At 61.1% G+C, this 138,634-nt stretch overlaps 2 protein-coding genes and 1 non-coding gene across 4 annotated transcripts in view; 2 read left to right on the top strand and 1 right to left on the bottom strand.

The window, feature by feature from the left end:
• Nucleotides 1–11,450, top strand: part of POLR3E (RNA polymerase III subunit E) — a 25,956-nt gene extending 14,506 nt beyond the window's left edge. The window contains exons 10-21 of one of the 2 annotated variants that reach the window (XM_016155520.2): nt 763–848; nt 1,077–1,121; nt 1,195–1,286; nt 1,999–2,119; nt 4,258–4,339; nt 5,225–5,284; nt 5,366–5,523; nt 5,755–5,816; nt 6,166–6,665; nt 8,115–8,192; nt 9,868–9,993; nt 10,707–11,450. In XM_016155520.2, coding sequence (XP_016011006.2) covers nt 763–848; nt 1,077–1,121; nt 1,195–1,286; nt 1,999–2,119; nt 4,258–4,339; nt 5,225–5,284; nt 5,366–5,523; nt 5,755–5,816; nt 6,166–6,665; nt 8,115–8,192; nt 9,868–9,993; nt 10,707–10,763 — 1,467 coding nt within the window. In that variant the 3' untranslated portion in view covers nt 10,764–11,450. Of the gene's footprint in view, nt 1–762; nt 849–1,076; nt 1,122–1,194; nt 1,287–1,998; nt 2,120–4,257; nt 4,340–5,224; nt 5,285–5,365; nt 5,524–5,754; nt 5,817–6,165; nt 6,666–8,114; nt 8,982–9,867; nt 9,994–10,706 lie in introns of those variants that run through there. The other variant, XM_036225907.1, reaches the window with a different exon arrangement.
• A 36,630-nt stretch (nt 11,451–48,080) lies between these two features.
• On the bottom strand, nt 48,081–111,861 carry HS3ST2 (heparan sulfate-glucosamine 3-sulfotransferase 2). The gene is made up of 2 exons (XM_016155521.2): nt 111,371–111,861; nt 48,081–49,403 (listed from the first exon to the last, which is right to left on the bottom strand). Exons 1-2 carry the CDS (start codon nt 111,829–111,831, stop codon nt 48,785–48,787), a joined length of 1,080 nt encoding a protein of 359 aa, XP_016011007.2. The 5' UTR covers nt 111,832–111,861; the 3' UTR covers nt 48,081–48,784.
• On the top strand, nt 80,238–80,356 carry LOC118607252. The gene has a single exon (XR_004952745.1). It is a non-coding gene; the product is annotated as a 5S ribosomal RNA (ribosomal RNA).
• Nucleotides 111,862–138,634: the final 26,773 nt, after the last annotated feature.

Genomic DNA, 138,634 nt, shown 5'->3' with positions numbered 1-138,634 from the left:
ACCCCTGACTGGGGGTGCTGGGCTGGGAGCGGGGCTGGGGTTTGGGTACGTGTCTTCTACGCACTGTGGGCCCTAAACTCGGGTGACGTGCCGTTGGGGGTTCCGTGGGGAGCCGGCCGCCTGTCGCGTGCCCGCGGCTCCCGGGTACCTGCCAAGCGTGGTTTTCACTGCTCGGTTTTCACCTGTGTGTGGGTGGTGGCACCTCAGTCCTTGGAACTGTCGAGTGAGGACAGCCGTTGCACGTTAGCTCCCCAGACTCCACGGGCTGGGGCACCCCAACACTTTTCTGGGGGAGGGGCCGCTTCTGGTTTCTCTGGAACCTTCCTGGAGGAGATCCGTGTGGACAGAGCCTGTGGCTCAAGGTCAGACCTTCTTCCCGAAGCACCCCCAGCCTCAGCCCCCATCCGTGACGGGGGCAGCAGCAGCAGCAGGACCCGGCCCTGAGAGCTGCGTCAGGGGCGGGGGTGAGCTAGGTTAGAGACGGCCGTGGGCACGGAGCCCGGCGCGCTCGCCGGTGCTCGGGGGGCCGCAGCGGGCACTCCTGTCGCCACCCCGCGTCCCCGTCGGGCAGGGCGCAGTGCGGGGCGGGCGCGAAGCCCCGCAGGCCGTTGGCCGAGGCCGCCCCTTGGGCTGCGCGTGACCCTGTTGCCGGCCTTGGGGCAGGACAGCGGTGGCTGGAGTGGAAGGCTGGAAGGCGGTGCGGTCGCGGGGGGCCGGGGGGCCGGGGGCGCGGCCGGGGCGTCAGCGGTCTCCTCCCCGCAGGACAGCCGCTCCGAGCACGAGCGCCAGTACCTGCTGTGCCAGGGCCCCGGCAGCGTGGAGAACACGGAGCTCGTCAAGTCGCCCAGGTGGGGCCGGGCGCGCCTGCTGCTGGCGTGGGTGCTCCCCGGGACTGTGGCCCCCTCTGTAGCCTGCGGGAGGGCCGTGGAGGGGCCGAGGTGGGCCTCCGTCTCTGGCTGGGGGAGGGCGGAGGTGGGCTCGATTGTGGCTGTGGTCCCAGGGGCCTCAGCCTGGGGTCACGGGCAGCTGGGGCAGAGACAAAGCCCTGGGGCACTGACCCTGCCCCCCTTCCGCAGTGAGTACCTCGTGATGCTGATGCCGCCCAACCAGGAGGAGGAGACGTAAGTAGGGGGCTGGGCACCCGCTTGCTGCAGCCCCCCCGGCCTCCCTGACGCCCGCCTTTGCTCCCAACAGGGACAAGCCGGCGGCCCCCAGCCATGTCCTGTCCATGGCGCAGCTGCGCGCCCTGCCCCTGGCCGACCAGATCAAGACCCTGATGAGGAACGGTGGGTGGCCCAGCGGCGGGGTCCCCTCCCCGCCCTGAGACAGGTGGCCGGGGGGCCAGGCCGGCGTCCTGCACAGCATGGCACCCCCCTGCTGTGCGCTCAGCGGGCCCCCTCCTTCCTGGCCTAGTGCGTTTGCTGCAGAAAGGGCCAGGCCGCTAGAGGGCCAGGCCAGGCTCGTCTACTCGCTGGCCCTGCAGGCGACAGCCTGGCCACACGGGGACGAGTCTGTTTCTTGGGGACTCTCAGGGCCAGAACCTGTGGGGACGGGAGCCTTGAGCCTCACAGGCGAGTCCCGGGCCCTGGGCTGCTCTCCTGCAGTGCCCACTTGGGGATCTTGGGCCTGAGGACAGAAGGGGCTCCCCAGGCAGGGAGCTCAGGTGCCTGTGGTCAGCAGAGCACAGTCTAAAGTGTGTGGACGCTGAACCCCAGTAGCCTGGAGTCCCACCCTGGCTCTGCCACTTTCTAGCCTGGTGGCCGTGGGTGAGTCGGGAAACGTCCCTGGGCCTGAGTAGGGTGGGTCTGCCCCTTAGGCACCCGGTCTTCTCAGCAGGTACGTCCTCCACGATTCTGGGGGCACTGACCGTGCGCGCCCCGCCGCCCACACGCGGGGCTGGTCTGCGAGCCGGCAGCCCTGCGGGCCTGGGGGCACCCTGGGGGGCACAGGGAGGCCGGGCCGTCCCCTGGCTGACGGCCCCGCGTCCTCCCTCCTCAGTGAAGGTCATGCCTTTTGCCAACTTGATGAGCCTCCTGGGCCCTTCCACGGACTCCGTGGCTGTTCTGCGTGGCGTCCAGAAGGTGGCGATGCTGGTCCAGGGCAACTGGGTGGTGAAGAGGTAGGCGGGCCTGCGACCCCACGTGCCGGCCTCTCGTACCCCCCGGGCCCTCGTATGGTTCCACCCTGCCAGTTCGGAAGCCATCCCTGAACTCTTGCCGACGCCCCTCAGGCTTCGGGTGCACCCGCGACCTCTCAGTTCACGTTACTGGCTGGATTCTACCCTCATCGGGTCAATCCAGGGAACTCGGAACGTGTCACGTTTGGTTTCCCTCCCGTTCGCGTGCCGCGGTTGCGTGTTATCGTTCTGCTTTACACGCCACGAGACGCTGCCTGGTCAGAACCCTCCCTCTGCTCGCGACTCGCTCTTTCCCGCGTCTCGGCGTCGGCGGCCGGGGCATTTCTTTCTGCTCGGAAGGCCGTGGCCGTTTCTCTGCTGAAGCCTGCAGAGGGCGAAGGGCAGGGCCCACTTCAGCTTTGTTCCGAGGCCGTTTTTCCTGAGCGTAGGATTCCGGGCGGGTCGCCTTCCTGCTGCACGCTGCGCTCTGGCTTCCGCTGGGCCGGCGAGCACGGGGCGACGCTCAGTCCGTGGGAGGCACCCCGCCTCCGCTTCCTCCACGGTCTCTCGTTTGGCTTTGCCCAGCTCTCTGAGGTGTGTCTGAGTGTGAATTTCAGCGCATCCCGTCGGGGTCTATAGTTCTTAACTTGCGACGCGAGGTCTTTCCGCCGTGTCTTGCCGCCCGGGAAGCCTGTGCTGGTCCAGCTGCCGCCCCGCGGCCGTCACGTTCAGGCAGCAGGACCGTCTGCCAACTCCGCCCAGCGTCCCCGGTCCACAGCGTCGTGCCGGGCACAGTCCCCACAGTCCCCTCGGGAAGCACAGCGTGGTCGTCTGCGTCCCGTGCATGCTCGAGCGATGTTAACTCTAGGATAACGTAAGGTGCTCGCTTGTTAGGAAGTGTGGCGTGAGGAGAACGATCTGTTAAAATAGGAATTGTTTCACGTTTTTTAAAAAAGTCGTTGCGGAAAGTCCGTCATTCCTGTGCGCTGGCCAGGTGGATCGTGGGGCACCTGCACATCACTGCCACACGGTGACACGCATTCCCTGGGCAGCAGGTGCCCGGCGTGGCCGGTCGGTCGGTACCTGCAGCTGGTCGTGTGTCGCACAAGTGGTTACAGTGGCAGACCTTTGCGGTGGCACAGTGCTCGGTAGCTGGCACCCACTGTGTGTTTACGTCGCGGAGGGAGGGGACCCGGGGCCGTCCTGCTCTACACCGAGGACGCTGGCCCAGACCGCAGAGCAGCCCCCAGCGCCTGGCCCCTGCGGCCGCCTCCCCCTCCGCCTGTGGTCTGTCCCCACGACTCGCGGGGGGCCCCCTGTGAGCCTTGCCGTGACGCCATCCCCGCTGCCACCCCGAGGCCCGCGGGGAGTGCTCCCTCCGGGCCCCACCCCTCTGCGTCCGTGAGGAGATGGTGCAGCGTCTGCATTTGTTCCCAACGTCTCGCTCGCTCGTCCCGGCTCGGTCCCCGTCCTCGGGAGGGTGGTGGGGCGGGGCAGGCACGCGGCCCTGAGCACGCTGCGCGCAGGGGTCCGGGGCCTGGGCCACGTCCACGCCACACTAAGCAGTTCCTTCCGTGCGTGGCCACTACGACGGCGGCACCGGCCAGTCCCTGTCCCCACGGTTGTTACGGGAAGGGGGTGGGCGCAGAGCTCGCCCTTGAGGGCTCGGTGCCGGCTGGCGGGCGGGGAGGGTGGGGAGCCGCAGGGTGGAGGCCCCGTGGCCGTGGCGTCCGTGTCCCGGGCGGCAGGTCTGTGTCTGCGCTCGGGTCCGGGTTGTGCTGTGGAACCACGTGGAAGCCCCTGGGCCCGGCGTGTGGGTCCCGCTTGCCCCAGAGGCTCACCCGCACGCTCAGAGCCCATCCGGACCCCAGCGGCCCCCGCCTCCCCCCACCACGTCTCCTGGTGAGACTCCCTGTCTCCAGGGCCGTGGGCTGGTGTGTCAGTCCCCGAGCCTGGCCGTCACGACCACGCAGTGGCCCCGGGGCCGGGCCGTGCGTGAGCAGGGTCAAGGGGGGTTGGAGGAAGAGCGCTTGGGGGTGGGGGGCTTCCCCCCTGCGTGCATGGCCCCGTGCAGGACACCCTTAGGGCGGGGGGCCTGGGGCTGAGGACGGGGGCTGACCTGCCACCCCCTCCCACTGCAGCGACATCCTGTACCCCAAGGACACCTCCAGCCCGCACAGCGGTGTGCCCGCCGAGGTGCTCTGCAGGGGCCGCGACTTCGTGGTGAGTGCTCGGCTCCCTGGCCGCGGGGCGGGCGGGGTGGGGCGGGGCGGGCAGCAGGCGGGTGGCCCAGGCTCCTGGGCCTCGGCCGCGCGGTGGGCCAAGTGCCAGTCTGTCCCAGGGGGGCCACGGGCTGCGGGCCCAGGGGTGGGCTCTAGCCACACGGCCCCTTCCATCTGGCCTGAGTGGTGGTTGACTTTTATAAATCACAACCACGATACAAGCCCGGTTTCTCACTGGTAATGAACAGTCAGGGCGCCCACCACACCGGCTCGCAGATCCGCCTTCGGGTGGGGCTGACCATCCGTGGTCACAGTCCCGGCCACGCAGCCCCGCATGGCAGCCCCGCACGTGGTCCGGCACTGTCACAGCGGCTCCTGGGCTGGGTCACCTGCCCGCCCCTGCCCATCCCCGGACCCATACCCTGCCAAGCTGCTGGGGCCCGTGCACCTCTGTGGCCTGGGCAGGCGCCCAGAGCTCGCCGCAGCCTGCACCCCGGGGCTGCGCACTGTGACTGCCATGCCCGCGTGTGGCCAGCCTGGGTGGCCCGGCTCCCGCGGCGTCAGGTCTGGGTGCCTGTGTCTTGGGGGTCGGAATGCAGGGCGTCTGCGGCAGGCTCACTCAGCCTCGTGCGGTGGCACTCACCCTCCAGACGGCCGGGTCCCTGCCCAGGGAGCGCGTGCGGTCCAGGGGGGCGGTGGTCCAGCCTCTTCCTGGAGACCAGCCTGGGGGGCCTTTACAGACGGGGCGCCCGAGGCTCAGCGTTGAAGCGACCGCCCACTGCCCCAGCGCTGGCGAGAGGCCAGGGTCCGCACCCAGGCCCGCCCGACGCCTGGGCCAGCGCCACCCCCAGGGGCCCGGCTGAAACACGCCGTCTTTCTTCCTCAGATGTGGAAGTTCACGCAGAGCCGGTGGGTGGTAAGGAAGGAAGTGGCCGCGGTGACAAAAGTGAGTGAGCCCCGGTCCTGAGTGGAGGGGCGGGGCGGGGGCGGGGCGGCGGGCGGCAGGCCTCACCCCTGCGGCCCGCAGCTCTGCGCGGAGGACGTGAAGGACTTCCTGGAGCACGTGGCCGTGGTGCGCGTCAGCCGGGGCTGGGAGTTCGCGCTGCCCTACGACGAGGACTTCGTCAGGAAGCATCCGGACGTGGCCCGGCGGCAGCACATGCTGTGGGCCGGCATCCAGGCCAAGTACGGGGCGGCCGGGGCGGGCAGGCCGCGGGGCGTGTGCCCCTCCCGCCCTGGGGACGCCGGCGGCACAGGCCTGCGGCGGGGCGGGCGGGGCGGGGCTCCCCGGCCCAGTGTGGGCCCCAGAGGTCCGCCCAGGCACGCGGCCTCCGGGGACCGCCGTCCCGGGGCGGGGACGCTGTGCTCAGACAGGGGCTGGCCTCGCGCGCTGGAGCTGTCCCCTGCTCTTTCCAGGCTAGAAAAGGTCTATAACCTCGTGAAGGAAACCACGCCAAAGCAGCCGGAGGGACAATCAGGTGTGGCAGGCGCCCCTCCCCCGCAGGCCTCAGCCTCAGGGCCCCCCAGACCTCGGGTTGGCAGGAGCTGGGTGGTGGGGGGACGGCTGGGACCCGTGAGGGCGGAAACCAGATTCCCCGCCTCGTCCGTCCTTGGCGGGGTGGCTGCGGTCTCCTGTACCGTGGGGTGCGGGGGAGGCAGGACCGGTCCCCGCTGCAGCTGGCCTGCAGTCCTGGCCCCTCGCCCCAGATGGCGGCAGGTCCCTGGTCGGGGCGGGAGGGCTCGTCCCCAGGGCGGAGGGGCCGCGGGCCTGCCTCTTGGCCTCTGCCGCTCATGTGCCCCCCTGAGCAGCCCCATGTCCCCCTCCAGGGCCCGCAGGGCTGGTCTCGGGGGACCAGCGGGTCCAGGTGGCCAGGAGCAAGGCCCAGCAGAACCACGCGCAGCTGGAGCAGGAGCTGCAGCGGAGGAAGGAGCAGGCCCGGGCGTCCGCGGTGCTGCCCGGGGTGCGGGTCAAGGAGGAGCCGCTGAGCGAGGAGGGAGAGGACGAGGGGCCCATGGACACGTCGCCCAGCGCCGGCCTCCACAGCAGGCTGGCCAACGGGCTGCCTGCCGGGCGGGCGGCGGGCGGGGACAGCTTCAACGGGCACCCGCCCCCTGGCTGCGCCGGCGGCCCAGTGGCCCGGGAGCTGCGGGCCTTCGTGGAGGCCACGTTCCAGAGACAGGTCGTGCTCACGCTGAGCGAGCTCAAGCGCCTCTTCAACCTGCACTTGGCCGGCCTGCCCCCCGGCCACACGCTCTTCAGCGGCATCTCGGACCGCATGCTGCAGGACACGGTGCTGGCCGCTGGCTGCAAGCAGATACTGGTGCCTGTGAGTAGAGCCAGTGGCCGCCGGCGGGGGCGGGGAGGTGGCACAGGGCCCGGCCGGCGGCTCCTGTCCCGGCTCAGAGGAGCCGTGGACAGGGATCTGGTCACCACGGTGGCCGCGGCCCCGCCGGCTGTGGGGGAGCCTGCGTGGCGTGTGCGCACCTGGACCGCTGGCCGTGGTGTGAGTCTCGGCTCTCGGGAGGCTGTGCGTGACCTCGGGCCAGCAGGCCTCGGGCCGGGCCGCTGTGGGTTCGCGGCTCAGGCCGCCGTCTGTGCAGCCGTCACTCCCAGTGGCTCCCCAGCCGGTCCCCGTCAGCCCTGCCCGCTTTAGGATGATTTTTTTGGTATCATCGATCCTCGCAACCGCATTTGAAACCCAGTTCAGGGAAGTGAGGTGAATCTGGCCGGCCTCCCTGTCCAGAGGCCGCGTTGCCGTTTCTGGGGCCAGGCCTGGGGGTGGCGGGGTGTGCCGCCCACCCCCCGGGCGGACGAAGGGGAGAGCAGCGTGTGTTGGGGACCGTTCGCTGAGCAGAAGGTGGACAGCGCCTGGCCATGCCGCCCGCACTGGGAGCCCGGGCGGGCTGAGGGGAGGCCTTCTACGGAAGGTCCCGGGGTCCGCCCTCCCGGGAGCCACCTGCAGGCCCGCCTTTCTCAGCAGGGCCAGGCAGGAGAGGGCGCCCTCCCCCCCCCCCCCGCCACCACTACGCCAGCCAGGCTGTCCCGGGCGGCTGAGCGGACACGAGGCGAGGGGCGTGCACCCTGCCTCACCCTGGCCCCGGCCCTTGCCGTGCCGTTTCCCTGGGTGGGGCCGGTGTCTCTGGGACACCGTGGTCGTCCCCGTGGCTCTCCCACGGTCCTGACGTGGGGACCGGGCATAGCCGTGTCCGAGGTGGGGGGACCCCAGGTGTGCAGGGCGTGAGGCCCTGGGAGCGGGGGCCGCACTTCCGCCGTGCGCCGGGCAGCGAGTGGGCCCTGCACTGCGGGACAGTCACGCTGGGCTTCCTTGCTGGTCTGCAACGGTCGGATGAGACTGGACCTCCGAGGGCCCCTCCCCGCGCCTCTGTGGGCCCCGGGCCGGCAGTGTGACCGGGGGGCGGCGCCCCCTCCCTCTCCTGTCCAGGTGCCCGGGGCCTGGGAGTTGGGCAGGGCCTTGTGGGAAGGCGCCGGAAGGAGCCCCAGGGAGTCCCGGGGTGGGGTGCGCCTCAGGACGCTTGGGGGGCTGGCACTCGGGGGAGGGGCTGCTGGCCGGCAGGTCACTGTCACGGCAGCCCTGCTGGCCCGCGACTGGCTTCCTCTGGTGGTGACAGTGAGCAGAGACACACAAGTCCGTGGCCACACAGCTCGCGAGTGGCCGGAGCTGGCCACGGAGGCGCGCTTTGCCAGAAGTGGCCAGAGGGGCTGGGCGGGTCCCGTGGTGAAGACCAGTGACCCGCTGACCCCGGGCCTTGCTCAGTTTCCCCCCCAGACGGCTGCTTCCCCGGACGAGCAGAAGGTGTTCGCCCTCTGGGAGTCTGGAGATGTGAGTGACCAGGTGAGGTGGCCTTTGCTGGCGGGCGGTGTTCCTGGGGGTGACCTGGAGCGCGGTCGCGGGTCACGGTTTCCAGCCACTCCCGACTTGGTGCTGCGGCTCCTGGGTCTTCACTGTCAGGCAGGCCGCAGGTGGCAGTGGTTTGAGCCCAGGGCGGTGGCTCCCAGGTGCCAGTGTGCGGCTGGCCGCAGAGGCCGGTGCCCGGGGCCGAGCCCCTGGGAGTCCCGTTCCCGCACAGCGCTCTGGATGCCGGCGCCGGGCCCGGCCTCGGGGTTCAGGCGCGTCCTGACCAGGCCTCTGGCGCTGGACGCTCAGAGGAATCGGTTCTTCTGCCTCTCGTCGCTCCGGGGCGGGTCACGGTCCCGCGAACGGAACGTACTCCAGGGCGGCAGCAGCTGGTGTAGTGCCGCCGCGGGCCGTGGGGGTGGGAGCCGCCCCCGAACCGTCAGAGCCTGGGCCGTGGAGAGGAGTTTAACTGTGGGCACGCCACGGGTGTGGGGCGGAAGGGGGCGCGCACCAGCCCCTGCTGGGTCCCTGGTCCCCGTCTGCCCCTCGACGGCCTGGCGGGACCAGCGGGGGCGGAGGCGGGTGGGGGAGGCTGTGGTGCCGCAGAGGGGCGCGGTCCGCAGCAGGCCTGGAGGTGCCCGGAGCCCCTGACAGCAAAGGGGAAAAGGCAGGAAGTGCGTGTTCACAAAACCAGCGACGCCTGCAGGCTGCTGGGGCCTCGCTCCCCGCCCCGCCTGAGCCCCCCCACCCCCCCGGAGGCCATCACTGAGTGGGGGGGGAGCCCCGAGAGAGTCTGCACGGCGTTCGTGGGCCCCACGCGCCACCGGGCGCTCGCTGGCCTCCCCCGGCCGGCACGCTGCCATCCCTCTCGTCTGCTCCTTCCTCCTTCGCTGCGGACTCTGGGCGGGGACAGGCGGCCATGCCGGGCGGGGCCGGTCTCGTTCCCGGCAGCCTCCCCCGCGGGCCGGCTCTGCTGCTCCTGGCCTCGGGGACTCAGGGACCCGCTCGTCCTCCTCATTCAGCCCGGCTCCGGGGCAGAGGCGCTGCCTGCCTCGAGTCTCCACGCCATGCCCTGCGGCGGCTTCTGGGCCCCGGGCGTGGTCTGGGGCCGGACCTCCGAGCGCGTTCTCGCCGCACCGCCGTCCGGCAGGCGTTCGGAGTCGCCCGGCGAGGTCCGCCTGTCGGTCTTTGGCACGCGCCTCCCTTCCTTCGTTCGTCTCAGACGCGATGTTGTCTGTATTCTGCACACTGTGCATCAGTGAGGTTTCCGACGCCCCCGGGTGTGTCGGTGACGTGCCAGGTGGGCAGGTCGTTCCTAGGAAATTCTGCGATGCGATTTACCTGTGTTTTCCTATGTCGCGTGCTGGACACACCGGGTCAGATTTTCCCTCACCGGACACTCGTTCTGCCGTTGGGGGGAGGCGACACTTGGCGGCCCCCTGTGCGCGGATGCGTCTGGGCGTCAGGACCGTAGCAGTTGGAGGGTGGCCGCCCCCCGCGCCCCTGCGCCGGCAGAGGCCACGCCGCCCTCGTCGGCTCTTCTCGCGGGCGTGGGCCTTCGGGGGCTCGCGAGGTGACGGTGCCCCGCTGTGCTGTGGGAAGCGGGGCTTCCTGGTTTCGGGGTGTTTCTTAGGCGACTGCCCCCCACAATAACATGTTTTTTCTACTAAAGCATCGACAGGTTTTGCTTGAGATTTTCTCCAAAAATTACCGGGTACGCCGGAACCTGATCCAGTCCCGGCTGACTCAGGAGTGTGGCGAAGACCTGAGCAAGCAGGAGGTGGACAAAGTGCTCAAGGTCCGTGGGTGTCTGCGCCGCCCCGAGCTGGGCGTGGGGGGCCGGCCGGCGTGGGGCGGGGGGCGCGGGCGGTGCGGAAGGCCCGCTCTGCTGCCTTCCCTGCCCCCTGCTGGTGGCGGGAGGCACGTGCAGAGGCCACACCGCGCCAGACGCCGGCTCCACCTTCGGACAGGATCTGTGTAGTCTCGCAGGCCGCCGCCCTCACCCTTCCCAGTGACGGCCCAGCCGAGTCCTGATCACCCCCCTCCGCAGCCCCGTCTCGTGCCCCTTCCGCGCTTTTTGCCACGCGCTCGTGCACCGCGTGACTTTCACGCGGCATACGCCTTCACGCTAGTTTGTCTGGCCTGTGGACACACTTATGTGTGTGAGTTCCCGTGGTGCTGCATGCGTTGGCCGTGGTCCACACACACACACACATCCGTGGATCCACGGGCACCCGGAGCTGACGAGCTACCTGTGTGCTCATCTGGTGCCTTCGCCACCACAGCCAGAGGCAGCGACGGCTCACGAAGCCCTCCGTCCCGGGCAGCTCACTCAGGCTCTGTGTTGACAGAGGACATCCACCTAGGCCCCCCGAGGAGAGGGAGGGGCGTGAGGCCCAGACTCCGAGGCGGCCGGGCCGGTCCCCGCGAGTCGGGGTGGCGTTCCGCACGGAACAGGAGCCGCCCTTCCGGCCGGCGCCCGCCTCACGCCGCCCTGTGCTCCGTTCGCAGGACTGCTGCGTCAGCTACGGCGGCATGTGGTACCTCAAAGGCACGGTGCAGTCTTGACGACGGCTGCGAACCCCGTACCCGGCGCCTCGACGCCCTGGGACGGCCCGGAGAGCGGAGGCGGGGCAGGGGCTCGGCGGCTTCAGAAGGCGTGGAGTCCGGGCACCGACCGCCGCTCCCCCGCGGACAGAGGGGGTCCGACTCGGCCTGCGGCGGGGGCGCCCAGCAGAGGGCCCGGGAGCCCTGCGGCGCGGCTCGGAGCCGCCGAGGCGGCGTGCCGGTTCCTGGGCTGCGGGGGCACGGCGCACGTCGGCACGGGCAGGGCGGCGGAAATCATGGTTCAGTGTTTTACTTTCCAGACTCAATGCCAACAAGGTCTAAGTTATGTTTACAAGATGAAACCTCAAGGTTTTTAATATTTAAAATACCTAGAAGCCAATATTTAGTCTTTGATGATCTAGCTGCTAAGACTTCTGCTGGTTTCATTAAACAAACCAAATTGAATCGTTTTACCGTTGGGTTTCTGTGGCCACTTTACTTTTAAAACAACCTACTTAACGTAGCCGTCTGAACTGTTTACATGAACCATAGCGAAAAAAAATCAGTCACATCCATGTGTTAACGTTTGCATAAGGATGCGAAGAAAACCAGGTAAGTATGGGACAATGTATAAGTGAGGTTATCACTTTGCTGTAAAAAATTTATATTTTGTGTATTTTTGAAATAAATGCTAACACTCACCTGGCATCCTGGCGCCGTCGTCTTCCCCTGGCCGGCGGGAGGCGAGAGCATCCGAGCGGGCCGGCGGGGACGGGGACCCGCGGGCCGCGCCCTCACACGCGGCAGAAAGCCCCCCCCCGCCCCCCCGTCCACGCTCCGGCCCGAGGCAGCGAGTCAGCTGCGATGGAAGCATTTCGTGTTCCCGGCACTGTTCTCACAGTCCGGTATCGCGGAACAGCCCTGGTTCGGCCCGGCCGGAGTTTACGTGCCCGATCGCCACCCGTGGTGACCGTGCCGGCAGCACGGCCCTGGGGCACTGACCAGGTGAGAGGTCGCCGCCTCGCCGCCATAGGCTCCCGCCACCACGCACTCCGGGCGCCAACGCCGCTCGGTGCACTGCGCCCCGCCCCACACAGGGAAAGCTCGTGCTTGGTGACGCCGTCGAACGGGCCGATCGCCTGTCGTGTTCTTGGTTCTAATCGTCAACATCCGTGAGCCAGATGGCCGTGCGGCGTCCCCCGGAGCAGAACCCGGGCTCGGTGGCCTCGCCTTAAATGCGCGTGTACTCTCACAGGCAAAGGGATGAGTTAAACACTGAATTCGCACAGCTAGAAAATGCACATCAGGACCAGAGGGGGAAATGAGTGTTAACAGAAACCGAGGTAAACGTGAATGTGAAATAAAATACGCCGACATTTAACCAATGGAGGACGGTGGCACAAGCCCAAACAGACAGTGAAATGGGGAAAGTTAGAGAAATCAGGCAAATAAAAAACGGGCGAGAAAAAAAATCGCAGCAGACCAAGTCTTAGAAGAGGTCCAGGTATCATCACAGTCGAATTATATCAGATCTATAGGATAAACAGGGAAGCATCGATCAAAAATCTGACAAAAGACAGCGTGATATGAATAAAAACCCTAACCGCGGATGCCAGAGGCCCGTTAACGTCTGCGGGGCGCCCCCTGGCAGGGCTGGCCCGAGGGACAGGCCCGAGGGAAATCCTCCCTCTCGGCGGTCAAGGACGTGCCGTTCAGTCCAGGTACAGGTTGTCGAAATGACTGATGAAAAGCTGAGTCAAACCCTAGGTCAGACGCTCACCGTGATGATTTAATATTCTGGGAATGTTACGGCAGTCAGACAAGAATAGGAAAAGGTATGGACATAAAGGTCAAAATTCACATTTTTTAAGATACACCAATAGAATCGACTAAAAGCTACTCTCAATAAGAACAGAACAAAATAGTTGGAATCAATAGCTTTCCTATTGATTTCCTAGTTAGAAAATACAACAAAAGACCTTACTTGCATCATCCAGGAGATGAATCTTTTAAAATATGCAGGACCTAAATGATAAATATTTGAAAACCTGATCAGAGCATTTAACAAATGGGAAGGCATAAACCCATCTGTTTGAGGTCTCTATCATAATTGGTTCTTAATTTAACGTATGTCTTATAACTTGGTCTCAATAAAAGTAACAACTTTTCCCTGAGAAACCAGATAAGCTAATTTTAAATTTCATATTGGGGAAAAATGCAAAAACAACTCCAGGAAAATCCTGAAAAGGCAGTAAAGGTAACCCCCCTACCAATCAAAACATACAATATCAGGCTGTTTAGCAATTAAAAACTGCCCTAGGTACATGAACATCTGACCCTGGAACAAGTAAATTCAAATTCGCATATAACCGCAGCACTGCTTCGGTGGTATTTCAAGCGACGGGGGATAGACAGCTTTTAGCATGATTCCGGGAGGTGGCAGAGTCCGACGTGCTAGGCATGTGTCTCCACACGTGCCCCGGCCCAGTCGGACACGACGGAACTCGAGTCTGTGAAGGCAACTTCCCGGGGGAAACCCGGGCTGTGAATTGTTGGTTCTGGTCAGTTTCAGCCCTTAGCAGAGTAGTCGCTAGCTACCCAGTCCGACCCAGCCCTACCCCTGCCCCCAGCCCGGCGGGCGGCCAGCCTAGCGTAGCTCTAACCCTGGCTGAGCCGGTGTGTCCTCTCCGAGTCCTGGCCCGGGGTGTGGGGGTGTGTGTTGGGGGGTGGGGGGAGTCACCACCGCGTAGTCCTAGCCTGAAGTGTGAGCTGAGCTGAGCCTGAAGATGTAACGAAACCCCTCTCGCCAACCTGCACGTTTGTGGCGTTGACCGACTGGAAATGAAGCGTGTTTGTACTCCACCGACGTCCACAAAATGCCTTAAAAAGAGAGTCGTCGTGCGAAATGACAGAAGCAAGTCGCGGGCAGGCACGTGCGGACACTCTCTAGATCTTTAAGACACTGAAGTCAGATCCGTGCCGACCTAACGTTCGCGGTCAGGGCGAGTGTCTCCTTTCTCTGCGCGGGGCCCCTTGTCCCGGAGCCGGGTGACGGCGAGTCCGAGCTCGCTGCCCCGCTGTCTCCCCCGACCCCCGCCGTGGGCTTTCAGCATTCCTGTGCTGCGTCCGCCACGCCGTGGAAGGCGCCCTTCTCCCCTGGGCCTGCCCTTGCCGGGGTGGCCTGGTTCTGACCCTCCCGTCCGGAGGAGGTGTTGCAGGTGGACAGGCTCCCGGTCGAGGCCGGTGTTCCGCGTGTGGCCAGGCGGGGGCAGCAGAGGCCGTCGTCCCCGCAGCCCTGAGGGCCGCAGCTCGAGTGCCCGCCAGTGCGCACGTGGGGAGCGGCCGTCAGGTGCGGGGCAGTGCCATCGTGTTTGACTGGAATACAGGGCGCAGGACAGCACCGCGGCTTGGGCCGGGGCAGGGAGACGTCCTCGCCGAGGACCAGCGGCCGCGGGCCCTGCAGCCCAAGGGGTCATAAGATGCACAGGTTTGATAGCTGGGAAAATATCTGAGGGTCGTTTGGCCGCTCTCCTCGGGACCTGGAGGGTCGGATGACCACTGGACACTTGCCTCCGGGAGACGGCGAAGGCGTGAGGAAGCCCCCGGCCTTGGACCCCGTGTCCCTGGGCCCAGGAGGTGCCCTGAGGCCTGTCCCCCACCAGCGCCCCCTGTCTCTCTCCCAGGCCGGCCCCCGAGTTCGCCCCTCGGGCACCTCGCTTCCCTTCTGCAGCCCGGGCTGGGCGTCGGGCGCCCGCACGCGGCTCACCTGGCGGGTTCCGTCTGGGCGTCCGTCTCACACTGGTCTGGCCCTAGCCGTGATCCCCACCCCGCCCCCGACATTTTCTGCAGGGAAAGGGCGGGGGCCGTCCTCCGCCGCAGTGAGGCCGTGGCGTTTCTGCCCGTGGCCCGGCGCCCTGTGTCCAGAACGTCCAATGCGATGACCCTGGTCGGACCCGCCCTGGACTCAGGCAGCTGGGTTTTCCTCATGACAGCGGGGAGCTGGTGAGGCTGGGAGCAGGGCTGTCACCGGAGCCCCCAGCCCCCCAGTCCCGCGCCCTCCTGTGCGCAGGAACGACCCACGGCAGCCACGGCGGCCCGAGCCAGCTGCCGCCAGGGCGCCAGGGATGGGGGAAGGGAGGCACGGGCCGGGGGCTGGCCGGGGAGGCCGGGGTGGACCAGGCGCCCCGTCATCGCCTGTTCCAAACAGACGGCCAGCCTCCTTCCTTAGCCGTGCCTCCCGCGTGCCCGGCGCTGGGGACGCGGCCGGACCCGAGGAGCTCCCGCCACGCCCGGTGGGTAATTAACCTCCGGTGCCGGCGGCTCGCGGCTGCCGCAGGGGGGCGGTGCGCCTGCTTCCTGGAAGGCCCGTCTCCGACGCCTCCGCGGCCTGCTCCCACGGGTCCCTCCGCCTCTCCGCAGATGCCGCAGCCCGGCGGGGCTCCCCGAGCACCCTTCCAGCGCCGCCTCCCGCCGGTGCCTGCCTCCCACATGCCCCGAGCCGCGTACCCCACCCACGCGGGGCGTGTGCAGGGTCCGTGCACCCTGACAGTGACTCTCGGTGTCGGGGGGCGGGGGAGACGCTCAAGTCCCTCGTGAGGTGGCGGCGTGTTTGCACGGAGCCCACGTGTGCTCGCGGTCACCCCTGCCCACCGGTCACCGGCCACACGTAACCGCGGGGATGCAGGGCAAGTCCGTGCCCAGGACGCCGCCGCCCCCCAGCACCGGGACAGGGCCCGGCGTGCGCGGTCACTGGCCAGCCACCCGGGAGGCGGGCGCGGTGGCCCCCGACGGCGCCCAGCGAGGGACGCGCTTCCCGGCCGCGGGGCGCGGACGCCGGGGGGCGGCATGGCGGGCCGAGGCCTCCTCTGCGGGGACCTTCGGTGACCGACTGCGTCGTCCTCACGGAGAGGAGAGTCCCAGAAGACGTTTTAATTTCCGAGGACGAGGAGATGCGGCTTGTGCCGCAGCGTGGTTGCCATGGCAACGACGGCCCCGCGGGCTTTGGGGGGCGTTAGGAGCTCGTCGGGGAACCGGGGTGCAGTCCGCAGAAGGGCTGGCGCCAAGCGGCCTCGGGCGACAGGAGGGGACTCCCCAAAGTTCCTCCGTTTCCCTTCGTACTCAGTGTCGGGGGGCGGGGGGTGGAGCATGCAGGGCCGCGCGGGCCTCCCGTGTCTCCTCAGACGGTGGCCCTAGTTGTAGCCTCGCTTAACAGGAGCCGGGGTGGGGTTGGCCCTGCGCCTCGACACTCACCCAGGACAGCCCCCCGTCCGCCGTTCCCCGCGTGGTAGTCATCGCCGGAGCTGGCCCGAGGGACAGCACCCCGGCCGAGCAGCGGGCCTGGCGTCCCGACCTGGGAGGAGGGTGTTTCCCAGATCTGCCCCGTTCTCTCAGGACCCCGCCTCCCGTCCCCCGGCCGGGCTCCCGGGTACGCGCCTGTGACCGAGCTGCAAGTACGGGAAGGAAGCGAGGGTCCGGGGTTTCCAGCCGGTGCCGAGGGTGGGGGTGGGAGGCTCTGGCAGAGAGGGGACACGGGGGTGGCAGCCCCCAGGTCTGCCGTGTGGCGGTGTCCACAGCCCCCGCCGCACTCGGGGAGTCTTCCCCGCGTGGACGAGCTACGTGTCTCGTTCACAGGCTGGAGATGTAACCCGCGGAGCCGGAGAGAGGACGGGCCGGGGGTGAGTCGGGCGGGCACGGCGAGGCCAGCGTGGGGGTGGCCAGCACTCCCCGGTGGCAGGGGCCCAGCTCGGGGACACGGGGCTTCCCCGTGCCTTGGCGTCTGGCCCCTTAGTCCCCTCCACCAGAGCCTGGAGACACGTCTTGAAGGAAGGTGGAGACCTGACCGCGAGACCCGACGGCCTCGCCCAAACTTCCCCAGAGGACGGGAGCAGGGAAGGGGTCCCAGGGAAGGGGTCCCCTCGGTGCCCGTGGGGGTCTGGCTCCAGGGGCCACGGCACGGCCCGGGTGCTCGCCTGGTGAGTGACGGCATCGTCGCCAGTGGTCGAGAAGCCGGGGCCACAGAGCGTGAGCAGCAGACGGGGTCCCGCGTTGGCGGGCGGCTGATGCATGGCTCGCCCGCCGCGTTTCGGAAGCGCCGATCCGTCAAGCTGGCGCCGAGGCCGAGGGAGGCCTTCGCCGCCATCAATATCCCCCGCGTTTATTACGTGCCGCGTGCCACGCGAGACAGCCGGCCCCGGCCTGTCGGGGGGGGGGGGCCGGCACCCCCGGGAAGGGCGCACGGCGCCTTGACAAACGGCCTTAATAAGCCGCGGCTCGGAAAGGCCCTCACGTGCGGAGCGCATAACGATAATTAGATGTTTCTTAGTCATTTGTTTATTCCGTGACGTATGCCCTGCCAGCTTCTGGAAGAGCCGTGGCGGCGGCTCGCAGTTAAAACGCCGCTCCCCAGGCCGGTCCCCGACCCAGACGAACGTGCGGTCGCCCCGCGGCGAGGGAGCGAGTTTTTCTCCATCTGCTTCCTGCCGCCGGCTCCGAGTCCCGTCCCCGCCCTCCGGGGCTGCCGCCCTGGGCTCCGCGGAGAGACGGGAGGCCGGGCGGGCGCGGGCGTGACCCGGGGTCTCCGCACCCCGCGCTGGGCCTGCAGGCACGTGTGCGCCTCGTCTGTCATCGTCCCCAGGCGAACCCGTGTGTCCGGCAGGGGGCCCTGGAACCGCGATGCCCCTGTCGGGCGGAGCTCGTCACAGCGGCCGTGGGGGTCGTCACAGCAGCCGTGGGGGTCGTCACAGTGACCGTGGGGGTCGTCACAGCGACCGTGGGGGTCGTCACAGCGACCGTGGGGGTCGTCACAGCGGCCGTGGGGGTCGTCACAGCGGCCGTGGGGGTCGTCACAGCGGCTGTGGGGAAAGGCGGAGACAAAGTCGCACTTTCCTCTGACGCCTGCTCCGGCGTCCCTGGCCGCCTCCGCCGAGCGGGGCTGGGGGGCCTCGGCAGCCAGGCTCGTCCTGCGGGCCGCGTGTCTGGAGCCTGCTGGCCCCTGTCCCCACCCCAGGGGCAGAGGAGCGGCTGTGGTGGACTGGTCCTTGCTGAGCCGTCCTGGGCTTGGAGACGGTGAGGCAGGCGGCCCCCGGGGCCAGCGTGGGTTACGGGGACGGGTCGGGGAGAGGGCAGGGAGTGGCGGCGGGCGGGCTTCGGTGTTGGCCACTTCAGAAGCCGCCGGGAGGCAGAGCGGACGGCTCCCTGCACGCCTCGCTGAGGACGACGGTCTGCTCTGTCTGAATCTCATGCTGGCGTCTTCCTGACCCGGGGCCGTAGTGGACCGGCCACCTCCGTCCTGGACGCTGCAGCCGGACTGCCCGGGTTCAGATCCGTGGGGGCCGGGAGGCTGTGAGGGGCGGTGGTGGGGGCCACTTCCGGGTCACGGACGCGGGGCCCACTCAGAGTTCGCGGAAGGGCGTGGTGAGGGGGGCAGGTGCGGGGATCCACGGAGCGAGGTCTGGGGCGTACCGAGCGCTTCTGTCCCCGTGGCGACGGGGTGCGTGCGCCCCCCGGGAAGCTCACCGAACCCCATACGATTGGGGTTTGGGGGGCTGTGTTGCGTGGGCATGGTTGTTCCTCCTTGTCGCGTCCAGGCCTCTGCCCTCTCTGGGGAAAGGCGGTGGGGCCGGACAGTCCAAGCTACGGATCGTGACTTGGCCCCCGGAGCCCACCCAGCCCCCGACCCGGAGCCCACGGAGAGCCGCCCCGTCGGACCGAAGACACTCGCCCAGGCAATTCCAAGGGATTCAGGGCATGTGTGTCAGGAATCGGGGTCGGATACCAAATATCGGGACAAAAGGGGCTCCTGGTGCACTCGTCACTCGGGAACTACAATGAGCTCTGTGTGGACGGGGGACGGAGGCCAATGTTTATTTTTTCTGTCACCTCGAGACGTCCACGGCACCATCACACGCCCGAGATGGGACCCCTCCCGCTCGCATGCCGGATGCTTCCGCCGCCCGAAATGCTTGCGGGTGCAGGGGACACACCTTTTCCTCACGCAGGGGGCCTGGAAGTCGACGGCCGCTGGCCTTGGCTCGGGGGCTCGGGGTGGTCAAGGCGCCCGTGTCCAGGGCTCCCCAGGCCTGTCTCACACCACAGGAAGAAGGAAGGAAGAAGGAGACGGGGCAGCATCAGGATCAGAAACGCACGAGCCCCCCGCACCCCCCGCCAGGAACCCCGCTGACTCCCGCTTACGTGTGGGCCACACGGCCACCCCTGGCTGGAGAGCGGGTCGCAGGCGGGAACAGGAGGCCTGAGGCCACCAGCACCGTCCGCCGGGCTCCCGGGGCCGACCAGTGTGCGGTCTGGAGTAGGCCACGCCCCCACGGTCCTTCATAAACACGGGCGAATGCCCACCGCACAACGCGGTGAACCAGGGCCCTGAGCCGGGCCGAGGCCGTCGTCGGGGCCCTGAGGTGGGGCGGGGCTCGAAGGGCCTCTGGCTGCTGTGCTGGGGACAGACCGCGGGAGCAGGGCAGACGCGGCCAGCGGAGAGGGCTCTGTGACCGTCCGGGGGACAGGCGCCGGCCGGTGGCACAGACCTGGGTGGTGGCATGGGGGGAGCAGCGTCTGGATTCTGGTGACCTGGTCACGGTCCTGCTGCCGAAGCGGACATGCGAGGGAGGGAGCCGGTCAGCGGCGGCTCCAGCAGCTCCCGGCCGTCCTGGGGAGACCCCGCCGTTCCTGGGGAGACCCCGGCCGGCAACGTGGCCCCTCCCGTCGGCTCCCTCTCTGGGGGCCTGCAGAGGTCACGTCTGAGAGCTGTTCCCCGGTTCTCCACGGGCGTCCCTCTTCCCGCCGCTGGACGAGGTCGGAGGGGCCGGGCCACACGGGGCCCGGGCGCACGCAAATGCCACCCCCGTCCCCGCGTCCTCCGGTGACAGCAAAAGCCATCGCGGCGTGAGCGGCTCCACGAGAAACAGTATTTAATTGGGGCCGAGAGAGTCGGATGGGCAAACGGCTAACTGTTCCGTGTGCATCAGCCTCGAGTCTTTCAGGCTTCAGCTCAGCGAGGGGTCGTTACGAAGAGTCGCAAATATAAGCAGCGCCATGTCCTACGGTCTCAGCCGCCGCCTGGCCCTGCCCGTGGGGCCGGGCGCGCAGCCCCGGGGCGTCCAGCGCAGACCGGAGGCGGCGAGGCCGGCGGGGCGGGCGCCGGGCGCTTCCGCGGAGCCAGCTCAGATCCTCGCAACGGGACCTTTTCATCTCATTCTCCATGTCGGAAGCAATGTCCCCCCTGGAGGAGGGGCAGCAGCTCGGACGACCCCCTTGGATGTCGTAGGAGGTGCCGGGGTACAGACTAAGCACGTCTCGCGAACCCCTTCGAGGGCCCGGATGCGACTCGCGAAGGAGGTGGGCGTGGGGGTGCCTGCTCGGGGCGCCTCTGCCGCAGCCCAGGCTCCGGGACGGGGACCCCGTCCCCTGCCGGGGTCTGGCCCCCCACAGCCAGGATTGCTGCCCTTGCCAGCAGGGCCGAGGACGCACAGGCCGGGTCCCCTCCTCCTCGCGCCCTCTCAAGGAGCCCTGGCTTCTCTCGGGGTGCCCTCTGCGGCGTGGGGGTGTGGTCTGGGAGTGGTCCCAGTAAGTCGGGTCTTCGGGGTTGCACGTGACAGGAAAGCCCACTCAGGTTGGTTTGAGTGGAGTGGAGAACCCGTCGGCTGACCGCAGTGACCAGTCCGGGGCCGGATCCAGACGCCACCACCACGGCCACAGGACGGCGTCCCTGTCCCCCTCGGCTCTGCCCGCCTCGGGGCTGGCTTCGCTCGGTCCCCGTGTGTGCCCCTCGGACTCGCACTGGGCGACCGCTAGCCAGGGGCCGGCGGGGCTGTGTGCCCTTCCCCAGCCCGGTCTCGGCCCCCAGGGGAGGGTGCGTGCAGAGGCCCACACCGGGGTCACAGGCCCGCCCCCGGATCCAGAGCGGGGATCGGCCCCTGCAGAGCCTGTGTGAGGGCGGGTGGGAGGGGGCGGCTTCCCGGAGGAACCCCGGCCCGGGACCAGATGCCCCCCGTCCTCGCCCCCGGGCTTCACGGTCACGGCCAAAACCTCGCAGGGCCTGGTCCAGGCCCGGGGAAGGCGCCCTGCTTCCCGCCGCGTGTGACTCTGGTCTCCCCGGGACCGCGGGGTCCGGGGCAGAGGTGGGGGAGCTTCTCGTCTGTAGCGGGGGCCGCGCGTTGGGCTTGCAGGGCCGGCTCTGCCGTGACGGTTCAACGCTGCCCTCGAAGCACGAAGATGGACAGAGACACTAAGGAAACACAGGCGTGGCCGCGTGCCAATAAAACTTTATTTGCAAAGGTGGCCACAGGCAGAGGTGTCCAGCCCCCGAGCCGTCGCCTCGCCTGCTCGGTGGCCAGCGGGCAGCCCGCGAAGCCCGGCCTCGGTGGAGAGCTGGGTCCCCTGAGGGAGCCACCAGGCCGAGGCGGCCCGTCACGCCTGCCCGTGCTGCGGGCAGCGAGCTCCCCTCGGCCTGCGTCAGGCTCACGGCCCACGAGCCGGCAGCCGGGGGTGGGGGTGGCAGGGAGGGAAGACGTGCTCCCCGGAGCAGCGGGACTGGGGCCTGCCGCTGGGAGGGGCCAGAAGGTTTGCGTTCAGCCCAGGAGCAGGAGCCGGAGGCCCTGGGTCCCTCCCGGCCAGACGTCCGGCCATTGTGTTTGGGGCTGACCGCACGCATCTCGACCCGCTGTGTTTGCCATCCGGACCTCTGGCCGGCGCTGGTCCTCTGCAGCAGAGAGTGCTGGCCGCCAGCTCACGCGGACGGTTGCATTCCTCCCCACGAGCCGAGCACCTCGGCGTTCTGGCCTCAGCGGGGAGGGGGCCACTCTCAGAGTCCGGACTGCGGGCCCCAGAACGAGGCTGAAGTGAACGGCACCCGAGGAGGCCGCCTTCCTGAGCCCCACGCCGTGCCGGCCTCGTCTGCGGGCCTCGCACGGTGCACGGCCACCACCAAGGCCTGTGAGGGGTGGACGGGCCCGGCGGTCACCATCTGTGACGCGGGGGTCCTGTAGGGGCCGGACGGGTGACACACGCATGGGGTCTGCGTGGGGGACTCTCCTGGGGTGGTCTCCGGGTCACGGCTTTGCATCTGAGGACCTCGGAGGGCGTGCGTGCGCCGTCCTGGCCTGGGCTGCAGGATGCACGTGCCCGGCTGTCACTCAGCCCTTTGGTCAGCACAGCATCTGTTTAGTTGACCAGCTCACCGCCCCCCCCCCCCCCACCGCCGTCCCCCAGGATAATTCGTCCAGGTTTCCTGATGGAAACAGAGCCTAGGACCACCCGTCTGGGGCCACAAGGCGTCTGGGCTGGTTGCCTGTCTGGGGAGCTGGCCGGCCAGCTCGCCGAGCGGCCACACCCGAAGCCGCCTCTGCAGGTTCCTTTTTGAGTCAAGGTTTCGGCTTTTTCCGTGGAGTCATCAAACCCCCGTCCTCCCCGCATTTCACGGCTGCCGAGATTTGTTTTATGATTTTTTTTTTTATTTAAATGAGCTTAAATCGTCTCTGCATATATGCGGTTACCCTCTCCCTTGGGCTGGGTGCTGGCAGCGTTGGGAGGAAACGGAGCATTTAGCCCATCACCGGGCCCTCTTCCTCGGTGGAGCAGGGCCCGGCCGCCAGGGGCCGCGGCGTCCTGCCCGGACCTGGCCCTCGCCCCCACGGCTGGGCCGCTGCGGCGTCTGCAGACACACAGGGCCGGGGCGGGTGAGGGCGCGTCGGCGCTCGAGCGGCCACCTCGGCTTGCGGGCAAAGCCCGTCCGAGGCCCTGCCGAAGCCAGGACCACGGGGTCCTTAATTGGCAGCCATCTGCCTCCTACAGTAATTCATGGGACCTCAGGCTGGCATCGAGGCGGCTTCCTGTTTGGCTGATGATTTGTGATTCATAAGGAGCAGAGCGAGTGCCCTTCAGACGACCCTCTGGGTCAGCCCGGCTTGGCCCCGGGGGCTTAGGCGGGACCTCAGCTGGTGTCCTGGGGGGTGGGAGGGGGCGTGAAGCAGACGGGGGGGGGGGGGGGGGGGGGGGCCCTGCCGCGGCCCCACAGGGCCTGGGTGTGCAGTGGCCCCCTGTGGCCCTCTGAGCAGACGCCGCCCACGCCACACGGTGCGGCCAGGCGAGGGCTGCGTTTCAGGCCCCCCACCCCGCGACCTCTGGGCCAGGCGCGGAGCCCCCCAAACATGTTGCTCCTCGTCTCTCCAGCTGCCACTTCCCACCTCGAGAGCATCAAACACAGGACGACAGGCCCCAAACAGAGTCCCTTGTGCCGTGCCCCCTGCTACCAAACTGAGACCGAGTCACGGGTAGGAAATGAATCCTCCGCCAGTGGGCCAGGAGCCGCCGGCCTGATCGGCCCCCGCCGCCCCCCAGAGGAGAGTGGCCTGGCCATAACCGCCCCGCCTTTGGCCTCTGACCGCCTTGCGCCTGCCCCCCGCGGCCTGCGCAGTCTGGGGTCCCTTCCTGCCTGCGGGACTGGTGCCGCCCAACACGCGGACTGTCCTGTCGGAGAAAGCCGACGAGACCCTCCGTGTGCACCAGGCTGAGCTGTGCGTCCTTACAGAGGGAAGGAACGATCGCTCCTCACACCAGCCCCCCGCCCCCCCCGCCACGTCCCGCCCGTTCCGCTGTGACGGAGGTGCTGCCGGTCCTTCAGAGGCGAGAGCTCAGCATCAGAGCCGTCGCCAAGGCCAGGCCGCTGGCGGGGGTTGGACCGGGCCGGTCGGAGCTCACGGTTTTCCGGCTGCGTTTCCTCGTCAGAATCGCAGGCTGGGTTGCAGCTGTGCGTGGCCAGGATGCCGAGCTGTTGGTCCCTCTCCGTCCCCGGCTCCGTGGTGACGCCTTCAGCGTAGGTCTAGCGACGGGCTGCTGACCAGGCTCTCGGTAAACGCCAGGTTCAGGAGTTGAATGAGCAGGAGAGGCTTCTCGCCTCGCCGGCAGAGGGGGACGCGCCCCGCCGCCCAACTGCGCTGTGTACCCCGCCCTGTGTCCCCTGCTGTCTCTCCGGGAGAGGCACCCGCCGGAGGAGGAGTCTCGCCCTGAGGGCCTGGGGTCTGGGGTCTGAGGGGCTCACTCCAGGCCGGCTGCTGATGTGCCCTGAGACGCCCTGAGCGGATCGCTCACCTAGGCGGCCAGCTCGTTCTGCCGGGCTTGGGACTTCCCCGGTTTCAGCACCGAGACTCCCCTGTCCTGGCAAAGCCCCCCCCCCCCCCCGCCCCCCGCAGACCACCACGGCTCAAGCCCCAGTTTTTATTATGCTGCTCATTGATTGCGAGAGAGCCCCCAAAGGCACCAAGCTAAACACGAGAAGAGGTGCCGTCTCCCTCCGAAAGACCTGCCAGGCAACACGAGCTGCCGTCCTCGCCTGTCGGGCCGGAGGAGAAGGGACCAGTCCAGAAGCCCGGTGTGGGCGGGAGAGGCCGTGGGGGGCGGGCCCGCGGTGGGGACGCACACGGGGCGTCCCCGGAGGGGGTCCACGGGCGTCTGCGCGGGCCTCTGAACGTGCGCCGCCTCTGTCCTCGTAAAGCTGCTTTTAAGACTGCGCCCTGCAGAGAGACGGACAGGACTTTCCGCACGGACAGACCTTCTGCCGTTGTGAGAAAAAACTGGACCGAGCCCAGGAGGCCACCGACCAGGCGAGCAGCGGGGCGGGGCTCAGGGCGGGGCTCCAGGCGCCCTCTCCCAGACCCCTGCGGACGGGGCGCTCGGAGCCCCCTGGAGAGCCCGTTCGAGTGCCTTGCCGGGGTCTGGGGTGGAGTTGGGGAGCCAGGAGATGCCGCTGGTCCCCGGAACACACTTTGAGGACCACGGATGTGGCAAGAAGAGAAAACCTCCGAGTGTGACCTCGTCCAGACCCGAGAGCGGCCCAGTCAGAGCTGGGGAGGCCAGGGCAGGAGTCCCCGGCGGGGGCGGGGATGGGGGGTGCCCCCTGATCCCCCCTCCGCGGGCCTGGAGCCCCGCCTGCTCGCTCGGAGCTCGGGCCAGGCAGACCGCGCTGGGCTCCTCGGCAAACACACCTCTGCCGAGCGGGTCTCAGCCGCGGAGCGCGGGAGCGGCTCGGCCTGGCCAGCAGAGGCGCAGGGCCGGGAGGAGGCGGACGGCCAGCTGTGTTTGTTGGTGGCTCTGCTCCTCCGCGGGAAGCCGGCATTCCGGTTTCAAGGACAACATCAGATGCTTGGGGACCAGAGGAGCAGGTGCTCTCCGGAACCAGACCTTGCAAATGAGCGAGCAGGTGCCGATGGCTGCGAGGCAGAGGCGGGTTCCGAGTGGGTGGCTTCCCGCCTCCCCCTGGGACACCCCCCCCCAGCGCCACCCCGCCCGCCCCTCCCTGGAGTGCTCGGGCCTCGTTCTGGACTTGCCCCCCCCCCCCCCCCCCCCCCCGGTGCGGGGCTGGGCTCTGCCTCCCTGTGGGGAACCCCTCGACCCCCATCTCTGCTAGGATTCTTCTCAAAGTCCTCGGAGAGGTCAAGGGTCGGCGGAGGGGGTAGGGGGTGGGGCGGGAGGAAGCAGCACCGTGTGCCGTGTGGGGGGGGGGCGGGGGGGCGCGCGGGCCCCACACGCTCCTGGACCCCTGCGGCGCACCCCGTGCGCTCCGCACCCTCCCCGGGGTCTCCTCCTCAGAGCAGCCGCGGAGGAAATGAGTGTCCATCTGGAAGCAAGTGTCCCCGCCCCCCACGAAGGCTCGCCGCTGTCCCTGGTGCTGAACCCGCCCGGCTGGGCCCCGGGAGAGGAGCCGGATCAAGAAACCCACGTGGCAGCGTCTGAATCCGCCCTGGAAGCCCAGCCCGTCGTCGGGGAGGCGCATGGTGCTGTCGCGTCCTGGCTCACGGGAAGCTGTCTGGGGCCACCTGGTCGGGGTGCAGCCCCCTGAGCGAGAAGGAGGGAAGTAACTAACGGTGAGCGGCCGGCCGCGCCCTGCGCTCGGCGCCCTGGCCGGGCGACTCGCCTCCGCCTTCGCCAGCAGGGGCCATGCCGTCTGGCTCCTCACTCACGAGGAGGCGCAGGGAAGTCACTCTCCGCTTCGGCCGGGCTCGTGCCAAGGGCGAGGGGAGGAGCCGGGGCTCAGACGCAGGGCCGCCCGGTCCCCAGGCGGGCACGAGGTCACCGGGCCCTGGATGTGCCCTCAAGGCCGGTGCCGATGGCTCGAGGGCTGCTGGCGTGCGGGTCAGCAGGTCACCAGGCTGCATCTTTTTTCCCCGGGGACATTTCCAATGTTAAGTCTTCAAGACTCCGAGACTGTTCCAACAGCCTCCATTGTCCTCACAAGGCGCGCGCCGCACGCCCACAAACGAACAGGCCTCACGCACTCTCACGGCGGCGGGAAAGGGGTGTGAGTGTCAGGCAGACGGTCCAGCTGAGGCGGACGTTTCCTTTAGCTCGACCTTGGTTCCCGGCTCCCCGTCTCCGTCTCCGGGGCGTCCCCGCCGCCCCAGCCCCCACCCCCCGCCCTGACTCACCCCGAGGCTCTGCGGCCGTAATTGGTTTGTAACTTCCTGTAATCTCGACGCCGAGAGGGAAGTTGTACATGTCGCCCCACCAATTCCGTCCTGGCTTTAATAACCGGCTGGCAGACGGGGAGGCAGATTTACGGCGGGACAGAAGCGTAATCAGATTTGGAGGTGAAATGCAATAAGCAGAGATGCTGGTTTTCGCTTGGAAGCTTCTTAGATAAATGCGCGCGTGCTCGCGGGCTCCCGGCCACATCTGCTCTCTCTCCTGAGCAGTGGGGGCCCCTGGGGGGGATGATTCTCGGAGGGGGCAGTTCGTATCCAGGGTTCCCTCACCCTGGCCCCCGTGGAGGGGCGCTTGTGGGCCGGAAGCCACGGCGGGACAGGCCTGAGGCCGCGGACACGGCGAGGCTCCGTGTCCGCGGGGTTCTGCCCGAGCTCCGTGGGGGCCCCGCAAGGTGGGTCACGCTGTGCCCCCCCTTTCACAGGGGACTACGGAGAGGTTTGGGGGGCGTGCTCAGCTCCCGTCGAGGGCGGTCCCGTTAGACGGAGGCTCGCGCCGTGTCCCCGCCTTACAGGAGCGGCGCGGTGACTGCGGCTTGCACACGTGCGTGCTGGCCGCTCCCCTGGCCAGCGTCACCTCCACGTATCGGGGGTGAAACGGCCTCCGGGCTGGGCCCGTGGACGTCAGCACGGGTCGCGTGGGAAGGTGGCCGCGTCGTCAGAGAAATGCCGGGCGGAACCGCGGTGGGAGACGGCGGTGGGTCCCTGAGGGCGGCTGGACTTCGTAATGGTAGCGATGACCCCGAGTGCCGGTGGGGGCGTGGAGGGCCCGGCCGGCCGTGCGTGGCCGGCGGGCACGCGGCCTCCCCCAGCACAGAGGGGTTTGGGAGGGCCGGGCGGGTCCCTTCAGGGGTTGCCATGGACACCGAGAAAGAGGGGACTCTTCACTTTGAAGGGGACCCTGAAACAGGAATCTCTGCACACCGTTTCCCACCCGGAGAGAAACCGCGTCTGAGGATGAGGTGCTCGGGGCCCAGGCGGTCACAGGCCGCGTCCAGGCACGTGTCCAGCTGCCGTCGGGCCCAGGCTCTTTGCTCTGGGGGCGGGAGCCTGCGGGGCACCTGCGGGTGGGCCCGTGTGCACCCTCCGCCCCCTGGGGGCCCCCTCCGGCCCTCGTCCCATCTGCGCCCGTGGCCTCTCGCCTAGCTCCTTTTCCCCTGCGTGGTCTCTCCCGCCGCGCCCCGGGCGCCTTCACCGTGTGTGCGTCTGCTGCCTGCCGTCCGGCCAGCGCAGGCTCTGGGGGCCGGCGTCTTGCTCTGCTCACCCAGCTCCCCCCAAAGCCTCGCACGGGGCCCGGCGCACGTGCATATTTCAGGAGCGCGTGGCGCATCTTTGTGTGACGGGAGTTAATCGCACGGCGCCGATGAATTCTGCTGCGTGGCCGCGCCCTCATTGATGTAACCGACTTCCTTTCGATGCACAGCGGCTCCCGGTTCCCGTGTTCTGTTATTAAAAACAGCGCCGCGAAATCTCGGCTGCGGAAAAAAAAAAACTCTCCCGACAAATGACCTGGTGGCTTGTGGCGGGAGGCTTACTGATTAGAAGAAATTCGAGAGCCGCGTCAAGAAACAGCGACGTGCGAACCCCCATCGGATCCTGATTCAAATCCACAGACGCCCGAAGAACTGGTTTCTCGCCGCGGGCCATGCGCCGGGGCTTCGGAACGCGGCTGTTCGGTGTTGTTAGGACGGCTCTGCTAACCTCGTCGGGATGTGGCTGCAGACAGAAGGGGGGGTGGGGCCCTTCCCCTCCTGAGAGTGCCGGTAACGTTTGCAGGTGCAACGATGATTCGGGGCCCGAGCTGAGCTCGCGAAGGTGCGGGGGCGGGCGAGGCGGGGGTCGCGGGCCGCTTAACGGGGGGGTCGCGGGACGGCTTTGTCTCCGTTAGTATGTAGATGACGTTTTCCGTGATGAGAAATGCGGAGCTGCGGAACCTGGCATGCGGGGCGAGGTGCTTGTCACAGGTGATCGTCACAACCGGGTGCCGGGCGTGCGGAGGTTCGCCGGTCCCTCCTCCCTGCTTCTGTGTGTGGCCCACGCTCCCCACCACGGTCGCACGAGGGGCTGCGGTGGGCGGCTCCCGGGCCCGCCTCTCGGGTCTCTCCCTGGCCTCGGCCGCCTGGTCCTTGAGGGGCTGGGCCCGCGGCGGCTGCCCGTGGTGCCTGACCAAACCCTGCGCCAGCTTCGCCCCGCGAAAACCGTCAGAAACCCCGACTTCGCTGCGGTTTCACCATTTGCACGTCATGCGGCAGGTTCGCCCGTCCCGTGTGTAGTTCGATGGCCCGCGGCAGCTCGATGGACTTGCTCCCCTGTGTCCACGGCCCAGCTGATGACTTTCACTGCCGTGGTGAAGTCCTCGACCCCGGCCCCCAGCCCGCCCTGGGCCACCGCGGTCCCCCGGCCGTCGCCGGCCGTTTGCCTTTTTGGGCGTCTGGCCTTCCGTCTGGGATTCTGTCCGGACCGCCCTCCTCACTCTCCGAAATGCCATTTCTCGCTTCCGGACGCTGCTCATTCCGTTATCCCCGGGCCGTCTTCGGGGCCCTGCGTTCCGGGAATTATCGAGTCCCCGTGACGTTCCGTGACCCTTGCTTCGCGCGGGAATTAATGATATGCTAATCAGGCAGTAATGATCAGGGCTCAGAGAACGTCCTGTGGATTAATGAGGAGGAGACAGACAAATCCACAGCGAGAGGCCGTGGACCCCGGTGAGAAAAGCTCCTAATAAGCGTCCCCAGGTGTGGCTCGCAGGGTCGGGGCTCGGTTTTTGCAACCTCCTGGCCACGGAGCTGTGACCCCAGGTCCGAGGGGGCCGTCGGAACGAGGCAGTCGCCGAGGCTTCGTCCCCACTCCGCGGCGGGTCCCAGCGCATCAGGAAGCGTTTGCTGGGGGCTTTCGCGTCCTCCCGGGATCCGGAAAATTGACGTAGGACCCGATTACCTGGTGATGGAGGGGGTCTGTGTCGATTGAATCCCTTCCTCTGTAAGTCCGGAGCCGCGGGGGCCGTTCAGGCGTTCACTCGTTCACTCATCACTCACGCGGTAAACACGCGTGAGCAAGCAGGTGCTCGTTATATGTCGGTCATTGTTCCTACAGTTAGAGATACGAGGACGAAGGGGAAAAAAGCCAGTCCTAGTCCTTAGACGTCCACGGTCTAGTGACGGAGGAAGACGTGTGGAAGAGGCCGGAAGGGACGCATTCGTGGGAGGTGTGTGCGCGTGGGGAGGGAGCCGGGAGCATCCCGCCCGGCCTGCGCTTGGCTCAGGGCGGGAGGGAGAGCGGGAGTTTGCGCCCGGTAAAGCTAGAATTCCGCCTTGGCCCGCCACGGCGGGTCCATCCCTCACCTGACGTGAAGCGTCTTCGGAGGCTCCCCAGACCCGCGCGCGCGTGCGGAAGCCTCGTTGTAAGACGAAGCCCCAGCCCCGCGAGCCCGTCGCGCAGAGCGAGGTCCTCCTGAGCCGCCTTGCGCTTAGGCCCCGCCCGCCCGCAGCAGCGCGGCCTGTGGTCCTTGCGGGAGCTGCGTCCTCTTGGCCCTGGCAAGCTCGCGCGTGCTCGTATTCTTGCCCGGCTTGGGGAGCGCTCCTCCGCGCTTCCGAGGGGCGTGTGACATTGAGGACGACATGGTGTGCACACCTCTGCGGAGGCCCACGTGCCGGCCAAGGGGGGGCTCACGGACTGCCTGCCGGGGCGGACGACCGGCCAGCAGGTGCCGGCTGGAGGCGGGAGCTCACGGGTCCGCGGGCCGGCCTCTGGGTGGGGTCTGAGCGCCGGCTACCAGGGTCTGTGGCTGGGTTTGAGATTCACGGGGCGGTTGCCGTTGTCTCCCGCCTCGTCCCTGCTCGCGCGCCCCAGGGTGTCCCGCTGTGCAGTCCCCTGCGTGACCTGGGTGGGGCGAGGCAGACGTGGGCCCCCTGGGGAGGAAGAGGCCGGGGAGCCCTGCGCCTGCTCTGCTGGCACCGTCCCCAGGGGAGACGTTGCGGGCCGGCCGGCGGCCTCTGAGCTGTCCTGCCCAATAGGATTGATCAGCAGCGAGAAGAGGACGTACGGACAAGGGGGACGGAAAGTACGGACCACGGACGACGGACGGCAGCACCAGAGGTCGGCGGCCAGAGTCCAGGGTCCGGGTCGCACAGGTCGCCGTGCACGCGGGAGGCGGCCGAGCCCGTGCGGGCGTGTGTCCGGGTGGTGGGGCCCGAGGGAGGGCCGGCCGGCGGTTGGAGGAGCTGGTGGGGAAGGAGCTCGGGGTGCCGGGGGGCTGGGAGAGGCCGAGCAGGCGGGCGGCCGAGCGAGTGTCCGGCTCAGGCTCGCTCGTCGGCAGGAGCCCGAGAGGCCTGGGCTGCTTCTGGCTTCGGCTCGGGGTCTCACCTGGTCCGTGCGTCTTGATGGCTGGATCCGGAAGCAAACGAGGAGGGGGTTGGGAAGCCAGCATGGCGGACCCGGCTGTCGCCAGATGACACGTAATCAATCGCAGGTCCACCCGCAGCCTTGGGGGGAGGAAGCCTGCCCCGCCTCCCCGTCCGCGGGGCCATCGCGGCCCCCCTCATGTTTCCAGGGCATTTTGGGGTGAGGGAAGCCGCCGACGGCTGCTGAACCAGGAGGACACCCCGCCCTCGCCCCCCGTAATTGACACCCCCCCTGCCCGCCCCCGGTAATTTCCACGGCTGCTTCTCCTGCCCTGTCCCCTCCAGCAGGGCCAGCTCTCCCCAGGGCCGGGCCGGCCTTGCGGCTGCGTCCTGGCCCGTGCGGCTCTCCCCCGTGGACCCGAGCCAGCCCGGCCACCGCCACGTTTCCCGAGTGGCGCCCACGGGGGACCGTTACTTCGGAGACGAGCCGGGGACCCCGGCCCTCCTTGTCCGTCAAGTCGGGGGCTTCGGTGGGTCGGGCGGGGGGTCGGTGCCGCGGAGATGCAGGGCAGGAGGGTCGGGACTAGCCGAGTGACCGGCGCGTGTGCCTCTGCGTGGGGGTGGGCGGGGCTCGGCGAGGACTCCGCGTGGACGGCGGACGACGGCCGGGGCGTGAGGGAGCAGCCGGCTGGGAAGACGCAGCGGCCGGACGCATCCTCTGGCCCCGCTCTCCCCGGAATGGCCCCGTCCGTCCAGGGACGAGTGGGCTGAAGGGGAGTCTGATTGCTGACTGTGTTTCCACCGCCCACAGGAAGTGGGGCTCGAGAGACCAAGAAAGGTCAGCTGTAGAACCATCCAGAAAGGTCAGCTGTAGAACCATCCAGAAAGGTCAGCTGTAGAACCATCCAGAAAGCTCGATTTGCATCTAATTGTGGACTGAAATTCTTGCTTCTAGGGCCAGGTTTTGGGTGAGATTGTGTGAGTACACATTGTCCTGACGGCTAAGCCACGTCGCCTGCCGAGTGACGTGGGGAGCCGAGGGGGGGTGCTGGGGGCGGGGCACCTTCCCCCAAAGGCGAATGGCTGTGTGGACCAGAGGGCAGGGCCTGGCCCGCGGGGGAGAAGATTCTGATGCCGACCAGCCCCGCTGGCCTCAGCCCTCCCGCGGGAGCCGTGGTCGGGAGGCCCCCAGGGGTGAGGCTGGGGGCTGGGCCCTTGGGGCACCTCGTTAGCAGTCTTGCCGAGCGTGGACGGGCATCGCTCGGACGTGCCGGCCGCGTCCCTGGCTGGCGTCCTCCGCGGAGCGCAGGCTGGCCAGTCATTACCCGCTCACTTCGGCCCCCGGGGGCCTGTGTTCCCGCAGCCCTAACGAGGCCGGGCGGCCTTTCTGGCATAATGAACAGCACTGGCTTCCTCGCGCAGGAGGGCAAGGCGGGCTTCGCGGCTGCGGGGCGGGGAGGCTGCACCCTGGCATGCTGCGGCCGCGTCCCTGAGGCCGCAGAGGAGCCGCAGGCCTGGGGGTCCCCCCGGCCTTCGCCGTGTTGCCTGCGGGGGTAGAAGGGGGCATCGGCTCTCAGCCCGCGCCAGGCTCGGGGCGAAGCGCTTCCCATGCGCCGGTCTAGTTAAACGTCACCGCGGCCCCCCGAGCTGGGGACCACTCTCGTCCCCATTTTACAGCGGGAGAAAGTGAGGCTCCGCAGAAGGTGAGGCGCTTTGCCCGGCTGGTGAAGGATGGACCTGGCTGTCAGTCTGGGGGTGCTGGGAGGAGGCGGGGGCCCTGGGCAGCGTGCCACGAGGGACCTCTTGTCTCCTCTGTTTTGAAACCTGATGGGGAGGGGCGGCGATTTCAAGGAGACGGAAGGCAGGGCCATGTTTTCATATATGAAACCTTTGTCACACGAGGAAGAGAAGGCCCCAATGACATCGGCTAAAATCTGTCTGTCAAGCAATGTCCATGCTCACGTAAGTTACTGCAGGACTCCGAAAGGTCACAGCTCCCCACGAGTAGGAAGAGGCCCTAACAGCCACACATACGATATCCGGGAAAGAAACTGGCTTTTAAGATAAAGTAGATAATACATTTTTTTTTTTAAAAAAAAGAAGAACAAGAAGCAACCATATGCACCAATGATTGGAAAGATGTATATAACCATCTGAGTGGTAGAATTCTGGATGATTTTTGTTTTGTATAATGAACCTATTTTTAATTCGAACTAATCTCTGAAACAGTTATTTAAAAAAAAAAAACAGCCATAAAATCTCAGCTGTGGATATAAATCATTTCAAAGCAAGTGGAAATGAAGTTTCAACATTTTTTGATTTTATGGGATAAGCTAAAGCTGGATTCGGGAAAAATAATTAGTCTCAAAAGCTTTAGTGATTAAACAAGTAAAAAGTGAAAATAACTGAACATTGATTTCCAGAGTGAGGAAGAGAAGCTTGACAAAATAAACACAAAGAAAGCAGGAAAGGGCACTTCTTCTTCTTCTTCTTCTTTTTTTAAAAAAGGGAACAATCATAAATTGAGCTAGAAAATCTAAGACCAATACAAAATCGAAAGCTGCCCCCAAGATTGGTTCTTTAAAAAGACCAATGAAACAGATAAACCTCTGGGAAATCTAGGAAAATAAGCAAAATTCAGAATGGAAAGGGAATCAGCAGTGTGGAGTGAGAGAGTCTTTTTAAAGAATTATCACAGGGTGTATGTACTATGATATATAATGCAAGTGAATCTGAAACTCTAGATGAAATGGATTCTTTTCAAGGAAGATACAAATGAATAAAATCAACTGAAGAAAGAAGAGGAAACTGTAGATGGATGAGTAGCCCCGGACGAAATAGTCAAAGTTGTAAACAAGCAAAATCCACTCATCCGAAAGAGTCCATGCTCATAATATGTTACGGATGAGTTCTTTTAAGCATATAAAGAATAAATCATTTACAGGTTACTATAGGTAGGGCAAAGACAAAGAAGAAAAACTCCTCAAATTGTTTTTGTGAGGCTGGCATAACCGATGGTAAAATCGGATAAAAACATCACAATAAAAGAATATTACCAACCTTTCCTCTGAATATTGATATAAAAATTCTAAATAACGTTATCATCAAATCGATTCTAATGAAATCGTTTCTCTAACACTATACTAAAAATACAAGACAGCATGACCCAATCGAGCTTAGTCTTGTAATGTAAGTCTTATAATGTGGTTTAATATTAGGAAAATTCTGAACACATCTGATAATGTACAAAGAGGGAAGCCAAATGGTCAACTTGGTAGATTTTGTAAAAAAAAAAAAAAAAATTGATAATAATTAATATTCACTTTTTAACAATTCTAGGTACATTTTGAATAAAGTGCAATTCCTTAACAGGATGCAGAATTTCTGTCTTAAAACAACATCCACATTAACTTAAAAGTAAAACACCAGCTATAATCTCATATCGTCACTATTTAACATGGCTAATTTTTCAGCGAAGAGTTTTCTAAGGTGATAACATCCAGTCGGAGATGTTCTGAGAACAGGCTCCTCTGGCGGGCTGTAGTTTGGCGCCTCTTCAAATTTAATGAAACGTCAAACGAAAATTAAACATCCGAATCTTGCAAGGCGCGTGTGCTTGTTGAAACAATTCGAACCACCGGTGTAACGCAAGCATCTAAATTAAAATGAATAATCGTGTCTTCCCCTCTCCAAATGCATACGCTGGAATGCCTTGCTCCCACGTAACTGACAGTCCCTTGGGTGAGACGCGTCCTGACGAGGTAACCACGTGGACAGCGTGCCCTCGGAGGAAGGAACAGGTCAGCCCTGTACCGCTGCCCAGCACCCCCTGCTGCTCACGTGGTCCCACGAAACGCTTTCGCGCTTCGTGGTCCAGACACGTCTGACACTCTGCTGGCTTCCCGTGACTGGATCACGACGGCGCACTTTGGTCGCGAGTACAAGAACGAGGCCGCGTTCGCCCTCCCGCGGGTTCGTGAGGTTCTGACACCTTCTGATAACCTACAGAGCAGGCGAGTCGGGGAGCCGTGGAGGTTCCGTAACTCCCCCCGGCCCACGGTTTTGGACCAGGCAGAATCGCGGCCCACGTTAAGAGTGGCCTCGGGGGCAGGAAGGGTCGTCGGGTACTCAAAACGCAGGACCGACGCGTAGTGAGAGATCGTGACCGCGCCGTGACCTAAGGGTCATCCGCGTGCAGGTGTGGACCGAGCTAGGAGGCCCCCCAGGGGAGAAGGCGCAGGCCCAGGTCACCACCTGCTTCAGGCTGCTGCCTCCTCTCTACTCGGCTGAGCTGGCCGCGGCCACGGGGGACATGGGCCCGGTGTGGCGACCTCTTCCAGTTCTCGCAGAGGACCCGTGATCTGGATTCCCACGTGAAACACCCCGACTTCTAGCATGTCCCCACCCAGCGTCACTGAGATGTAGTGCGCGTACAACACGGTGTGAGTTCGGGGTGTGCCACGTGACGATTCGAGTTGCAAAGTGGTCACCACAGTGAGGTTAGCTCAACGCATCCGTCGTGTGACTTAGTTACGATATGTATGTATATATATATATATATTTTTTTGCTGTGTGGTGTGGACATGTAAGGACCTCTCGTGCAGCTATGACACTGCGTGGGGACCTGCGGTCTGCCCGCGGAGCAGCTGGGCCGCAGGACTGGCCCGGCTGGTCGGAGGTCGTGATCCAGTCACGGGTTTGTGCGACAGCCCCCCTCGCCCCCGCCTCCGGGCCCGCAGCCACCGCTCTGCTCCGTTTCTATGCGTTTTTTTGCTTTGTTTTTTGTTTTTTCTTAGATTCCACCTATAAGCGAGATCAGACAGTATTCGTCTCTCTCTATCTGACTCATTTCACCGCGCATAATGCCCTCAAGGTCCAGCCACGTTTTCGCAAATGGCAGGGTTTCCTTCTTTTTCATGGCTGGATAGTGCTCTGCTTTGCACGTTTGTGCACCGCATTTTCTTTATCCATTCATCCATCGAGGGCGACCAGCTGCAGTGGCATGGGCGTGCAGAGGTCTTTTTGAACCAGTGTTTTGGATTTCTTTGGGTCAATACCCAGAAGTGGGTCGCGGGGTCATACGGCGGCGCTAGTTTCAGTTTTCTGAGGCACCGCCATCTCGCTCCCCGGCGCGGCCGCCCCCGAGCGCAGCCCCGCCAGCGGTGCACAAGGGGTCGCTCTTCTCCGCATCCTTGCCGGCAATTGTCATCTGACTTCTTGGCGATGGCCACGCTGACAGGTGCGAGGCGGCATCTCGTTGTGATTCTAATTTGCATTTCTCTGGTGACTAGCAATGTCGGGTACCACTCGTATGTCTTCTTGGGAAAAACGCCTATTCAAGCCATCTACCCATTTTTTTTTTCCTGCTATTGGGTTGTGTGAGTTCCTTAAATATGTGTTGGCCATTAACCCCTCATCTGGTATGTGGTTTGCGACTATTTCCCCGTCCGTAGGTTGCCTCTTCGTTCTGTTCACGGATTCTTTTGTTGCACAGAAGGTTTTCGGTTTGATGTAAACGCTGGAAACGCATTAATTTAGAAACAATAAGAGGAACCCCACATGAGCCAAGCCGGACGCATCTTTTCGCTGAACGTGCCTTGCATATCACCGAGGCGAGCGGACAGCTGAGAAATCACCTTTGAGGTGGAGGAGGAAGCAGCCGGCCTCCAAAACCCGGAGGGTGTGGCCGGATGGCCAACGCGGCGGGTGAGGGCAGCACCCCGAAGTCGAGGGTAGGGCCTAGGAGAGAGTGGGGGGCTCAGCACTGATGGGAAGGCAAAGAACGTGTCAGCGACCGCCGGAGGCCCACCGCTGCTCCTTGGTAACAGGACGCCGGCATTTGGTGGGGTTCACGGACTCTTGGAACCGAAGACCATCTTCCTTCCATTCTCCCTAGTGGGTGCGTGTGGCCATGTGATTAAACCGCGGCCATTGAGGTGGGAAAGGAAGCGTGCAGGGTTTCCGGGAAGTCTCCTCAAGACGTCAGGGGCACATTCTTCTGTCCTCTCCTTTCCTCCTTCCGGCCACTTGGAATACGGGTGCAACGGCCGAGCACACGCAGCCACTTCGGACCGCTGAGGTGTGCAGGTCGTTGCCGCGGCAGAGGCTAACTCGCCCTGACCGATGGGTGGGCCGATGGCAGCGAACGCATCTCACGCCGACTCGCCTCCTTGCCCACGCGCACACGTGCTAGGGTATTTTCTGCAGTTTGCCTAGGGGAGTTTCTGACTTACTTTCTTTGGAACAGTTTCTAAACATGTGCTGTTTTTGTCCTTGGTGCTGTCTTTTTTCCTCTTCTGTCTGCTGAATGACTTTTCTTTAATGTGTTTCTGCCAGTCAATATTTTTGAGACCGGCAGCATTTTGTACAGGACTTAACCAAGTTCATCCCTTTTGATTATTTTTGTCTTTTCCTTGATTTCTTTTGTTTGTTTTATACTACGCACGCCTGAGTGTACTTCACGAGCTCCACCGAATTAGCATGGAGCCGGCATTCTCTCCTGTTTAAGAAGGCATCGGTGTTTTGTCAGCCTGGACGAAGACACAAGATAGATGTGTTCAGAATGGTATTGAATTCCACTGTATTTTATTTTTCAGGATACTTAATGTGTAAAGGCATTCTGGGATTACGAGACACTGTGATACATATTCCATTACTTCCAAACGTATTCATTATGAAATTATAAAAATTTCCAGAAAGGCTCTCTAGAGGAGCTGGCAAAAAAAGCCATTAAAGCGTTTGAACATTCATTCATTCGACCAATATTTGTTGACTGCCTCCGATCTCCCGGGTTTTCTTTGGGGGGGGGGGGCGGCAGGGAATGACAGGTGCCTGCTCTTGCGGAGGGTTCGTGAGGACGAGGTGGTTAGGAAGAGGCAGCCCCGCGGAGTCGAGGGAAGGTGTCTTCCGCGGAGCGCGGGACGCCCGCGTGTGCTTCCCGGCACAGGGACCGCGGAAGAGCATCGTGCCCTCCAGCGATGGGGCAGCAGGTGGCACTGAGTCTTGGAAACCCTGGCCGGTGTGGAGTCCGGGGCCCGGAAGCTGACTCAGCCCAGAGAGGCTGCTGCTGCTTGTTCCGAGGCCGCAGTGAAGCCTAGGGTGGGGGTGTGGACATGCCCGTGACCCCTGGGACGCAGGCGGGGGGCAGAGGGCTCCCAGCTCAAGGGGCGCCCTGGTCTCCTTGATTAGGTGCTGGCCCTGCAGGGTTGGTGCGGGGCCCGGGGGGTTGGGTCAGGGCCCCACCGAGCTCTGGACCGCTGGCCTGGGCAGGCAGGGAGGGCCAGCCCACCGCGATGATGTCCTCCCACCGGAGGCCGGGGCCCTGCACCCTGGGAGTCCTGGGGATGCACAGGGGGCCGGGTGGGCGGGCCAGGGAGCTGGAGCTGAAGCAGACCCGGAGCCCAGGCAGGAAGCCGCCCTTGGTAACCCCTTCTGCCCGGAGCCCATGGCAGTGACTGGCACAGAGCGAGCGGCCGCCGGCCGCGGAGTGACCGAGTGGACCCCGAGATCGGCTGTGGCCTCGCACGGCCGCTCGCGTCACGGTTCTGTGCTCCGGTGCCTGCAGAGGGCACGGCGATTGGTTCTTCGGGGGGGTCCCTGGAACCCAAGAGGGAGGGGCGTGGCGCCTGCAGGACGCGGGGCCCAGGAGGGACCCCCCGGCTGGCGCGCCCCCCGACCCCGCCTGGACCACCTGCAGGGCACGGCGCGCCCCAGCGGGGAAGGTGGGCGCCGCAGGGCCGTCAAGGCTTGTTTAAGACCCACCACAGCTCTGAGTGACCAGACGGTCCGGGAGGGGGGGGTGGGTCGGCCTCTCAAAGGCTGGTGTTCGGACGATGCCGGGAGCCGCGAGCTCACACCTCCTCCCGTCTCCTTCCTCCCGGGCAGGCGGGGGCAGGTCGGCTGCGTGCCGAGCGCCGGACTGGAGGGCACTGTCCGCTTCCCCCCGTCCCGGCCCCGCGGGCAGGGCTTGGGGAGGCCGTGCGGTCCGAGGGGACCCGCTCGGAGCAGGGGAAGACGCCACGGCCGGTGAGGAGTGGGGGCGTTCGGGAGGAACCGTGGGCGCCGCGTAAGGGACCGAGGCACGCGGGACTGTGGGGCGTTGTCTGTGCTTCGACCCCAAGCCTGGGTTTCGGTGCCTGGGTCCCGTGGCCGGGAGGATGAGGTCATGATGAGGTGGACGGGGATCAGGGAGGGAGCCGCGTGTGGCCGTGGCGGGGTGCGTGGCAGGCGAGGGAGGGGGGGAGTCGTTCCTGTCTCGCACGCCCCTGGGCTTTCTCCCCGACCGCGGGGCATCGCAGAGAGGCGAATCCACCACGCGGCTGCCTGCCCGCCGCAGCGGAGCCGCCCAGAGGAGCCTCCGCCCGGTGACCGTGGCCCTGAACTTGGCCGACCTGGGGTCTGAGGCGGACGGCACAGATCAGCCCTGCCGCCGAGGGGCAGGCTCAGGGACCCACCAGTGACGCTGACGACCTGCGCCTCTTCCCGTCCTTACTCCAGAGGTCTGGACATTGCCCCAGGGGAGTCAGGGGACCAGGCCAGGGTGTCAGAGGTCACACGCTTGGCATCACTGGAGAGACGAGGAAGTCAAGGTCCAGAAAGGCTCAGCAACACCTGGGCGGGGTTGGGGTTGACCCCGAGTGTTCCCGACCTGGCACCTCGTCCCTTCCAGCCTCTTACGCACCTTCTCAAAGCCAAAGGGACTGGCCGAGGGCAGAGAAGGGGAGGGACTGGTCACAGAGGGCACGCGCGAGCCCCCCCTCTCCGAACCCTCCTCCTCTGCAAGGGGCCTCCGAGGTCCCCCCTGGACGCTGGGCTCTGGGCTGGCCTCGTGACGCCTCCTGGGGCCTCGTGGGGCCCCGCTATCGTCACACGCAGCAGCCCAGGCTGGCCAGCTGGCGGACGTGAACCCCCACGGGGCGAAGCTGACGCCCCCACCCGACAGCATGGCCCACCGGCCCCGCGGGCAGCCGCCACCGACGCCCCCAGGAGAGGGAGCCCGGCGCCCTGCGCCGGCTGGTTCAGAGTCCGTCCCGTTTTCTCCCGCAGCTGCCCCCGTGGACACCGTCCCCCAGCTGAGGGGGTGGGGGGCCATGCTCAAGGTCACGCCGCTGAGGAGCGGCAGAGTGGGGTTTCCCAGGCGGGTCTGACGGAGCCCGGAGGCCGCGCTCTGACTCCTCCCTGTGGCGGAGCCGGCACCGCGCCCCGCGCTGAGCCCGGGCTTCCCGGCTGGAAGGAAGGTGGCCGCTGTCCCCAGAGAGCAGACCCGTGCGATACCGGGTGTTTCGGGGTGCCACGAGACAAGTCCATCCAGAGTGCACACCCCCCCGCCCCCAACAGGACCGCGGGGTCGTGGCTGAGCCGGGATCGGGACGGAGAAGGCAGGTGGGCGCCCGCCGCCCCCTCTCCGGCTATCCTCCCCTCGCTGGGCCAGGCAGCGGGTCTCGCCTCCTGGGGCTCCTCGCCCTTACGAGGAGGCGGCCACCCGCCTCCTTCGCCCCGGAGAGGGCAGGCACGGGCTCCGCACACGCCGCGACCCCTCCGCCGCTCCCCCAGACGCCCACGTCAGCCCCCGACACTCGCGCCCGGCGACTCTGTGTCGATCTACGTCCCAGACTCCAGAGCCGGAGAACGTGACGGTCGGATCCTGGCCGCGAACCGCTAAGGCCGCCCTTCCCGAGACCGGCGGCCACGGGGCCGGGGACGGCCGCGTCCACGGGTGGGGGCCACGGGAGGGGGCCACGCGGGGAGAGAGGCAGGCCGGGGGACGGGGGCCGGGGCGTTCAGCGATCACGTCGCAGAATGACACGGCGGGCCCCAGGGTTGTCACCCTCTGTCCGCTGACATGCACAACACTTGACATCCAATTATAATCGTGAATTCCTACGAAACAGCCCGTTAACGGTAACCGTAAATCACCATCGCTTGCGTGGAGGAGGCTGCGGGCTCGGCGGCTGGCCCTGGAGACCACAGCGGCTGCGAGCAAGCGATAGTCTCTCTGTGTCCCTCCGGCTCTGGGGTAGATGCGCCGGCCCCCGAGGACGAGGACCGCCGCCCCGGGGTCTGGGGGTGCGCGTCCAGCGGGGGGCGCGGCTGCCTTCGCGCTTGACGGGGGGGGGGGTGGGGGGGGTGGGCTGCTGTCTCCGGTGCCCCTCACGCGTCCACCTGGTCACCTGCCGTGGACGGGAGCCCGTGTGGCTGTGCCCGCGGACCCGGGTGCACACCCACGCACACGCACACGCACACGCACGCATGTTGGGTAACTCCTGCCGCCTGCTCCTCCCTCCCGATGGAGAAGCCGGCCCACACCACTCGACCCAAGGAAATGCTTGAAAACACCCGTGCAGAGCACGTTCCGTGGGCAGCAGCCCCTGCGGTGGCCTCGGCTCGCGCCATTCCTCAGCCGGCGCTGCCCCCGGGGTGGGGACACCCAGCCGCCGAGCAGCCGGCTCCCCCCCGCCCCCGTCCCCCCTGCAGAGCCGGGCGCATCAGCCTCACACCGCCCAGGAGCGTCCAGAGTTCCTCGTCCACCCGTCTTGGCTTTCTGTCTCCCCGTGGGAGATTTTTGCTTGTTTGCCGCTTCAGTGGTATTGGGGAGAGGATGAAGGTATACACACAGGCCAAGTGCACCCTCTGGAAACCAGAATCTGTCCGTTGCATTTCAAAATTTGGTAAGTTAAAAACAAAAACAAAAACAAAACAAACAGCAAAAAGATTACGTAACATTAGGGGCTGCTTTGCCAAACTCTCGACGTGGATCATGACAATCCTCTTCTCGAGAATTCCAGGACGGGGACTGTCATTACCAGCCCGTCTTAGAGATGAAGAAACCGAGGCACACAGGGGTCAAGTGCACGCAGCTAATGAATGGCAGAGCTGGGACTGAGCCGGGCTGTCTGACACCTGAGTCTGTCCCCGTAACCTCCCCCCATGGCCTCTTTTGGCCATAAACAGTATTTCTTATTTCCCATCTTTTTACAAAAAGTAATGTCTTTTCAAATCTCAAAAAAAATCTGAAATAGGAATTATTGCAGAACACTTTCTCACTTTTCTTGGCTTAAGTCTAAAAAGAATCTTCTAGCACCGTCTTTATTTAAACTCCTGAATCTTCTCTCGGCTCCCTCCCCACCCCCGGGATTTTCCTCTCGTTGGGCATCTTCATAGAGTCCCTTCCTCTACAGGCTCCTTCCATTCCTGGGTTTTAAAAAAAGTAGGTTCTGTTTGGTTCGCTTTTTGTCTCGACAAGGGGGTGATGGGACCTTGTCTTTTGGGAGTTTCCTTTAGCAGGACTGGGGCATTGGTGGCCTGTGGTGAGTGGGCAGAATCACGGGGAGGACGGCCCACGGGCAGAGCGGCTTCCTTCCTGGGCCGCCCTTGGTGGCAGCAGCCAGCAGGGCGGTGCCCTGTCCCCCGAATGCCCCGTCTCCCGAGTGCCCTGTCCCCTGAGTGCCGTCTCCGGGAGTTTGCTGTGGAAACGCTTCCGTGAGGCTTGGCGTGCCGTCCCGTGTCCTGCCGGACCCCATCACGCTGAGCCAGGGTTCTCTGGAAATCAATCCTCGCCCGCGGCCGGACAGGCGCCCCTGTTTCTCAGTACCAAGGGGGGGTCTCCCCACCCCCACCCATTTTTATTTATTTTTCCGTGACCATTTCGATTGGAGTTATGAAGCAGAGGAATTGAGAGCGTGTGCTTCGACAATTATAATACAAACGCACATTTTAAATGTCTTTTAACAAGAAAAGACGAGACCGAAGGATAAATACCCGAAGGTATAGCTGGGCGGTGGAGTTACAGATTGCTTTCACCCTTTGCTTTGTAATTTTCCTCATATTAATGGGCATATGTTACTTTTGCTTAATAGATTGTTTTTTTTAAAAAAATCTTTTAATTTCAAATATAGGAAATAATGTAACAGACACCCATGTGCCCACTGGGGCGCACGCGCCGCTGTGGTCCCCACTTCCAGAGCCTAGTGACATTCAGCCGTTGCTACTCAAAGTGGGGTCTGTCGCGCAGCACCCCTTGGCTGGCTTTTGGGGGTGGCCAGAGGGAACAGAGGGGAAATCTTTGAATGCTGTCTTTTTACACAGTTTTTTTTGAGGCACAGAAGCCCTTGCACATGGCCCATGTGTACATCCCAGTGCGTTTTAGGGTACACGGCCACCCGGGAACCCTCCAGTGCACTCAGGGCAGTCTCCCCTGGCCCCCCGTGTCCCTTTGTGGTTAAACAAAGGCACTCAAAAGTCTCACGTTCGGGGAACACCGACCCAGTCAACAGTCCCCGAAATCTCGACGCCTCATTCCGTTTCCGCGAACATCAGAGCCCCTCGTCCTGAGGTACTCTGCGAGGGGCAGGCGGCCTTAGTTCACGTACCCGACCGATAATGGGTTGATTCTGTTTCGCTCGATCGAGACTGGTTAGAATGAATCGGCTAAGACCCTTGATATGTTATTGGCTTCGGTTTCGTACGTATAAATCATTTATGGGTCAAGTCATATGATCTTAATCGTATCGATCCAAGGCTTTTAATTCTCTCTCCCTCTCACTTTTCTAGATTCCCTGTGAGGATCGGAGCGGGTAAGATAGCAAACTCCATTTCTTAAAATGGCATAAAACGAGACTTTGTCCTTCAAGAGCTTGATGCACGTTCCCGGTGGCCCGAAGATGTTCGGTCGCTGTGTCAAACAGGGAGCCTGGTGTTCTCGAATCCACTGGAGGCCGCGGTTACACACTCACAGTTTTCAGGGGACAACGCGAAACGGCCAAACCTGTTGGCTGAATGGTGCCGGGGGCGTTAGCTAACTGTGAATTACGCCAAAAAGAAAACATGCATTTGGGGGAAAAAACAAAAATCTTGGCCTCCAAATGGGAAACATTAAATTCTCTTACTCAAAAGGTTCATTCACTCAGTTACCTGGGGACCATTTTGTTGCCCAAAGGTTAACTTTTGGGGCCATTTCCCCCAACAGGTTAATTACTGTGCACTTGTGCTCAAAATTGAAAAGTAGTCTCCCAATGTGCATATACGAGGGGCGGCAGCTCCCCCCACGAGGAAGCCCCTCGGAAAAGACGGAGTCATCTCATATCTGAGCCCTTACAAGGTCTCCGGATCAAAGGACGGTCCCTACATCACTTTGAACCCCGAAGGACGGTTGGCACCCTGATGCGAGCAGACTCGGGGCTACTTCGAGGTGCTCATATCGGCCACCGCGGGGGCTTGGTGACAAAGAGGGCAGAGAAACGTCACACGACTCGGCCCTTCCTCTCCGTGACTCCTCGTGAGCTCGCGGGGCACGTGTCGGCTGCAGGCGAGCCCTCGGGAGGTCACCCCGAGGAGCGAGGTGCCGAGTGACTGCGTGCCTGGGCCGTGACCACCCTGTCCTGCCGGGAAGGCCAAGCGCTCTGAAGTCCTGGGAAGGGGGCCACGGCCCGGGCGACAAGCGTAGCCGGGAGTGGTCACGGCGACTCAGAACGGGACGGTGGCGCCCGAGACGGTGACACCGGTCGCGAGACACGCGGAGGGGAGAAGCGGCATTTAAAGTCCACGCGGTTGCCCAGATGCTGCGGTTTAAACACGTCCGAGTAACGGGAACGAGCCGCGGGCTGACTGCGCCCTCTAACGTCCTACGAGCTTCTGTCAGGCGGAATCGCGTTCGTTTAGGCCGCTACTGCCAGCAAAAAGCAGTTAGGGAGAGAGGCCCACGTGGCACATTCGTATTCCATTTCACACTAGGAACATGGAAAAAGGGTTGTCCTATGTTTATTTGCGGGGCTGAAGTCTACGCGATCTTTTTTTTTTTTTTTTATGATAAAAGCAACATGTTCCCCTTATTATCAGGAAGCCAAGTTCATCAGGAGCCAAGCTCATTGTCACGGTGTGCGGGTCCCCACTGGGGCCCCGTCTGCCCACGTGAACCGGTCCCTCGGCTCTGCAGTGCCGGGCACTGGGCGGGGGCGGGGGTTACCGAGGGCCCCCACGGGAGGGGGCCGGGCCGACTGCCGGGCCGACTGGCGGCCCGGCTCGTCCTGGAGGGGGTGGGGCTGCCTTTCTTCCCTCCCCACCGGGCAGGCAGGTGCGAGGTACAGTCTGAACCTGTGGGCAACTGAGGGTGGTCTCGGACCAGGGGTGCCGTGTGGATGGGCCCACGGTCCCGTCCACCGACTGGAATTTGGCCCAGTGCCCTTCGTCCTCGGTCCCAATTGCCCCGCACCCAGAAACATCACGCCCAGACGGGCGGATAACACTCTTCTCCAGAAGATGGACCCCACGCAGCCCCTAAGACACGCTGCCCCGTCACTGCCTCTGGGAACGGCCCCCTCTCTCCACGCGGCTGCAGGGGGGTCCCTCGTTTGTCAGCGTGACTGTCCCCCTCGTCCGTCCGGAGCGCCGCCGCGTGCGCTGCAGTGGGGAGTTCTGCCCGCGGCGGTGTGAGCAGACCTGGCGCTGTGCCTCGTGTGGCCCCAGGGGGCGCCACTCAAAGCACGGAGCAGCCGCGACCGGGAAGGGCGCAGCTCAGAGGAGGAGACGGGGCCCGCCCCCTCTTGCTCCCGGGGCGGATGTTTGAGGAGACACGGTGACAGCAGAGGCCTGACCCGTCCCCCGGCAGGACGCGGTCACTGCCGCCTGCCTGCCTGGGCCTACCTCCCTGCTTCCGACTCAGGACCAGCCAGGGAAGGTCAAGGACGCCCAGTCACAGGGGACGCCTGGTCCTCGGGAGCCCGCCTGCCCCAGCTCCCCCTGCCGACTGCCTCTCTTAGGGCACCCTGGCTCCTCCCTTGTGCGTCACCAGGGCCCTCACCCGTGGGGCACCCTAGTCCCTCCCCCGTGGGGCGCCCGGCCCCTCCCCCGTGGGGCACACCGGCCCCTTCCCCGTGGGGTGCCCCGTCCCTCCCCCGTGGGGCGCCCCGTCCCTCCCCCGTGGGGCACCCCGCACCCCCCCATGGGTCTTCGCTGCAGTGACTCCTGAAGCAGCAGGCTCCGTGGAGCCCGGCCCTTGCTCACACCGGTGGCCCTGCCTGCGGAGTGACGAGCTCACGTGGGCTGAGCCCCGGTCAGTGGGAGGGCGGAGGGGTCTCAGGTCACGAACGGGAGTCGCCACACAGCCTGCACCGTGGTGGGGGAGAGACTCGCACTCGGAGCCGCACGCGCACACGCGAGAGCTGCGGCTTCCTGGGTTTACACTGTGCTGACGGGCACACCTGAAACTAATCTCTCTAATGTCCACTGTAATTGAAAATAAAATATTTTAAAAACTCCTGAACTCTACTCCTTGGAACCTGCAAGAGTCTGCCCTGGGCGGCCTGGGCGAGGGGGTGCATCTGCCCCGGATTGAAAATCAGGGTTCCGTTCGCCCGCGTCACTCATTTAAAGCGAGCTGGCGAGCTCCGCCCTGCTCATTTGCATGCAGCGATCTATATGCTAATTACGACAGGCTCCCCAGGCCTCCTGGTCCGGCAGCCGAGGATGCTTGTCAAGCCCAGGGAAAAGCTGCCTCTGTGCGCACAGAATGCAGAATTTCCATCAGATCCGGCTGGATCCTCGGCGATCAGGACGAACAGGCGAAGCCCACGGGCTCCTTCCCGGCCGTTCCCCCTGTGCGCGGCGTAACTGCGCCTCCCTTCGGATGCGGCTTCGGCCGTCAGGTGCCAGGCGCACAGGGCGCCACATTCTTGTGGACGGGGAATGTACACGGGCAACTCGTCGGCGTCCCGCGGGCCGCATCCTGCTGGTCACCAGCGAGGCAGGGCCCCGGCTTCCGGGCAGGAGCGGCTCGCCCCGGCCTCGGTGGCCCTTCTCCGTGCCTACGGGGCTGCGACTCCCAGCGCCGGCTCCTGGGCGCCATGGTCGCAGTCATTCGGCCGCCTGTAGGATGCCCGGGGCCGGACAGTGGGCCGCGACACACCCTCGGCGTCTTCCAAGTCGGCCCCTGGTTTCTGAGGAACCGCCATGGCGCCCGGCGGAGCTGACAAAGCACAGTGGCCCCCTGCAGGCTTGGCAACCCTTCCCGGCCACCCGGGGGTCCCATGGAGCTGCCGGGGACGTGTCCCAGCGTGCAGCTCGCTGGGACAGTCCCGTCCGGGCCCCCAGGCCGCCCACGTCCACGCACGCGCTCGGAAGTCCTCCGCCCGACGTCTGCGGAGCGCCCCCCGCATGTGAGCGGGACACACGCTGAGCCCCGAGGAGTTCGCGGTCAGGACAGGCGTTTGCACAGACGACAATCCAGCGGGCACAAGCTGCGACAGGGCCGCGCACGCCGCCGGGCGGCCGCAGGGGCGCGAGCACGTCCTCGGCGCGGCCGGGGCAGGGACACTCGCCCGGAGTCTCGGGGCGGAGGGAGCCGCGGGGCGGAGGGGGACGCGGGGCGGAGGGGGACGCTGGGCGAGGAGGGAGCACGGGAGGAAGAGGGAGCACGCGGGGCGGAGGGGGACGTGGGGCGGAGGGGGACGCGGGGCGGAGGGAGCACGGGGGGCGGAGGGAGCACGCGGGGCGGAGGGGGACGCGGGGCAGAGGGAGCACGCGGGGAGGAGGGAGCACGCGGGGCGGAGGGGGACGCGGGGCGGAGGGAGCACGCGGGGCGGAGGGGGACGCGGGGCGGAGGGAGCACGCGGGGCGGAGGGAGCACGCGGGGCGGAGGGGGACGCGGGGTGGAGGGAGCACGCGGGGCGGAGGGAGCACGGGGGGCGGAGGGAGCACGCGGGGCGGAGGGAGCACGCGGGGCGGAGGGGGACGCGGGGCGGAGGGAGCACGCGGGGAAAAGCGTGCCAAGCCGGGAAAGGCTCATAGCGGAGGGCGGAGGTGGGGTGCGTGGGGGGTTGGGGAGGGCGGGGGTAGGGGGGTTTGGGCCGGGGGGGGGGGGGGGTCCCTTGCAGGAACGGCCCTTTGCGGCGGTCCTGGCACCGTTCGGACTTCATTCTCAGGTCGCTGAGCTCGCGGCACACACCCAGAGCCAGGCCGCGACCGCCGTGCCCACAGGGGCCGGGGCACCGTGTCGGTCAGGGCGGGGCCAGTGGGCGGGGCCCCGGGGGTGCCGGCCCACCCGAGGCGGCAGCCACCTGTCGCCAAGCTGGAGGGCTGGCTCAGTGGCGTAAGCCGCCTGTTTTTTTTTTTCAACCTGAAAATCTATATATTTACATTTTTATAAAACCCTCCCAAATTTTAAATTTGGAAATTACTTCAAACCATTGCGCTGGTCAAACGAAACACGTCTGATGCCCCTCGCCCCGGTGGGTTTCGGCACTCGAGGTGAAAAGCTGAGGCAGGGGGCTGGGACAGTCAGACTTAGGGCTTCGACCCCGCAGGTGCAGCCCAGCAGGGACCTCCTTCCCGCCTCCGCCCCCTCGCTCCGCACCCCGCTGTCCCTGCGCCCCCCCCCCCCCCCCCCCCCCCGGCCGCCCCCACGGGAGCTGAGGGGGTGGTCTATGACCCCGGAGCTGGTCTATGACCTCGGGGTCGATCTGCACGTGAGTTCTGCCAAGCTCAGGCCTGACCCACAGAGAAAAGCCGAGGGCTAAGGACACGAGGGAGCCAGATTTATTTCACGTGGACAGGCATGATGTGGCGGCATGCTGAACATGAAGGCTCGCGTGAGGCAAGTACCCGTAACAGCGGAAGTGTGTGCTTTTGTCCGTGGGGGGCAGGGGGCGTCACTGAGTGGGTTTCAGACAGTCACCCTTCGGGCCGAGCAGAGCCCAGCGCCTCCCACCCAAGGGCCTGGTGCGGGTGGCGGGGGCGCTTCTGGCCCTGCGCGTCCTGCCGGCCAGGAGGACCAGGAGGACGGGGGCGAGGGCGGTGTCCGCCCCCCACCCAGGGCCGCTCAGGAGGGCAAGCTCAGAGGGGTGCATGCCGCTCGGAATTAACAAGCCCTCCCTGGGTCGGGTGGGGACGGGGTCGGGCGGCTGTGCTCACAGCGACAAAGCCAGCTGTGGCCATTGTAACATCCATCGTCCGCTGGCCGGTCCACGCTTCGGAAAGCGGCTTCCCAAGGCCTCTCATGGGCCGAAGGGCAACGGATCGGAACTGACCGGACAGAGGGGGGACAGCTGGTGGCAGGGTCCCCCAGTCTCTTGGCCCTGGCCGGGCTTCCTGGTCCCAGGGTGCTGGGACGCAAGATAGGCAAGGGGCTGGAGCCTGGGTTTGCTCGGGGGAGGGCAGCCGAGGCTCCAGGAACCACCCCTGGGAGAGACCGGCAGGGCCGCCCCCGCACCCCGGCGGGCCGGGCGGCTCACTCCCACCGGAAGTCCTGCCCCACGGCTTCGTAAAACTTGATGTTGTAAGGTCTGTAAAACTCCCGGAGCTGGTCTATGACCTCGGGGTCGATCTGCACGTGAGTTCTGCCTTTGGACTTGCCCAGGCACCGGGGCAGAAGGCTGGACGCGGTCTTTTTCAGGCAGGGGAACCCCTTGGTCTTGTTGAAGTAGAAGTGCTTGTCGGTGATGAGCCTCTTGACGCCCAGGAAGTCCTGCACGCGCCCCATCTCGCCGGCGGGGTCCACGATGAGCCGCTCGCCGCTCACGAAGAGCATCTGGGCCAGCGGGAAGTAGCGCAGCCAGCTCTCCAGGTGCAGCGCGTACAGCCCGATGCGGATGGCGTTCCAGGACGCGTCCACCAGGCCCAGCGTGCGGTTGCGGAAGGACAGGCCCTCGAAGGTGGGGATGTCCGGCTTCTTGGACAGCGTCTGCGTGTAGTCGGAGATGGCGCGCGTCACGGGGTTCCGCACCACCACGATCAGCTTCGTGTCGCGGGACATGTTGAAGATGCGCCGCGGGGCCTCCTGGGTGACAAAGTAGCTGGGCGTCTTCTCCAGCGTGATCTGGCCGCCCACTGTCCGCGGCATCAGGCTCCTGCGGGCAGAAGCAGCACACGGTCAGGTGGGGCGCCTGGCCCCCCGCGCCTGGCCCCCGAGTCGCGGCCCCTCCAGTCCTCGCGACGCTCGGGGGGAACCCACTTCCACTCCTGCTGGTTTTATTTTTTGGCCTTTAACGGATTTGCTTCGGGAAAGGAAACGACCTGCATGTCGCTCGGCAAGGGCGAGCCGCGCGATGCTCTGGCCGGTTAACGGCGTCGGGGACGAAGGGTGAGTGGAGAAGGCCAGGCGCTTAGCCCGGAAGGGACGCCGAGGCCCTGAGGAAGGTGGCGCGGGGAGGGGACGGGAGCAGAGCGGGAAGTCGAGGACAACGGAGGACCGCTCCTTGTGTAACCTCTGACGCCGCGCGACACCGCGAACGCGTTTATTGCACATTCGACAGAGGGCGCCACCGAGTGCTGTTCTGGAGAAAGACGCTTCTCCGAGTGTGGTAAGAATATCTCTGTGTGTGTGGGTGTGGGGGGGGCGGGGGGGCTCGTTCTGTAGGCATAGCAGGTTTTAGAAGTGAGCGCTGCGTCTTCTCCTGCGTCCTGAAGTCGGTGTGAAGGAGCACGCCCCGGGCCCCGACGCCACGCCTCTCCGAAGGTCGCGTTTTATCCAAAACCCGTTTTTCTTAATCCCGGATGCCCCTTAGACCACCGGAGGAATTTTTTTAAAATACAGATGTCCGGGCCGCATCCCGGGCCAACTGGCGAACACTCCCTGGGGGCGGGGGCTTCTGCTCGCTCGGCAGGTCGCTCAGACGGAAGGCAGAGCTGAGAATCACCAGCGGACTGCTCTGACGCCCGGCGACGTGTGCCGCCCCCCAGCAGTCGGCCTCGGGTTTCGCTGGTTCCCGGGGCCCCCGGCGTCCCTGCTCAGCCTCCCGGTTCTGGGGCCAAGTATCTCCACCTTCTCTTCCCTCTCAGCAGCCCTCAGCCCCGCCCCCCTGGGGGCTTGTCACGGGAATCGCCCTGGACCTGTGACAGCTCACCCCGACATCCCACTCGAGGGCTGTGCAAAGCTCGTCCGCCCAGAGCCTGTACGTGCGACCTCGTCTGGACACAGGGTCTCTGCAGATGCAGGTCGAGGCTCTTGAGAGGAGCTCCTCCCGGGCTAGGGTGGGCCCCGAGTCCTGGGGAGAGGAGGTGGGCAGAGACGAAGGGCCTGGGAAGGGGGACGCAGCGCAGGCGGCAATGTGCCGCGAGCCGGGGAACGCCGAGAAGCCACGGCGGGCGACCGCCTCCGTTCTTTCTGCACGAGCCACAGCCGCGGACTCGTTCTGCTCGATCCTCAGGTGTGTCCGTGATCGCCTCGACTTCACCGTCTTCAGGCCATCTCTGGACCCAGCGAACGGTCACTCCAGTAGCTGCTCCTTCCTCCTCCTCCTCCTCCTCCTCCTCCTCCTCCTCCTCCGCCGCCGGCGCGATCACCACCTTCCTCGTGTCACTCGCTCTGCCAGGCTCTAATCGTGCGGCCTCCCCACCCACGAGGGTTTCTGACTCTGCCTCCGGGTGGCCGGGCGGCAGGGCAGGAAACCGCCGACCCTTCAGGTGACTACCACCCACCCGAAGCTGCCTGCACGCAGCCCGCCCCCCTCCCGCTGGCCTCGGGGCGCAGGCAGGCGGGGGGCCCCTGTCCCCCTGTGCTGCCGCCTCCCTGCGACCTGCCCTTTACCCCCTCGGCCCTCCCGAGTCGCTGTGTGGCGGAAAGGCTGATGCGGCCGACACTTTGCTGTCGGGCCCAAGTCTGTAATGAACCTTCGTGAGCTGGGCATTTCAGTGGTATTTATCAATGCTGAGTAGCCGTTATTATTATTATTATTATTATTTTTTAGTGGACATCATTATTAACAAACGGTTACAGGGGCACTTGATAGAATTCTTTGGCCAGATTGTCTCAGAAATCCGGCTGTTAGGTTACGGCCTTGGCACACGAGGCGTTGGCCTCCGTGACGTAAGGAGACCAACTCCCAGAAGCGTGACAGTGCGTTTAAACGCGCGGACTCTCCAGGCTCTGTGGGTCTCCAGCACGGAGTAGTTAGCCTGACGAGCCGTTAGACAGGCTCCTCTGCAAAACCGTTTAACGCGCTAGAAATCATGCACGAGAGAGTGAAGAGGGTGGCGTCTCGCAAGCTCGTTTGTCTACGGAGCCGCACGCTTCGGCCGGGAGCCCCGACGAACACCTCCGTTGCCGGCCTGGAGGGTTCTGACCCATTCCAACGACCGACCTTCGGAGCCTCGCGCCTCCCTCGGTCACAAAGCCCCTGTGGGCGGGGCGGGGTGCGTCTCCTTTGCGCCCATATGTCCAGAGTCCGCCACAGCCCCCGGCACAGGGAAGGCCTCCATCAGCGTTTCTGAGGGTTCAAGGAAGCCGACACCCCGCTCGAGCCAGCGTGGAAGCTCTCGCCCCCTTTCCAGATTCTCGAGTCTCTCCTCACCCCTCTGGGCCGCACGTCGGCCCCCTCTCCCCCTTCCACGTGGCCTCGCTGGGCGACCCGGTCCCTCGCCAGCCTCTCCCCAGCACCTGGGCGCTGCCGGCGCGACCCCGTGGACCGTGCCTGGCCCCGACCGCGCTGATTCCTCCCCGGACCGAGCTGTCTCTCTTGCTGTTTCGCGGATGACATGCCGTGAACCCGCGCACGGGGCACAAGGCCTGCCATCCGAGCCCCTCCCGCGCCCGCCGCCCCGCATCCTCTGACCTTTGCCTCCCCGGCTTCTCCCGTCTCCCCGCGCGGCCCTCGCCTTCCGCTCCTCAGAGCACAGACCTGTCTCGACCTCGGGGCGCATTCTGTGTCCGCCGGGGGAATCTTTCCAGAGCAAATCCAGCCTCGTCAGCCGTCGGTCACTCTTCTGAACAGAGCCCATGTTCCTCCGCTTGGCACTCGAGGCCACCGCTCACCTTCCGGAAGCAAATCCCTGGCGCCCCCTGCCTGGCGCCCCCGGTGCTCACGCCGCGCGGAACACAAAATCCCTCCTCCACGCGCTGGGCACTCGCCGAGTGTTTTTGGTTTTATGTTTTTAAGACTGGATCATCTCTCTCGTCTCCCTCTCCCTGGTGGACGAACATTCATTCACTTTTCTGAATCTGAACCCAAAGCCACACCCCCTGCGAACCCCTCCTGCAACGCCCCGGCCTCCCTGTGTCCGTGTATCCGGCTACCAGGGGCGCGGTCCTGTGCCCCTCCCCGCCACGCTTCGTTTACGCCGGCAGTGGGGAGTTTCTTGTTCGCTTTTGCCTTCCTTGCACGATAACCCGAGAACCCGGCACACCACGGGTGCCCAGCAAACCGAGAAAACATCCAGGGTCGAAGGCAGGTTCGGTCCCCAGAGGTGATCGGGGTCAGTTTGCGAAGTCCGGCCATTTCTTGGCTTCTGGCTTTGGGCGGAGAAAGGATTCAGCAGATGGTCCCGGGGCGGGGAGAGGTGGGGCTGTGGTCACCTGCAGGGTGGCTGGGAAGGGGCGGCGGGCCAGCCGTGCCGCACCCTGGGGCCGCCCAGAGGTGCGTCGATGCCCGGGCCCCATGCCAGACTCACGAAGGCAGGCGCTCCGGGCACCTGCCGTCGTGGAGCTCCGGGCCGCACCGGCGGGCGGCACTGCTGCGGACGGCCTGTTCCTGCAGCCGCGCAGCCTCACAAGGGTCGCCCAGAAGGTCGGCCAGGGCGCGCCTCGGGACGCAGTGGGGCTGGGGAGCAGCCCAGGCACCTCCGTTTCTGTCGCGCTCTCTCCCGTGAGCGGAGCAGCTTGGGAGTGCACGGCAGACGCGGTCATCGCCGTCTCGGACGCGGCGTGCTGGGGGGTGCGCCTACGGCCCCGCCTGCGGCCGCCGCCCCTGGCCCCGGCCAGAGTGGCAGCTCCGGGAGAACGGGGTGGGGGGGGTGGGAGCCTCTCTCGGCCGCAGCGGTGTCGTCAGCCGTAGTGGGGCTGCGGTCGCGACAAGCCGAAGGGAAGGCGTCGGGCTTCGACCCGGCCCGGCGAGGAGGCGGCACATCGGCGTGCGCCCACGGGCCGCGCGCCCCTTCCCGGGCCCCCGAAGTCTGCAGTCTTATCCTCTTCCTGCGAGAAAACCCACGGACTTCCTGTGGCCCCCGCCAAATAAAAATCCCTAAATACTCCTCCTGTCGGCTTGGAAATGGCATTTCTGCCCCACCCGGTCGGGCAGAGCCAGTGCCCGCGGCCACCCCGTCCACACCGGGGGACGTCCTGAGCGTGGGGGAGCAGGCGGGAGCCTGGCCGGCAGGGCCCCCCGGGGGCGTCCGGAGCCGGCACCTCCGGCGGTTACCCACGGGCTCGCTGGAAGGCTGCGTTTTCTGCTGGATCTGTAAACCCCGGGCGTGTGTTTGGGTCTGTGGTGACTTCAGCTCCTAGGCGGGCAGCCAGTCCCCTTGAGAACCCTTGGCGTCTCCAGGGGGATAATTAGGAGCGGAAGAGGATGGAAGGACCTGCTGCGAGAAACCACCTCTGGAAACGAACCCCACTCTGGAAGCGAACCCCTCACGCGCGGGGCCGAGTGTGGGCGCCGCATGGGGCCACTTCCCCCGGTCAGGCGAGCGGAGACGCGGGGACCCCTCCCTTCCCTCGGTCAGGGGTCAGGCTGAGGGGAGACGCGGGCACCCCTTCTTTCTGAGGCCACAGCCCCGGGCGCCCGCAGCAGCGTCACGCAGGAGCGAAGCACTAAGGGACAGCCCGTCGGAAGTTCCTCACTGCTCGCGGGGCGACGGCCTTGACAGGGCCCGCGTGACTCCTTACCTGGCCCGTGACCACCCGGGTCCTGGTCACCACGGGCTGGGGTGTGGGCAGGTGGCACGATGCCGGCCAAAGGGGATGAACTTTCACATATAAGACGAATGACTCAGATGCATGTCTGAGTGAGAACGCAGCCTGGGACACAGAAGCTGCTCTAAGCGTCCCGCTGAGACCAGGCCTGGGAAGACGGCAGCTCCGTGAGGGCGCGGACCTGCAGACGGACTTGTCCGCGGCGGTCGCTGTGCGGCGTGCGGTGCGTTAAATAAATCTTCGCGGTGTCTGTCTTTGAGAAAACAAGCACGCGGCCCTCACCGGCCACACACGCCGCCCGCTCGGGCCTGAACGTCTGCCCCCCCGGATCCGCACACACGTCCGCTCGGGCCTGAACGTCTGCCCCCCCGGATCCGCACCCTGGTGCCCTCGCCCCCGTGGCGACGGCACTGGGAGGCAGGGCCCGTGGGCGGCGACGAGGTGACGAGGCAGGAGCTCTCAGGAACGGGCTTAGGAAAGGACAGGAGAGAGACGGTCTCTCCCCACCGCCCGAGGACAAGGCACGACGCTGGCCTTGAAACCGGGAGCTGTGTCCCCACCAAGAGCCGCACGGGCCGGCACCCTGGCCTTGGACTCCCACCCCCCAGACTGTGAGACACGAAGCTGTTGTTCAGCCCCTCGGTCTGTTGCGGCCGCCCCAGCCGACCAACACGTGGCCGCGGACGCCTGGACGTGGCCACTCGCTAACACTGGTCGGCAGCGGCCGGGCCGGACGTGCTCAGCCCTGTGGGCCAGCCGCCCTGCTCTGTCCTCACGCTGGCCCCACGAGGCGGGCGCGCTCACGGGGCCCGTCCGTGGGCTGGAGAAGCCGGGACACTCAGAGCTGTAGCCCGTCGCCAGAGCAACACAGCGCATTGCGAAGTTTGGATTCGAGCGAGACTCCAGCACCAGGAGGAACCGTGAGAACATAAAACCAGTCTTGGCGCGAGGACAGCCTTTCTGGGCACGAGGCGGAAGCCGCGGCGGGCCCTGAGGAGTGGGGCTCCGTGGCAAACGCACGTGTCCGGCTGGAAGAACACCGTGAGCCAGAGGAAAGCGAGTCGCTGGCAAAATATTTGCAGCCTGCGAGAGAAACAAAGGGCGACTTCATACATATCCACGTTTTTGAGTCTACGTTTTCAAAGCGCTCGCACGTCACCGAGAGAAAGAGGTCCAGCTGGGAGGATGGGACGCGAAAGGGCCACGAACGGAAGAGGGACACAGGGACAGGACTCCGTCCCTCTTCAAGGCACGTCGTGCCCGACGCTGACTGCCATCTGCCCGCCGGCCCCGGAGGCGCACCGGGAGAACCGCGCCGGCTGTGGCTGGCCAGCCCGGCGCCCTGCGCGCGCCCCGGCGTGGGCCACGGCGCCAGCGGGTGGCGGCTCTGCCGTCTGCCCCGCAGCGTGCACACGCCCTGTGACCCGCAGTCCCGCCTCTGGAGGGCTCTTGGCGCCGCACGTGACGACCGTGTGCCTGGCCCGGCGCAGCGTCTGCGGCAGAGGCGGGCCCCGCGTTTCCCGGCCACCCCTGCGCCGGGCGGGCCGTGCGGCTGCCCGAGCCGCGGGCAGTGAGTGGAGGCGCAGGGCGTCACCTCCAGGCCAGGGCGCCCGCGAGGCGGGCTGACCGCCCCACTGTCTTTTCAGTCCGCTGAACGCGGAGAACTCTGGCCGCAGAAGGCTGGCCAGTCCGAAAACAGAAGACCGCTTCCCGCTGGGAAACCAACGCCCTTGGGCCGTGGTGAGCGAGGAACCCACCTTCACGTCGGGGTTAGTGGGTCACGGCAGCTGCCGCTGACCTAACCACTGAGCACTGTTCGTGATGGAAAGGGCCAGAGGCGACCTGCAGAGGACGCTGGTTAGATACGGCACAGCGAGGCCAGGCCCGGGCCGTCACGTGGCTGGTGCACAGCGAGGTGGGTCTATGTCAGTGACGGAGATGTCTCCTCGAGCGCAGAGCGAGCTGCGAAGCCGCGAGCCGAACGGGCTCCCACCGCGACCCGATCGCCTCTGGAGGATGACCGGGGACCTGGCATGCAGGTGGCAGAGATCGGGACTTTATCTACACCTTTACCTTTCCACTCACTGGGCTGATTTTCTTTGCCATGAGCCTGTATTCTTCGTAGTTAAAAAAAAAAAAAAAAAAGCTAATGAGAAACGATGTTTAAGAGTCTCCACTGGGGGAAGGGCCCATGTGGAAGCAGCTGCTGGCCTCAGGGGAGGAAGCCGTCTGGAGGAGCCGGGGAGCGAGGGAGGGCGAGGGAGGGCGCGGGGGACAGGACAGAGCCCCCCCACCCCGCCCCCAGGAAGCCCTGGGAAGGAGGAAGGAGGGAGGAGGGGGGGCCGGACATGGGGATGGGCAAACGGCTTCTGCTGCCGCATGCACAGCTCCGGTCACCGTCCAGACAACCGGACCTCAGTTCCTCAGGCACCCTCGGTGGGACCATGCGGACACTATCGGGGGTCCCTGGGATCGCTCCCCCTCTTTCTCTGTCTGGGCTGAGCTGCCCACACTTCAGACCCCCCTTCCCTGGAGGGGGTCCCTTCAGTAGAGCTTCAAGCACTCTCCACGGGAGAGGCCTAGGGTCCTTTTGAAATGCAGATTCCCCAGCTGCAGGGAGGAGGCCCCACATTTCCACCAGCACCTGTGAGGCTGGCCACCTGCACCAGGGGACCCCGCCTGCCCCCGGCCACCCCGCTGCCTGGACCTAGCTGAGCAGCCGGGTCCTCCGCCCTGGAGCACAGTCGGTGGGCGTTTGGTGCGTTAAACGGGGCTGGCTGTTGACGTTAGGGAAGGAACTGGGGGTGACTGGGCCCAGGGCACGCTGCGCAGAGGCCAGCTTTTCCACTTCCCGGCCCTGGCACTGTCATGGCAGTGGCTGGTGATGATGGGGACGTCGCCCGGCTGTCACGCGGCCTAAACGTGGGACGGTCCCACGGAAACCGTTAGGCACGGTACCCAGGCATCTGCGGCTCCTCCTTCTCGACTTAATTTAGTGTTTCTGTTTCTTTTTGGTTTATTTATTGATTGATATGTAATTGATATGTAACACATCAGTTGCGAGTGTACAACATCATAATTTGATACTTGCACATACTGGGAAGTAATCATCCATCACAAAATTTTTTTTCCTCGCGATGAGAACTTTTAAGATTTATTCTCCTAGCAACTTTCAGACACACAGCACAGACGTTGACTCTGTGTGGTTTAAGTCTTTGATTTTCAGAAAGACAGTCACCCATCCCTCTCCCTTTCCTGCTATAGCCTTACATAGCTCCTTTTCTGCCCGGAGTTCTAGAAATACAGCTCCCAGGCTCCTCGTGCCCATCCCCAGCCTGTGGCACCCGCCTCCACCCCGTCGCCCTCCGGGGCAGCGCCCCGGGTACCCGCCTCGACGCCGCAGCTCTCCGCGGTGCCCGGGGCCTCAGCCCACTTCTCATGTCTCAGGCGACGGCCCCGCCGCCCCCACGTCTGGTCTATACGCAAATCCGGCCGGGAACCTGCTACCCCGTCGCATCTGACACCCGTCGCAGCCTGCTCGGACTGCCGCGGCCCCCGCCCCACGGCCAGGGCTGCAGGGCGCAGCGGGTCCAGCCTTTCTCCAGCCGGGCTCCACTCTGCAGCACCCAGTCTGTGTGACGCCCTCCACCCCCCCCCCCACGCTATCGCCATCCGGAAAGCAAGATGGGCTACCAGCGACGGTTCCAGAGTGGCTTGGGGGCTCTTCACGCCCCCGCGGTCCCCCAAATCCAAGGGGGGGAGGGCTGCTGGAGAGCACCTAGACCCGCCAGGCTGGCTCTGCGGCCACCCCCAGGGCGGCCTCGGCCCCGCTGGTGATGCCACTACGTTCCTCGGGCCAGTTCGCTCTGCCTCTCGGCACAGCGACCGTTTCCGACCCTTCCCGCTCTCTGCGAGTGACCGAGCCTGCCCACTCCTGCCCCTCTCGGCGAACGAGCTCCCGTCACACTCCCTAGAGAATACGGGAACCGGAAGAAGGGAAGGTCCCCACTCTCCTGCTGCCGGTGCACAGCGTCCCCACGCTGGCCGGCCCGGGCTGAGGGTGGAGCTGGTCACCCGGCGGCCTCCCATGCCGGTCTCCCCGTCTGTGCACCGCCACCTCCCCGTGTCCCCTGCCGCGGTGCCCACGGGCGCCGCCACCCTGCACCCGCACCGGGATCCACCCTAAGGACCCGTTGGTCCCCTCCGGTCTGCCAACTCCCTGCCCAGTGACCGGATGAGTCAGAGAGTTGACTTTTTAACACCGAGAGCCAGTCTCCCACCCCAGAGTCCCCCGGGACTGGCAGGTTTCGAGGGAAGGTGGCCCCACTCCGGCAGCTCAACAGGGCCCCAGTGGGCGGTCATCCCGCTGCGGCTGTGGGAGGGACCGCTGCCCGCCTGCCCGCCGTCATCCCCTGGGAGCCATTGGCCACTGGCGGGGTCCTTTCCATTTCGTCTCCCGCACGGGCAGGTGCGTCGGAAGCCAGGAAGCCCCGTGGCTGCGAAGGCTCAGCAGGCCGGCTCGCCGATGGTGCCGGGAGCAGGGAGAGCAGGGGGCAGTGCGGCCGGGGGGAGCACGGGAAGCCGGCTGCTCGCGGACCACCCCGGCCGCCGCCGCGCCCAGCCACGTGTGTGGGTGCTGTGGCGACGAGACTTCTGCGAGGCCCAAGCCCCGCCTGCAAAACCTGGACGCTCGTCCAGGCGCTGGTGCGGAACGGCCCGGCTCCGCGTTTCGGCTCCGGAAGGCCTTCGGGGTCCCGCGAGACGAGCTGGCGGACGGCCCGGAGTCCCAGCCCTGTCCTTGCTGTCCCCAGGCCTCCGCTGCTCGCTCTGCCTGGAGCACTTGCCCCTGGATCGTCCCGCGGCTCCGTCCTCCTCATCCTCGCGTCTTCTCCAAACGCCGCGGCTCGTTTCCCTCGGAGCCCCGCGCGCGAGCTGTGATTAGCTTGCGTGTCAGTTCATCCACGGCCTTTCTTCCCGGGGAGTCTGCGAGCCCCAGCGGGAAGGGACGGCGTCTTCCTCGCGGACTGCGGCATCGTCGGCCCTTGTCGCTGAGCCATCCCATCGCGGGCAGCCGAAAAGGAGTGACTCGTGCTCACCACACGAATGGCGGGGGACGGAACCCAAGCCCTGGCACCAGCAGGCCTGGGCTCCCGGGGGCGGCGCGGCCGGCTGATTCTTCAGAAGGTGTTTCCCAGAGCGCGGTCACGTACCGCCCATGCCGTGCGACTGATTCATGGCTAAAGTCACTTTTTTTTTTTTTTTTTTTTTTTTACAGCTATGCGGTTATTCGAATGTATTTTAGAAAACTGGAGCCTGGACATCACCTTTATCTAGCAGATTTTGTTACCTGGGATGAGGCTTAAAGATGAAGCGAACGTAGGAAATGCGAATTGACCTAAAGACAGATACTAAGTAAATAATGGTAGAAGTGGTACGTGAATGTGGTAAAAAGAGGAAGCGACCCTTCGATAACAGAAATCGACAAACCTCTGGCTCAAAACATCGTGAATAGGGCCACAAGGAACCCAGCCAGAGTGATGTGGACATACACTGATCCGACAAGGAATTACTAAGCACCTGCTTTTCGCCGGCCATCGTGCGAGGCGCCGGAGTCAGGGCCCTAAAGAAGACAGGGCTAGCCCTCGCCCGCATGAGCCTCTCATCCAGCGGAGGATAAAACGGGCAAATAAATAAATATGTAATCGCAACCTGGGGGGAAGGAAGAGGCCAGTCTAACGAGGGGGCTGAGCGGTCGGAGGAATCCCGAGGCGACGTTGGAGCAGGAGGTCGAGAGGCGAGCGCAGGCACCCGTGAAAGCCCGGAGGGTGCCGCGCAAAGACAATGGGCACGACACACCGGGGTGGGTGACGCGAGGTGCCGCCGCGGAAAATCTGGGGCCTCGGCGAAGCGCGCCGAGAGCAGAACCGAGGGGGGCGAAAACCAGGGCAGCCTGATCGTGGCCTCCCAAGCAAAGGTCCACGAGGCTGGCCTGACAGGCGAGACGGCGACGGGGAAGACAGAGCGGTCGCAGGCGACGTGCGGTCTGCGATGCCGCTGACGAAATCTACACCCAGACGGACGGAGCTACAGGCGACGCTTTCCTTGGAGAGACATTTCCAGAGACAGGAGATGGCTATTTGGGCACATCAAAAAGTCCAGTTTAGGCTGAACAAAATAAAACCTACATCCATCATCCATCCACCCACCATACATCCATCCACCTGTCCATCCGTCCATCCATCCATCCATCCACACACCTGTCCGTCCATCCATCCATCCATCCACTCATCATCCATCCACACACCCACCCATCTATCCACTGTCCATCCGTTTGTCCATCCATCCATCTATCCTTCTATTCATCATCCATCCACCCACCTGTCTGTCCGTCCATCCATCCATCCATCCATCCTCTATCTATACAAACACGCATCAGAGAAAACATTTTAAATTACATGTAAAATGCAAAAGTTCTATGGGTATTATCGATACCCAGGATGGCTAGCACCAAGAAAACAGTTCCTCTACAAATACGAGCATTAAGAGAACTTTGTAGCATAATTAAATGCTAGAGAAACACAGACTATCCATAGAGTTTTGCAGAAGTAAAGTCTGGAGCCCCCAGTACTTAGTACTTAGCCAGTTTGCTTGCAAAGGCAGAAGCAAAGCATTAGGAGACACGCGACGGCTTGAAAAGCACCCCACCTGCTCTCGGAAAATTTCCTTGACAATAAAAGCGATGAGCTACGAGATGCCGGGGAAGAACCTGCGAACCGGGAGGCTGTGCCTCGGAGGACAGTGATCGGGACCGAGGGAAGAGCTCCGAGTCCACATAGTTAGTGTTTCAGCTTCTCGTATCGAGATTTTTCTTTGGAAAGAAGATACAAAAAAATTAATAATTTACACTTCAACAAAACTGGAAAAAAATCGATAATTCGATCAATCGAATCCAACACCTCAGATTAAATTAGGAGAGGCAGAGCGGAAGGACCGGGATTCTTTCCCAGAAGGTGGTGCCGACTCCCGCACGCCTCGGAGAACTGTAAAATGAAGACTCAAAAACAGGACACACGTTTCCCAAAATACTGGAAAATAAAGAAGCAAAGAAAATGCGCTTCATATAACAAGAGAGAAGAATGGAAAGGAAAGCAGGAAAAAAATTAGCAAAATGGTAGAAAAAGTGTGGAAGCGAGTGTTAATATTAAAAACGATCAGACGCGGGCTAACTGACATCGTTTTTCGAGGGCAACGATAAAGGTTCCTCCTTGTAAGATGAAACCTAGTCACGTGCGTGTCGGCAGGTTCACCCCAGAACCCGGGGCGGGAAGGACCCACGTGAAAACGGAGAGGTTTGGCTACACCAGGAAATGCCCGTCTAAGGCAAGCTGGAGTCACGACGTTGCCTCGGGGGGAAGCAGAGTCCGAGGCAGAGGCGTGACCTGTGGCGAAGTGGACCACGTCACAGCGGTACTCCGGATAACGTGGCGCATCGAACGCAGGGCTCACCGTGCCCCCTCCCCGCCCCCCGGGGCCAGCACGCACCTGGTGGCAGGCGGGTAAAAGGTGGAAAGTCGGAACATGGAGAGACGGAATGAAGAGCGGGCGGCAGACACGCGGAGACGTGCTTTCGGGAGGAGGGGGGCTGACAGAGGAGGGGCGCTGGGCTTAGAAGAGAAAGCCGAGGCCGCGGGGAAAGGTAGCCATGTGGAACTGGAGGCACCAGGGACCCCGGTGAGGGGGGAGGGGCGGGAGACGCAGGGGCCACGCTGGGGGCCTCGCGGAGCGGAGGCCGGATCTGCAGGGCCTCTGACCCCTACGGCCAGGTCCCCGCCCCGCTCCGACTGGGGCAAAGGCGGGGAGCTATGCCCTGGGGCCCCTGAGCCGGCCGGCCCCAGGCACCGGTGCCGTGAAGCGGGGATGAGCCACCTCCCACGCCTTCCAGAGCCCCGGCAGGCAGGCTTACTGGTCCGCGCAGGCCGACGCGTGGACGGGCCCTCTCACGAGAAACTGACCAGCCGAGACGAAGCGTAACATCTACCACAGCTCAATTCATTAAAAGTGAAGCTGCCACGTCCCAGCGAGGTCCGTATCATGACAAACCTACTACAGCGTCACAATTCAGGGCAGGATTGGGTCAAAAGAAAAAACTTGGTAAACTCAACGTTCATTGCTAATTAGACACGTACCCTTGAGAGCCGGGCTATCTCAAACTGCATTGCAGGAGCCCCAGGTGGTGGGAATTTGGCACCTAGAAGTGACCTGCCCAAGACCCACAGTGCTGCCTGGGAACCCGGGACACAAACCCAGGTCGCCCGTGCCGGCGACCTCCGGACTGGGAGGCTCACTGAGCTCAGCAAGATGAAGGCGCCTGCTAACACGATTAATAGTTAATTTCATTCCACGCTCTATAGACAGTTCAATTAAAGCTTTAATAAATGGGAGGGGGGATGGAAAGTCATAATCCGAGAAAGACATCTATTCTTCTCAAATTAATCTATAAATCAAATGTCATTCCAGTGCGATCCCAAGAGGATTTAAAAAATTGAATTTGACATTACAATGATAAAGTTTCTTGTGGGTGAATACATTAAAGATGAGATTGTATTAGAGGGGAGAATTGCGGGGTGGGACCTGCCATGTCACACACAATACATATTACGAAGCCACAGTCATTGGCACAGCGTGGTTCTAGCTCAGAGGAGACAGACGGGTTCACGGAACAGAACCCCAAAGCGGAAGTAAGCGCAGCTGTCTGCAAAGCACGTCGTGGAGGTGGCCTTTCAAATGGGCTGGGGAATTATGGATCATTGGGGCATTATGGGGACAACTAGTGAATCCGCTGGGGAAAAAATGGAGTCAGGGGTCCCCATTCACACCTGTGCCAGTTATTAACTCAAGAGGACAGGAATAATTCAAGGGAGTACAAGGTTAAAATGTGGCTGACTGCGTGCATGTTCCTGAGAACGCGGGCAGCTGTATGACCACGACGCCAAAGGGGGACAGCGAACTTGCACTTGGCGTGTGACAGTGTAAACATGCGAAAGTTTCGGGAGACAGAAACATGCCCGCGAGGGGAAATAAAATGCAGAAACACTGTGTTCCATACGTAACAGACAGACATTTAAGATCTTTAATACGTAGAGTTTGTATCAATCAGAAAGAAAAAACACCCTAATAATAAAAAAAAAAAACAACGGAGGAAAAAGCATAGCCATTCCTGAAAGATCTAAAATTGGTAACATGCCCAAATCCGCTAGATTTCCAAGAAACACAGATTAAGTCCCAATACGATGGTGTTCTGACTTATCGCGAAGTTACTGGTTCTCTCCACGGTGCACAGGCTATGTATTCTCACAAGGTGCTAGGACCGAACTTAAGTTTAAACTTTATGGAAGGCACTCTTTAGAATTGATCTTGTCGCGCTGTTAAGATATTTGCAGGAGATGTACGCTATCAAAGGGTGCAACCCAGTATTACGCAGCGAAGTAACAGAAAAGGACCCACATGTCCTCAGGACTGTATCGATTACGTGACACAGTGGACGCACGTCGCGAAATGCTAATCCGGTAACAATGCCTTAGAAAACGTGTGAGACACGGGGAAAACGCTGGTATTGAATTGCGGCAGACAGTACCACGGACACACGATGCCTGGTCTCCGTGCGTGTGCACGCGTGTGTGAACTCGGACGGACACACGATGACTGGTCTCCGTGCGTGTGCACGCGTGTGTGAACTCGGATCGCCGAAGGCAGGACGTAGAGTTACCCCGTGATATTCTAACATCTTCTCGCTCTCCCGACTGTATATAAAAATATCCGACCCGCTGTGCTCGACGACTTCTTGAAACACGCCAGATCAGTCTGTCCTCTGTTCGGTGCGCCGGCAAAACCCTCCCCCACGTTGCTCCCAATGCACTGATGGGTTCCAAGCAGGAAATGTCAGCACAGAGCCCGTTTTGCATCATGTAGCTTTTGCATCCTTGGACGTTTTTTATCACGTGCTTCCCCCCTGCACCCCCCCACACACAGAGGGTGTGGAAAAGGGAAAAGCACAGGCTTTGGCGCTTGGCATGTCTAAGCTGGAATCCCTCGTCGCTTCGCGCGGCCTTGGGCCAGTCACGAACCTCGCCCCGAGCCTCGGTTTCTGCGTGCAGGGGGATAAAATGAAACTGACTCTGCGAGACTGTGGCGGGACCGAGGCCGAGATGCTGCCGGGGGAGCAGGCTGGCGGGCGCACAGTAGGTGCTCGTGAGCTGCGGTTGCTACGGCTGACCTTGAGCCCGCCCGGGACTGCGGGGAGAGCCGGAGCAGAATGCGATTATCCGCGCTGGAACGAGGCCAGCGTCTCGCACGACACGCTGCTGAGTGTTCGATCGGGAAACCTAAGTGCACACGGCCTCAGCCCACGCTCGGGGCTCCCCCCGGGGCTCCGGAGGTGGGATGCGTTTTAGAGGGGCGCATCTGCCGGCTTTTTAAAATTCCACAACTAATTAACCAGAATCCTCATCAGCAGTCTCCGCACGGAGTCACCGAACACGTCAGCCAACCCCGGCCCTTTCCTGAGAAACCCGGGCGGCTCTCGCCCACTGGGGCCTCCGGCGAGGTGCTGGGTGCCCGGGGACTTGAACAGAGAAAGCTGACTTTTACTTAACCCGCTGGAAGGTTGTTCTCATAGCGCTCTGAAATTGGGAAGGCACGATGATCTAGTGATCAAACCCACAGACGCTGGAGTCAGGCTGACGCGGCCTCTCATTCGAATCTGTCCCCTCTGAGAGGACACGTCCCACGTAAGTTACTTAACCCCTGGAAGCTTCGGTTCCCTCATCCGTAGAACATGAACAGCTATGGTGCCTACTTCCTAGGATTACTGCAGTAATTACGGGTGAGGACGAGGGTGAGAATTAAATATACTTCACACGCCGTCTGGGGCTTGGGAACGTCTCAGAAAAAATGTTAACAAAACAGACGTAAGCGCTTTTTCCTTAGAATCTCCAAAGGGAGGGTGATGTCCTCAGGCAGCCAGCGAGATGTCACGTGGGGTGCAAAGGTCGCGGCTGAGCCCTGTAACAACCAGAAGGAAAAAAAAAGGAACCGCAGAGAGCGTTCTCATTGTCCTGCTTCCAATTTGCTTATTAAATATCCTCGGAAGGGAAAATTTTAATAGTATGGTCGGAAACATTTCAATGGTTCCCAAAAATATACAGCGGTGCTCCTTTAATAAGAAAATCCTCTTAGAAGGCCGGGGGCTGGTTATTGCTGTGGCTGTGTGACGGGCTCACTCCCGTGCCAGCGTTTTTTCAAGGAGTGGGCTGTCGTAAATGTAACTAGTTATTATTTAACTCTGTGCACTTGCTAGGAAAGTAATTTTCTGATTAGCGAGGAGGTCAAAGGAGAGACGTCAGAGCTTCCCCCGGCTCTGATTGCGAGGTTGGAACGGGGGAGAACGTGGGCCCCTATTATGTTGAGAATCGTGACGGGGGAATAAGGTGGCCACGATTTTCCTGCTTTATCTGGAAAACAAACCCGAGAACGGCCACTGTGCCCAAGACAGCTCTTCAGTCCGTTCGATTTTCATTTTTATAGGAGTATTTGTGCCAAAAGTCCATTATCTCCCAGATAAAAGTTATAAGCAATTCCTGAAATCTCAGATCTTATCCTGTGTCCTAGTTGTGATAAAAAAACAAAGAAAAACCAGAAAAACCACCCTAGCGTAACCCACAGGAAAGGGCAGCGAGGACTCGGGCCTGTGTGGTGGCCGAGGGGCACGCCCGCCGCGTCCCCTCGGCTCCCCGAGTCGGCTTTCACGTGTACACAGTGGACAGAGGGGGACGCCTCTGCAACGGGTCATTTCCTGTGCCGGCCGCCGCCCGGGCAGCAGGCGGCGTGTTATGTCGGGGAGCGGCCGTGAAGGCCAGCTTCGTGGCCTGGGGAAGCAGGTCCCCTCCCCACGGGGGCGGCGGCGCCCGTCTGCGTGGGCGTCAACTATCACACGAAGGCAGGCGTCCTCTCTCTCCTCGAGCTGCGACGTCTGCCTTCTCCCGCCGCCGGACGTCGGGGCTCCTGGAGTTAACGGCATCGGCCCCCCGGTTCTCGGGCCGCAGACTCGGCCGGGGACCCACACGGGCAGCTCTCCTGGGTCTCCAGCTGCAGACGGCAGACGGTGGCACGTCGCGGCCCCCATGACTGCGCGAGCCAATTCCTACAAGACATCTCCTGATATACCTGTATCTCCTGCTGGTCCTGTTTCCCTGACGAACGCAGTTTCTTACGGCTCTTCCGTGAGGATTAAACAAAACGTGTATCAAGTGCGAGCAATGGGAGCTGGTGAGGCAGCGCTGTCACCCGCCGAAGGCTGCCGCGGGCCGGGCGAGGGACCCCCAGAGGGGTGAGGGGGACGTGACCACTGGGGGGCAGGAGAAGACGGTCACAGGCAGGCACAAGAAGATCGCTTCACAACACCAGGGACGCTGCTGAAGTTCCCGACTCATAGCTCGAAAGCGGAATCGACCTTTAAAATGGGGCTGCAGACCAGAGAAGAGGGGGGTGGGTGTCCCCCCGGGTCCTCGCGTGAGTGTTGCGTTTGCTCGTTTTGTTTCAGTCCGGGAAACACGGCAGTTTGTGGAAGCTCCGTGTCGGTCCCCCCACCGAAAGCTGGGCAAGCCGTGCCCAGGCCGGGGTGCCGGCCGAGGGAGAGGCGGGCAGGGGCCCGATCCCCACCTGTTACCATGCTCCCAGGGGAGGCACGAGGCCGGAGGCGGCCCCGGGCCTCACACAGGGGACCCCCGCCCGGGGTTTGGGCCAAACGTGCATCTCCGATGGCGGTTCATCCAGGCCCCGAGTCCAGGGGCGTGATGGGGGCACGCCTCAGCTGCCCGCGCCCCGTCCCCCAGCCGTACCTCCCGAGGAAGGCGTCCCGCCTCTCCGTGCCGGGGCGCGGAGGGAGGCTCTGCTGCAGCGTTTACCGCCCCGGTGCGTCTGCTCCTTGGCCGCGTTCTGCTGGGAGGCTCGGCATCTCATTCCTAAACGGGCTGCTTGCGGTTTAATTGTGCAGCTAAGTCGAGCTGTCAAACGGCATACTCGGTGGCCGGGGGGGGGGGCGGTTTGTGGGAGAAGCAAATGGTCCCCAGGGCTGCTTCACTTGGCTGATCGTCCGTATGTCGTGCACTCCTCTGTAAGCGACACACACTTAGCTCTCAGTGTCGGGGAGTGAGGAAGCCTCGGCCCCCACAGGAACCACGAGAGAAAGGCTGGTTTCTGGGACCGGACCCTTGGAGAGAGCTGGGCCGGGCCGGAGATGGCCCACCGACATCTCGACTCCGGGCCTTCGGCGACCAGCGACCAGAGGGGGCTGCCTGGTGGCCGGCTGTGTGCCAGACCTTCCCCTTGGTGTCGTGGCCAAGACCTCGTTCCTTCCTGACACCCCAGTGTGGGAGCTTCTTGGGCTAAACTCTGGGACAAAATGGGATTCACAGGGACACACAGCAGGAAGTGAGATTTGTGGGCATGAGCCCCAAGTTCAAGTGCTCAGTCTGTCCCGGGGTGCTCTCTGCTTCTCCCGCGCCCCTCTCCAGGGCCTGCAGATTGAGTCAACCTCTGAGGGAGTCTTCTGCATTGGAGGCCGGGGTAGGCGGCCTTTCTTTTTCCAAGCCGCCTCTCGCGGAACCTTCAGTTAAAGACACACAACCAGGTGTTGGCGGGAGGGGGTGGAGTGCCGTGCAGGAGCGAAAACCCTGGTGCGTTAGGGCCGCAGGTGTTGTCTGGCCAAAAAGAATGAGTCGAGGTCCATGGCGTCTGGGAGGGGCGGGTCCCGCCCGACGTTTCACGGAGAAACCAACCTGGCGGTAGGTATTTTTTCGCTTCCATTTTGCAGATGGAAAAACCGAGGTCGGGGAAGTTCTCCGAGGTCGTCCAGCTCGAAAGTGGCCGAGGCTTGCACCAGCTGCGTCAGACGCAGGGCCCGCCCTGGAAGGCGACACTGTGGGGCCCGTCCCTCGGGTCCGGGGACAAGACACGGGACGCGCAGCTCCTTCTAAAGTGGAGTCGCGCGCCGAGGGGCGAAGAAGAGTCCCCCAAAATGCGCGTCCCTCAGAAGTGCCGCCCGCGAGGACCCCACTGACCCTTCTCCCAGAGTGGAGCCAGGGAACCCCGGGTTTGGAGCCCGGCCCCGGCTCTCACGGCCGGACTTCCGCGATCCTTGGGTTTCTCACCCCATTTGTAGGGTTTTTCCTTGAGCTAATGTGAGGAGATGGCCCTGATCATGGGAAGCCTTCGCGATGGTCCCTGACACAGGACCAGGTCCCTGTGTAGGAGGCCAGAACGCCATTCGTACCGTGACATTTGGGTCAGCGAGCTTCTTTCTCGACCCTGTGTTTCTCCCTCTTCCTCCATCCTTCATCACCTAGAAATGGAGCCCTTCCCCTACCTGGGTGGGACCCGCCTGGAACAGGGCTGGAAGCCATTCCTCTACTAGACCCGAACGAGGCTGTGGCAGGGCCATACCCCTCTGCGGCTGGCTGGATGGGCACCCCGACTTCTCCTGCAGGCTGGCCTCAAAGACAGGTGCAAGGGTGGGTGGCTAGAATGCCTACTTCTGGTTTTGGGCTCAAGATGCACGCGTCAGTCTAGCTCGACCGGGAATACAAGTAGAAATTACACTTTCGTTTCTATCTGCCTCTATTCTTTTGACTTAGTTTGGAACCAGGAAGCAAAGAGGGGTGTGATTACGTGCTAACTTCCAGCGTCAACGGAAGGAAAGTGTAGAGTCGAACCATCGTCTAATATTGTATCGTCAAGCCAAAAAACAAAAGTAACCCCCCCCCCAATCCAGTTAAGTGGTTATTCCAGCCACCCTAGCGACACACCAGGATGTCACATCCGACGGTGCCGATGTGACACCCGAACCTCCCATCCACCTCATGGCATGAATCCTCCACGACAGGTCTCCACGTAAAGCGTTTCAAATACCTCTTCTGTCTTAGAACCCTCTTGTCCCGGAAAAACTGCTCCTGTTTCCTCGACTCTTGCCCATGGGACCACTTGGCTGGTTAGCTGGTTGGTTGGTTGGTTGGTTTGTTGGTTAGCTTGTTGGTTGGTTGGTTGGATGGTCGACTGGTTGGTTGGCTGGCTGGTTGGCTGGCTGGTTGGTTGATTGGTTTGTTTGTTGGTTGGTTGGTCGGCTGGTTTGTTTGTTTGTTTGTTTGTTGGTTGGTTGGTTGGCTGGTTGATTGGTTGGTTGGCTGGCTGGTTTGTTGGTTGGCTGGTTGATTGGTTTGTTTGTTGGTTGGTTGGCTGGTTGGCTGGCTGGTTGGCTGGCTGGTTGGTTGATTGGTTTGTTTGTTGGTTGGTTGGTTGATTGGTTGGCTGGCTGGTTTGTTGGTTGGCTGGCTGGTTGGTTAGCTGGTTGGTTGATTGACTGTTTTGTTTGTTGGTCGGTTGGTTGGCTGGTTGGTTGGTTGATTGGTTTGTTGGTCAGTTGGTTGGCTGGCTGGCTGGTTGACTGGTTGGTCGGTCGGTTGGTCAGCTGGTTGGTTCCTGTGGCCTCTCCCACTTATCCGGCTCGCTCTCCCAGGGTGTGAAACCCTGGGCGTTGCTGGGCTGGTGTGTCGGCAGCACTGGCCTGCCATCGCTCAGCCGGGAAACGTGCCAAGCTTTGCTATCTCTTTCATCACGTGACGCTCAGGGAAGGAAGCACAAACGGTCGACCTGTTCCGGAACTGGCATCTGTTTGCAGTCTGTGCTGTTCTGCAAAGGCAATCGAGTGGTCTGACTTTGCCGCACACGGAGCATATGTTTAGGGGTCATTGCTGTGGCCTGAGAATCTGAGCATGGTGAGGTTCACCTCCCTTGTTGACCCCTAAGATGCTCTTGGGAAATCTCACACGTGCTATTTTTTAAAAAGTGAAGTCAGAAATAAAGATTTTCATGTGAAATTCCTCAATTATACAAAATTGGCAAGTATTTTTAAACAACATCAACAAGGACTCGATCAAACGTGTGCCCCCGACGCTGCGACCTACGAGCTGCCGGCTTGCGACCTGCATGCCTAGGCCGCTGAGGCTGGCTTCTTCCTTTTACCAGGATGTTTATTAAGAAGCAACCAAATGCCCAGGTGCTGGGGAAGGGAAGTGAGCGAAGGGCCCACAGCCCGGCCCCTCCCAGGTCTTGCCAGTGGTTGAATTAAGGTAAGAACCTTTGGCGTAAGTTTCTGGGAGGCCGTGAAGTGTCTTCTCCAGCTGCCCGGGTCACTGGAGACCTTTCTGTCCTCATGGGGGTGAGGGTTGGGGTTCTGCCATGGCAGTCACCTCATCCGCCTGCAAGCCTTGTTCCTGCCCCCGCCAGCTTCCTGCCTGCCCCCCTCGCCCCCGACTGGGTCCCACCTCTGCTTCTCGACACGCCGTATGGCGCCACGTGCATCCTGGGGCCCTCGCTGGCGCTTGGAGGGAGCTGGCGACTGAGGGAGGTGGGAGACGGAGCAAGGGGCAGGGCCCGAGAGCCGCTCTCACGGCCGCGCTCTGCAGGCCACTCTCTGAATGTGGCGGGCACGATGTCCCCTGGAAAAGCACTCACTTCTCCCAGGGTCAGTTTCCCTGGGCTGTGGCGTGGACTCACATATCATACCTCAGGGGAATTCCGATTGGTCCATTCGGAGTCGCATGCCGTCCCTGAACGCATCACGATGGCCAGCGGCCGGCTTCGGTCAGGTGTCCCTCTCCTAGTGCCCTCGACCCGGAGTTCCCCAGAGGAAAGGCAGAGGGGGACTGGAGGGTGGGCAGGCAAGCCAGCAGATGAGTCTGCCCTCTGCCGTGATAGCTTCCCCCCGCCTTCATGGGACAGAAGACAAGTCGAGGTAGGAGACTTGGCACATCCGAGCCTTTCCTTGGTCGCGCGATGACTCTCTGATGCCTAGGCTGGTGGGATGTCTTCGCGTAGTGCCAGGGACTGGCTCCGCGCTGCATGGAGCCTTGGGGGGCCGTGCAGCTTCCTCGTTCTCTCCCACCCCCGCCCGTGTTGGCAGTCACGGTCTCCCCCAGGCCGGTGGCCCCCGAGCCCCGCCCAGGGTGCGTGGCCATGGAAACGCCCCATCCTGTGGCCAGGAAGGGGCAGACCCAAGCGCGGGGGAGGGGGCATCCAGGAGCAGAGCCGCTGCCTCCACATTAATTTACAGCCCGGCGGCCCCCGGCGAGGCTGACAGACTGATGGATGGCCAGGCCGGCCGGGTGTGCAGCTCGGCCTCCTGGCTCGGAGCGCCTCTCCCTCCCTCACCACGCCTGGGACACGGCTGATCTCACGTAAGACGGGGTCCGCGCGCCAGAGCCACATGCACTCACGGCCTCTCCCTGCGGCGGACTCCCAGCGGGATGCTGACACCCAGGGGTGCTCCAGCACCACCTCCACCCCGCCAGGGCACGGCGCAGGGCACGCAGGACACCTGGCGCAGATGGGGCCTGCACAGGCGCTCAGGCGCTGCCCCCGGGGAGCTGGGTCCCAGGCCTTCCCCGAGGACAGCCGCTGCCAGCCCCCTGTGGGCTGCCCTGTAGGGCTTCTATGGGACCTGGAGGGAGGCGAGCGGGCGGGCTGCTCGGACAGCAGAGACGGGGCCGGGGCTGACACGCCGGGCTGGTGGTGACGGGGCACTCGCGCTGAGCGTGCGGCCCGCACCCAGGCCACCCTCACTTCACGAAAACGGGGTACGGGACTGCTGACCGAACGTCCCGCTTTCCCCGAGACTGTGGCCGGAATCCATAGACAGGGCTTCGGGCAAGTGCCCGAGGCCACGTGCGCCGGCCCCTCCCCCCTCGGGCCCCTCCCCCCTCGGGCCTCGTCCCCCTCTGGCCTCGTCCCCCGCCAGCCCCGGCCCGTGTCCCAGGTCCGCTGCAGTCAGACACGGCACCCCCTTGCCCCGGGGCTGTTTCCTCAGGGCTCCACACTCCGCCCCTTCTCCAAGCCTGGCCTCAGATGCACCCACCCAGGGAAGAGCCCCCGACCCCCGCGCCGCCCCCCAGCACCCCACCCCGCTCCCCGTTCCCGCGGCACCGCCCACCACCTCCTGACAGACTCGGCAGTTTACTCACCCCCGCTGTTTGGGCCTTACGCTCCTGCTTAACATCCACCAGTGGCTCCCCACAGCTTACGGGGTCTCCCACAGGGTGGGGCGATTTGGGGGGTCTTTGGGGGCTCTGCATTAACTAACACTGAACCCCAGCGTCGCCTGCTTAGACGAAGACAGAGTCTCGGCTTGGTTTTGGCGTCTCTGACACTGTTGTTTCCGTTTTAACGGCATGACAGCAGGTCACAGGCACCCGACAGTGTCCGGGCAGAACTGAGTAACATCGTCTCGTTTTTCATTGTACTTATTTCTTCAGCCAAAGTTACCCGTTTCCCATTTGCCAAGGTGATTAAAATCTTACTCCCTAAAATTCACTTCCCACTTTAAGCTTAAAAAACATCACAACGGGGCCACACGAGCAACAGAAGTCTAAGGACGAGCATCCGGCAAATTCTACACCCTGGAATGTCGCTCTCTCAGCTGCTCCCCCCACGCACCCCGACTCTGGGAGCCGAGGTGCCAGCACTGGGCGAGTCCCGCGCGTCCCGGGCCAGCACAGGCGTCCCGCGCTGTCTTCCGGGGCGGCCGTTTGCGCGTCAGAAGCCAGCGCCAGCGTCACCTCCTCCGAGAAGCCCCTTGCTATCCGTCTCTGCGAGGCAGCGTCGTTCCTCCCTCCCCCCTGCCGCCTGCGCCCGTTCCCAGCCCCGCGGTGGCAGGACTCACGTGGCCCCGTCCTGCTGGTCTAGACTGCGGTCCCCGGGGGCAGACGCTGCCCTCGCCCTGTCCCCACGGCCACCGCGCCCAGCACCGCCTGCGCCTGGCCCGCGTCAGATGCTAGGGACGAGTGAGCGAGACACCCCCTCAGGGACACTCTCCAGGGGCCTCTGACTGCCCGGCACGTGGGCGAGGGAGAGGTCTGCGACGAAACCCTCGCAGTCACTGGCCTGCAAGGCGGTGGGGCGCCCACAGGGGCCCGGCTATGCCGGTGACCAGAGGGGTGATTCTAACATAGCAGGGCGGTCAGCAGGCTCGTTCGACTTCCTTCTGAAGCCAGCTCCATCGGTGACGAAGCTGCCATTCCGATGGCCTCCTGCCTGAGTCTGGACTCGGTTGGCTCTGAAGGGAAGCGGGGTGCCGTCCTATGAGCCGTCTTCCGCCCCGCCCCGACTCTCAACACGGCGAGAGGTGTCAGGAGCCCGCGGAGCCTCGGGCCGGGCAGAGGACTTGCATTGTGCCCAGGGAACCTGTCCTCAGGGCCCAGCCACCCTCGCGCCCATGGACTCGGGCCTGGCCCCGGGCGCAGCCACAGCAACTGGCCCTCCAGTGCCTCTGGCCCCCGCCTTTCAAACAGCAGCGGCAGCCCCGGCCATGCGGGCGCCCGCCGCTGGGAGCCCCAGTCCCGCCGCGGTGCGCTCTGCCGGTGCCGGCTGCTGCCGTGACGCCCTCCCCAGGGCAGGCCCCGGCGGCCATGGCCTCTGACACCCTTTCTCGTTCTTGGTCTCGACCCGCACACCGTGGCTGTAGCAGCCCCCGCTGCCCCCGCCGCCTCCGCCAGGCTTCTGGGGGCTCAGGCAGGTCCCAGGCCGTCCAGATTCAAGGAACATGGGAGACTCAGAACACTAGCCCCCTTCCGGGCTGGCGGCCGAGGGCCGCGGGGCGCGGAGACCGCAGGAGCAGCAGGCCTGTCGCCGGGCCAGCTGGCCCAGCCCCGCGGGGCCTGCGGGCACAGCAGGTCCCGGCGCTCGTCCCGACCGTGACAGGTTCCGGCCCCAGCAGCTGCCGCCGTCAGCTCTCGGCGGTGCTGTTCGCAGTGAATGATGCCTTTTCCCAGACGGCATGTGGCCTTGGCAGGGCCGGGCAGGCGCGAGGCTCCGGCTCACAGCCGAATGGCCCTCTGCCTACGCCGTGCTGGCCGGCGCGGGCCCGCGGGACGCCTGGGAATGGCGATCGCCGTGAACTCGGCTTGAGAGCAGCATACGGCCCCCTGGTGCAGCCGTGAGGGACAAATTTCCGGCAAGTCCGAGAACCCGGGTGTGGGACGCAGGGGGACAGGCGCCTGCCACTCGACGCAGGCGCGCCCAGGCTGGCCCGGGGATCCGGGACCCGGCCACCACGTGTGCACCAGCCAGCCCCGGTCGACCCGCTAGCTGGCCACAGATGCGCGAGCGAGTCCGGCCACGTTCCGGTGACCTGGCCCAGACCAGCAGAACTGCCCGCGTGAGCTCAGCTCACGCTGCCGACCTGCAGGGCAGCCGAGTTTAACGAACGCCGTTATTTAAACCGCGGCTTCTCGGACAACAGAGATGAACTGAAACCCACGGGGTCCGCGTCGTCAGAGACGGCCAGGGCAGGCGGCGTCACCCAGCCGCCCCCGACACGCCCGTCCCGAACGCCCCAGGGCGGCGGGCCGCGCGAGGACAGAGCGAAAGGCGTGGCTCCGAAGGACCCGCGCCAGGAACGAAAGCCGGCCGTCAGCGTCCCCCCACTTCCGGTCCAGGGGCCGTCGGCGTCCCCCCACTTCCGGTCCAGGGGCCGTCAGCGTCCCCCCACTTCCGGTCCAGGGGCCGTCAGCGTCCCCCCACTTCCGGTCCAGGGGCCGTCAGCGTCCCCCCACTTCCGGTCTAGGGGCCAGCCGGGTGCGAGGGCAGGTGAAGGGCCCATGGTCCGGGGGGCCCGCCAGGAGGGTGCAGGCGGGGTGTGACGCACCGCCCAGCGCCTCCCGCGGGCCAGGCCGGGGACTCGCTGTTTCGGAGGTGCTCGGTTTCGCTCGCCGCCGGCACCCCCACCCCACCCCCCTTAACAGCCTGCGCGACACCTTCTGCGCCCACGTGTCTGAAGCCTGGGGAGCGGAGGGAGGGGCCGGGGTTGGAAAAGTGCTCCGAGCACCCAGAGTCGAAGCGTCCTGCTCCTGCGGACCGCTGCTCGCCCGCCAGGGCTGTGCTTCCGTGACCCCCACGCGGGCCCGGCGGGGGGACCTGCTGTCATCGCCACCTCGTGGAGGAGGAGACGAGGGTATGGCTGGTGAAGACGCATGCACGCCCCACGTCTGGCGGCCCCCGGCCCTCGGCCGCCCGGGCCTGCCCGCGCCAGCCGGACTGCCCAGTGGGAGCGGCCGGACGTGCGGGGGGCTTGCTCCGCCTCTAGTGAGCCGACGCGGAGGCCGTGGCGGGGATGCGGGCGGCCTGCTCAGGCCCCGCTTTAAATTCTTCGGGGTGACTTCGGGGGCGTCTTCTGTTCTGGGTCCAGAGCTGGGCGGGGTGGGTGGCGAACACCTCATCCCAACAGGAAATCACTTCTTTCCAGCTGACTGCTTAGCAAGCAGGAATAAGGGTCCCCGAGTGCCCAATGTCTGCCTTTTTTTAAGACAAGTCAGAAATTTAATTTTTAGGTGTGTTTTTAAGCTGGCACTCAATTTAAAAAAGAATTTTTTTTTTCCCTCAAAATACCATGTGAGCCAAACCAAATGTCTCTGGGCCAAATATTGACCGAGAGGAGCATCTGTTATACTTGGTGCAGGAGATAAAACTCAGGCCAAGTGACAATAAAAACCGGGATGAGTTCAGGGGGAACTTATCTCCTGGAAAATAAGTCCGGAATAATCATCTTTAAGGTCGATACGAGATGTGAAGGGTGGATTATTGAATAGTCTTTCACTTGGGTTTATCTCCAGGGCCGCCACTTGACATCCTAATGCTCAGTTGACAGATCACAAGCCTGTCCCACTTCAGTGTAGAGAGCAGATTTACAAGCCGAGTTCTGGAATTGCCAGCTGAGCGTGTGCCGGCGTGGCAACCTCGCTCCCATCAGTGACGACGGACCATCTGGGGCACAGGCCCCGCGTGAAGCCGTTCCCACGAGGCGCTCGCGCCCCAGCCGGCTCCCCAGGGGGCCGTTCCGGGCCTGTCTGTACCTCGCAGGTGAGCCACCCGGGCCCCGGGAATGAACCCTTGTCCCCGCCAACATCCGAGTCTGAGCCGCCACGCTCCCCACCCGCGTGGCGCTACCGACCACCGCTGCCCCGGAAGCAGGAGCCCGGCTGGCAGCTCGGCCGGGACTTGGCCGCCACGCCCCAGGGCCCTGTGGGTAGACGGGTATCAGTCCGGGTTCATTCATTCATCAGATGCTATTGAGCACCTGCGACGCGCCAGGCACTGTTCCGGAGACCAGGGGTGGAGAGACCGCCGAGGCGCAAGTCCCGCCTTCGTGGAGTCCGTGGTGCGGTCGGGGACATGGACGATAAACGAGAACAGACAAAATGTACGGCGTGTTGGATGACTGCACACGCTAAGGAGAAGCACAGAGCAGGGGCAGAGACGATGAGGGGTCCAGGAGGTCCGCATCGCACAGAGGGGGACCGAGGGGGGAGGCCCCCCCAGATGGGGCGTTTGAGCAGACGTGACGGGAGTGAGGCAGCTGGCGGTCCAGGCAGAGCGGATGCAGGTGCGCCACCCCCGAGAGGGTCAGCGAGGAAGCCCGTGCTGCAGGGGCAGAATGGGCCGGGGGGCGAGGAAGTCAGGGAGACAAAGCGGCAGAGGCAGCGGCGTAGGACCTGGGAGGTCCTGAAAGGACCTCGACTTCGCTGAATGACGCAGAGGAGTCACCTGACCCGACTTAGGTTTCTGCAGATGTCGTGGGCTGGGAACTGACGGAAGAGAAGATAGGGCAGGAGCGAGAATCAGGCAGGAGGCAGATGACAGCCATCCACGAAGGAGGTGATGGCCGCCCGGCCCAGAGCGGCTGAGAAGCGGTCAGGCTGTGCAAACACCGCCCCCCCGCCCCGCCCCAGATCCTCAGAGCCATCGCCACCGCGGCTTACTGGCCGTTCCTAGTGGCTTCGGTGCCGGCCCACGGACGCCCTGAAGTTGCTTGCGAGCCACCGTTCTGTGCACGGCATGTATCTGGGCGGGTCTGCTTGGGGCAGTGCGTCCCAGGGGTCCCAGGGGCCGTAAGTAAGCTGTGCCCTGCAGGCAAACGGATTGTGAACGCACGACTTCCTCTCTGCAACCCCAGGCAAGCTCCTGGAGCTCTCTCTCAGCCTCGGTGTCCTCGCCTGCCACTCAGCGACATCGAGGATTGTACCTGCCTTACAGGTTTAAGGGGAGAATTTAAGACTATGTAAATCACTTCACAGCAAGTGCTCAATTAGAGTTATCCATTTTTTATCCATTTTTCTCTAGGCATCAGTGACCCAAATCAGGTTGAGACTCTAAGGCGTTGCTTGAGCCTCAGCTGGACCACAGGGGGTGTAAAGGGGCCCCTTTGCCACCCCCCTGGCCTAAATGAAAGGAGGGTGGAGATTCAGGGTTCAGCTGGGACCCCAAATCTAGAGCCAGGAGACTGAGTCTTGGGCGGGCAGAGGGCCTCCTGCTCAAAGAGTCATGCAGGAGGCTGAGGGAGGCCTCAGGCAGCCGTCAGCCAGCAGAGCCAGCGCCCGCCTGGCCTCAGACCGCTGGCTTTATAGACCTCGTACTGCGGCTCGTTGGGTTTCCTTCTGTCCTTCTGACAAGGTAGGTCCTGGCTGCAGGTCTCGCTGTTTAATACCTGCCAGGAAAATGCGAATTTCTCTGTGGGTCCCACTGCTGTTTGGATAACCATAAGCAGGTCCAGCAAAATCCTCGGGGGACAGCGTCTGTAAGTGACTCCACCCAGGGAGCCTTCTGAAACTGCTCATTTTATTAATGGGCCATCTTCATACTTGCTAATGTCTAATTATTGACACTAATGGGCCCGTGCGTTTTAAAAATGAAATGATGGGTTTTATTCAATTAGGAAAAGCGGTAGATAAACTGCTGAATAAATCTGGCAAAGGACACAAAGGACTGGAAGTTAGACAGGGATCTCTCGCTTGGGGATCTCAGGATGCTGTGGCAGCAAAACTCACCCCCAAAAGAAACGAATCAATGCCTGGAATTATAAGATGGAGCACAGGGGTGCAAGGGTTCACCTTTAGATTGACAGCTGTCCTGGGTGGGGCCTAGGCTCAGAAACGGATCGCAAACCCGACTGCTGCTGACTTGAAAAGACTTCCTGACACTTCATTTCCCACCTGATGTATGGAAAGGAGAAACAAACGAGATCGAGATCGTGTATCCCCCCACGCAGGGATGAGCACTACTAACGGGGTGTTGTATATTCTCCCAGACATTTTCTGTTTCCATTTGTACGATTTTGTGCCTGCATAGCTATTTTCAAAAAGTAAATAGAATCTCACCGAAAGAACGTGGTGTTCTGTGCCTTCTTAAAATGTGTTACAATGTGGCAGATAGTTTACGTTCACGTGTTTCATCTCTTTAAACAGTTATATAGTATTCCACGCCCATTTCCTACATTGGCTATTTGTTTGCATTTTTAAGCAGTCTCACAAAATGATTAAATATCCTTGAGATAAAATACGTATCTGCTCTTTATTCCCTTGCTTTCTAAAAGCACAATTTCTGGGTCTATCAATAAACGGCCAAATTTCCTTCCAGAACAATGGATGTTGATACTACCAGAGAATATTTTTCACATTTCCCAATTTTATTGGTGAAAAAAAATGCTATCCTTATTTCACTTCATTTTCCCCCCCAGGACTACTCAGCTGAACCTTTTTCTTTCATATGTAGATCGTCGGTTTGAATTTCCATGTTGCCTTTACACATTGCTTATTCATGCCCCCTGCCCAATGTGCTCTTAGGATGTCTTTTTCTCTCTTATTCATATGTTATAAATCTGAACAAGGTAAGAATAGTTAATGTGCCCCACTACCCATCCTGCTTCATCTTTATAATTTTTTTAGTGTGGGTGGGGGGAAGGGAACCCTCCTACGCTGCTGGTGGGAATGTAAATTGGTGCAGCTGCTATGGAAAATGGTGTGGAGTCTCCTCGAAAAAATTAAAATAGAATTAACACGACCCAGCAACCCATCTGGGTGTCTACCTAAAAAGTTTGAAAATGTTTATCCTCAAAGATATATGCACGCTGATGTTCATAGCAGCGCTATTCATAGTGACCGAGACATGGGAACAGCATAAGTACCCTCTGATAGATAGACGACTGGATAAAGATGTGCCGTCTACCTACAATGGAACATGTCTCGGCCCTAAGGAAAGAGAAAAACACTGCCATTGGTGACCGCAAGGCTGGACCTTGAGATTACCATGCTAAGCAAGACCGGCCAGACAGAAAGAGCTGAGAACTACGTGATTTCCCTCATACGTGGGATGTAAACCTGAAAGCGACAAATGAATAAATAAGACAAACACATAAAAACTCAGAAACGCAGACAACATTTAGTGTTGGCCAGAGGGAAAGGGGGAGGGGAGGCAGAGAAGGGTGAAGGGGGTCGAACACACGGTGACGAGAGGAGACTTTGGGTGTTGAACACGCCATGCCACATGCACGTGATGTACTATTGAATTGTACACGTGAAGCCTATGTAATTTTATTAACCAATGTCGCCCCAATAAATTTAATTAAAAAGAAGTTTTTCTTTCATTTTTGCGGAGCCCAATTTCTCATCCTTTTCCTCTATGTTCTCTGTCCTGGGTGCTACGCTTAGAAAATCGTCGCCCCTCCGCGAGCGTAGTGGTTTTACGGCTGTCCCTCCCCATCCACACTTTTGCTTCCTACGGTTTCGGTTTCTCACGGTCGACCTCAGTCTTAAAATATGAAATGGAAAATTCCAGAAGCAAACACTTCGTAAGCTTTCGACTGCACGTCGCTCGGAGCGGCGTGCGGAGTCGCGCCCCGCCCGGGACCGCGAGCCGCCTCTTCCTCCGGCGTCTCGGCGCTGCAGACACGCCCTGTCTTCCGGTCGCTGACTAGCCGTCCGGGGGAGCAGGCTGACCGCCCAGGCCTCCCAGCGCCTGTGCCCGAGCGGCCGTTTTACTTAATAGCTTCCCATTCGCATACTACAGTGTAGTGCTATAACTGTTCCATTTTATCATTCGTTACTGTTGGTAAGCTCTTACTGCACCTAATTTATATGTTAAATTTTATCACAGGTATGCACGTATAGGAAAAAACACAGTCTACAGTCATGCCACCCTGAACAAGCCCGATCCCGTCTGATCTCGGAAGCTAAGCAGGGTCGGGCCTGATTAGTCCTTGGGTGGGAGACCACCTAGGAAGACCAGGTGCTGTAGGCATAAAAGAACAAAGAACGGAAAACAAGAACCTCACATCCATGGGTTGTAGGGGGGCGGTCTTGGAATGTATCCCCCACGGATAAGGGGAGACTACCGCATCTTTAACATTCAAGTCTGTAATCACGTTGCGACATCTTGACAGGAGGAAATAATTACTGTCCAAATGGCTAGGCAGTTGTCCCAACACTGTTGGTCGAATATGTCTTTCCAACTGACTCAAATGCCACCATTACATTCAAAATTTCAAATGGATTCAAGTTCTGCTTGGCTGGTCTTCCTTGTAAGCAATTATGATATGTTATGTTTCAATGTAACGACCTTATTCTCCACGTTCGAAAGCGTTTCTTCTCTCCGCTTCTGCTGAGCAGAGTGAAGGGAGTAGGTTCGTTTGAGCAGCGATGCCCAGGTCCACACGATGCCGTCCCCTTATTCAGGCGCGTGTGTGCGTGTGTGTGAGTGTGTGCACATCTTTTGCTCTGCCGAACTTTCTCATTAGTTCCAACAGACTAGTTGGTTCTCTTTGGTTTTGTGGGCAGACCACACCATCATCTGCTACGCATGAAAAACAAAAAACCCCGACTCCTTTTCAGGATGTGTGTCTACTTTCTCTTTCTTCTTGTCTTATGGCATTGGCCATACCTTCCAGAACAATGCTAGGTCATCACAGTTGTGATGGCGTCGCTTTGGGCTCCAAAGCCCGCTTACCCACGAAGTCGGATCAACAAGGACAGCCCTCGCCGACTTGCATCGATGCCCAATTAAAAGCCACCCAATTGATTGTGTGTTTTTCCTTCTTTTGAGCCATTATTTTGCTTTAAGTGCCTCACTGGACATCTTAATAACAAGCCATTCTCAGAATTCTTGGAAGGAAATCCTACTCGCCTTCAGTACACCCCCCAAAATACTCTAGATACACGTTTCTTTTTGCTACTTTGACAGAATACTACTTGCTCCCGTATCATTCAGGTTTTCCGCATCTGTGTTCAAAGTTTGGTATCAGAGTGAGCCAATTCCATGCTAGTAAAATAAACATCTTTTACATGGTGGATGGCATAAATAATCCAGTTCCTTGAATTTCCGATTGAACGTACACGTTGAATCTTTTTGGTCTTGCAGCTTTGTTTTAGATATTATTTTCAAATACTTGCATGGTTGTTAGCATATTTTCAGTTTCTCTGATCTCCTTGCATCATTTTTTCCCCCTAGAAAACCATCTACTTAAATTAGGTTTTACCTTTTAATAAATGCAACATACAGTTTTAAAAGTCTGCTGTTTTGTCAAATATTTGTCAAATGTCGTACATTTGAGTTTTCTCCCCCCCCCCCTTGATTTACCTATTGAGAGGTCTATTTTGCCTTTTTTGACAAGCAGCACTTGGGTTTCTGTGTTAATTGGAGTGTCCGGAGGGCTGCGCCCCAGGGTAGTGAATACGTGCTCTGTGCGTATCCAGCCACTAGATCGGGACAGTCCGGGCCATCTGCCCAGGCGCCACGGCCTGCTGGCTGTCCCGTCACCTGCGGGAACGGGTCCCTGCAGCCACGTTTGGACCGAGCAGCCTGCCCCTCCGGGCCTGAACTGGGCCAGCTGGTTTTACTACGACTGTCAATGATCTCTCTTGGGAACTTGGGACCAAGCATCACAGATGCTGGTTAATATGTGCCATGTGCTCCAACAGGCAGTTACTGTCTTGGCTCCTGGCTACAGTTCTCCGTGAGGTCCTGCCACGTTTCCTGTGCTGGGCCCCATGAAGCATCCCTGTAGCTTCGTGGTAAATCCCCTTGTCTGCTTTACCTGATTTGGATAATCTTCTGCTGTGCGATGCCAGGCAATGCTCGATGAAGGCAGCCGCCGAGGTGAGAAGCCCATCCTCGCCACCCCCGGAAGCAGAGCCATTGCATGCTGACGCTGAGGGCATGGCCTTGCAGAAGGGACATGCGGGCCGGACGACTGGCAGTCCCTCCGTAGTCAGCTTCTCAGCTGATCTGTTCCCTCGAGACTTCAGTTTCAGCCCTCCTTACTGAGGGAAGGTCTGTACCACACATCCGAGGCCGCCCCGGAGCCAAGGCTGAGCAGCTGTCACGTTTGGCCGAGTGGCCTGCGGGGGCCGTACCCCGACACTACCCCTCAGGCGAGCGCACGCCCAGATAGCAGTGTGACGGTCACGAGTGAATGTGCACCCCTGGCGGGACCTCCCCAGCAGCCCTCTGGCCAGCTCCCCGGCCTCTCAGGGCCTTCTCTCCGTGCGCCCCTTAGACGAGACCCCCGCAGAGTGTCCCAGATGCGGCTCTCCCCAGTTCGACCTGACCAACCCGGCCTTAGCTCAGAACCCCAAGCACCCCCCACGCGGGCCCTGGTACAGGCTCATGTCCCTGCCTCTCCGTCTCTGACCTCCCCGAGAGGCCCCCTGCGGTGTGCCCGACGGAGCCGGGTGGTGGCACAGGGATCCTGGCATTTCAATCGGGGGCCCGGGGGTTAGTGCACGGCACAAGCCTCGGCTGCACGCCTTTGTCTCGAGGGCTGAAAGGTCCCCCACCCCACGTGGAGCTGTTTCCGGAAAGTTCAAGTTCATGGGACAGGATGTGTGGCCAGGACTTCTTGGGACACACGGGCATTGGCAGAGATGCTGGACTTATCGGGCCACCCACACACGCGGTCAGTTTGGCCCCGCTGCGTCTTGAAGGCATCAGGGGACCCCGAAATCGTCACGTGCTTTCTTCACTCTTTTGACCGGGGAAAGTGATAAAACCTAACCAAACGGGGCCGCTGTAAATTCTGAAAAAACGTCCTCAGCTACAGCCATTTATAAAATGTAACCCCCCCATCCCCTCTCCCCCCACCGTGCTTCCTCGGTGTCCGCTGTTCCCATGACAGGCGTGGCCGCCCGCACCCCCGCGGGAGGCAGCCCAAGTCCGCACTCTTCACCCCACTTGCCTTTCTTTCCTCCTGACCGTCAGGCTCGCTCCGCTTCTCTGCAAAGACGAAAGTCTCAGCCAAACCTCGCTGGCCCCTGTGCCCGGGACCGTCAAGGATGCGTGAGAAGCCTGGTGCTCCGGCCAGCCCCTGAGAACGCGTGGCTTTGTGAGCACAGCAGGAGAGGCCACAGAGGGTGAGTCTGAGTGACCCGCCAGTGCAGGGTGGACCAGCCCAAAGGCTGCGGGAGCCGGGCAGGGCACAGCTCCTGGCGGCAGGAGCGGACTTTCAGGCCGCTGATGCTAAGCAGCTGGGACCGCAGGCACACGGGGCCTGCTCCTCGGCCTCCGAAACACGCGGGGACCAACCGCACCGCTTGAACGGAGCCCCGGGCTCCGCTCGCTCCGCAGGGTGCCCGTGGGCGAGCGTCGAGGCCGGCGCCACCGGGCGCACGCGACACACACGCCCGCACAGCTGCCGCGGGGACGGCTCGGCCGCTCAGGGTGTCCGCTCACACGTTCTGCAGAGGTTCGCTGGGAATCCGGGGCGTGCACGGAGCCCCCGCTCGGCAGCCCCACCCTCACGGCGCTCACGGCGCTCACGCCCCCAAGGCCGCTAAGGTTAAACGAGTACGTGAAATACGTGACATACGTCGAGAATACAATCAGACGGGAGAGCCTACTTCAGGCAGGACGGCTGGGCTCAGGCGAGGATGTCAGAGGGAGCAGAGCCCCCCAGGAGGCAAGCGCAGAGGCCCTGAGGCCGGAAGCGACCTGGCAGGTCCGGGGGATGGAGAGCAAGGGGGAGCAGGAGGCCCGGCTGGCTGCAGAAGTCAGACAATGAAGTCTGCGTTAAACATTAATTACGCTTCAGAGGATGGTGCAGAGGCCCCCCTGGGAGGGACCAGGGGGCTGGGGACGGCAGCCCCGCCGGCTCCCCTGTCACCTCGCCTCCCTGCAGGCCTCCGGGAAACAGGAGCCGGCTCCCCGGCAGGTACCCGGCGTTGATGCCATCTGCACCAGCAGCCCGTTGGGTTCGGCGCGGTTCGGATGAGGGACCCCCAGAGAAACCTGGGGTCAGGAGGCCAGGAAAGCAGCCTGTGACCCAGCTGCGCCTGTTCAACCGACCGTTGCGCTAACATTCACGGGGAACACACGACGTGTCAGAAACGTGCGGAGGTGCTGGGGTCGCGAGGGGGGACAGAGGGACGGTGCGTACCCCCGAGGGGGGGAGACCCCTCGCCGAAGCAGATTAAGGAGAGGAAGGCGCTGCCTGCTGCGGAGGACGAGGGGCAGAGAGGCGGCGAAGCAAGGCGGGCGTGCGGCGCGCTGGGCGCAGGGGGTGCCTCGGCGCCTGGAAGCTGGCACCTGAGTAAAGCGCGGACTGGCCAGGCGGCTGCGCGGGGAGGAAGGGTCCAGGGAGAAGAGCCGGCGCAGAGGCTTCCCCGGGGTGCCTGGCACGTCCGAGGCCCCGCGCCCTGGCGGGGCGGCGGGGCTCCCGGCGGGGCGGGTGTGCCCATGGGGGCTCTCTCGTCCCCGCTCACTCGCCACCTGCCCGAACCCCGCCTCTCCGTGGTCACCTCTCCCCGGAAGAAACCCTCTGGGACCAGACCCGATGGAGTGACGCTCCCTCCTGGGACACGCGGCCTTGACCCCGGCCACCTCCCCTGGCACTGCTCATCCTGCCAAGGCGAGTGTCCGCAGGCTTAATTCAGCCCTAAATCGCAGGTTACACATGGCTGGGCTTCTGCACCGAGACCAGCAATAAGCACCTAAAGGGAGAGGTGGAGAGTTTTGTTTAAGATGGGCTCAGAGCCACGTCTGCCAGGAGGGGACTCTGGCCCGACAAGGGGGACTTCGGGGCGGGAGGGTGACACGTGCCCTGGCAAGGACGGCCGTAACCTCGCAGACAAGTGTCCATTACGTCCAGCACGTGACCACAGGGCGTGCACCTGGCCCCGCGATCCGGCCGGCCCTCTGCACGTCTGTGAGCCCCGATGCCTTCCCCCCAATTCCCCATCCGCCCTGAGAATCATGCACGGCCGTCTGCACTGCTCGCGGATACAGGCAATAACGCACACTGTGGGCATGGCGAACGGCGCCGTGCTGGGCTCTGGCGCGTGGGCTCGGGGTCCTTCCACAGCACGGGGGGCATCCGACAGGGAGAGATGGGCCGGGGAGAGGATCGGAAACCAAGGACAGAGTGGTTTTATCGTATTTCTGCTCAGCAAGACGCTGAGTTGCTATTATTATTTATTAATTTTTCTGGCGTAGCACTTTGCAATTTGCACAACGAATTCACGCACACAGCCGACCGCAGAGAAGCCCTGTGAGAAAGGCACCGCCCTGCAATCACAGTGCAGGAACAGGCTCGGCGAGGCGACGGGTCCCGCACAGAACCCGGCGGGGACCTGGCCCCAGGCTGTCTGCCTGACCGTCCGGCACTCCGCCCACCCCGCAGTCCACTTCCTAAATCGACTGCCACCCCGGAGCAGCTCGCTCTCTCTCCAGCAGCAGAAATCGGGTCCAAAAAGGTCTTCCCTGGGTGATCTCGGTGACGATGCGGCATCCGAGTCTCCGGTACTTTCATCATCTGAGAACAGAAAACATCTCGGTTGTCTTCCGGGCTGCAGACAAGCACACGCCCCGCCGCGAGCACACGGCTCCTGCCTCGTCACCGCGGCCCGCGAGCGGCCCAGGCACGCGCTCTTCCTCTGCCCTTGGCGTCCGGCCTGGCGCCCCGCACACTGTGGACGCCAGGGAAGGTTTGTGGAGTGACTGAATGAGCGACGACGGAGAAAGCTTTCCTGCTGAAGAGGCCCTCCCCCGCCCCCCCCCCCCCCCCCCGCCTTCCTCCTCCTTCCAGGGCCCCGAGCGGCTCATTAATTATGGATGGAAGTGGAACCTCAGAAACAGAAGCCGCTGTGGGCGTGATCGGACCCTGTGTTCGCGCGATCGTAAGCAGATTATTAAAAATGGATAAGGCAGCCGTAATTGGGCTCTGGCCCACCAGACATCTTAGAGGAGACAGATGGAGCATTCGGGCATTTTCTGTGCTTTAATCTAAACCGGCAGGAAAAAAAAAAATTGATTAGAAGCTTGCCTCTCACAGTCCATTCCTGGCGCCCGGGCCGTCATTCGCAGGTGGGCCACTGAGGGGGCCTCTCCCGGCGGGGGCCCGACACGCGGGGCTTTATTTAGAGAGTTAAACTTCGTTCTGTGCGTCGAGCTGCTTTGAGAGTTTGGGCATTTGGCCAAAGCTGTAAAGTGAATTTTTCCCCAAACACATTTCCCTCTCATTTTGACACGGGGCTGGAAAGAAAATGACATTACGCATTTTCCCACCGTTTATGCTTTAAAATCATCTCGAACGCTCACTGAGAGACGACGCTGGAAACGAGGGGATTCCTGGAGAGGAAACCGACCTGAGCCTGAGGAGAAGTCGGCGGGTGGGGAACGTACCTGCGGGAAGGTACGAGGCGTGTCCTACAGGACGATCGGCGTTCACGCTTCCTTGCGTAAACAAGGAACGCCGCGGCCAACAAGCGAATAGGTGGGAAACGGCGCCACTGAGCCCCTCTGAGCCCCTCTGAGCCCCGGCGCGACTTCCCGCCCCCTCCGCCAGAGCAAACGCTCGATACCTGTGCGGTAAGGGAGGCGGGATCCTCGTTCCTGGGCGAAGGTGTACGTCCCAGGGCCAGGTGGGGGCGGGGGCAAGGGTGACCCTCTGTGAGCAGCAGGATGGCCATCTCGGAAGTGGCCGAGACTGAGGATTTACGCCCTGAGACATGCGGACACAAACCCAAGGCCCGGCAGGGTCTGGGACAGGGTCGCTGAGTAATGCCACCGCACGGGGCCCGGCGGCCCCGCGATGTGCTTGGCGGAAGAGGCCGCATGCGACGCTCCCATCTGTGGGGGAGCCGTGACCCACACAGCCCCACGGCGTCCACGCGGTGACCTGGGCCCCCCGCGCCGCGCCGCGCTTGGGCAGTGCGCGGGCCGCCCCGCTGTACCCAACGGACGGCCCCGCCGCCCGCCTCGCGCTTCGCACCCTGAGGTCGTCGGGTGTCTGGGCAATGACGTGCGGGGGCGCCTGCGGCGGGCGCCCACCGTCTGCGCCACGACCCCCCACTCGACCCCGGTGTTTCTTTTTAGGATTCGCGTGGGGCAGATTCCGAGTGGACGAAAGACTCGCACCTAAACCAGGCAGAATACCCCAACTCCAGCGGGCGACGAGGGTGTCAAAGACGAGCGTGGGATCAGGAAGAGACAGACTCTGTAACTAAACTTTCCCGGGACGTTGGGAGAGAGGGCAGCCGTCCTTCTGTTGAACTCGGAATTGAGAGGCTGTGAGGACCAAAGCCGTAGCAGGCGCCGCCCTGGGAATGAAGCTGGCGCTTGCGGGGGGCCGGGGGGCGCAGGCTCTCGGCGCGTTATCCCCGACGTCCTCGAGCCCAGCCGCACCCACAGCCAGAACGACCCTGAACGCTATGTGAGACGACAACCTCTCTTTTGCCGAAGCCGGTTTGTTCTGCGTCACTTGCACACACGAGCGTCCTGAGTCTCCTGAGGTCCCCTGGGGTGTGTGAAACCTGCCATGGTGGCCTTGTCAAACGCAGAGGCATCACAGCCCACTGCTGCGACCGTCTGTGGCTTCACCTCTCTCTGTCCCCCAGGGTGTTCAGTCCCCAAACTTGCAAAACCTTCCCGCTCAGGATCCAGGTGGGGGTTCGTTACTAGGAAAAGCCACCGCCCCCTACCTGGGAGGGAACGTCTGGCCCGGAGAGCACACTCATCGATCAAAAATAACGTGGAGGGGAAAGAACGCGGAGCCAGTGAACACCGTGTGTCATAAAACGGGCAGAGGACGAACGTGCTTTTGGAAAAATGATTTTCCGCAGGAAACAGCAGCAAATCCCACTGGCGCTTGCTTTGGGCTTTAAATAAAATTAGAGAAAATGCAGACTCCGTGAAACAGAAACATAGACGAGCTGAGGAGAAGGCGGAAGCGAGTGTGGTTTAGAGGCAGAGGGAGATTAAGCCACTCAGGAATGCATCTCCATGTGGGACGGCTAAGTGAGCGACTGGAGAGGCAGCCGGGGCCCGGAGGACAAGCTCGAGGAGGGCCGGCAGGGTCGGGGGGGAGCCAGCAGGGGCGCCAGCGCTGAGAGACGGCAGACACCGAAGACAGGAGGCGGAGCGTGGCACCCGGAGACTCATATCCGCCGGCGCTGCCAAAACCAATGTAACAGGCGCTACGGGAGAAAACAAGTTTCCTGAACTAAAGGCAGACCAAGTCTGTATTTCGAAGGAGGGCAGATCCTATCGGGGGGGGGGGAGGGGAACAAACCTTCAAAAAGGACACAACAATCTAGACATGTCTCCTGGTCAAGCTCTAACTTTAAGGAAAAGAACCACAATAAATAGTCAGGGGACGAGCGTTCCGATAACGGGAAAAATCCAGCCTGGCCTCAGACTTCACCTCTGCAGCATCGGAGAGAAGACAGTGTCAAATTCGGAAGGTTCCGGAAGCCTGCAGCCCAGGGCTCTACACACAGGGCCGAGCTGTTGTCCCGAGCGCAGCAGCAGGAAGGCTCAGCAAGTCCAAGACTCAGAGAAATGATACTCCAGCCAGCCACCGCTGAGTCGAAAGACTGAGGTCACGTGTGTCTGTGCTTATAAACTGAAAAGTGGGGAGAAACAGTGTTTTTCTAGAAGAACCATCACCAAAACTGACCCAAGGAGCGTCGACCCGCTCAGGCCAACGAGCGTGCCAGGCTTCGCGCTCGGCGGGCAGCAGCCTCAGAGGAATCCTGTCTCGGGGGATTTTTCTGTGCCGTGGCGAGGAGGTGAGCACTCACGACCCGCCGGGGAAAACCCCTCACACAAGTCGAGTGTGCCGGAGGGGAAGCGACAGGCTGGGGAGGCGGAAAGTCGGAAGGGCTTCCGGAGGCAGGAGCGAGGACGATGGGACACGGGGGTGGTGGCCTCCTTCCCCGGGGTGGTGGGGGGAGGGGGCCTAAGAGCCACTCGGAATCCCGGGGGATCGGCCACCGCCCTCTGGCGTGGGACGTGGCTGGGGCCCAGAGGACATGACAAAGTTTAGCTGGGAGGAACCAGTTATGAAACGCGGCTCTCACATCTGCCATTACATCCGCCGGTACCAACAATGCTGCCTTGAGAAGACCCCCCCGCCCCCCGAACTCGGAGGTTCCGAACAGCGATCACTCATTTGTGCTCACACGGCTACAGTCGGATGGAAGTTTGCTAAATACGGCTCGGCGTTTCTCAGGCTTGTCCCCGCTGACGCTGGGGGCCAGTGGCCCTCTGTCACGGGGCTGCTCTGTGTGTACAGACAGGACGCTCAGCAGCCCCCCGACCTCTACCCACCAGATGCCCACAGCTTCCTCCCCCTGGTGTGACACTGTCTCCGGGCATTGCCGAGCGTCCCCTGGCAGGCCATGGCTGTCCGCTGAGAGCCCCTGGTGCGGGCTGAGCTCGGGCTGGGCTCCCTGGGCTTCCGTCTGCACTTCAGGTTGGGTCCAGGTCACTGCGCGTGTGTCCTGTCCACCTGGGGCCAGCTGGGCGTCTGGAGAACCTTCTCGGGGTGGCCGCAGAAGCACACAGAGGCAAGCCCAACGACGCTGCACGCCTCCAACCTCTGATCGTGGGACAGCAGCTCACGGCCCCTCGGGCGCAGCACGCCCCAGGGCCAGGCCCGGCGCTGACGGGTAAGGGAGCGAGCCACGCCCCACCGGAGGGGAGGAGGGAGCGGACATCTGCGGGCGAATGACGCAGACTGCCCCGGCCACCGGCGCCGTGCCCGGCTTAAATTCCCCTAGTCTCGGACGTTCTTTCGTTCTTATCTAAAATTATCCCGGGGGACCCCGGAGACCCTTCGGCCGCGGACTGCCCCAGCGGGCGTCTGACTGCAAAGGCACGAGCGACGCTCCGGAAACCCCCCCAGGGAGCCACGAGGGACGGCAGTGGACCACTGGGCGACGTTCGGGTCTGTTTGTTACGCGGCAGCGGATAAGCGCCCGCGCCACGCCACTGCGGGGGGTCCCTTTGGACCCGGCTCGCACGCATACGCCTGGGGGACTGCAGCCCTCGGGCCCAGCTCAGCCGTCGTCTCCACTCTGCTAGCACGGCACCGCCCGGTCCCTGCGGGTTGGGGACGAGTGCCCACACGGGGCTGCCAGGTTCAGCAAATAAAAACACAGGACGCCCAGTCAAAGCTGACTTGCAGATAAACAACAAATACTTATCTACCGTAAGCATGTTTCCTGCGGTATTTGGGACTTATGCTAAAAAAAAAAAAAAAGTCCTTTGTTTATCTGAAATTTAGAGTTAACGGGGCAATCTGCATGTTATTGTATGGGGCAACCCTTGCCCTGCGCCTGGCCCCAGGCGTGGGGGCACCTGCACTGAGCTGATAACAACTGTGTCGCGCTGGCCACGGTGACCTCTGGGGGTGGCCGCCTTCCTCTGTGAAGGGGGCGCCTCTCAGGGTTTGCGTGGGAGCCATTCGGGGAGGGGGGCTGGTCCCTTCTGCCAAACCGGGCGCCGTGGCGATGCAAGGCTGGAACTGCCGGAAGCCAAGGACAGCGGTGACCCAGAGGAAGTGACCCAAAAGGCGGAGCGTGTGGCCTTGTTGTTGCCTGAATCACGCCTCTCCTGAGGCCGCCTCCAGGCAGCCGCGCTAAGCGCCAAGGTGCAGGGTCCGTAGTGTCCCCTTCCTGCTGCCGCGGCAACTCTGGAAGCCCACGTCGAGGTGGAACCGCTGTGAGCTGGGTCCCTGCGAGAGAGCACCCTCTGGGCGGCCTGTCCGTGTCGGGCTGGGCGAGAGCAGCCCAGCAGGCATGCTCCCACGTGCAGATAATGAGCCCTGACATCTCCGCACGGCAAGCGTCTTCACGCCAGGCTTCCGACTTCATTTGCACCCAGTCTCTGGGCGGGCCGGGCGAGCTCCGGGAGTAAGCGACCGACCGCCTGAGCCCCGCTGGCCGGCAGCAGCCGTGGCGGGCGGTGTGACTACCTGTTACGCCTGCGCCTTGGGGCCCGTGGCGCGCTGCCCGTCCCTCTGGGTGTCCACGTACGTAGACGAGAAAAACAGGGCTGAGAGAACAAGAACGCCTCGCAGATCACAGCGAGCGGGGGACAGCGTCCGAGCCCGCCAGATGGAGCCCGCCCCTCGTGCGGAAGCTCTCAGGCTTCGCGGCAGGGCTCTCGGGAGCACGGAGGCGGCCTGCCGGGCAGGCCCTCAAGGGGCCGTCGGGAGAGTGTCTCCTTCCGGTGAGAGTTCACACGTCGCGTGTGGAGACCGGTCGCGCTGCGCGTGCCGAGGCTGACGGTCGTCGTGGGCCTGAGCGCGGGCCCTCTGCCACGCGGCCGTTCGCCAGCGCGCCCACCCCGTCCGCGCCCCGTCCCCCAGGCACGACCTGTCCTCACACATCTAGCGCGTGTCTTCTTGCGAGATGCACAGTGCTTTGCACGTGCGTTTTTTAGAAATGAACAGACGCGGTCCCGTGCCCCCGCCACCCCCCCCCCCCGCGTTTCCTGCCCGACGCTGCCCTTCCGGACCCGTCCGCGCCGCTCCGTGCTCGCCTCCTCTGCGGGTCCACGCGCTGTCCAGGACTCCGCGCGCCACGTCCCCTCCTTGGCCCGGCCAGCTCCCGGGGTGGACGCCGACGCCGTGACCAGCGCCCTGACGGTCACACCACCGCGGCGCGCGCCGCATGGGCGTGCTGGGGCCGCGTGCCCCGCTGACTCTGCCGTCCGGTGGTGTGGCTGGGCAGCGATGGTCGCACGGCACGGGCTGCCCCCCGTCGGCGGTGCGTGCGGCAGTTCGGGCCTCCTCGCCGGTGCCGCCGTTCGGCGTTTTTCTAAATTCCGCTAGTCTAGCAGGTCTGAGATGTCGCTTTAATTTGTTTTAATGCTGTTCTAATCTTGGTGCATACAAACGAGTTTATGTATAAAGCATCGAGTTTGGTTTTTTTTAGCTGCTTGCCGTGCGCCTGGCACTGCGGCGACAGGGAACAAGACGGGGCGTGGTCCAGGACGTCGCGACGCTTCCGCGAGGGGACAAAGTAAGGCCGGGCGTGCCATGGGAGAAGCGTCAAGGGGAGAGGACAGGGAGGGTTTGCAGCGAGACGTTTCGGGGACGGTCCTGTCCAAAGCCAGTGATAAGATACTGGCAAGCGCTGCCTGGGCCTCTTGGCTGGTGCGGCGACCGACCCGAAGAGCTGCCCGTCTGTCCATCCCGAAATCACATCAGGCGATAAGGGTCTTTTGCTAAAGAGAAGAAAACTCAATCTGAAAAGACTGCAGCCTTCCCAAAAGTCGAATTTGTTTTAACACAAAGCCACATCCTCGGTATCCAATCAAGTCGTTTATCGTCTTGAGAGAGCATGAGGCCCCCACAGCAAAGTCGCCGGAGCCAACACAGATTTTCCCGTCAGCAGCAAGGATAGGTGAACTATTACGATAAAAAATACGGCGATGCGTTTACAAAACAGGAGAGGAAGCCCCTGGTCGCGAGACTCGAAGAGAGCGCTGACAGTGAGGACGACACCCACAGGCACAGCAGTTCACCTACGGGTGCGGCTGAGGACGTCGTCATGCCCCAGGGGACTCGAGTGTGACCCTAAAGCTCACATGGTTCCCCAGAATCGAGACCCCCACGCAGGGCTGGGAACCATAAAAGGGCTGCCTGCCACCTTTGGGACAGAAGCCTAGAATAACTCTTCCCACCGGCCCAGGAAATGAGCAAGGAGCTTGGTCTTCACTCGGGGTTCCGGGAGGAGAAACCCCAAGCTTGTGTCTGTCACAGCGCAGGACCCTCAAAGCAAGACGTTAACGTGAAGCAAAGGCCAAGCCCATCAGCAGACATTCTCCCCCACCCGGACATGTGGCACCCAGAGGCGAACACGACTCCTGCTAAAATGAGCTTGAAGTTTAAAAATCGCAAAACATGCCAGGTTACAGTCCATCATCACGGAGAATCAGAAGACGGGACAAAAAGGAAATGGGGTCTTCGAAAGAATCTGAGAAAATACAGTAATTTAGAAGAAACTATAAAATAAACATGTTTAACATAATTGAAGAGATTAAAAGAAAAACATAGAAACACTAATAAAAGAATAACACATTATGGGGGGGGAGGCAAATCCAAGTTTTGGCCAAAATTCTTTCCAAATTGAGACATTTTCTTATTAACAACAAATGCTCTCAAATGCATAAAAATACAAAGGAAATTTTCTATAGTTTAACACAGAGAAATTAAAGGAGACGGAGAACAGTAAAAAAAAAAAAAAAAACACGGGAGGAATGCGTAAGAAGATGCGACACGTGCCCAACGGGAAGTCCTGGACGGAGGAAGCAGAGAGAGCAGAAAACGCCGAGGGTTTTCCGGCATCGATAAAAGGCACTAACGCTCAGATTGAGGAAGAAAAACGTGTTCTGATCAACAAACACACAAACAAACAACAAAACCATACTCGAGCCCCATTGCAGTAAAACTACGAAACGCCAGCGATCCCATCAAAAGCAGCCGGAGATAAAAGACAGGCTTGCCGATAAACACCTGAGAACAAGATTCAGATTTCTCAACGATGACAGCAAAGTTCAGAAGATGCTGGAAATTATATTTTCCAGGATCCGAGGGAGGGTAACCGCCAATTACTATAACCTGCAACAACCGGGAATTCCGTAACGAGCTAACTGATGGTCAAGAGCGAAGGCAAAAGAGAGACGTTTTCAGGGGAAAGAAAAATAAAAAAGATACGGACAGAGTTTGCCAGTGGACAGGGAGTGCCAAGGGGCGCGGTTTAGTCGCTGGCAGCGGCACGTGGGAGGAGGGCGAGGGGGAACGCACTCCGGAGAACACAGGCACGGGGAGGCCTCCGGGGAAACCCACGCACACGCGGGCTGTGGCCAGAGCAGGAAGGGACAGGGAGAGCGGGGGGCACGTCGCGGAGAGCGAGGTAGAGCTGGGATCCTAGACGCAGGGTAGTCGACGGGGGTCAGCGACGGGCCCTGGTGTTTTTGACGAGGACGTGGACGCGTCTCCTCACAGCGGGGCGCAGGTCGTGGAGGGGCCGGCGAGGACGCCATTCTCGGCAGCTGCGGGAAGCTGCCGCCTCCTCCTGGGGCACCTCCGATGCCGCTAGAGAATCTGCATCTCGTGGGCTCCTTCGAGGGGATCGAAACGGCGGGCGGCATCTCTGAAAGCGTGGCGTCTCCGTGCCGCGCACGGACGGAGCGGCCCGGGCTGGCGGTGACGTGGCAGGAATTCGACGCGAGGCGCCTCAGGGAGGCCTCGTGCTTCTCCCCGCAGACGCCCTCCGTGGGCCGTGCCACCCGTGGGACCTCCGACCGCGTCTGCTTCCGTGTCCCCCGTTAAGGCGGTGCCCACCGCCATCGGAACCAAAAGTCACAATCGATTCGCTGTGAAGATGACGTGTGCGTGTACCGCGACTGCAGCTCGGCTGCCGGCAGCCTTGCCGTGGACACCGCCTTTGGGGTCGAGTCAGAGGCTGCTTTTTTGTCTTGTTTGGCACGATTCTGAGGTCAGAAACGGGCTCGTCCGCTTTACGTTACAAAGACACCATCTTGGGGACGGTCACGTTTACGTTGCACAGACCCCGGCCACCAGTTCCCACGGCAGTAAGGTGACTTCTCTGCGGAGAGCTGCGTGTCCCTGTTTGGCGGTTTGGCGGGGGGGGGGGGGACACAGCTTTCACCACGTTCTCGGGGAAGCTGACGAGCAAGAGGCAGTCAGCGGCTTCCTCCAGCATTACTTCTGACCAGCGGGAGCGGCCGGCGGGGCGCGCGTCGGAATCTGTGGGTGGGAAGGGGAAACTCTGCGTCATCTCTAAAAAGGCAGAGAATACGCTGCCTGGAGTCGAGGAGCGAAGTTCCAGGGGCTTGTGGCCGGGAAAGGCGATGTCACCTGGGCCCGAGATTCCTTCTTCTGCAGCTTCCATGCCGAGAAGGGTGCCCGGACAAACGCTGCTCCACGGTGTGACTTATCAACTGTGACTGGCAGGCCGTTCAATATGGCAACCGTTCTGAAGCCACAGGCAGGGAGGAATGTGGGCGCCCTCCCCGCTCACCGCCTGGACCTTCCACACTTTCCTGCACCTGCAGCCCTGAGCCCACAGTGCCAAGTGCTTCCAGCGGGTGCCGGGGAGCCTTGCTGAGCCCCGGCCCGGGCACGTCATGCGAATTCTCCTTCCTCCAGTCAACACACACTCATTAGTGTCATCGGGTGCCATGTACTTTTGTGGGCGCAGAGGGACACGGCTGTGCTTTATTTCACAGTAACGCGCAGGCGCTTAGGGCCGTTCAGGGTCGTGAGTGGAGCTGCCAAGGGCCGTGCAGGTGCGCGACGACCGTCATACTGGGGGACAGTGCCGGCTGGTGTGCAGAGCGGGGTGGGCCGCGTGCTTGCGGCCGGGCAGCACAGAGTGACGCTGTGCGGTGCTGGGGCCGTGGCCCACACGGGTGGGCGTCACCGAGCCCGGGTCCCGGGGTCACGAGGCCCAGGCAGGACTCCTGGAAGAAACAGCGTCCCCGGGGGGCTGTGTCCTGGGCGCGCCCCAGCAGGTGCCCACCCCACCCCCCAGTCCCCCGGCCTCCCCTCTCGCCCGCATTCTCGCCCTTTCCGGTGACCCCTGCCCTTTCATAACTGCAGCTCCGGGAGCTCCTGCCGCTGGGCTCTGGCGGCTGTGACACCTAATCGATAGCTCCCCTGACGACCTTCTCCCCGGCAAGGGCTCGGCACGCACTGCCCGGCTACAGCCCCACTGGGCTGAACTAAGCGGGGGTCGGCCTGGCCAGAGAGGCGGCTGGTGGTGCGTGGTTTTGAGGACGCGCCCCACGGCGCCTGGAGGAGATGGAAGCCTGTGCGACTGCCCCCACAGCCTCTTTGAGCCCCGGTGCGCGGTGGGCCTGCGGGGGACACGGGCCGCAGGTCAGTGCGCCCCACGTCCCAGCGTCACCTGGACCTGGGCGCAGGGACCCTCGGGCTGGACGAAGGGCCTGCAAGTCCACGTGCCCCGAATTCAGTCATCCGCATATGGCTCCGCGTTCTGGCCATGGGCTCGCACCATCACTTTATGCTTTCCTTTAAAATCCACTCGTTTGGGGTATTTTTTTTTTTTTTTTGCCTACATAAATCTACTTTCTGATTGTTTTCCTAAAACTTTGTCAGAACCATAAACGGAGAACCAGTCTGTCTTGCCACAAATTGCAGGTAATTGTAACACAAACGGGGGGATTAAATGCGAGCCAGGCGGTATCGGGGTGTGCTGGCCCGGGGGCGCCACAGCGAGCCCTCCCCCCGGACTGCGTGGGACGAGGGGGTGGGGGTCGAGGGGGAATGAAGCACGCTGCCACTGTGTGCCCCGGCGCCTGCCACGGGAGGGCCTGGCGCCCCGAGTCGCCTCGGGCGTCGCCCCGGACCAGCTGGCGCGCGGCGTGTTCCCCCTCGGGACGCACAAATCCAGCCTAACCCTCCGCTTCCACGAGCGGAAACGCTAGGGGCACACGTCACTCACCCAAAGTCAGAAGCAAGTCGACGGGCGCCCTGGAACCGGGGCCAAGCCCACTGGGCGCAGAGGCCCGTCCCTTGCGGCGTGGGACCTTCGCGCAGCACCTACTGCCCTCGGGAGAACCAGCCCGCCGCCGTTAGCCCAGGAGGGCTCGGTTCTAGGCCACGCACCCCTCCGAGGCGGCCACTGTGGGGTAGCGGAGCCCTGGAAAGGGCCGGCGGCTCTGACACTGTGCCCCCAGGGCCCCTCCCGAGGAGGAAGCCTTTTCCGAGGGGGTCGGGGAAAACGAAGGCTCCACGGGCAGCTTTTAGCAAGAGACCAAGATGGGACTGAGGGCCGGCTCCCCGTCCAGACCGAGCTCTCCCTGAAGCCGGGCGCCGTGAGGCCACTGCCGAGTTACTAGCACCGCAGCACGGGAGCGCCTGTGGGCACGGGCACTTTGTTCCGAGTCCCGGGGTGTTCCCCGGGTCCCTGGGCATCCTCTGTGTCCCTGTGTGCTCCCTGGGTCCCTGGGTGTTCCCCGGATCCGAGGGTGTTTCCCGGTCCGCTTCCAGAGGAAGAACATGCGGAGAGAAAGCGTGGAGGGCCTGGCTGCTCTCTGGGCTCTGCGCGAAGGGTGCAGAGGACGCGGTCGCTGCTCCTCACTGCCCGTGGCTCACCCGAGACGTCAGCACCACCGCAGTGGACAGTCCCTGTGAACGCTGATGCGCCCCTGCTCACGCGCCTCAGAGTCTCTCTGACGTCTGTGCCCAAAGCCTTGAGTGCTCGCCTTCCCCTCACGCAGGGCGGGTCGGAAGCACAGGCGGTGGTTGAGGGGGGGAGGGCACCCCTTGGACAAGCTCTCGGCCAACAGGCTGTTTGCTTATGCTGCTCAGGAGCTCTGGAAAGGCGAGGCCACTCCTGTCCCGCTCACCCAGGGGCTCCTTCTGGAGACAGAGAGGACGCGGAAAGCCCGGCAACATGGCAGAGAAGAAAGGAGAAGAAAGAGAGGCTGCTGGTCAGCAAGATGCCGAGACTTAAAACCCAGACCGGCGAGGAACACCGCCAGGGTCTAGCAGCGCCGGGGGCAAGCGGAGCCAGGACGCTGGTGCCGGGCCCCCGCCCCGCGCCCTCGGTCTGCGAGGGCCTGCGAGGGCCTGCGAGGGCCTGCGAGGGCGTGTGCCGGGCCCGCCCGCCAGGAGGCCCACGGCTCTGTTACGAGCTCTGAGGCAGGAGACACCACGATGACCAAGGCATGAAGTGCTCTGAGTCCATCAGCAGACGGGCGGATAAAGGCGGCGTGGCGCGTGTGCGTGTGCACACACACGCATGCACACATGCGTATGCACACACACGTATGCACACACACGCATGCACACACGCGTATGCACACACACGTATGCACGCACGCATGTGTGCGAGTACTGTACAGGTTGTTTTACATGTTATATATGCACTACCCAGCCACGAGAGTAACGGCGGAAAGAATGAGAGGTCCTGCCATTTGTGACAACACCAGCGGACCTCGAGGACGATATGCTAAGTGAAACGAGCCAGACAGAGAAAGACAAGTACTGAACGACATCACTCACAAGTGGGACATAAAAAACAAAAGCAAAGCAGACGGACAACAGAAAATAAACAGAAAACAAACTCGCAGAGGCAGGCGACAGGTTGGGGGTCACCAGAGGGGGAGGGGGTGGAGGGAGGGTAATGGGGTCAGGCGTACGGTGACAGATGGAAGGCGGGTCTGGTGGCGAGCACGGCGCAGTGTGTACAGGTGTCGAATTATAATGTCGCACACCTGAAACTCAAACGACGTTTCAAACCAGCGTTGGCTCCATTTGAGGAAAAAGGGAGAAAGCAGAGAGTTCTCCACGGACCCAATAGCAGAGAGTCAGGAGAGGAGGGGAATCGAAACGAGGAAAGTGAACTACATAAATGATGGGAAAGAAGTCCGAAGATGTGGATGGTCAGAACAGAAAAGAAAAAGTAAACCTTCTTGTTGAGACACGGAGGTTCGATTAGTTAAAAATACAGAACCAGCCAAATTCTGTTCACCTACTGGAAACATATCCGAGATCATACAACAGTAAGATTATGAACTCGATCCAGAGTAAGCACACATTAATTATGGAGCACAGTCCCTTTAAAAAGGGAACTCTCCAACAGGAAGGGCAAGTAACCCAAACTTCCGGAAAATAAGTACGAATGGGCAACAGACATTGTTGAACAGCTATTGAAATTTCTCAGCCTACAAGGAGATGGCCTCCCTCTCAAGAGTTGTGCCCTCCCTGGCCCCAAACGCTGGGAGCTGTCATTCTCGTCGTTCTAGTTTTGCGTCTGAGCGCATCATGTAAACGGAGCCGCCCAAGATGAACTGTCTCTTTCACCCGGCGTAATGCTTCTGAGAGCCAGCCAGCTCTCGGGTGTTTTTAAGGAACTATAGACAAGTGTTTTCTCCTAGCTCCTCTAAAATCGAAACTGTGGGAAACTTTGGCTTAGCCCTTGGATAATATACCAAAGAGCAGGTATTGCCACCGATCGAACCCAGAGTCCAGACAAAATTACACACAACCGATCCGGGAAGATCTAAAAATACTTCCTGCTGGACCTCGGCTCTGGGCTGCTCATGCTCCTCCCAGCTCCTCCCACGATGCCCTGCCGATTTGCAATTTAAATGGGAGCCATGGCTTTTCAAACCCTCAGACTCTGTCAGGCCAGCCAGTCCCTCCCGAGAGGTGAGAGCAGAGCCAGGGGGCACAGTGGCGGGGCACACGCCCTGACGCGTGGGGCAGGAACCGCTACTAGTCAGAGGCACACACACACTTAGGGGCACAGGGGCATGACTTAAATGCTGCCCAATCGCATGCATTACCAGAAGCGAGCTGCCCTTCCTCTCTCACCCCACTCAGACCTCCGAGGGCATCGTGGAGGAGGTCTCGGCCGGTCACTAAGACCTCTCCGTGCGTCTCTCTCTTGGGCAGAAAAGAGGAGGCTGCCCCTGGCAGAGCACAGCCCAGGCAATGGAATCTGGCCGGAACTCAGCTGCTCTGCTTGCCTCGTAGGGTGAGTCTGTTTCCCGCAGACGGGGATTCTCATTTAGGATCACGATGTGAAGTTTCGTGTCTAAGCAGAAGTCATGAGGGGACTTCAGGACCACGGAGAGCGCACCAGAGGCTTTGTAGCTATGCCCAGAAAGAGACCGTGCAGATGGCAGCCAGTGACTGAGGGTTAGGGGTCCGCAAGAGACTTTAATGGCGATGCTGATGGCACTGACCGGGGAGGCTCGAGTAGACCGCCTCAAAGGCAAGGCGAAACCTGGGCAAGCCCCTCGGTCCCCCGCCCGTGGTCCGCGCGCCCAGGCTCTCACTGGTCACCTCACCGAGCCCAGCGGGCCGCCCTTCACACCCAGGCCCGGCCTGACCTGAGAGGAGACTGAACCTTCCCGTTCTCGCCATGCTCCCCCCTCCAGCCTCCCCTGCACCACCGTCCAGGCATCCGGTCATTCTGCAGGTGCTGCTACCCTTCGTGGCTGGGGACACGCCCCCAGGCTGGCCTTCGTGGTCCCAACCTCAGCCCATCCCTGCAGCGAGGTGGCCCGTCCAGGTCGGACTTCTACGTCCACCAAACCACTGGGTCGCGGAGGCTCTCGCCTTCTGCATGGGCAAGGTCGTCTCTGAACCGCGAACCTCTGAGCGCCTCGACCTGTCCAGGCGGCTGATGCCTGGGGCAGTGTGTGGGGGAAGGAGGAGCCCTGAGCTGCTCTGAATGTGTCACCGTGAGCTGGGGGCAGTGACCCAGCTGCAGAGAGCTTCCGTCCCACAGAGAGGAGGCAGCGACGGCATCGCAAACTCGACATCCTCAGGGACTCCGTGCGCACGTCCATGAATGACTATGAGTAAGGCAGCTGCTGGCTTCCCCTCTGGAGGCCAGTCGTGCGTCCCGATGGGTTCGTCCGACCGTGGGCCGTCCCGGTCCAGCTTCGTCACCTCCCCACAGGCAGGCTGAGGAGAGCCCAGCTTTCCCCACCTGGACCAAGATCTGTGCCACGCCCCTTGCCTTCCAGGCACGCCCACCGGCTTGGTGATGGTCCCAGTCCAGGAAGGGAGGCCCGCACAGGAACAAGATCTGCCCTGTGCCCGTGACATCGGATCACTACCGCGTCCCAGGGGGCAGGAAGGCGTGACACCCTCATCTACGCAGGAGAAACCCGAGCTCCGACAGGCGAGGCTGCTTGCCCCACGACCAGCAAGCGGCAGAGACAGGGTGAGAAAGCGCTAGAGCCCGTGTCGAAGGTTCACCCTCTCGGAGTCACGAGGGGACAGCGTACAGGTGACAGCCGGCCCGCAGACGCATCCTGGTTGGTCCACAAGTGTTCCGTGAACGTCGAGAATCAGTGAGACCCAAATATAAATTGACAGTTTATATATATTTTTAAATGCCATACTTCAAGCTAGTTTTCTAAACGAGAAAAACATCTAAAAGATCTGGCAAGAGAGGGATGGTAACAACTCTGTTGGGGTTGAGGAGTGGTTGTCCCTTCTGAATGGGACAAGTCCCCCCTCTTCTGACTGTCCCGCGGCCAGCTTCGTTCGTTCACGCCTGGAGTCCCTGAGGACGTCGTGCGTGTGATGCCATCACTGCCACGAGCCGCTCCTCCGCAGGACGGAAGCTCTCTGCAGCCAGGGCACACTGCCCCCAGCTCGCGGCGACACATTCGGAGCAGCTCGGGGCTCCTCCTCCTCCCACACACTGTCCCGGGCATCAGCCCCACGGGCGGGGTGGAGGCCATCAGAGGTTCGTGTTTCAGAGACGACCTTGCTGGTGCAGTTGTCATCTGAATCACGTCCAAGTACGAGAAACTATAAAAATGGCTTCGCCACAAGTACCTCCCGGAGTCATTTACGCCCATTTCCTCCTCTTGATCCTCAGCAGGAAGAAACAATTGAATTAAGTCAGGTTCTTGCCCTTCTGCAGAAATGACCGACAGACAGGTTTGGCCATGCTGCCCAAGCAGGAGACGTGTGTGCTGGAGAAAATACGAGAAGGGGGGCTCCCAGCAGAAACGCTGCCACCACAGAGCTTCGCAGCGACTTAGCTCGTTTTTCACGGGATTAATAATTCAGATCCCACACAGTTTCAGCCAGAAGTGGCCATAAACTGCAGAGTTTAACCAACCACTTCTGAAAATGGGGATTGATCCTGGGGAATGCTACCTCCACTTTAAGCCATCTCACTGGAGAAAGACGAGAGCTGCTGGGTGATTTCATATCTTCATTAAAAGCCATCAAAGTAGAAACACGCAGCAAAGAGGCCTCTGGAGCAGAGACCATTCCCCAGGCCCCGGCAGCACTGGGGCGGTGGAGGGGGACGCTCAGGCCCCGAGCGCCTTGCAGGGAGCCACTGCGACGTCCGATTCCGGTGGAAGGAAACCGCCGCACAGGCCCCCTGCATCCAGCAACGCCACCGAGGCAGCTGCCTTGCCATGCATGTTGATGAGGCTGGAACGGGAAAGAGAAACCGAGCGACACACGCCTTTTCTGGTTGGGAACAAAGTGAATTCAACCTTCAAAGGATCTCGAGAGATTACACAGGAACACTGTGTTTATAAAAGACCTCGAAGCTCCCTGGCAAGAGGGACTGTGCCATCTGCCACCTGTTCAGGGGTGGCCCTGAAACTGTTGAGTTATAGGAGGACACGACTCCTTTCTTTGGTTAGTCCAAGGTCACCTTCGGACAGACTCTTGGCCGGTCATACCAGGAGAGTAAGTTAGATTCAAACCCCAGCCTGTCACCCATAAGGGCCTGAAGGACAGCAAGCCCTGGGTACATGTCATCGTCACCACCAGCAGCAGCGCCGTCCTCACGGCCACCACCTCGGCCTCTGCGGCCCATCGGCAAATCCTGCCACGCCCCTCAGAATGTACCAGCAACTGCCCACCCCTCGTCCATTCGCCACCACCACCACGAAAGCTTCCTGACCAGTCGCCCTGCTCCCGCCCCATAGGGGGCCGAGAGTGTCCTTCCCCGTGGCGTCTAGACCCCTGACCCCTGAGCTCCAAGCCCCACAGCATCTCCCAGATACTCAGAGAAGCCGGAGGCCTTGCGACGGCCAACAGGGCCTGCGTGGCCTGGCCGCACCCCCTGTCGCAGTCACCCCCCACCGCGGCTCTCTGCTCACGACACCCCAGCTGCCCCGGCCCCACCTCCCTCCGTTGTGCCGGCGGCAATCCCGCTGTCTTCAGAGCCGTGGCGCCCTCTCCCCCTCTGCCTGGAAGGTTCTCCGCCCAGATCACAGCGTGCTCCGCCCCTTTGCCTTCCCTCCCAGGACCTAACACCACGCCTGCCCCGCCCCCTCCCCTGCCCTGCTCCTCCTCCGCGGTTTCTCCCCAGCGGACTTAGATGCGGTTTACTCACCTGTCAAGTGACCACGTCCTCCCCACCTGCAGTGAGGGAGCACCATAGGGCAGGGACTTTTGTGTTTTCGGGCTTTTTTCACTGCTGTCCCCTCCCCCCCCCCAGTGACCTTCACAGTGCTGGACACAGAGCAGGTGCTCATTAATGTCTGGGGGAGTGGCAGCTGGGACACTGGCATCCGCGTCCACATTCTGGCGCCCTGCCTCCTGAGACCCACGTGTGACAAGCCTGCCAAAGGGGTGGCACCAGCTCATGGTCTCGGAAGAGACTCAGCAATTCATAGCCACCTCTCAGAGCTATAGGTGTGCTGCCAACGACGAGTGACCGAGCACCCCCCGGGCCCGCTCTGGGCTCTGAGGCCGCAGGTGTGAACCAGGGACACCCTCAGGGGGTCCAGTCTAGTCAGGAGATGGTGGGTGAAAGGAAACATGGCTGGGCTGATTTCAAATTGCAGTAAGAAGCACGAAGTGATTAAAACAGGGTGCTGGTGGGGAGGGCGAGCCAGCCCAGTCAGCCTGGGTGGCTTGGGACCCTGTCTCAGAGGAGGCGACACCTGAGCTAAAACCTGCAGGGTGAGAAGCGGCCAGATCTAGGACACAGCAAATGCAAACACCCCGAAGCGCGGGCATCAGCCCCCTGGCGGGGGCCCCGCCCACCGCGCAGTGCTGGGCACGCCCTCTCCCGAATCGGACTCGGCTACCCCTTCGGCTCATTAAAGGAGAGATCTTCTTTCTCACCTTTGTTTTTCCAGGGCGTGGCAGGGTGCCTGGCATAGGGCAGGTGGTCAGTATGTGCATGCTGAGCTAAAGCGAGCCAAATGGTGTTACTTGGTGCTTTGACTGCAGGCAGAGGCAAAATCAGGGGGCGGACACCCCCTTCATCCGTCCCCTGCAAAAGTCCTACCTGCCCACTGAGACTTGAATAATGTGCCACCTCCTCCAGGAAGCCTTCCCTACTCCCCCCATCACATTTTGCTTACTCTTTGTGCTGCTGCAGCTCTGCTTCTGTCTGTTGGTACCCATCACCACCTGACTTCTGTAAAAACTCCCACGAACATCTCGCGACCCGTCGCACACTGAGCCCGGGGGCAGGGCCTGTGCCCTATTCATCTCCAGGCCCTCTGCGCTGAGCTCGATAGAGGGCTGATGAAAACAATCATGACTAATGACGACGGCCAAGGCGCATTCAACACCTCCCACGTGGCAGAAATTTAACGCATTTAATGCGACATCACTCATTCGCTCCTCCCAGTGACCGCCTGTGGGAGCAGTGGTAAGATCTGGCTAGCGGCTAGCGGAGAAGCCACTGGCTGGTGGGCACGCCCCCGAGGTGGCGGACACGCCCCTGAGGTGGTGGACACGCCCCGAGGTGGCGGACACGCCCCCAAGGTGGTGGACACGCCCCCGAGGTGGCGGACACGCCCCTGAAGCTTTGGACACGCCCCCGAGGTGGCGGACACGCCCCTGAGGTGGCGGACACGCCCCCGAGGTGGCAGAGCGCAGACCCTGACCCGTTTGCTCTGGCTCGAGGGCCCCGGCTTCTCATCGCTGTGCGGACTGGCCTCCCTGGCAGTTTCTCCTGTGGCATCTGAGTCCACCTCTCCCGTTAGGCCTGCCGACCCACCCCCACCCATCGCAGCCTCAGTGCCGGCCTGGGCCTCCTGTGGCCAGCAGGGAGCGCCGAGGCCAGAGGGACCCCGAGCTGGCCCTATCCTCTGCAGTGTGCTGACTCTGCACCCCGCCGTCACGGACGCCCTCTGAGTCGCCTCTGTTCCCAGCATACCAGAAATCTTGGGGCCCGTCCTCGCCCAGCACAGCGCCTCTCACGCAACCAACAGACTCTGCGCAAACCGACAGCGCCCCACCCCGCGCTGCGTGTGAGCTTCACAGCCGCATCACAGAGTGGAAGGGCAAGGACTCCGCGTCCTGAGATTTTAAGGACGCCCGGGCCTGCGTGAGCCCAGGGGCCCCTGCCCTTCTGAAGCCTGGACTGTCTTGTGGTTTAAGAGCCATCTCAGAACTCTGAGCCGCCGTGTCCCCTACACCCCCTTTTAAACAAAGACGGTGGGGGCCGCAGGCTTGGAGCTGTCCAGCCACTGCAGGTAGCAAAACTCAATGGCGCTTTTGCTTCCAATCTCGTTGCTTTCACAATGACTTTCTAATTACGGCAAGTGTGCCGGCTTCCCATTTAGGGTGGTTCTTTGACTAGGTTATTTTTTTTATATATGTATTTTAATTATACTGGCATAGCGTGTGCTTGGTTTACAAACGCACGGCACGTGTCTAGAAGGATGCGCAAAACCGGATGCCTGCAGTTCCTACGGGGGAAGGACATGCGGGGTGGGGGCCCAGGCGGGGAGGAGGAGAATGATTTCGTGGACTGCCCTCTGTCACCTCGGAAGGTCGCGTTCTGTGAACCTCTCTATTCTAAAATAGACACGCTGAAGGGAAAACAAGCCCCATTCTTCATGGAAAAATAAAGGGGGCCTCGGGGGTCCCTGGTGTTCTCGCTCACGGGAGCCGGTGGCCACGGGGCGGAGATGGAGCCACTGTTGGTGGCTCTGCTGTCACAGCGTGGGAGGAGACGCGCAGTGGGCTCGCGCCCAGGAAACCCAGGTGACGCTCAAGGCCCGGGTGCCCCAACCAGCACCTCCGGCCTGTGTCTCCGGCATGCTCGCCCCGACCCCTCTCCCTACGCCGCCGCCACGCAGAGAAAGCCCCTTGGACACTGGACCAAGAGCCCAGCTGTGCCACTTGACGGCCGGCAATTACCTCTGAAAGGCTAAGTTACTTCTACTCACCGGCGGCTTTCGCCGGCCTCGTCAAGCTGTCCCCTGGCCTGACAACAAAGCCCTACAGCCATCAGTGCAGCCCAGGCGGAGAACGAAGTGGCAGGGAGCCTGGCGGGGTGGGTGTTTGACAAACAAGCGGATCACCCGCCTGGGGTTGGTTCAGGAGGGCAGGGAGGTGGTGAGTGCCGCGGGTTCGGGCTGTGTGAGCTCTCAAAGGCCCCCAGCGTGACTCACAGCCCGGGGCTGCCCTGCCCACGGCCCCAGCCACTGTTCCTACCAACAGCACCCCTCCTGGCCCCCGGCCCCCGGGTGGAGCCGATCAGTAGGGAGCCAAGAGCTTCTGCCCTCCCCAGCCACTCAGGAGTGGTTCTGACCAAAAGGAAGGGGGCCCCTCTCCAGGCCGGCACCCAGATGCCCCCAGGGCCCAGATCCTGCGGGGGGTGGGGGGGGGACTGGCTCCGCCCCCACCGGCCAGGGTGTGCCTCCAGCAGCCCGCGGGGCACGTGTCCACCGCCCGTCTTGTCGTCTGGTGGGTGTCAGCCCGCATGTTCCCTCATTTCAGGACAGACGCTGTCAGGGGGATGGCGTGGGTGTCCATCGAAAATCGAAAATCAGTACAGCTGCAATGACCGCGCAGAAGAGACCCTGCCGGCTGCAGACGCAAGCAGAGTCTGGGGGCTCCCCGCCGTGGCGGGCGCTCGGCGCAGGTCCAGTGGGCCCCCAGGGCGGAAGCCACCTCTGGGGGTCAGTTTCTATCCCGTGCGGAAGCAGCACATCTCTCTGAAGCCAAGAGGCACGCGCCCGGCGTAGCCATTCTAACAGCTCAGACATGAAAATGCGGGGGCCGCGCTTCCTACACTCTGTGGTGAGTGACGCCTTCCCATGTCAACAGGTCCAAACGGCCTTAGCCAGTGGCTCTGGGGAAAGTTCGTTCTTTTTCTCTTTTAATTTTTCATCACAAGCTCCTCTGCTGTCCCCCTAAGCTCCGGGGGGAGTGAAGCCAGCTCTTCAAAAGGCCTCCTTGGGCACTTCCAGTTCTGCTGGCCGCCTAATGGTCCTCGGCGCCCGTGAGGGAATCAGCATCGCTCCCCAGCGTGCTCCGGGCTGACAGGGAGCGGTGAGGAGAAGGGGGGCAGGGCGGCTAGGAACTCGACGGTGCCGTCTAACCGGCGCGTGTGGCATCTTCCTGGACGGCGCTGGGGGAACGCCTTCTGAAGACGTGTCTGCACGGGCCCCGTGATCGTGCGCGTGAGTGCACGCATGTGAGGTGTGAGCTGCACGCATCTGTGCACGCTCGACCAGCACGGATCGGTGCGTGTCACGTGGCGGTCACTTTGCTGAAGGCGGTTAAAGCCTCCTGCGTTAGCTCCCGCCTCACCTCTGCCTTTGGTTTTATTCCTTCTTACAGTTTGTCCTTCTGGACTGATTTCTTGATCAAAATGAGCCAGATAAGGGGACAGACCATATTCCTTGTGTTTACCCGCTGCTTATTTAGACAGTTGCCCTCAGGGCAAATACTGTGTCTCCTTGGCCTTCCGCCACCCCAGGAGCACCGCCCACCTGAACAATAAGTGAGCGGGGTTAGGAAGTGGAGTCTGAAATTCAGAGAACCGGCTCATCTGTCAAGACGCCGACCCCGGAGCAGAGTGGATGATCACGTCTTCATGTGCTCCTGGTGGCATCTCAGTGCTGTCAGAGGCCATTCGCCTCCTCCTCACACTGCCCCCCCCCCCGCCCCCAGCCCCGCCCATCGCTGAAAACTAGCAGAAGGGACAGCACTTCACACACAATCCGGCCTCCCCTAAGATTCTCTAAATGACTGGGCAAGGCCCACTTCACGTCTCTTTACAGAAGATGAAGACCGGAATGTTCTGCTCCGCCCCCGAGCCTCGAGTCGTGTCCTCGCACAGGATGGCGGCAGGGCAGGCACCACTCCCAGTTCAAAGGTGAGCAGCCTGAGGCCGAGGCCCGTGAGGCGGCTTCCCAGCCCTGGGGCCGCAGCGGAGGGGCAGACAGGGGGGGGGGGAGAATCCGGGCCCGGGACCCTGCCTCGCCTATCAGGAAACCCCTCTCCCAGCACCTCGCGCATCCCGCGGCCCTGTCTGGTGACAGCGGCAAGGACAGACGCGAGTGGCCTCAGCGCTGGCGGTCCCGGGGGTGGCCGCGGAAGCGCCGGGGGCGGCGACAGCGCAGGCAACGGGAGGTTTCCTGCCGCGTGTTCACGTGTTCGCGAGCCCGCTCGGTGCGCCTCCGCACGCAGCGTTTCACTCTCTCTTCAAAACCACGTCCCGGGGTCGTCATGCCGGGGACCCCCAGGCCACGGCGTCCGACCCGCCCCCGGCCTTCTGACGGCGGTGCAGCCGGCTCCCCCGTCAGCCTGGCCTCCCCGTCCACCCGGCCAAGCCGCCAGCCAGCCCCGCTCAGGCCCAGCTGCTGCCGTGGGGAGGACGCTGGCCACCGGGAGCCAGGCGCGATGCGCAGGCGAGGCGCGTGTCAGTGGGGACCCCGGCGAACGCCTGAGGCCAGGGTCCCACCGCAGAGGGCGGGCTCCCCTCAGTGGTCGGAGCCGGGCTGGTCCCCAGAGGGAGAGGGGGTCTCGCTGGGGGCGAGGAGGGCGGACTCCGTCCCCCGTCTCTCTGGCCGTGTCGCCCTGCCTTCCCGCACTGCTTGCCGCCTCCGGGCTCATCTCCTCTCGTCCACAGAAAGAAGTCTCCGTGGGGTCGAGAGAAAAACCTTTAATTTTCCATCTAATTTGAACCTCTGGGCCCAGGAAGTTGTCCCCGGGGGCGTGGCCGTGGGCAGGTCACAGGAGACCGGCTGCCTGCAGCTCTGCCCCTCGCCCTTGGAGGCCCTGTCCCCCATGACGAGTGCAAGGGCCCTTGGCCACGTCTCCCCAGTGGACAGCAGCTTTCTGAGGGCACGCCGTGTGGGGCAGTGGTTAGAGCACTTGGCTGGCAACGAGCACATGCAACACACGCGTGTGTGTGTCTTCGTGTGACGGTGTATGCCAGTGATTGCTGGTCCTACGTCTCACCAGCTTGCTTTGTGACCCTATTCCACATGCCGCCTCTTTTGGGGGTTACAATGTTCACCACATCTGTAAAATCAGAGGACCAGGAGGCAGAGGGGAGACCATCATCTCCCCTGCCACCCAACTCGTGAGATTCAAGAACCAAGTGACAACATGGGTTTTAAAGGGTCCCAGAAATCCCCGTCATTTCGGCAATTAATGCGTGTCACTCGAGTGATAATCAAGGATGAAACATACACAGAGAAATGTTCTGGAAATCACGGCATCAGCATCCAAACAGGGCAGTACTACCTTATGCAGAAATGGCCACGCGCAACCAGACCTCCCGGCTAATGGTTCTTTCAGAAACATTAAGAGGGAAAGGGAGGGTGTCAGACCCCGGGAGCGGGGGGCTGGAGGGAGAAGTGGAGCTGTCAGGGAGCTCGCTGTTAAATAAAACCTACCAAGACTCGGCTGAGAATTTTAGCAGAATCCAAATGTGCTATAAAAAAAAAAATAAAAAAGGCACGGCTCCCATCTCTAAGGTTCACAGCTAAGCTGGCTTTGAATCACACATGCCAAGGTTAAAAATAAAAAGCAGCCATCCCTGAATGGCACGGGCTCTGGGGAGGAGCGCGAGGTGTGGCGTTTGGCGGCGAGACCCGGGGAAAGGAGCTGGTGCCAGGGCAGGTGGAGGGCACAGTCTCTACCAGCCGGATACTCTCGCAATGCTGCCAGTTTGCACTTAAAAGGCACTTCCACTGGCAAAGGCTTGGTTGATGATTTTCCCCCGAGGAAACCCTGCTGCAGATCATGGCTGACCCACGCAAGGCTCTGCGGGTCAACGCCGGGCCACTCCCGACCCGGGGTCTGGCGCCAGCTGCCTCCTTGCCCACCTCGGATGCCTGGGGGTCACAGCTCGGAAGGCACCAGCCCTGTCGTGAGGCACCACCCCATTCCGTTAAGCCAGCACATCAGTGCTGGGGCCACCCGCAGGCCAGCTGCCTGCCCTGGGCTCCCCGGGAGATGGACCGTATATCTGTCCACTTCCCGAGGATGGCACACGTCCCCGCCCTGGCCCCCACAGCCATGCCCACTGCAGGCCAGGGCTAACTGGCAGAGGTGACAAGGCAGCCCTGCTGACCTCCTCCTTGCAAATCCAGGCCGCATTAGAAGCCCAGTGGACTCCCCCTTCCAATGAAGTTGTCCTTTGTCCAATACGCTTAGGACTTTCTGCTTCCTAAAGGGTTTGCTTTCTCAAAACATTTAAAATTAGCCTCTGCTACCACATTACCCCTCTCATTTCCATGCAGACATTCCCAGGAAGTCTTCAAGGGGTCAGGCGGGTGGTGAGGTTTCGGGGAGCCATGTGTTACGGGGAGCCTGTACATTGTGCCTCTCCCCCACGGGCCAGCCCTGCACCTCAGCACCACACAGGGCTTAGGGGGTGAACTGCCGCCTTCCAGAAGCTTCCAGCTGTCCCCGGACTCCACCAGCCTGGGTGACCCTCACCGTGGCAGTGCAGTGGGGGGGGGGTGGACAGTCTGTGTCTGCCTGGCTGCCCCCAGGACCCTGGCTGGCCTTCGTCTGGGCACCCGCCAGCACCCCAATTCCCCACCCTGGTTTAGAAGCGTCGCCCTGTGCTGTACTTTCAAAGTGCTTTCGAAAGGCGGGGGGAGGCAGACAGGGCAGGGCCGCCTTCCTGCCCGCTGTGATGGAGGGAGAGCCCCGGGCTGAAAACACTCAGAGCGCTAGGAATTAGCCCGAGCGAGCGCAGTGGCAGAGGCGGCCTCGGATCCGGGCGCCTCCCACCACTGACTCCGGGGCCGCGGGGCGGGGGCTCAGCCCAGAACGGGCTGCGAAGGGACCTGGACAGGAGCCGGCAGTCGGGAGCCTTTCTCATGGCACCCGGCCCATGTGGCCCGGACCACGGGGCCCTCGCCCAGGCACAGCGCCCTGTCGCCAGGGGGCCCTGCTCTGACTCTCCATCCTTCTCAGGGTCCTGCAGATGGATGCCAGGAAAGACCTGGGGGTGGGGGGTGGGGGGGTCCTGCCTGCTCTCTCCCTGGGCACCTGCTCCAGCGCAGAGGCTGGACGCGGGGCCAGCTCTCCGCTCGCCCCGGGACTTGGCTAGAGCTCTCCCTTCCCACCGGCAGCTCCAGCGACAATGGCCCTTTCCCAGGTGCCCGTCGACATAATCATGGGAAGTTCTGGGTAAAACCTGGTAGCGTCCCCCACGTGCCAGCCCGAACCCACACGACGAGCCGGGTAAAGGGAAAGAGGACCCGCGGGCGATGGCTCCGAGGCTGGAGCCCAGAGGGGACAGCGCGGAGGGCGCCCCGCCTTACCTGTACCAGTCCAGCCCGCGCCCGTAGTTTCTGTCGAAGAAGTGGGGCTCGGTGCCCAAGGCCCGCACGTCCGGGTGCGCGCGGATGAACTCCAGCACGGCCCGCGTGCCCCCCTTCTTCACGCCCACGATGAGGGCCTGGGGCAGCCGCTTGGTCCCCAGCTTCGGGGGCGCGGAGTGGTTGGCAGACGCGAGGCGGGGGGCGGGCGCGGCGGGCGCGCTGGGCGTCGGCCCCGCGGGATCGCAGGCACGGGACTTCTGGAGAAGTTTCTGGCCGCCTGCGCCGGGGCCACGGAGGCAGCGGGGCGCGCCGAGGAGGCGGCTCCGGCCCAGGTCGTCGCAGCAGCACAGGAGGCTGTAACACAGGTAAGTGCAGGACAGCGAGAGCGTGAAGGCGAAGAGCAGCCGGCGCGCCCTTCGCGGCTGAGGTGGCCCCGCGCGGCCCAGGACCCTATAGGCCATGGCTCCCTGGGCCCGCGCCGGGGGGCATGGTTTCCGAGCGCGCGCTGGCGGCGGCGCTGCCGGGGCCCTGCGGCCGCCTAGAGGGCTCGCGCGGCACTGCCCGGGCCCCGCGGGCCGGGCGTGGGGGGCGCCGTCTCCCCCCGGCGCTGCCGGCCGGGGCGCGCACCATGCCCGGCGGGCCCTCGGGGCGCAGGCGGCGGCGCCTGCAGCATCGCCCGGCCCTGGGCTGCGGGGCTCCGGACGCTCCTGCGCCCCTAGGCGCGCCGGGCGAGCTGCGCGCCAGAAGCCGCGAGCCCCATCCCGGATCCTCGGCCGCGGCGCGGCGTGTGGGCTGGCGGCGGGCCGGACGGTGGCGCTGGCGCGGGCCGCGCTCCCGCTCCCCGGGAAATGCCGAGCCGAGCCGCTGCCGGCTCTATTTAAGGAGTCGCCTGACGTCAGCCGCGCGGGTCCCCCGAGCCCGAGCCCCGCCCGGGGACCTGGCCCACCACCCCCGCCCTCACCCCTCACCCCCTCCCAGGACACACACCCCAGGCCGGTCCTGCGCAAGCCACGCCCGAAGGAGCCCCGGCCAGCTCGGGGCGGGGCTGGGAGGCGGTGCAGGAGGTTACTCCGCCGGGGGGCTGGACCCCCGCACCGCGCTGGCCTCCCGACACCCAGGGGTGGGAACCCGGTCGAGGTCGCGCCGACATCCAGACCCAGACATAGACCCAGGCGCAGACGCAAGCACCCTGCACCGATGAGCGGTCCCACCGCGCCGACACGCACGCACGCACATACACAGGTACACGCGTCCCTGGGCGGGACACCCACCCCCACCCCCACATGGGGCGGGGAGGGAGAAATCTCCCATCCCAGGCACAGAAACAGCGACAGGGACACTCCCCTCTCCCCCCACCCCATCTCACCAAACAGACACAGGGAGTCAGACATCGTGCCGGGCGCGCACACCCGCGCGGGACGGGGGCTCGTTCTAGACCGGATGGGTGGAGGAGCCGAGCGTGAGTGCGATTTTGTGACTATTCGTGGAGCTCCTTAACCCCCGCCCCCCGCCCCCCGCGCTGACTCACACCCATGCGGCTGGCTCTGTCTCACACCCAGGGAGCGGGCCCCCACCTCGCTGTCACTCCACCTCTTCCCGGGCCTGGCAGGAGAGCGAGGCCCCTAGGACCGGACTCCGGAGCGCGGGCGGGTTCCTCTCTTAGCGGCCGCCCCCTAGCGGCGGACCGATCCCAGGGGAGCCGTTCGGGGTCCCCCAGGGCCCCTCAGGGCCCCCCACGTCCAGGACGCTGTGGACTTCTTCCCGCAGTGGCCCGAGAGGAAACAGGGCGGGGAGGACGTGTCCAGGGGCACCTTCACCTCAAATGATGCCTAAGGGACCGCCCAGGGGACAGTTGTCAGCGACCATATCCAGAGCAGTCTCAAGCCCCAGTACTGGGGTAAGTGACCCGGCTAGCGGATCAGAACCACGGGTCAGAACAGGCCTTCATGACCAAGGCCCGGAACTAAGTTGTAGCTCCACGACAATGCCAAGTCCCCGGGGCCAGGTGAGTACCCCTTCAGGATGTGTGAGTGACCACCCCCCAGCACACACACGCAGAACCGAGCATCCTTCTTCAGAGAAGAACACCATCGGGCTCTGTGGCCACAGACCCAGCACATATCGTCCCTACAGCCTGCGCACCCCTAGGAAGCTTAGGCCAAGCCTTCTGCCGCGGACGATGGTAACAGCGACCATCGTCTAAAGCCCTGGGCATGTGTCCACGCGTTTAATGTTCACCCCAAGCTGCCATCGTCCCCACTTCACTCCGTCCCCTTAACTTAGTAGGAGCCCACATTTACCGAGCGCTCGTTTTGTGCCAGGAATGTGCGAATGGTGTGAGCTGCGGTACCTCCGGCATCTCCAAAGGGACAGGGGCACCTGTGAGCTCCCTTGTTTACGGACAGTGAGACGAAGCCTCATTGAACGCGTCCTCAGTAACGGACAGAGCTGACGCGAAGCCCAGGCAGCCCCATCCCAAGGTTCAAGGTCTCATTACAGGGCTTCCCTTCCCCAACTTCCTATGACCATTCTTCACGGAATTCCATCCTAGAGCTGAACCGCTCTGTCTAGATCTCTTCTAAAATCTGATGCTTAGGACCAAATGAGGGATTCCAGGTACAGACTGCCAAGTTCAACAGGGCTCCGCCTTCTCTTCTGTCGGCTCTGCAGCGAGCGCTGCCGGCTGTGACGGCATCATCTTTTTCTTGCAGCTACATCACACTGCCGACACCTCAAGCTTGCAGCCCAGGCACATCTCTAAGTGTTTCTTACAAGTGCTGCTGATTAAGGCGCACCGGCCCCACACTGCGCTTTGTACAGTGGGCTTTTTTGGACCGAACATGTGCGTCCTTACACATTTGACCTGATTAAATTGTATCTCGTCTCATCAGCTTGCTGCTTCAATGGTTTTTCTTTTTTTAAAATGTCTACTTGAATCTTGGATCGGAATGTAGCTCTCATTTAGTCCAAAAGCAAGAAGAAGAAAGATTGGATCCCGGCAGCTTTGCCCTTGACTCCAGGTGTACCCAGGGCAAGTGGGTTGACCTCTCTGAGCCTCGGTTTCCTAGACTATAAAATAGGGGGTTACGATTAACTACGAGAACCCCTGGGGTTCAAGAATTCAAAGCATGAAGCTTCATGTCATCTCCGTGTTTGATTACAACTTAATTAATCTCACACTCAAATTGCTAATAAAAATGTCAAAACACATATGTTGAAAGGAATTCTAATACATACTTTCACATTGTGAACCTGTAGTTTCTGTACTTCATTGTCAAAATTACAGTTAAACGTGGATTAATCCACTCGACAAGCACTTTTTTCCGGGGGGGGCGGTGCGGCGGGGAATGTGGATATAGTTCTTTCTCACAATTCTGTGCTTGGCTACATTTTTAAATTATTTTTAGCTTTGAAATTCCTGAGTACTCAGAAAAATCCAAGCCGGGCAGATTTGCTTCTTCAAATTTCTACCCAGAAATGACTGTGACTCAGGTAGCATTCTTCAGGGAGTGAGCCACCCCCGTCTCATTGCCTTCCACCCACTTTTTACAGTTGTAACGTGATTCTCCTTTGGGGGGATCGAGGAGGATTATGCTGGGTTATGTAGTTTGCCGAAGACACTCGAACGAGATATATTTCTTCTGTCACATGAAAGGTGCGGATGCTTGCAGGCTGGCCGGGCTCCGTGGGGCTGGGTACTCAGGCTCCGCCGTGCACTTCCATTCCCAAGTGGCCGCGTGGTCCAAGGTGACTTAGTCGTTTCCAGCCGTCATGTCCACATTCTGGACACAGGTAAGGAAGAAAGGATGGAGGGAGCCCTGACGTGTCCCTTTGAGGACATTTCCAAGAAGGCGCCTGCATTACTTCCACCTACATTCAGTTGGTGAGGATATTGTCACACAGCTTTCTAGCTTCAAGGGATCCTTTGAATTGTGCTCTTCACTCTGCATGGCCAGATGCCTGGCTAATAGTTGGGTGTTTTGTTACCCAGAAAGAGCTGAAGAAAAGCCCTGGTGAGCAGCTAGTGACCTGATTCTTTTCCTGTGTGGTCTGTGTGGGCTGAGGCTAGTTCCAGGGCCGATCATGATTTTCTAATCATCCTTCGCAGAAAGCAACTCAGGTTCTTCCAGAGAGCATTGATCACAGGACTTCTGTCACAACTGTTGGAAAAGAGAAACTTCTTCATCGGAGATGATGAGCTTCCGGCGGCCGCCTCTGCCATCAGGAGGGGAAAGCCGGAGAATGGATCGAGCACAGTGAGAGATGGAGAGTCAGACTGTATTCTTTGAACCTCCGAATCTAGCCAGAAGGATGGTCCCTGGACCTTTTTTTTTTTTTTTTTTGCTATGACTGATTAGTTATCTTTCTGTTACTTGCAATAAAAAGAATCCTGGCAAATACAAAAAAACAAAAACAAAAAACAAACAAACAAAAAAAACCAATTGCCACCTCAATTACAAGGAACAGGGGACACTTGAGTAGGAAACGGTGGAGGTGGGTGGGACCTCATTTTTAAGGCTATGCCCAGACTCGGAATGGAATCCTCCAAAATCTGAGGCAGGCGTAGGGTTCAGCGGTGTTCCCCATCCTCTCTACAGCTCTTTCTACCTTATTCATTCTCTTTTCACTCATAATCGTGTCCCCAAACCCTTTATTTACGAATCAGTAAGGGTTTCTGAGTTGCAAGCAACAGAAACCGACTTTAGCTGATATAAGCGGCTAAAAAGGGGACTTCGGAATAGCTCAGACGGAAAAAGAACTTTAAGATGGCTCGCAGAATTCCTAAGAAGCTGGAGAATGGGGCTCACAAACAGGATGACATTCACAGACTGCGTCTCCTTTTCTTCTCTTTCTTCCCAAGCCTTTTCTCTTTTGCATCAGAGGGATCAGAAATCTTCCTTCAAATTTAAGATCTGGAATTTGAAATTAGAAAACAAGGACCTTTTCTTTCTCTTAAGTCTTTGGAGCCAATCAAGCCTTATTACCCAATTTTAGTTCGGGGTAAGTATCCATTTTTTTCCTTACAGCTAAGTTTTGTAAAATACAAGAAAATGTTCTGAGGAGAGTGGTCTCTATGAGGCAGAGGCTCGTGAAATGGAGTCACATGGTCTGCAGGTTGTGTGAGCTGCAAAGTTCCCGCCTGAGCCAAGAGGATGTGAACGAATATTCTCCACTTAGGAAAGAGGTCGGAGTGAGGACGAGAGAAGGTTTTAAGCACGCTCCATTCCCTGGATAAAATCGGAGGGCCAAAGTTCAAGGGACAGATGCTGCCTCTGGAAGGGAACCAAACCCAGGCCAGGAACCGGGGCTGACTTTCGGGATTTGGGAAGGTCCCAAACATGTGCCGTCTCCACGTTATGTCACTTCCGGTCTTGGCAGCAGGGATTGTCATCATGACAGGCGCCATTTATTGAGTATTTTCTCAGCACCAGGCACTGGGCTAAGCATTTAGGTGCGGTACCTTATTTACGCTTCTCAATAAACCAATGAGATAGGGGTCATTCCTATTTCTATTTTCTAGATAAGGAAACAGTCTCAAGAAGGTTGGGGTTTCCATGTCCTCGTACATGCTGTGGGCTGGAGAAGGGGCCCCAGTGCAAAGCGGCATGAATGGGGAGGCTGGCGACCCATAATCTTCCCTCGGGTGCACCGTTCAGAGCCCCCACCCCCCGTCCTGCATTATCTAACCCACACTGTCTTGTCCTCGCCCTGTCTTACTGCCTCGCCTTCCCACCGAGGCTGCGAGGCCCCTGGAGGCTGGGGCGGAACAGCCGGTGGCAGGTCGGCCTGGTGCTTGGAAGGTGGGCCGAGCGCTCACACTGGGACCCCTTGGTTTCTCGATCTCCTTTCCCCCCTTGATGGAACAGTGAATATCGCCCCATTGGGAAGAACTGCTATTTCGCTACCAATTCGATCCCAGGTGGATTCTTCGTGCTGTCGGGGAAGACGCCAAGCCTGCCCTCAGCCAAATGGGAGCAGGTAAGAGTGTCGCTACTGCTGTCATCGGCCCCAGGTTCTCCACTTCCTGTGACACAGATCTCGGAGGGGGCGGGGGGTGAGTGGGAAAGAACTGAGGTACAGAGAACAGAAGGGGGACCTGTCGGCTCGTGCTGAGCATTTTGTCTGCCTTCAACATCTTTAATTACACAGGTTATGAAGCCTTTGTGTGGAGACAAATGAAATACCAAGAAGCAAAAAGAGAAAAGGGGGCCCCAAGTCATCACACTCAGAAATAACGATCGTTGGTGTGTTATTTATACCCTTCCAATGATAAAGGTGTTTGTTTGTTTGTTTGTTTGTTTGTGGGCCAGCCCACGTCTGCTGTTTTGTAAAGTGTGGTTTCTTTTTCACTTAGCAATATCGTGACTCTGTTTTACGTGATTAAACATGGTGCCCGGGTCTGGCGCTTTCAGAAAGAGGATGTAACTTTCTGCTGGAAATGCTAGAGGCGGGCACAGGGCATGCCTGCGGCTACCACGGAGGGGCAAACCCGCCAGGCGTGGGAACTGCACGGAAGTAAGCAGAGCGAGGGGGAGACCGAGTCCCGGGAACGATGTCCTCGTCCTGGGTCCAGCTTGGCCTGAAGCTGTCTCTTCAGGAGACAGTAACGCACAGTGGCTGGGAGTGCAGAGTCTGCGAGAAGACCGCCCAGGGTCAGATCCTGGCGCCGCTGCTAAAATTAAAGAAGATACTTCGTGTAACATACTTAGAGCCTTAGCCACTATCAGGCTGCCAACTTTTCAGTGACATCCAGCAACAAAATTATCCTTTGCTCTTAAGCCGTTTTGATCGATATAGATGTGTGCTTTTTGATTGATTGATATACGTGTATAGTTTCCAACTAGATTTACATCTTTCAACCTCCTTGGAAATTTTATTGGCAATAAAATAAAATCGACCTCTGTTCTCCGTAATCACCTGGGCCCCCTCCTGTTTTGGATCTGACTTATCTCCCTGGTGTCTTAAATATTTCTAGAAAAGTAACCAAATATCCGCTCCAGACTCACGGCGAGTGCCCACTAAGCGGCGACCGGACGAACAGACAGCAAGACCCTCGCCACGAGGGCGCGGTGCGACGTATCCTGAAGGACGGACTTCTCGGTTCGCTAGCCGTCCCCTTCACGCCCTCTCCTCTCGCTTTACTCAGTCGAAACTCCATAAAGAGACGTGACCGTCGCTTTTTGCCTCTGTCATCAACCCCCTCGACCCCCCTCTCTCGCACCGGACTGCGCTTCCTGGGGACCGCCAGCCTCCTGCCCATGCCGTGCCCCAGGCCCGCGCCGCGCACAGCCGGCCGAGCAAACGCGCAGCCGCCATCACTGGTCTCAGGTGAAGCGCGTCGCGCCCGATCTCCAGTGGGCCCTTAACCGTCCTGGCGATGCGCATTTCCCACCCGCCCTCCCGTCCTCTTCCCCTGTCCTCAGACCTCTGACGCCCCCTCCCCGTCCCATCAGCTGGCGGCCTCGCTTCCTGGGTCACTGGTCGAGAGAAGCGATCGGAGGAGAACGACTGATCACCGTCACCCGCCACCGCCGCCCGCCACCGCCGCCCGCCTGACGCATGCTTCGTTTTCCCTCCTGTTACTACGACTCTGGTCTGTGCTTTTGGGGAGGCCCAACCCCCACCTGGGCGCTGTCCCCGAACCACTCCTGTGGCTCCCAATCGCGACGGCGGCAATCCTCCCCTTTCCTCCTGCGTCCAGCTCTGCCCGCTGCCCTGGGTTCTTCCCATCAGCACACGAATAAATTGATATTTATTCCCTCTTCGCAAGACAAGGGGGACCGACCCTGTCTGGACCACGACCGCCTCTCCCTCCAGCTCGCCTTCGTCAGCTTCCCCCTCTCTGCGGCTCCGCCCTCGGCAGTGATCTCTAACCACCGGCTCCCCTTTCTCTCCTCCCCGCGCCCCGAGCCCAGTCGGTCAGCCTGGCGCCCCCACCTCGCCTCTCAACTGTTCTTCTCGAGGTCGCCAGCGACTTCCAGACTTCCACAGTGCGAAACTCAAGTCTGGTCTTAATCCTCATTGAACTTGACCTATGCGCAGCGTTTGAAACAGCTGACACTCTTTTCTTCTCGAAAACATTTTGTTCGCCGGGGTTTCAAGATGCCATGTTCTTCTCGTGTTCCGCCCCCCCGCCCCGTCCCTGCTCCTCCGTTTAAACCTCCTTCGACGGTTTCTTTTTGCCTCCGTGACCTCTAACTCGGCGTGCCATGGGGCTCAGTCCTGGGACATCACCTCTTATTTATCGACGCTCACCCCCTTGGTGACGGCGTCAGTCCCGCGGCTCTACGCACCACATACGTGCGACCGCACCTCACACGTCTACCTCCTTTCCCCTGGACGGTCTGCTCGACGTCTGCACCACGCGGGCACCTGACCCCACACGTGTTCCAAGCTGAACTCGGACCAGTGCCCTAAGACCTGCTCCTGTCACGGTCTCAGTCGGCAGGTAAGTGGGAGCTCGCCTTCCGTTTGCTCGAGCCAGGACCAGGCTAGAGTTAGCGCATACCTGACCACACGTGCCACCTGTGAGCAAGCCCTGTTGGTTCTTCTCTCAAAACATATACGGGCTCGACCGCCTCTCACCCCCCCCCGTCACCCTCCTAGTCCAAGCCCCCACTTTAAATTCTCATCTAAATTCCTGCAGGAGCTGCTATCAGTACCCCCACACCCCACTTCTATCCCCACTCTTCCTCTGGGTCGCAAGGTGCTGGGACCCTGAAAACGACATTTCCCAGGATCCCTTGCCAGCTGGCCCTTGGACACTGGAAGACAGATGGACGGGAGGAACCGCGCTCTGCCCGTAGCATCAGCAGCGATGGCGGTGCTGGCCAAGGTTTCCAGTTTCTTCTTCAGAGGGGTAGAGGTGCACCGGGAATTCCCGGGGCCTCGGGGGCACCGACCTCGTGATGTGGCAGGCCCGCCACCTCTCAGACGGTTGTGGGGACCGCAGGACCCCGCAGTCTCAGTGGGGCTGCGACCTCCTGGCTCCGTGCGCGGCGGGCGTGGCTGTGGTTCGGGCGGCGGTGACAGCAGCAGAGGCTCCAGCCCTCGCAGGGACGCGGCCCCGGGCCCGGCGGCATCACCTCCTGCCCCTGCTCCTGCGCCCGGGGCCTCCCGCGGCACTCACGTCTGAGCGACCGCACCCTTCCTTTCTGCCGCCCTCCCCCCTCTACAGAAACCAGTTGCCTGGTTTAAATTCCTTCTGTCTGAGATGCTAGGGGGCTCTGTCTTCCTGAGCAGACACCGACTGGTACAGCCCCCGCCACGTCTCCCTGAAGTCATCCCGACAAGAGGCACCCTTCTGTTTAAAGCCTTCTGTGGCTTCCAAGCTCCCTTAGAAACAAGATCCGACACCCCCCGCCCCCAACCACCACCACCCCTGGCTAAAGATCTGGCCGCCTGGTAAGAATTCTTTTGAGCGAATAAACCCAAAACTAAACTACCGACCGCCCAGTTGGCGCCTGCCCACCCAGCCCCCACACACGGCACGCAGGGGGACGATTTTAACCTGAGTCCCCTCGGCGCAGAGCGGTGGCTCTGTCTGCGGTCTCTCTGCCTGGAGCTTGTCTGAGTCCGTGTTTCCACAGAATTGGTGACTTGGCAGTGGGAAGCACAGCTTCCTGCGTGTTGGCGACGAGGGGCCCGGCTGCCTGGGCCTGACCACCCTCTGGTCCCCCTCATCGGACGCCTCCGAGGCCTGGGCCGTCCGGGACCCTCCAGGCGGCGGTTATCGCCCCCTTCGGGCGCTGCTGCGCCTCGTGCCGCCTGCAGTTTCGTACCGTAATCTCTCCTGCGCTGCTGTCTTCTCGCGCTCTTTGTCCCTGTGGATTGAAGTCATCATTCCATTGCTTCAGACGCAGTGGCATTAGGAGAAATACAATCTGTGTGACTGAGGGATTCTCGAAGAACCTTGAACTTCTCTGACAAAAAACACGGGGGCGAAGGCTCCCGAGCCAGTCTCCGAGGCAGGGAGGCAGCTCCAGACCCGCGTCTGCGGCTCCCACAGTTCTCGAACACAGACCCTGCAGGTGCCAAGCGACGGGCAGGTACACATTTTAAGGTCAGCTGGCGGGAAGGCGAGACACCTAATTAATCCATACCGCACGAGTCGTACGTGAATCATTTTTCCTTTCGTAAAAATGCAGTCTAACGCAGCCAAAGATAGGGTTCCCTTTCACCGGCCCCCAGAATTTCAGTACCCGGAAAGAAAGTACACTTTTGGCCTTTCTTCTCTGCTTCCATGCATAGAAAAAGAGGGGAAACGAGCATACTTTGTTGGGCGCTTGGGGAGAGGCGCACGTGTACAACGATGAGATTCTACTAGCTGCTTTTCTCACTCGGCGAGTTAAAACCTATAGATTTAACTCAAGTCTCCGCAAAGTATTTTATCATCAATGTGACACCTCAAGTTGTTTCTGATTTATACATTTTTATGTATCACGGTTGAATTAGCCGTTTTTCCATTAATTTTAGCTTTGTATCCATTGCGATTACATTTGGCTGCCAGGAACCGAGGAACCCAAAGCAACAGCAGTTCCGACAGGCTAGCAATTAGTCTGTGTCGTGTGAAGTCCAGCGGAGGCGGTCTCGGTCTGCATGGTGGCTCCGTGACCTCAGCACGCGCCCACGCTTCCCGCCATCGGAGCCTCGGGTGGCTGCTTCCTCCTGGCGGCTGAAGATGGTTGCTGCAGCTCCCGCCATCACATCCTTAATCCAAGTTAAGACTGCGCGGGGGACGGGGAGAAGGGCGCCCATCCTCCCTCTGGGGAAGATTTCCCAGAACTCCCACGCCGATGTCTGCTTGCCTTTCCCTGGCCAGAATTTAAGCCCACAGCCACACCTGGCTGCAGGGGAAGCTGGGACGTGTACCCTTCTGACGACGGAAACGGTCGAAGGTTCTGTGGGTGCAAAAGAGAACGTGGACGTCTGCAGGCGTCGGCATAGCAGACTCCGCCTTGCCTTTTCCCAGTGTGTCTTTCTAGGGTGCTTCGACGAACATCTTGTAAATGCAGGGGTCACAGTCAAATACCCCCCCGTCACCGAGGACAGACCCTGTCCTGCACCCAGGGCCGGCAGCAGGGGAGGTCCCAGGGCTCACTCTGCCAGCCTGCAATCGTTAACTCCTTAGACGCTGGATTGTGAGACAGCACGGAGCCGAGGGGCACAGGTTAAAGGTACCTGGGCAGCTGGGGTCGGGGGTGCCTGCAGGACTCGAGGTAGGGGCTCTCCCCGTCTAGAGGGCGGGCCTTCAGCCCTCAGTGGCCGGTGGAGTCCGGCTTATCCTTGCCCTTGCTGGGTACCCGTCCTCTGTTTCGCTCCTGATGGGAGCGCTGTTTTACGTTCCTCCCCGATCCATACTCCTCATCGACCTACGTCTTGAAAAACTGTAGTTTTAAAGTGATTTTGCCCATCATATGGCACCAAAAAATGGTATCTATTTTTTGTCTTTGTTTGCATTTCCCCAATTATCATTGAGGGTAAGAACCTTTTTATATGTTTCTTGGTCATTTAGGGTCCTTTGTCTGTAAATTGACCATCGATGGAATTTACCAATTTTCCTGGAATTTATTTTTGTATATGATCCAAGGTGGCACTCTGATGTTTTCCAAGTGGATAAGTGATTGTCCAAAATCAATCTCTGAATTGCTCTCTTTTTTCTCGCAGATATAAAATGCTACATTTCTCATCTACGGACCTCTCGTTAGTTCCACAGATCTGGCCAATAATTGGTGAACACTCAATGCTATATATATCTATATATATCTATATATATATAGATATATATAGATATATATTATATATAAACATATTGTTGAATAATTTTTATTTTAAAAAAAAAGTTCGCCAATAGTTTTTAAGTGATAAACTCCAGAACATTGAACATATGGGCACAGTCCTACTTGTTGACTGGGACGCTTGTTGTGGGCGACAACTTGGTAACGTGTACTATAAACTTTAGGACGCATTTATACCTTTTTACTCGGGTTGGAAATGAACCCCAAGAAACTAGATCATGGATAAGGACAAAGGTTCATGCCCAAGGTAATTGGTTCATTATAGCATCATTCATATAAAATGGGAAGTCATCTTAAAATTGCACCATTTTTGCTTAAATGGATGGGAGTTTCTTGCTCACTCAATGCCAATTCTCCTCTCCACCCCCACTGCAGAGTGCGCTGAGAGGAAATCACAGATTAGAGAAGAAGCAAGATTTGCATCCCACGTGTCTGTCTGAACTTGGCCCCTTAACCATCTAGCCCGGTGGTTCTCAGCCCTGGCCGCATGTCAGAATCATCTGGGGTGCTTTTTAAAGAAATGTCGCTATCTGAGGCCTCACCGCTGGGTCCTGGGTGAGGTCTAGGACCGGTATTATTTTTATAATGCTCCCTAGGCGGTTCCGGTGTGCAGCTAGGGTCAGGAACCGTTGCTAACCAGCACTGCCTTTCAGCTGATTAATTACACAGGCTATTGACCAGAGCTGGAACTAATGGCCTCCAGGAGCCCGAGGGAAGCCAGACCACGGCTGGAGCCCGGCTGACGGCAGGCGGGCAGCGGCCAAACTCACGCCCTGGGAGACGGGCCTCCCTGGCCTTGCTGCAGTCCAGCCGGCCAAGTGCCTGATAGATGGGATCCCGAAGGGGTCCCGGTCGACCTTGACAGTCCCACTTCCTGGCGAGGGATGCCTGGCTGTGCCGTGACAAACTGCCACAACAAAGCGGCAATCCAGCCCGTGTTTCCATTTTTAGCCTCTTCATTACCTCCATCTGTCGATGGAGCTGCGGCAGCAGACACGCGGGATGTGGGCTGCAGCGTCTTCCCTGGTATTGTATAAATAAGGACGGCCCGGCTCCCCCAGAGCCTCCCACTTGCAGTGGTGGCGGATGCTCCCCGAGTGGGCCCCCTCCCGCCCCCTGCATTCCGCCTCGGCCCCCTCCTCCTCCGCCTCAGTGGCGGGTGTGCGGGATGCATGACAGCTTGGCACACTTCCTCGCGCCCACGGTGACGGCTGGGGGCTTGGCTGCAGACCTCGGACACGCCTCTTCACTGTCATCAGCCACCGCCTCGTCCCCAGCCCGTCCCAGAGCCTCGTGTCTGGCCCGGCCACCCCGATCCCTGGCTGACGACACCACGAGCAGAGCAGTGAGGACCGCTGCTCGGTTCAGATCAGCTGTTAACAGAAGACGGAAGCGGAAGGGAAAGGCGTGGGCAGCGTGCACGGGGTGCTTGCCGGGCCCCTTCCACCACGCCCAGATCCCACCAGCGGGATGTCCCCGGAGCGCCCAGGTCGCCCAGATCGCTGTCACCCTGCACAGCAGGGCTGCTGCCCCGCCCAGGCGCAGCCACCAAGTCATTTCTCTCTATCATCCGCCTTATGTCTGTAAACAGATGTTGTTAAGGTGGTCCTGATCATTGCGAGTAAAAAAAAAAAAAAAACAAAAAAACTCGGGATCCATTCCTAGACGTGAAGGCGACCTGAAGCACATACATGAGTAAAGGCAAAGAAGGGGAAAAAGAGTGTGTCCCGTTCTCTAGTTCTCTAGCTTTCGGCCGCTACTCGGGCTGGAGACTTGCTCTTCCTTTTTCAAAAGGTGGAGAAGGGAGAGAGCTGTTCAGGACGCGTCAGCACCAGACCGCGCAGTTGCCCCGAGGAAACCAGAGGGACTGAGAGGTGTTCGTAAAAGAACGTTCTTCATGAGCCACCGGTGGCTGTGTGACACCCGAAATCGTCCCAACGCCAGTGCTAGGAAGGAGCACCCACACTGGGACAAACGCCGCGCCGCCCAGCGCTTCCCGGTCCTGCCAGCCGGAGCCCCTCCCCCCTGCCTCCCTTCCACGGAGCCCACGGGGCTGGGGCATCGCCCCTTCGAACCAGGCGACCGCCCATCGCCCATCGCCCATCGGCCAATGCGTCTCCCCGAGACAGTCGGATTCGGTGGGTCTGGGGCACACTGCAAAGCTGCCATTCTCGAAGGGCTCCAGATGGCTCTGATGGAGAGACGAGTCCAAGGACTCTTGCCCGGGGGCCCCCGCCACCCCGGACTCTTGCCCGGGGGCCCCCACCACCCCAGAGGCACCAGGACTGGCTCCGCCGCCTGCGCCATGAGCCCCTCCACCGACGTCCTGCCACACGCGGAATCCTGCCAGCGGAGCCCTCTCATCTGTCGCCACCTCCCGACAAAACTGAACACCTCTCTGTGTTAGTAACCTCCCGGATCGTCCCACCCCCCCCCCCCCCGCCTCACACCTGGGGTGGGAGGGACAGAGGAGAGGGGATGAGACAGGAGACAGAGGACTCGCCCCCACCCGTTGTCCGATTCTCCTGGCGTTCTTTAGTCCCATCTCTGCAGCTTGGACCTCTGGGAATCCTTGGTCCTAAAGGCATCGGCGTTAAAATACTGGAGAACGCAGCTTGATAGCCTGGCCCAAGGGACACCCCATGCAGTGAGCTCAGCCTGTGGGGTGTCCCCACTCAGGATGGAAGACTCGGAGGGGCCTTATTCAGGTTTTCTAGGCAAACAGCTGACACACCTTTTGATGTTGGGGTTCAAAGTGATCTCCAGTGTAGGGGTGAAGTCTGAAGACCCTGGAGCCAGGTGCCCTTGCCTTCGAAGCCTGACTCGCCTGCGTGCGGCCCAGGTGTCCTGACCTTGACCAGGGTCGTAACCTTTCCGTGTTCAGGCATACGGTAAGTGGGCCTCCATCCGCGCTCCTGCCCAGGTCCTGGAGGGGACGGAATCCGCCTGTGTGCCTGGTCCAGGCTTTGAGTCAGGAGCGAAGGGCAGAAGGAAGTCCCCTCCTCGCTCTCTGTCCCTCTGTCCTTCTGTCCCTCGGCCCCTCGTAACAGCCGTGGCTGCAGCTGCACCGACGTTCTGGGGGGAAGAGGGGGCAGGGGCTGCGAGGGCGCCCGGAGCCCACTGCCGGTGACGCGGGTGGACACGCCGCGTCATCACGGCAGCTCAGGGCGGCAGTGGCGGAGCCCCAGACAGAGGGGACCCCGCCGGACCTTGCTGCCTCCCCGGGCGGCAGTGGCGGAGCCCCAGACAGAGGGGACCCCGCTGGACCTCCTGCTGCCTCCCCGGGCGGCAGTGGCGGAGCCCCAGACAGAGGGGACCCCGCCGGACCTCCTGCTGCCTCCCCGCTTCTCTTTGCCCAGACGTCGCAGTGATTCCGTGAACTCCCCAAGGGCCTTTTATTCTCTTTTAAAAAAGTTTATTTATTTTCACCCTGCTAGTCCATTGTTCAGTCAGAAAAAATAGAGCACACGTAGGAAAAAAGAAGATAAAAATAAAGTTACCCACGGTGCCTCCACTCGGAAAAATTCATCGTTATCACTTCAGCATACATTCCAGATTTTATATTTATTAATATAAATACACAAAATTATCAAAATAAGCCACTATTACTCTATTGATATGTTCGCATTATTCTATTTTGTAACCTGATTTTCTCACAAAACCCTATTGTGTGGCCATCTTTACATGCCAGTGCATTTTTGTTTTCTAAATTAAACTTAATTTCGAAAGAACTGTGGATCGCACGCAGTCGCAAGAAATAACGAGTTTCTCCCGCTGGCGCCACGTCACGAAACCATCGCGCAGCGTCACCACCAGGCTGCTGAGGCTGGCGCGGTCCGCCAGCCTCCGCCTTCCCAGTCTGCTTGTCGCCGAGTATGTGTGTGCGTGTTGAGTTCTACACAATGTTATCACCGCACGTCCGCGTATCCTCCAGCACAGTCAACACGCAAAACAGCCGAGTGCCACAGGGGACCTTCGTGCTGCCTTTCGATACGTGCACCCGCCTCTCTCCCAGCCCCCGCCCCGGCCCCAACCCTTCGTCCGGACGTTCACTTCCCAACTCTCATCTTTTTACGCATGTCACGGAAGTATTCATATAAATATACACTACTGTTATAACAACAAGCTGTATCACACCTTAGATCCTGCCCTATGCTGTGGACATTTTTACACGCCCATACATTTCCATCGGTGTGACAGTTTCTGCTGGCTGTATAATAAATAAGCCATCGCACCCGCGTATCACACGTTATTAAGCGGGCATGTTTTAAATCCTTCTTACGCTGTCCCAATCCCCATCGAATGGAATTCTTTTTCGCTTAAAGCAGGTAGCATCAGTATCTGTTGCCTGAAGCCATGAACGCTCACACGAGCATCTAAGCTGCTTTCCGAGAGCTCACTTAAGCAAACGTCGCATGTTAAGTACGTCAGAAAAAGCGCAAGAACCCAGAAAACGGTTCATTCCCTGAACCCTTGAGGCCTGTTAGACCAAATCAGAGCGTCTCGCAGCTTTAAGTTTACCCTCCTCTGTGAGCGAGCTGAAATAGTCTCCGACCCGTGGTGGTCATGCTATTTATGTTTCTATTTTAGTGTGCACTTGAAGGTTTACATAGATTTTTTTTTTTTTTAAGGACCTGAGTCATTGCCAAGGTTGAGGTTGGGGCTTGTAGAGGTCACCCACCTCACTCAGCGGTCCTTCCCCGGGCATGTAGCCAGCATCGCCCGGGGAGCTTGTCACATTTGTATCTGCGTTGACTTTTAACCTTACAGGAAGGGACTCAGACTTGTGTGCTCGGCGGGGCCAGCGGTGGGGGCAGTGGGGGCCTCAGGCAAGTCTCATCTTCCCTTTCACGTATTCCTAAGCAGGGGTTTCTTCTTGACAGCTCTCTGCGTTGATTACCTCCAGAAGCATGGAGCTCACTTCCAAAGTGGCCATTCGGTCATTCAAGTTCACAGACTTTTAGAGGGTTCTGGCCACTGTGTGTGTGTCCAAAAGGACATGGTGCAAACTTGGGCCCAGATTCTTTAAAGAAAGGCTGGAATTCCAGACCCTATGTGAAATCTCGGGATTCTCGAATGCTGGCAAGTGATAGATATTTAAACAACAGCAACAGCAATAGCAACACCCTGCAGACCAGATGCAGCAGGGGGCTTGGCCTCTGCTCTGAAACAATGAAGTGCAGGAATTCCTTCTACAGCAGGTGTCTCAAACTCAGCACGGTCAACGTTTGGGGCCGGACCGCTGATTCTTTGCCATGGGGCGGTCCTGTGCGGCTGTCCCGCGCATCGCAGGGCACTAGAAGCAGCATCCCTGGCCTCTATGCGCTGGATGCCGGCGGTGACCCTGGCCCCACTCAGTGGTGATGGCAAGGTCTCTGTCTCCTGAGGGGCAAAACTGCCCCGAGAACCACCTTTCTGAAACAACCCTGAGGAACGGGCCCCAGCGAGAAGGAACTGGCCCCCGAAGCCGCCCTGCGCTGTCGTTTTTAAGTCAGTGGAGGTTGGACCCAAAAACGTAAGACGAGGAGGCTGCTCTTCTGAGGGGAACACCTTCCACCCACGAGCGACAGCTCCGGTCTCCACTGCCACACAGAAGCGAGCCTTCCAAACTCCAAAGTCCCCTCCGTGTCCTCCTGCGGGGTCTTCTCCTCCACCCGCTAACGCTCCCCGATTCGTCCCCCGCTCCTCATGAGACACGTTTTCCAGGCCTTCGTCCTCTGCCAAACGCCCTCCAGGTTTCTGACTCCCCTCCCAGACCTGGCGCGGAGCCGAGCGCAGCGTCCCGGGGTGGGCGGCCAGCGCGCCGGGCAGGGAGGCACTTCCTGCCGCGCCCCGAACAGTGCGCCGCTCTTAATGCGTCTTCGGGGCCCATTAGTTGTTTTTTTTTTCGGCAACCACATCCCGCCGTTGACTCAGACTGAGCTTCTGGTCAATTAAAACCCACAACTCCTGGTCACGCTGCTCTTAAGTTAGGTTTTTCACTCCACCCTCTACCGCTGCGGCGCGTGTGCGCGTGTGCGTGTGTGCGCGTGTGCGCGTGTCTGCACTTACACACTGTAACCTCATCTCGGTTCTTCCCTAAACTTGACTCTTGTCAAATTTCACCTCCTTGGTTTCGGTCTCTCATTCGAGTAGCCTGAAGATTTTGCACCCATCGGCATCGTCTCACGGAGCAGCTGCGCCCGGTTTTGTGTCCGTCACAAAGCGAGGCGCCCTGCTGTGCGTCCCTAAGCCATTGCCAGAAGCGCTGCGCTGGGGCTGGGCGGTCTGGACAAGACCCCTGCGGGCCTGCCCCACGCGGCTCGGGCTCCGCGAGGCTTCGGCATCCCCGCCTTGGTCCGCAGCCCCGCCGTTCGCCCACGGACGCCGCAGAAAACGGGGCTTGTCCAAATGGAGATACACTAGTATTCGGCCTTAGAAAACGACGCGCTGACACATGTGACAGCGTGGATGAACCCCGGGGATGTTATCGAGATAGGCCAGTCAAGCAGGAGCAGCAGTGCAGGACCCCAGCACCGCGAGGCGCCTGGAGCCGCGAGGCGGCGGCAGTGATGGGTGCACGACGGTGTGGGTGGACCTGACGCCACGCGGTGAGCGCTTGCAAACGGCTGAAGGTCTGAATTTTGTTATATAAAAATTTTACCACAATACAAAAAAACTTTTAATCCATTGTACTGTTACCAAAAAAAAAAAAAAGATCTGAGATACACACATTCCATGTCATGTGCATCCCTGAGGCCGCTCCCCTCAGCGTCAGGAAACCCGGCCAGCTCCAGGCGAGTCGCTCATCAGTGGCCGCGAACCTCTTTCCCGAGCGAGCGAGCGCTCACAAAGGGTTCTGCCCCGCCTGCTTCGGGTCTTGGAATTTGGCGTTTCTAGAAATAGGGATGAGCACCTTCTTCCAGCCTCTGGATCTTCTTCCTACAAAATGAACGGCTACTTGTTGCCCCAGGTTCCAAATCTGCCCCTCACAACCTCTAATTTCTCCTGGCTGGTTCCGGGCGGTTGCTGGGGAGCCCTGTCCCCGTATATTTTAAAACCCACTACCTGGGTGGGTCACGAAGGACAGAATTCACAGCGAAAAGGAGGCAGTGGGTCAGACGGACCCTGGTCTAGACCGGAATCCCCTTCTGGACACAGAAGGCATGGAAAGAGGGAGGGGGGCTGGCATGGGGGAGCGTCTGAGGGCTGCGAGCACCTGTGGTCCTGGGCAGAGTGACCGCTGGGTCAGCACAGTGGCTGCTGTGGAGAGTGACCACACGGGGCGGTGCTGAGAAACCCAGGCAGACAGAGGGCAGTGCTGAGACGTGTCCCCGTTGGGTGGTAGGCCCCAGCCCCCAGCTGGGGCGAGGGCCCAGCGGCCTGTCCAGAGCACAGCCATCAAGGTCAGTCTGCGTCGGCCCAGCAAGAGCTCTCGCCCTCGGCCACCCGGTGCGGCTCCTCAGCCACCTCAGCCTGAGCTGCGCAGCGGGATGCCTGGTCGCCACACCTGAGGAGCGTGGACGAGGACCCTCGAGGTGAAGGCGGGGTTGGGGTGACGACTACGCCGGGTCTGGGGCTCAAGCCCACTTAACGCAGCGGGATGCTCTCTCCCTCCGTCTGTGGCTCTTTGCACCTCATCTTTTCCCAGGAATGTCTTACTTTGCCTCTGAAGATCGTTCTCTGCGGCGGAGGCGAACGGAAATCTGAGTTCCGCTCCTAATCTGTCATCTGTCGGCACAGTCCCCTCGTCCGTCTCCTTGCCTCGGATGCACCCCCGAATCGGGTGTCCTCACCCGTAACGCTGCTTTGCGAGCCTTACCTCTCCGTCCATTCGTCTGTTTTGGTCGCGGCCCCCCTGAAACCACCCTCCTCCACCTCACCGTCCGCGCGTGTTCGCGTGGCTCCGAGCCTGTCTGCCCATCGTTCACGAGCCGATCATTTCAAGGACGGAACTCGGCAGAGTCCCCTGTGGGAACACACGCGTTTCTTTAGGTCCCCTTTCTCCGCACCCCCCCCCCCGGGAACTATACAGGGAAGAGTCCAGCACCCCTTTATCGGGTCCCCTACATTCTGCTGTGCACTTTTGGCCGTGGGACTATGGCCTATGGAAATGTCCAAATCTTTCTAACAGTGCAGACAGTAACGTACTGGATCTTCGCAGCAGCCCCCCACAGGGCGGATATTGACACCCCCACCTCACAGCTAAGAAAGACGAATCTCGGAGGTTATGGAAAGTTACAGTTGAGACCAAATTCTAGGATCACTCAACTCCTAGTCACTAGCAATGACAGGCAGCAACGACACCGCCGGGGCACTCACCACGGGCTGCCCTGGACGGTGGGGACAAAGGCAACGGACTCACGGGACTTGCACTCTAGCAGAGAAAATCAGAGAGTAAACAAGTAAGCACACGAATGGAGAGAGTGTGCCCGGTGGTGATAAGGGGAGAGGATGCTGCTTTCTATCGGATCAGGGCATGCCTTGCTGACAGGTGACAGTCGAAGGGCCTTGCTGACAGGTGAGAAGTGACAGCAGAAGGGCGCGCAGGAAATCAGGGAGACGTGAGGGGGGTGAGGGGGGAAGGGCGTTTCAGACAGAGAGCGCGAAGGCCCTGCGCTGGGCAAGAATCTGGAGCCTCCAGCACCCACGAGGGGGCTGGCGTGGCTGGAACAGGGTGAGTGCGGGAGGGAAGAGAGATCGGATCGCAGGGTGCAGATCTCGGAGGACTTTATGGGTCAAGAGGACCGGTGACAGCCTTGTCCTCGAAGCTGCGCAGGCTCCACTCGCGTCTGTCTGACGTTTTCTTTTCTTTTGTTTTTTTTCACGCAAGGTGCAAGGTCTGAAGCACAGGGACTCTTTTTCTTAACGCGCATTGTTTTGCTTTCCTTTTGTGTTTGTGTTTGCTTTTGGAGATAATTATTTTCCTGCTTGGATGCCTCCTGCATAATTTATCTTCGCGACGTAAAAGACATTTTTAGATTGTGTCTCGTGGCAGGTTCTCCTTTCATTATTTTTTTTTTCCTGAAAAAATAATGAAGCTTTTCATTGACGAACAGGAAAGGCTTGGCTTGTTCCGTCCTCTGTAGCTCTGGACTGGCTGTCCTGTCATTTCCCTGACCTCTGCTACATCTCGCTGGCTGTGACTTTTCCACACTGAGGAAGGACGTGGGACTCTCGTGAACGGGCGGCCTTGGCCAGACCCGCAGCTGCCCCTCGCGACGGCCGCCAGGGCCCCTGCGAGTGCTCAGTGTGACCTCTCGGGGGCCGTGGTCACCGAAGGGTGCCGGTCCTTAGGGAGATGCCCGTGGCCCGTCCTTGAGAAGCAGAGGCGCCATGGGGTGAGGCCTGGAAACAACAAATGAGATCAGAGGCAATATTCTGGCCTTGCTGTCTTCGTCAGGCTCTGAGTGGAAGAGATCAAAGTTTGTCTTTATTTCCACAGCCAAAAAAAAATCGTCGCTGCTGATTCAGTGTTCTTGTTCTCATGCGTGTGTCGCTCGGCCACTTTGGGGTTTGTAGCCATCCGCCTGCCACCGTGCGTTTTAATCCCGTCAGAACTGGACGGCACGGCCTGTGTTTCGGTCTTAGAGCGGCGCACGTGTCAGGCCGTGGTCTGTCACTCGACCCGCCACCTCAGTTATGAAGCTTGGAATGGCTGGTCCCTGGCATCCTGGGACGGGAAAGCCGCCCTGCACTAAAATCGCTCCCCAGACGCCAGCCTCTTTCCTTTCCCACTCTTCTTCTTCCTCCCTGAATAACACGAGGAACTCAGGGAGGGAGCAGTGATGTCTCGAGTGCTTCTTAATCGCCAAAGTTAATTCCCCGAGGCGACATCGGGGTTCATTCCATGACCCAGAGTTTAGGCAGGATTGTGGCTGAAACAGTTCGGAGCCTTTTAAGATCAGAAAAAAAAAAATCAGTAACCACAGAAAGCTTGCAGAATTTTAATCCCGAGCTATAAACAGATTTCCATACCCCGAAGCAGGGAGGGTGAAATTGCTATTCGTCACGGGTCGGGTGCTGTTGGAGCACTGGGGCCGAGGCCAGCCCGGCGGCGGGACGTGCTTCTCGCCGTGCCCCATGCGAAGCCTAGAGTGACAGGGCCGCGCGTGACGCGGACAGAACAATGCAGGCCCCGAGCTCCCTCTCTGCGTGTGCGGCGCTCTGCCAGTCTGGGTGCTTCTGTTCACGAACATGGGTCTGAATCAGGAAATCACCGCTATCGATTTTGTTGGAGTGTGGGATATAAATTTACATTCTGTCTCCCTGTCCCCAAGCTAAATGCCAGCAAGCGTCCCCTTCCAGGCAGCCAAGTGCACCGGCTGTGCAGCTGGCCCTGGGGTTTGGGGGCCTCTGCTGGATGCTTTGAAGGTACTTTGTCTGGCGATCGTTTTAATTTTAAAATTTTTCTTCATGAACTGCGTCAGACATGGATACCGGGCAGTGATGTACCCAGCACCCAAACCGTACAGCGGTCTGTGTTTCCTTGTGTTTGCTCCAGATTTGTTTCCATTCGGACTGTCGCAGAGAGAGCAAAGGTACCCCACACGCGGACCCTGGCCCCCAGCCCCTCCCACGGATGCTCGCGTGCGTCGCCACACGCCGCCTCTGCAAGGCGTGGGGGTGTGGCACCACGCTCCTCGCCGCACCTTCCACAGTAGGACTTTGCGATTTCTCAACACTGAAGAACGTAGAGCTCTGTTATTTTAACTGCGTGACACTTTCTTTGGGGCTGCGCCACAGATTCTTCTTCGACGGTGACCCCTAGGAAGAGCACACTCCCACTGCCACGCACCCCCGCGCGGGGCTGTCGCGAAGCCCGCGTCCGTCTCGCTGGGCGGGATGCACGCTGCCGCCTCCCCTGCCCCCTTTTCTCTTTGGCTTTCAAGGCAGCTTCGGACCCTTCAGATCGCACGCCCCCCTCACGGGGAGGGGGGCGTCCAGGGCACTCGGGCCGCCAGCGCCTGACGGAGGGCCCCCCTCGCCGCGGCCTTGCCGGCACTGACTGCTGTCAGGCTGTCTGTCCCTTGGAACGCTCGCCGGCCTGCTGGTGTGAACGGCTCTCACTGCCGTTTCAGCTGCATCTTCCCCGTTTCCAATGAACTTGACCCTTCCCGCTCCCATGAGAATTTTTAGAGCCGGCCCCCACGGATACAAACGAGAAGCGTTTTTCCTTGTTGCTTATGTCCGGATGGTTTCTAATGGCCGTCGATTTTTCCCTTGATGTGTGAATTGTTTAAAAGGATCGGTTCCCAGTGGCATGGGAAGCAGTTAGACTTAACCCTTTCTGCCCTTTCTTTCCAATTTTATTGTGTCGTCAAGGAAGTGGTCTGCACGAATGGATTCCTTGGTACTTTTTGAGACTCCTCTGTAGCCTTGAAAACATTTAATAAATATTCCATGAGTGCCTACCAAGGATAGATTTGAATTTCCAGGTTCTAATATCCTAAACGCGTTCCTCGGACCACGTTAATTCACAGTGACATTCTAAGCCTCATCGTCCTAACTTATTTTTCGTTTCCTCTGTGTATCACTTGCCGAGAAATGTTTATTAAAACCTCTCTCTATGATTGTACATTTGTCCAATTCTGCTTGTAATTCTATCATGTTTGCTTTATGTGTTTCGAGGCTGTGTTATTAGTTGAACATAGGTTTGGTGTTTATTCTTGCTGGTGAATTTTCTTTTTTAATGATTATAGAATGGTTATTTTTATCACTAATTGCCCTTTTTGTCATAAACTGTATTTCATCTGATGCTACTACGAATACACCATCCTTATTTTAGTTATTTAGCATTTGTCTGAGATGTGCCATTACTTTGAAAAAATTACTTTCCAAGCGTATCTCTAATAAATACCATATTGACACATTTTTTATCGAGTCCAAGGATCTCTGTGTGTTCGAGGATGACAATGATGCATTTACAAGTATTGTAATTGCACATGCGGACTTATGCTGGCCACTTTATTTTGTGATCTTATTTTATATTATGTATTTTGTATAGTTTCTATTTCCTGCTTTGCCATTAAATTAATTAGGCATTCTTTCTACTGCTTTGGAAGTTACACATCCTATTTCTGTTCTTTTAGTCATGTGATAACTTCTTTGTCTTCATTATCTCTCATTTCTAGTGGAGTGCCTCTTCCCATCTCTTCAAGCCACTGTGCCTTGTATTCTTAGACCCCTTTTCTATACAAGCTTGAGCTTTGGGGGGAACCCGCAAGGAAACCCTTTCTCTGACTTCCGCTCTGCTGCAGATATCCCTACAAGAGGAGGGTCTCAGATGCGGCTCCCCATGTGACTCCCGGGAAGAAAATGGCATTAGGGGAAGGGAAATTTGTGGGGAGAGGAAAAGCAACATTAATAGCTCAAAATATTTTCCTAGCGTTGTGGTTCACATCCTTTGGGTGTGGAGTCTGACATACCTGATTCCCAATCCCAGCCACGCCTCTGCTAGGAGTGGGGTTTGGGGCGAGCTACGCAACCCCTCCTGGCAAATGCTTCTTCATTTGAATGGGGGGGGAGTAATAAAGTTGCCTACCCTGGGGACAAACAGTAAATGAGGTAGTCACTGAAGCGTCTCCCTGCCTACCCAGCACACGGTAACGTAACTGCTCGACGACAGGCCGTTGTTTTAATGAGCACATAACATGTGTTAGGGTTCGCTTTTTCCTCAGGGCCAGATAACCTCGGATGCACTGTTTAAGCTCCCGATGTAGTGCACAAGAGATGACACTTCATTCGTTCATTCATTCTTTCATTCAGAAAGTGTTTACTGACAACTTACTATGTGCTAGACAACATTGTAGGCCATGGAAATTAGGCAAAAAGCATAAGTATGTAAAAAAAAAAACCCATGCATTTTATAATGATATTAATGATTACCATTTATTCACAATCTATTATGATACTTCACATCTTATACCTACTACCCATAATGACGCTGCAGAGGGGGTTACTCAGGCCTTCCGTTGTCATAGGCTAAGTTGTTGCTATGCCAACTAAGATCCAGAAAGGTCAAACAACTTGTCCTAGGTCATGGAGCTAGGCAGTGAGAGAGGCAGGATTCAAACCAAGGTCTCTCGACAACCCACGCTCTTTTGAGAAGACCTCGCTGTCTACTTTATCGCCCAGAGTTTCAGCCATCTGTTTAACTGTCTGCATCCCCCATTAGACTTGAGTTAATGCCAAGAGAACACCTTTTTCATTTCAATATCCCCAGATTTTAAAAAAGGTACCTTGGTATAACAGGTACCCAGAAATGTTTGTTGAATGAATGAGTGACTGAGTAAATGGGGATGAATGGTCAGGACTTGGAGTGGGGGATCAATTTTCAGAATTGATCCTGCACACCCTCTTCCCCCGGGGACCCTAGTTTGCTTCCGGTTCCCCATTCCATAAAACGGTGGTCAGAGGAGGCACAATCTAGCTTTTAATAATGCATTTCAGTTTAAATCGACAAACACTTTCTATGGCCTAATGTGGGGAGGCCCGCTGTCAGTTCCCAGCTAACAGCTGACCAATCGGCCTCTGCTGGGCCCAGAAAAGCCCACGGGGGGAGCCCAGCACCCGGATGCCGAGCACCACCAAGAAGGAAAGCTTATGGGGGCCACAGGGTAGCCGGCTAAGGGCAAATAAGATTACCCAAACTTCTAGTATCTGGAAAGAGGTCATGTGTCCAGGTATTTCTGCAGCATTTCAGGGCAATTTGGGACATTTAAGGCAGGCTCCAGGAGTTTATCAGGAAGTGTCAAGTCGAGAGAGCATCTCCAGATCAGTGAGGCAAGCAGATGGCTTTTCCGAAGGTGAGACAAGAGGTCATCTGATACAAGCGCTTAGCAGGCGACATGACGGCCCCTTATCTCTGGGAGCCGCTCGCAGCGCAAAGCGGCAGCTGCTTCTGCTGTGTGACGCTCCTCCTGCCCATCAGTGTTGGGGGCAGGGGCAGACGCTCCCCCTGAGCGGGCCCATCGGATTCTCTCTCCTGGAAAACTTGACCGGTGGGCCCGGAGTCCGGGCGCTGGAAGCTGCGACGAGCCCTGGCAGAGCAGCAGTGGGCAGTGACGGTCGCCGAGTGAGACCTCTGGGGCTGTCCTGGTTCCTGCAGCTCCTCGAACCGCTGCTCCATCTTTCCCTTGGACTCCAGGAACTACTACATCCTTCCAATAAATTTCCTTTTTTTTTTTTTTTTTTTTTCACGTCAACTAGCAAGTGTAGGTTTCCATTACCCGCAGTCGAAGGCTCCTTAACTAAAAACGCTGCAGGTGAGGTGGGAGAGAGACGCAGGGCAGCTGCCTTCCCCCCGCATTTACCCTTCCTGCGGTGTATTCCTCCCGCCCCCCGATTCCTAAGAGGGAAAGACAGGAGGCTTCTGACACAGTCTAGCGGGAGAGAAAGGCGCTTACCAAGGATTTGAGTACAGTGTGGTGAGGACTCTAACGAGGCTGGGGAGTCGGGGAAGGCCTCGCCCAGAGCTCAGTCCCCAAGGACGGCTGGGAGCATTCCCAGGGGTATCACAAGACTTGACGGTTTTTATGTTTCTTAAAAAGATAAGAGACGAAAGAGGAAATAGAAGAAGGGGTAATTTGCTTCTGACTTTAAGAGGTATTTTTCATCAAGACAGTCTTGTTTTTGCTGTTGTGACATATTAACTCTGAAATCTCAGTGGCTTAACGTGACAAGCTCTATTTTCTTCTCAGGGTACACATGTATCAGGGTGACTGGGGGGTTCTGCTCCATAGAGTCACTTAGGGGCCCTGGATGACAGAGGTTCTGACACCTTGTTGCTAAGCCATCTAGAACACGAGACCTCCTTGGTCACCGCAGCAGGAGAGAGAGAGGGACAGAGTCACTGTGACAATTAAAAGCTTTGGCCTAAAAGTGACATGTCGCTTCCATTCTGGTCCACTGTGTAGAATGAATCATATGGCCCTGCCCAACTGCATGGGGGCAGGGCTGTCGCCTCTGGTATGCCAAGAGCGGGGGTCGCCCAGAGGAGGGCAAGCTCTAGAGGGCCCCTGACCTCGACCAAGAGGAGACCGCCGTGTCCACACCTGGATCTGAGCCTTAGTCCCTGTGCCTGAGGCCCCGTCTTGGTCATCTGTCCCCCATCCCACCCAGTCTGCACTTGCTCCATCAATGACACCCTTGCTATGTCTTAGCTTTTAGAAGCAAGGAGTCCCTCGGGTGCTATGGAGAGAGGACAGAGATAGCGCGAGTCTCAGGACACCTCGCTGACCTTCCGATCCCAGCGGCCTTGCAGCTGCCATGCCACAGGTCCACGGTTCCCTTCTGAGTCGTCTCAGCTCCCGTTGCCTCAAGCTGCACCCCACGATTAATCGAGGGGAGACATGATGAGAGGCGTAAGAAGCCTTCAGATGTCTGCACTGAGCCCCCCATCTCTCCACTCCAAACATGCCGCAGTCCCCACTCCACATACAGGTGGCCCCGTTGGTGACATGCTGGGCCGGCCTTGCTGCTCCCC

The sequence above is a fragment of the Rousettus aegyptiacus genome, unplaced genomic scaffold (assembly GCF_014176215.1).
Source record: "Rousettus aegyptiacus isolate mRouAeg1 unplaced genomic scaffold, mRouAeg1.p scaffold_m13_p_8, whole genome shotgun sequence".
NCBI lineage: Eukaryota > Metazoa > Chordata > Mammalia > Chiroptera > Pteropodidae > Rousettus > Rousettus aegyptiacus.
The sequence above is the reverse complement of the archived record's forward strand: the minus strand, read 5'-3'. Positions and strand labels throughout refer to the sequence as shown.

Excerpts from the sequence above, each read along its gene's own strand:
- HS3ST2 (XM_016155521.2), bottom strand. The coding sequence starts at position 111,831 with ATGGCCTATAGGGTCCTGGGCCGCGCGGGGCCACCTCAGCCGCGAAGG. Across the intron at positions 49,404-111,370 it reads CGCGGGCTGGACTGGTACAG|GAGCCTGATGCCGCGGACAG; the intron begins GTAAGGCGGGGC and ends TTCTGCCCGCAG.